The sequence below is a fragment of the Cervus canadensis genome, chromosome 8 (genome assembly GCF_019320065.1).
Source record: "Cervus canadensis isolate Bull #8, Minnesota chromosome 8, ASM1932006v1, whole genome shotgun sequence".
Classification (NCBI taxonomy): Eukaryota; Metazoa; Chordata; class Mammalia; order Artiodactyla; family Cervidae; genus Cervus; species Cervus canadensis.
This window is the reverse complement of record NC_057393.1, coordinates 53,616,083-53,730,543: the sequence shown is the minus strand read 5'-3', so window position 1 is coordinate 53,730,543 and position 114,461 is coordinate 53,616,083. Positions and strand designations below refer to the sequence as shown.

The window sequence follows — 114,461 nt, the reverse complement described above, 5'->3', positions numbered from 1 at the left end:
TTTAGAATGGGGATTGTGTTTACAGTCACAGGTAACAGAAAACCCAATTCAAACTGACCGAAACAATGAAGGGAGGTTTTGGCTCCTGAACCTGGAAAGTCCAGAGGAGGGGTGAGTTTCAGGGTTTGATCTGAGTGACTCAGTGATGCCAGCACTGAGGATCTGGTTTCCTTTCCTGTCTGCTCCACCTGTCACCCCATTCCCATCACTCCAGGCAGAGGGAGGCAAGACCCTACCCATCCTCAGCACCTGGAGCCTCTGAAGAGGACGACATGGTGGAAAAGCCATGAGGGGATCCCCCCCACCAGCCCCCTGTAGGGGAGATGGACAAGGGAAAGGCTGCCAATCACCCCTATTACACTCCTGTGGATGAACATTATGGTTACAGGGTGTTTGGTTCTTAGAAGTGCTATTAAGAACCCCACTGTATCTTCTTATTAGAATTACTTCCAGGAAGGTTTTTGTAAGGAAAACATGTTTTAAAGAAGTTCTCCAGGTAGGTGGGCTGGCGGCGTAATGAGCGGCTACTCAGGGCTGGGGTGTGCCTGTGCTGCCAGGCTGTTGAGTGGTAGGGTGGCCTGAGCACCTGGGATGTATGGACTAGTTCTAGGGTGAGGGGCGGTGGGCAGGGGGATGGGTGATATGTCCCCTAGCAGCCTGTGGCCTGCGACAGCACAGCTTCCACAGGAAGGCTGAGCAAGGTGGCCCTGCAGTCCACCTTTGCCTTCGGAGATAGCTCGTCCTGTGAGAAAGGAGTGGTTTGAATGGCATCCTTGTGTACGGATGAGGACATGTGCGCTGGAGATCCAGGGCCGCCCTGAGGTTGCCAGGGAGGGAGCTGCAGAGCCCAGCAGACAAGCCTACGGTGGGGCTTTGGGGTCCAGATGGCTCACTGCCTGACTGCCGGGTTGACCCACCTCCTGGAGAAGGGCAGATCACCCTGATGGGCTCAGCCTACTGGTTCAGCCACTTCCCCAGACAGGCAGCTATGTGCCAGAGGCCAAACTAGACAGTGAACCCAGGGTAGGTGGGGAAGCAGGCTCTGTGAGGGTGTATTCCCATGGAGACTGAGTAGGGTTGCATTGATCTGTCTCCTTTGTAGCACCAGCATCACTGCTCTAGATTAAGGCCTGTGCTTCAGTCAGGTTGGGCTTGAAAACAAACACCACAAACACATACAAACCCCAAACACCTCAGTGCCTCAATTTCTTCGTTTCTCAGGTGGAAATAATTTGAGATCTTGACTTCATAAGGTTTCTGGGAGTATCTGATGAGTTTGCGTAGAGAAGAGACAGTGAGGTAAACTTGAGAGGTGTTATCAGCTCCCAGCCACCTACTACTCACTATCCTTGTAGGCTTTGGCAAGTTATTTAACTGCTTTGAGTGGTGTTTTTTTTTTTTTTTTGAGTGGGTTTTTTTTTTTTTTTGTGAAAAACACCAACATGAGGTTGTTTCAAGGTTTAAATGAGATGAGGTGGCTCATCTAAGCATTTTGACGTAGGTTTAGATGGATTACTTAGTAGGTACCCCTCAAAACCACTGCTAATGCAATTATTGAAGAAATTCTATCCTACCAGTCCCCACTGGGCTCAGCTGCCTGGGTTATGGGAAACACAGCTCAAGCTCCCAGCCAGGCTGAAGTGAAAAGCCCCACTTCCTTGTCCTTTCAGGAACAAGACTTAGGTCTGTAGGGGCTCAGCCAATGTTTGGAGTTCAAGGTCTGTTAGCTTTCTGTGTCATGGTGGTGGGGAGGCAGAAGACGGGGTTTCTTCTTGCCGAGAGTGTGGCCCTGCCACAAACCAACACAGCCTGAGACGTAGCTCCTGAAGCTCCCAGAGGAAGCAGTGTTCCTCTCCAGCCAAGGGGGCCAGCAGAGGGCCACACCCTGCCTTCAAGAGCTCCTGAAGGGATGATCTGGGGGAGAACAGGGAAGGAGCCTGGGTTAAAGGAGCTTGGACGAGAAAGAACCTGAATAGATGCTCTGAAACTAGCAGGATGACATGTGTGGATGGAATGGGAAGGCTCCTGTGGTTGGAGACCTCATTTGGTTCCATTCCAGGCAGGGAGAACAGAGACCAGAGAAGTGCTGGGACCCCCCACCCCCACCCCCAGGCCTCAGAGAGAGGGGCTGAGTCCAACGGAGGGGCCTGGAGCAGGCCTGAAGCCAAGGCCAGGAGGTGGTCTGTGCACCTCCCACCTTGACAAGCGAGTGTGTCCAACCCTGACACAGGATGGCCGCACCAGGACTGGAGGCACCCGTATGTGTGTGTGTGTGTGTGTGTAAGACATGCATGCAGTCCTGGAGGCATGTGTGTGTGTGTAAGACATGTTCATGCAGTTCTGGAGGCATGTGTGTGTGTATATATGTGGGTGTATATATGTGTGTCTCCATGTGCATGCACTACATGTGCATGCAGTCCTGCTGTGCTAGCCCGGGTCCCCTGGAGGAAATCTTTGTTTCCAAGACCTTGTGGATTTTATTTAGAGCCCTAAGGTCAGGAGGGCATCTGGTTAACAGTGTCTTAAGACAGTTCTAAGGCACATGAGCCCAGCGGTCTCACCTCCAGGCTCCACCTCGTGGCGGCACCTTCTTCTGGGCCACATCATCCCCTCTCTCCTAGCCCTCACCGCCCAGCCATTTCAGCCTTACTGTGCCTCTGCAGGGAGCCTGGGGTTGCAAGCTGTTTTTTGTAGGTGATTCTGGGGATCCAAGCAGTCTGAGGCTGGGAGGAGGGCTGTGTTTTCTTTTCAGTTTTAGGTCTGTTCTTGTTTTGTTCTACTTTTAAAAGTCAGCACAGCTGTGATCATACATGTGGAGGACTGACCTCGGGGAGGGACCAAGCACCCTGTTGCTGGAGGTGGGCAAATCCAGGCTGGACACTTCCTGTTGGGGGTGATATGGATGGGGCTGTGGTGGCGGGTGGGGGGGGGTTGCAGTGCATGGCAACTCTTCTCATCCCTGAGAGGCCCTCTTTCCTGTGTATTTTGTCAGAGATTATTTTTTAAAAATGCAGCATCACTCATCTAAATGTTAAACGTGCACATGTGAAAGATTTAACTCATTAATTAAATGATGGATCTGGTAAGATTAACAAGCAGTTCAAAGGAGAAACTGCTTTACAGAGTAAAGGAATGTTGAGACTGGCTTTTTTTCAGAGGGAAAGGGTCAATGGTCATTCCCCTTTACTGAAGGATCATTCAAATATACTATATGCATGTCCATAGACAAGAAGTGTTTTGCATTAACTACAACTTAGAGTGGTAAAACGGCTCAAAGGCAATGAAATTGAGAATCAGGATCAGATAACTGAAGGCTGTACTCTAAACCATGCAGAGTTTTCCACCCATGATCTCTTGCTTATTCCAAATTTCCTCGCACTTCTTGTCTCTCTGGCAGAGTTCACTTAAAAAAAAATAGGACCCAGGCAGGGAGTCCAAAGGAGCCAACTTCTCACTGTGAAGTGGAGCCTGGGGGTGAGGGTGTCTCCTGGGTGTCCTTAGTCAGGGACAGCCACTGTCAGAGGGGTCCCAAGGGCACTGGCTGCCTTCTCAGTGGGGACTGGATGGCTCAGGCCGTTTGCTGCCCAGAGAGCCCACTGTCAACAAAGCCACTTTAGACCCACGGGGCCACCCGCTCCTGTGAACACGTCAAATTTGTCTTCGTTTCTCCAATCCTAAATCTCAATCATATCCCAAGCTACTCCTTCCAGTCTTGCCCATTTAAGCTGCGGCTACTGCTAAGTCACTTCAGTCGTGTCCGACTCTGTGCGATCCCATAGACGGCAGCCCACCAGGATCCCCCGTCTCTGGGATTCTCCAGGCAAGAATACTGGATTGGGTTGCCATTTCCTTCTCCAATACATGAAAGTAAAGTCGCTCAGTCGTGTCTGACTCTTAGCCGCCCCATGGACTGCAGCCTACCAGGCTCCTCCATCCATGGGATTTTCCAGGCAAGAGTACTGGAGTGGGGTGCCATTGCAAGGAGACCACTATTGCCCGTTGGCTAAATCCAGGCCACAGCCTGGATTTGAGGGCTCCTGGAGGGATGATCCGGGAGTGTGGGGTCACCAGGGCCCTGAGGATGAAATTGGCTCCTCTACAGTCAACAGAACATCCAGTCACCTCTTCTAAAAGTTAAACATCTCACATGCATCTGAGTCTCTTTCCAAGCATAACTGCATTTTGAAGTGACCTTATCTGCCCTCTCTGCGGATCTTAAAACCATTCTTGGAAGCTGCGGGGGTTGGGGGGTCTTTGCAGGATTTTCATATAAAAGAGACTCTTTAAAGATGTTCTAAGAAATTGGGGTGTGGGGGCCCAGTCCCTGGCTGGTGAACTCCCCTCCTTCCTCCCAGCAACACAATTCTTACACCTGGCAAAGGTGTGCATTTAAAGTTTTCTACTGTGTTTTTGTTTTCTCTTTCTATATCCCACCCCCCACCTTCCTCCACCCCAAGACTGTACAGGGACAAATGTCAGTCACTGGCCTTGGAGGCAGCAATACCGGTGAACGTCCACATGGTTCTCAGGAGTGAGGCTGGAATGGGCTCATCTAGGACCAATATTCGTTCTTTCTGTTCCAAGTATCTGCTGCTCAAGGGCAATAGTCATATAGCCTCATTAAAATACCTACTTTGGGCAACACTGCTGGGCAGCTGGGGTATGTTTGGCGTTACAGGAAACTGACCACACAGGTGCCACGCATGTTGAGTAGCAGAGCTGGGTTTATAGCCCAGGATGTCTACTCCAAGGACTGTTCTCACTCCGTCTGAAGACACCAACTCCCAGGACACAATCAGTGAGCATAGAAGGGGTAGATGTGGGGGGCCACACACTGATGTGGCCTAGTGTGAAGGCAGCACAGTGCCAGTGAGACAGACAGGAACTGGGGACCATTTCCTCTGTAAAGTGGGGATACTGAGCGTAACACTGCAGCTTCGGCAACAGTGCAATGGTTCTCAATGTGTGTCCCCTAGACCAGCAGCTGTGGTATCACTTGGGAACTCATTAAACATGCAAATTCTGTGGTCCCACTCTGGGCCTGTGGTATCAGAAACTCAGGAATGGAGCTCACCAGTCACTGTTTTAACCAGCCCTTTGGTGATTCTGGGGCTTCCCCAATGACTCACATGGTAAAGAATCTGCCTGCAATGCAGGAGACCCAGGTGTGATCCCTGAGTCAGGAAGAGCCCCTGGAGAAGGGAATGCCTACCCACTCTAGTATTCTTGCCTGGAGAAATCCAAGGACGGGGGTGTTGCAAAGAGTCAGACATGACTGAGCAACTAACACTTTCACTTTCACTTGGTGATTCTAACACAGGCTCAAGTTAGAAGACCACTGCCTTAGAGTCAGGATAGACTAACCATTATGGCAAATAGCCCCTAAACTTCGATGGCTTTTAAAAATAAATGTTTTTGCTCATGCCACAGTCTCTGGGGGAGAGCTGAGGGTTTAAGGTGGCAAATACTCTGCTCCACACAGTCTTTCAGGGACCCAGACTCCTTCCATCTTGTGACCCCACTCTCTGATAGGGCTTTGAAGGCTCTAGTCTAGTCAGCTGGTGGTTGGAGCGGGGAAGAGGGTGAGGACCCAGCGAGGGAGAATCTTAGGAAAGAGGCCTGGATGCTTGTATATCACTTGTGCCCATGTTCCATCATCTGAAGCCATGTCAAGCTGCCAGGTCAAGGTCTCTCTGTATGCCCAGGAAGAAGAGGCGAGGCTAGATATTGAAGGATACCAGCCATCTCTACCCTAAGTCCCACAGATTGGGAAGTGAAGATTGGGGCTGGAATCCCCCTTTGTAGGTAACCGAGGACCCAGCCTGTCGGGGGCTGTTTGCCAAGCTCACAGCCTCTGCTCAGCCTTCTCACTGCTCCCAAAAGCAGCCTGGAGGTGGCGAATGCCTCTTCAAGCTGAATGGTATGTGGGATCCCACAGGGACAGAGATGTGGTCTGTGGGCAGATGGTGGGTTGGGGGTGGGGAGCAGGAGGCACATGTCCATACCCACCAGGAGTGAACACTGGGGAAGTGACAGACCACTGCATGGCTCCAGAAGGACTGTTCAGCTCAGAACAGGAACCCAGAGGGTGGCGGTGGAGGATGGAAGGGCAGGAACCTGTTAGGGCTCACTAAGACTTAGGTTTAGGTCTTGGATCATTAGCAGCTGTCGACTTTGACAACAAAATTGGCCTTGGAATAATAAAACTGCCTGCCTCATAATCTTATTCTGAGAATTAAAGAAGTTAGGAGAAGAAAGGCCTTAGCACAGTGCCTGTGGCCTCATAGTGGGCATGCAGGAAGTATTAGCAGTGATCTCTGCTCGCTCTTCCAGGTCCGGATGGGAGCCCAGCTGCTTATGGGGTGAGGGCACTGCTGCTCCTCTCCACTGGGTGGGACGGCCTAGGGGCCTGGTGGCGCCAGGCCTGTGATTTGGAGGTGACTCTGTCTGCAGCTGAGAGAGGCAGCAGGCAGGGCTGGCTGACGTGTGGTCTTTAGTAGATGCCAGGGGACCTGGGGAGGGCTGTGCGGGCGGCTGCCCATAGCACAAGCCTGTTTGCCATCTGCGGTCTCAGAGTCGCCTCCTGCTCTTTGAGTTAATAAGAATCAGTCCTGAGCTGACATTGAGTCAATCTGTTATACTTGTGCTGAGTGGCCTGGTTCCAGGGGAATTCGGATGGAGTTGAGCGTTTTCTAATTAGCAGGACCAGGGCTCCTGGAGAGGTTTAGGGAGCGGGAGTGCAGACGAGTGTAGGTTGTCTGTCTGCATCAGACAGCCGATGGAGAGAGGGCAGCCAACTCAATACTCCTTCCACCTGAGGACCCAGAGCTCCCTGCCGTATGAGCTGTGTGCAGCCCCAAAGGACTCGGCAGCCGATGAGCAGAGGACCGTCTCTGGAAACCACCTTTTCTTTGCTGTGTCACTGGCTTCCTGGGGGAGGTGATGGAAGGGGGGCTGGGCAGCAAGGAGGTGGGATGGCTGCCATCAAAGAGCAGAGCCTAGGAGGGACCTCCAGTGGGAAACGGGCCATCAGAAAAGGCCCTTAGAGAGGGTCTGGTTCAAGTTCTTAGTGTCATGTCCAGTCTACCCCTGTGGCATCCTTGGCAAGACAAAGGCAGGGCTAGCCAAATAACACACTGGTCGCAATGACCTTAACAGAGAGGAGGCGAAGCAGAAGGGGACTCTGATAACAGGGAGGACGGTGGGACGGTCTCAGAGAGGCATGGGACCGTGGGACACGACCAGCCTTCACAATGCCCCGTGTTTTCTCTCCATCAGTCTCTCCATCTCATGGAACGCTGGCCCATCCCCAGACTCCCTGAGTGCTGGCAGCCACAAGTTCAAACTGCAGTAGAAAATCAGCTGATTTCTCCTTGTTTTGTGTATCACTCCCAGGCTCAGGAAACATGCCTGTGCAGGACTCAGAACTTTTCCTGTAAATCTCTGTCCTGGGGACAGAGAATTAGCTCCCAACACCCACCACCCCTGCCTCGTATGTTGATTCACTAAGTTAGTGAGGAACTCAGTCCCATATTAAGGAGCAGGAAACAACTCCCATTGCCACTTACTGTGAGCCTGGCCACATGGCTCTGACATAACTTACCGCCCCCAGTGAATGCTGATCAAAGCCTTGTGCAGAGACCTGATTACTTAAGAAGCTCTGCCCCACTGGAAGGTCAGGTCTGGCTGGCTGCAACCCTGGGCTCTGAAGCTATAATCACAAATGTGTGTGTCTGTGCTTTTTATTTAACATCAGCATTGGTGTCCTCACCCTGCACTCCACCCTGTACTCAGACCCCAGCAATTCCACGGTGGGGAAAGCCCCGAGCCCTCCTCATGAACTCTGCGAATACCAGGCACTCGTGCCCACATGCCTCCCACTACTATGTCCCTTAATGGTTCCTTTTTGTCCCTCCTCTGTCCTGGCAGAATTAAAGTTCACTTTTTTTTCTCTTGTAAATAAATCTCACAGCAAGCGCTTTGCGAGTTAAATCATTCTGATGAAGATCTGGGGCAGAGTGGTCCACCGTCTCGGTGTGTGGCCGTCCCTTTGCTTCTTTTCCCCTGCCTTCTCTGGGCTCAGAGATCTTGGTTTTCAGTCCTGTGTTACATGGAGCAACTCAGCTCACCACAGCTTGGCCTCCCAAATGTGCATATCCAAACCTAGCACGGTTTCCAGAAGTTCATGGGCCATTCCTTTTTTTTTTTTTTTTTTTAGGATTTATTATTTCTTTCTGGGTGTGCTGGATTTTCTTCGCTGTGCACGCGCTTCCTCTCGTTGCGGAGAGTGGCAGCTGCTCTCTAGCTGTGGTACTCGGGTTTCTCACTTGTGGTGGTGTCTCTTGTTGCAGAGCGCAAGCTCTAGGCACACCCGCTTCAATAGCTGTGGCACACGTGCTTAGCTGCCCTGCGGCATGTGGGATCCTAGTCTCTGGACCAGGGATCAAACCCATGTCCCCTGCATGGGCAGATGAATTTTTAACAACTGGAGCACTAGGGAAGACCCTGGGCCTTTCCTTTTACTAGGACCTATTTACTCTCTTTAGAAGGCGCTGGGGGTTAAAGTACTCTTTTTCCTGATACATTAAACTGGGAGCATCCTACAGATGCTTTTCCCCACTAGTAATATATCACGATTACCCTTTTATGCCAACAGATATGCTCAACATCAGTTCTAATGGCTGTATAGTATTTCATTCTATAGACTCACCATGATTTATTAATCTAAGCCCCTTTTATTGAATCCATCTGTTATTTGGAAATTTCCCATGATTATGACTAATGATGCAGTAGTTATTCTTTTGTATGTCACAGAACCCCTAAGGTCATGACCACTGAGGGCTATCCTGGTATAATCACAGGTAACAGGCAAGGATCTAGCTAATTATCCCAGCTCTGTTTATTGAATAAACATCCATCCTCTCCCTCACCCCGTTATTAAGTGTCATTTGGATCACATTCTAAATAATTACATATGTATCTGGATCTGAGTATGGGCTTTCTCAGGCTTCCCTGGTGGCTCAGTGGTAAAGAATCCGCCTGCAATGCAGGCGACAGTGGTTTGATCCCTGGGTTGCGAGGATTCCCTAGAGAAGGAAATAGCAACCCAGTCTGGTACTCCTGCCTGGAAAATCCCATGGACAGAAGAACCTGGCAGGGTGTAGTTCATGGGGTTGCAAAAGAGTCATACACAACTTAGTGATTAAACAACAACTGGGCTTTCTTATTTCAATCTATCTGTTTTGTGTGTGTGTGTGTGTGTATGTGTGAGAACTGAAATGTTTGTTTTAGAAGTCTGCATACTGGCAATATAGAGTTCAACATTCCACTGTATTTTCTAGACTGTTCTCATCTGTTCATTTTTTTTGGCTAACTTGGGAAACACTTTATCAAAGTGCCTTGCCCACATACCAGTTAAATTTCAGGTTTGGCTTGAAATTGTAGAAATAGATTAATTATTTGAGATTGTATTAGTTATGCCTTGCTGCATGACACATTACCCCGAAGTTTAGCAGCTTGAAATAGCACTTATACATCTCACACTCTGTCTGAGGGTCAGGAAACTAGGAACAGCTTGGCTGGGGAATGCTAGCTCAGGATCTCGTCAGGTTGCAGTGAAACTGTTGGCTGGGGCTGCAGTCTTATCTGACCAGATCCTCCGCCACTCACGTAACTGTTAGCTGGAGACTTCAGTTCCTTGACATGGAGGTTTTGTAACATGGTCTCCCCAGAGTGAATGCTGAGAGAGAGAAGAAAAGAGAGAGGAAGGGAGAGAACCCGAGGGTGAAGCAGAAAAATCTTTTATAACCTAATCTCAGAAGTGACAGATGATCACTTCTGGTGCATGCTATTATTGATTACACAGACCAAGCCTGGTATGTGTGAGAGAGGCCACCCAAAGTCATAGATACCAGGTGTCTGGGATCATCAAGAACCATCTTGAAGGCTAACTGATACAGAGGTGAACTGAACATGTTACGATATTGCAGCTTTTCAATTGTGAATGCAGTGTGTTCCTATACCAACTTAAATCCTCGGTGTGCCCTCAGCAAGGATTTTTACTTTTTTTTCACATAGGTCCACACAATGTTTGTTAAATTTATTCGCAGTGTTTCATATCTGGTTCCTATTGTGAACTGGATGTCTTTCATATTGTATTTTCTAAATGGCTGTTGCACTCATACAGGGACCCTATTGATTTTTATGGCCATGATTTTTCAGGGGAGCTTAACGGGTAACAAAGCAGAAATTCCTCTAGACTGTCACTGAGCCTTTGGATCACAAAACAGAGACCAGATAAGATCCTAAATGTGCACTTGGGACCAGTTTCCCCAAGTGACTGTGTGCCCGGGAGGTGGGAGGAGAAGGTAAGGAAGGCCTTCCTGCAGTCCGTCTTTATGTGGTGCTCAGGGCTGCCTGAAGTCAAGATGATGGGGTTCCCTGACCATGACTTGACCCTGCCTTTTAGGGAGCCCTGTGGTCAGGGCCTGCGGGGATAGCCAGGGCAAGTGGCCAGTCCACCTAATGCCCCAGAGACTTAGCCCATCTGCCCACAACTTCCAGGTATGAATCTCCAACAGCATCTCCCCAGAGCCCTGTTCTGCAGCATTTACACAGCCTCTGGTCAATTCCCACATGAATGTTCCATCATCCATTCTCATTTCTAGTAGCTACAGTCTTTATTCAACACCTGCTGCACACCCAGCAGAGCTCTCAGCACTGGGGATCAGCAAAGCACCTGTCCTTGCAATGCTTGTTACAAGTCGGGGGAGAGAGACCACACCAAACCAATTGTAAAAGAGTCTCTTACAGAGTAAGTGATACGGGAATAAATAGAGCAGAATAAGGGAGGCTTCCCCGGTGGCTAAGCAGTAAAGTTTCCACCTGCAATGCAGGAGATGCAGTAGACACTGGTTCAATCTCTGGGTTGGGAAGATCTCCTGGAGGAGGAAGTGGCAAGCCACTCCAGTATTATTAACTGGGAAATCTTATGGACAGAGGAGCCTGGTAGGCTACAGTCCATGGGGTCACAAAGAGTCGGACATGACTGAGCATACACGCAACCAAGGAGGGATCGGGAATATACAGGAGCTAAAAGTTTGAGCAAAGACTTACTTGAGCGGGGTAAAGGAGCTAGCTGGGCCCTGGGCAGAGGGAACAGCCAGTATAAGGGAGGGAGTGTGTATCTGTGGAAAGGTAGAAGGGGAGTGGTGGTTAACAGGGACTTTGTGGGGGGCGGGTAGCTGGGAGGAGGCAGATTCTGTAAGCCTTGGACTTTGAGTGACACAGGAGCCACTGCAGGGTTTCAAGTAGAGGAGTGACGTGATCTACACTTCAAAATGATTTTAGATGTAAGCAGATACCTGATAGGAAACTCTGGGATAAGGAAATGCCCTCTCTTGTGCCCTTGGTCCCCACTGGACATGCTGCTACAGTCCTCACCACCTCCCTCATAGACTTTGGCCAGAGTCCGCTGACTTCTCCCAACCTCCTGCTCTTCTGTCTCAGAGAAATGTCTCCAAGCCCTTATGCAGCTTAGGAACCTCTGGTGACAGGAAGGATTATCCCTGCCAAGGTTCTAGCCTTCCTGCTAGGAAGGTCTGGCTTTGTCTGCATGTCCCTCTTTGGGGGTGGGTGCCAGTGTGGACAAGACTGTGCATGTCCTGTCCCGTGTCCAGAGGCCAGTTTTCTTGGGTCACATTTCAGCCCTTCTGAAATATATTTATTTCACTCATAAGAATTATCTATCTTACTCACTGTATAAAGCAATACAGAACGGTCTAAAGTGGGCTTCCTCCCCCTTCCAACAAGAAAGCAAGAAACCATGTGTGTCTTCTTTCATATTCTTCGTTTATACGAAAACAAACATATAATTTTTTTAATGGATTGCCCCATGCACAATCCTCTGAGTGTCACCTTTCCATTTTTCCGCCCTGGACATATTCCTTGGCCAAAGCAGACATATAGACTCCATTCTTTGTGACAAGCGTCAGTGTTCCTCATTAGGCCACTCCCCACCCCACTGAGGGACATTCGGGTGGTTTCCAGTTACTTGCGTAAGAACATTGCCTGCGTGCACCCTGCCCCCAGAGAGAACTGCGTTAGCATGCAAAGTTAAACATCAGCCGATGAAAAATGAAAACAAAATCAGTTGGAAGGCGGTAAAGGGCCATGTGTAAATACCTCTGGGACTCCTCACCTTGTTCGTTTCCAGTCGCGGGGCGCTGCCTCGGCCGCAACTGCCACAAGCTCCTTTGGTCTGCGCTGCCTCCGCCTTTGGCGTCCGGGCCCTGACCGCCGTCGTGTACTGTCGCACCGCGCCAGCGGCGGGAAGCGGTCCGCCTGCGCGCAGATCCCGGGGCGTCCCGGCGCGCTTGGCCGGCGCTAGCTGCTTGTTCTGTAGGGCTCTCCCACGGGCAGGCGCGCCCACTCCGATTGGCCGTCAGGGGGCGCTCCAGGCCGAGTCTAGCGGCCTCCTTCGCCCGGGGACCGCGACTGGCGGGCGGAAGCCAGGCCAGAGATGGAGCGCGGAGCCGGGCCAGGCAACTCCCACCCGCGTCGGCCCTAGCACGTCTTTCCGGAAACCCGATACAGCCCGCGCCCAGGCTGCGCTCCACGGTCGGTCTCCTGCCCTACTGACCTGGGATTGCCAGGGAACTCTCTGCCCGCTGGGGCACAAAACGGGGCGCTAGCGTCGTCCTTCCCATTTGGCTACCACCCACCCTCTCTCAAACATATCACCACCACGAGGATGACACTATCACCGCCCTGGCCAGAGGACCAGACCTCATGCTGACGGCAACCGGCCCGTTCCAGCAGCCCTGTATTGTGCCCTCTCTCTGCCCTCCCTGAGTGGGGAAGAGAGAGAAGAGGGTGGGTGGCATCCAGGACCACAGCGCTGCATGGCAGGAGCCTCTGTGTGGGGCCTCCATGGTCTGGGTCAACCTGGGACAGGCCAGCCAGACCTGGGGGAGGGGCAGCCTGGCCCTCCATACTTCTTGTGACCCCCTGGGCATAAAGAGCACCCACTCACACCTGGGTTCCATCACTCTGGGGTGCTTGATCCACCTTTAGTCCTCTTGGGGAGGGAAGAGGATGTGAAGGTTACCATCCCTCCCAGGCCATAGTGCCAAACTCTGTTTGTTTTCTCCTGCTCAGGCTACAGACCATCAAAATATTCATAATATCTAGTGGATGTCAAATTTGAAAATTAGATGAAGTTCCCGGCTGGCAGCCTGTGGAGTGGGTAGCCAGACGCAAGTCTCTTACCTTCTCTGAACCGGTTTCCTTGTCTGAATACAGGGACAGCTGGGAGTAGCTCTGAGTGCCTGTTAGGGTGAACTTTGGATCTCAGCATGAGCAACACTACCCATCTTCATGGCCAAAGACAGGTGAGTGCCCTCCAAGCAGAAAGCAACATCCCCCTCCGTCCAGGACGCTTCACATTCAGGGCATGAAGAGGACAGAGAAAACACACTTGTATTGTTTGTGATCATGTCCAGATACTTGCAACAACAACAACAACAACAAAAAAGGATCAGCAGTGACCACAGTTGATCCCAGACTGAGCCAGCCCATTACAGGGGAAAAGGAGAGGATATCTGCTTCCTTCATGTCCTTGAATCCTGTGATCAAGCCCCTCAGGTGTCCCTACTGATTCCATGTTGCTTTCTTCCTTAACTGCAAGCCAGAAAGAAGGGCAGATCTCTTTTCCTCCAAGGCAGAGTGTTAGAAGCATTATCTCAGTAGGCCAACGTCCTGGAAAAGAGGTAGGCTGGCAGTGATGGAACAACTAAAGCGAAAGACTGAGCAGCCTAGAAGCTCCTGCCTGGCTCCTCTGGCCTGTTTGATACTGACTCAAAAGACATGGAATTCATTGGCAAACCTGCCTCCTCCGCCTCCTCTTACCTTTGGAGGAAAGATCGGTTCCTGGTTGGCTGGGGCAGTGTCATTGATACAGCTGGTGTCATCGTTACCTTCCACTAACAGATCACTCGACACCTGCGGGGCCAGGCAGGGCCGGGCCTGGGCATTGCCACAGAGCTAGAGGCTTCGACTCTTCCATCGTCTGAGAGCCCAGGGGAGGCCACGGCCCAGCCTCCTGGGGACCCAGCAGAAGGACTAGACTGTTCCAGGTGCTGGATCTCCATTGCAGGTCTTGGCTGCCTCTTTCCTTCCAGCTGCCTGATCCCTCTTGTTGTCCTGAGCAGAGGAGATGAGTTCGTCATTGGCTGGGAGCTGTGGCAGAGTGACAATGCTGTCCGGAGAAGGGGCTCTGGGAGTGGCTGTGGCGTGAGGAGCCCGGGGTGAGGACTCGCCTGGGGTGTCCTGCTGGTGTGCGCATCCCGGGTGGCGCCATGCTTCAGCAGATTCTGCATGACATGTACATCGACCCTGAGCTCCTCGCTGAGCTCAGCGATGTGCAGAAGCACATCCTCTTCTACAAAATGCGCGAGGAGCAGCTGAGACGCTGGAGGGAGCGTGAGGCTTGGGAGGCCCTGGCCCAGGTCGAGGGCCTCAGGCCCCCCAAGGTCAAGCGAGGTAGGTGGCTGGGAGTAACCAAAGGCCTGGGCCCTGGCCTCCTGGGAGATGGAAAAGTTGGTAATATGAGGCTGTGTTCTTTAAAATATGTACTGATGGGATGAGGGTCAGGGTCTTGAAACCCTTGTTCTGTGAGCATCCTATCCCATTAGCCTGGGTGCCTCTCTTTTATGCAGGGCTCCAAGGCTGCATAGGGGACTGCCTGGGGACCCTGATGGCATGGGCAGAGGGCAGGGTGCAACAAAGACACACCACCCCTCCCTCCCTTGCGAGTGCAGCTCAGTGGTCCCAGCTCGGTGCCCTGTGCCCCTCCTCTCCCTGTCCTTGTGTGAGAGGATGCTTCCGGTTGTGCTGGAGCCCCTGGACCTGCATTAAGAGTGACCAGCCTCAAAGGCAATAGCAACTGCAGCTGAGAAGCAAGCATTCAGTCCACATTTCAGGTAGTTACCATGCAGTGATGTGCCAGTCAAGGCTGTGGACTGGGGCACCTGTGAGCGAGGGCACATCTGAAGCAGGCGGGCTGCTGAGTTGTGCAAGATGCGAGACCCTGCTGGGGAGGGCACTGTATGTGGATGCTGCACTTAACCATTCACAAAATCTGTTCGTCTTCCTTCTCATTGGCTGTCCACAACAGCCCTCCTCTTAGCCTCTGTACTGTTGACCAGAGTGAGGTGTAGCCTTGATCAGTTTGTAAGTTTTCAGTCTGGGACAAGATTCTGCTTCTCGATAGACATACAGGCCCCTTGGTGACCTGGCTCCCTCTCTTCACTCTGGCTCACCATTAGCCCCTGCTATGTGCTTCAGGCCACACCTGCACCCATCTGGCCATCTTGCTGTAGCCTCTCTCTTTACACGCATGATTCTTCTCATGGGGGAATGTTCTCCTGCCTTTATCCTCCTTTAGTTCTGGCCCCTGCCTCTTGCAGTCTCTCGGGGATGCTCCTGGCACAGAGAGGTACTTGCTCCTTGGTGACTGCTTGGACCCATCCCTGCCCTGGCACTTGCCACACTGTCAGTGTCTTTGATCCTCTGCTTGCCTGGCTCTCCCAGGGGACTCAAAGCTCCGGGAGTGAGATCATTCTTCATTCCATCTTCCACCCTTGGGTCTAACACAGAGCTCCACAGAGTGTGAAATCCCCATTTTGAGCAAGACAGAGTAGGACCCCAGGGAGGCAGAGCTATGACTTGGCTGCCTGTGGCTGGTGCCAAGGCTGGGACTGCACTGGCAGCTTCATCACTGCTGGTGAAAAAGACAGGCCACCTTCCTGCCACCCCCCCGCCCCCGCCCAGAGCCCTGGGGTCGCATGTCATTGATGCTGTGACTCTTCTGGGAGGAAGACAGATGCCTAAAGCTTTAACTACAAAAATATTTTTACTATGATTTGTCACACGTTGACATCTACATTTTCGTGCATAAATTATACATTAAGCTCATTTGGGTTTCTGGTGCAGAAGACTCTTTTCCAGATAATTAATTTTCTGATTTATAAAGAATGGAGACAAGGAGGAGTGTGTGTATTCCAGGTCAGGATCCTGCTCAGATCTCAGCTCTTTTCTTCAGTCCCAGAGCTTTCTGGGACGACCTCAGGGAAGCCCTGGGGGCAGGCGCAGCCCCAGAGGCTGAAGAGTTTCTTAGTATGGGTCTGGGTGCACATTGCCTGCTTCTCATCCTGGAATCTTGATAAAGGGTTGCAACAACCACCCCACCTTGTCTGAGACCTTTAATATTTACCATGTGCTTGCCCTCACTGAATGCCCCCATAACCCTGTGACCCAGTCTCAGATGAGGAAACCACAGCCCAATCCTCCAAAGTCACCTAACTGCTAAGAATACAGTCGGGATGAATATCCTGTGACTTTGACCTTGGTCCAGTGACTGACGTTTTTCTATTCATTCACTTCTGAACTCAGTGCTTCAATTCAATGGATGATCTGTGTGTGTATTCATTGGTTCATTCATTCATACCTTTAGCCAGCATCACTAAGCTCTGATCTTGGTGAACTGGACAGAGCTTCAGCTCTTGCATCCATGGGTAAACAGATCGGATCCAAGAGAGCGTGCCAACGGGAGTGTCAGGAGTGAGACTTGGGAAAGAAGCAGCCATGGGGTGGCTCAGGGCAGGGTGTGCAGGCACAGGCTCTATCAGCTGGATCTTTTCTCTTCCTTCCTTTCACAGACACTTCCTTCCCAGCTTGTGCCTCCCTCCCTCCAATCTGTCCTGAAGGAAGCACCTGCTGCGTCCTGTTGTGTGTGCCAGCCTCTTGGGATCCCTGAGCACAACTTAGTTCCTGTCAGCCTGGAATGACCTTGCACCTCCTCCTGCCCATTGATCTCCCAAGTCCCATTTGTCCCTGGAGAACTCCATCCCACCCTCTTTCTTCTGAGGACACTTCTCAGCTCCTAGCAGGCCTGATCTCGCTGTCCCTAGGACTCAGGCAGGGCAAGGTGCATCCTGACGCTGAGAATGTCTCTGCTTTCCGGTTTTGCCTGCAGAGGGTAGGGATAAACACTGGTGATATGGATTATTCCGGTTACAGAAACTCGGTGGTTGTTCTGGTCCTGGGAGGGTCCACAGAAGTGAGCTGGGCTGAAAGAGGATGGTCATGGCTGGGTGCATCTCACTCCCCTGATCATGCAGGTGTGTCTTTTTGGTTTTATTTTGTACTTTGCTGAAACACTTCTGGTGTTCTGCCCTGTCGTAGAAGAGACCCTCAGCCTCCGTTGTTTTCACATTTCCCATCATATTTGCTAGTTTGTCAAGTTTCTGGCAAAATTTGATGTCTGATGGAAATTTGTGTTGTTTGTTGAGACTCCAGGAAGGTGTGTTATCACATTACATTCTGCTAGATTTAAGCCACCGCCATTAAGCATGATGATGACTCTGCAGCTCCTCACATGCGATGTGAGTTCTTACAGCCTTCACAACCTCCTGGCCCTTTCTGGGGTTTCTTGGGGCTAGAGCTGTGTGTCACCTGGGACACAGGACTCAGGACACATGTTCCTACTGCTGCAGTGACCCAGACAGGCTCTCCACTTGGTCTTGCTGGTTCTGGCCACGATTGGCAGTCTCTCTCAGTGTTAAATTGGTTTCTCCATGACCATCTTCTTATCTGTCTGGACATCCTCTTTGTGGGGTCCAGATCTCTTCCCCCACTCTCCTTCCTGCTCTCTCCTTTAACGTGGCTGACATTGGCCACACTGCAAGCCAAACCTGCAGCTTCACGGAGGTGCCTTATGCTCACCCACCCAGCCAGCCTTGTGCCTGCCCCTCGGTCCAGCCTATGGAAGACTGTAAGTCCGGCTGTCCAGCCCCCACGGCTTCCGTTCCCCAAGGGTCTAGAGGCAGCTCCCACCTGCTAGGCCCACCTCTTTCTGTCCTCCCATCCTTTGCCACTCCCGCAAGCAGCCCTGACCTGGGGCTGGAAGGAGACACCCGATCCAGCATCCCGTCTCAGCTCTCAGCCATTCCCGCTGTGCGTCTGCCCTGGACTTGGTGGCCAGGTAGGCCTGGTCCATGCTCTAATGAAAGCTGTAGGATACGGTCTTTCTCCCTGGGCATCCACCTTGTCTCTGTTTCCTGGGAACCTTCCAGTAGCCATGGCAACCTCTCCTGCTGGGCCTGGACCCTCCTAGCCTCAGTCTGTTCCCTCTCCGGGCGTGGGAACCTGTACTAGCCTGCAGACATTCCCAATGCATCCATCTTCTCAGCTGTCCCCCTGCCTCAGGCTCATGCCCTAGGACCTTTCTCTGAAGAACAGCCAAAGTGCCCTTTTAACACATTAGACTCAGGGATCTCACTGCCCCAGTGGCTTCCATTGCACTCAAAGGAACACAAATGCTTTTTGAGGGCCTCTGCCCATCCTCCAGCCCAGTTTCCACCCCTTTTGTGTCTCTCTGCATGGAATACTCTGTTCCCAAATCCTCATGAGCCTGGGTTCTCCCCTTCGTTCATTTCTCAGTTAAATGTTGAGCTCTTCACTGATTCCCTGCTCTCAAGGACCCCACCCTTGTCTTTCTTATAACATCCAGCCTGAATTCCCTCAAAGCACTTACCTCATCTGAAAGTATCATTTTTTGTGTGTGTGGTAAAATATACACAACATAAAAGTTACTATTTTAACCATTTTAAAGTGTGCAATTCCGTGACATTCAGTACATTTAGAATGTTGTGCAACCACCATTCATGTCATATACATCACCCCAGAAGGAAAGCCCATATCCATTACTTGGTCATGTCCCATCCTTGCCCCCCACAGCCCCTGGCAAGCACTGATCTGCTTTCTGTCTCTGGATTTGCCTTTGTTGTTATCGTCTTCTTTTCTCTCATGTCTGTGTGCTTGTTTACGGTCTGTCTCTTCCATCAGCCTGCACATGCCGTGTCAGCATGGCTGTGGCTGTGTCGTGTCCGTTCTAGCAAGTGGAACAAACCTGAGGATTATGGTTGGGGCTGGCTGTGGGCAGGGAGCTGCTGAGACCCCGGTGTGCATGCTGTGTCAAAGGGCTTGGTTGAGGAGACAGGTATTAAAGGATTTCTCTTTTGAGTAGAAGGCTGTGAGCTGTGGGATTCCCAGGTGACTCAGTGATAAAGAATCTGCCTGCCATGCAGGAGACATGGGCTTGATCCCAGGGTTGGGAAGATCCCCAGGGATCGGAAGATCCCCAGGGATCAAACCCACACGCCTTGCATTGGAAGGCGGAGTCTTAACCACTGGATGCTGGGTAAGTCCTTCCTTCTCATTTCTTTTTTTAGGATTTTGGCTTAGATTTTAGGTTGACTGACTCTGCTTTTTTCCTTTGCATCTGCCTAGTGTTCATTTCCTTGTATATTTTCTTCCCCCCTCCTTTTGATACTATCATTTTTTTAAAGGGAGTCGATTGAAGTGTATATTAAATAGTGTATATTCGTTTAAAGCTTTAAAAATATGTACTTGAATCCATTTTACCTTTATCAGGAATGAAATATTATAGACTGAAGATGAGAAACAAGGATATTTTAATATCCCTCTCCATGGTTTTGTTGGTATAATCAAGAATTTTAGATTGATTTTGTTTAGTTATCTTTCAAGACTTATTTTTTATGCCAATAGTGGTTTTATAATCAAGTGGTAATAACAATAATTACTTGGACACTAACTCCACTTTGTACTGCTAGTTCCCCACAATTTTTCCTCTGAGGGGAAAGTGATAAATATTTTATCCCCTCCCTGCCGCCTTGTACAAATGATTTGGCCACCCCAGCAGCACACCCCTCACTGTTTGGATTCTCAGCACGTCACACAGAAGTTATTAAACATGAAGGGAATCCGTGTTTGAAGCTGTCTCCTGCCCCATCCCTGTTCTTGCTGTCATGTTGTGGTGGGCATGCTGATTTTCTTCAACTCCCTTTTAAAATTTCTCTATTAGTGCCAACAGTTTTCCTGTAGCTCCACTTAGAGGACAGTGAGTATGTAGGAATATTGGGGAATCAAGGGCATGGAAGCCCTGGATTTGGGGGCTGTAATTCTTTGGGGTGTCACTCTGCTTCCCTTCATCTGGGATGAGGCAGGGGCTTTCTGGGTGGCTGTGAGGCTGAAGTGTGCAAAGATCTCACACTGCCCGGCCCACACCGTGTGCTCCTGGCCTTCCCTGAGCCCAGTGCCAGGGTTCTGACCGAGGCAGCTCTGCCAGAGCCCTTAGCTCCCTGTCTCCAGCATTTGTAGAAGCTACAAAACCACAGGCTCACCAGGTGGGCAGTGGGAGGAGCCAGGCAGAAGCTGCTGTGAGAGGATGTGGGGGCACCCGCCTTAATCGCTTCTGGTGCCCAGCAGGTGTGGGTGTCCCTAGGGGTGAGGGTGCAGTCTTGTTGAATATGGACAGAGATCAGCTTTAGATGGAGCCCTTAACTGTCAGCTCTGAGCATCCTGGATCTGGCAGACAACTGAAGGTATGCCCTTGTCCCACTGAAGGTTTTGGAGAAGGGGGCCTGAGGGGTTCCTGGAATGGAGGCTCAGGTTCTGGAGGCTAAGGAGGAAGGGCCAGGGTTGCAGGAAGAATGAGGCCTCAGAGCAGCTGCTTTCTCTGGAATGAAGGAGAACTCACCCAGATGGAATGTCTCACCTGTCCTGGGCCCCTGAAGTACCTGTTTATCTTACTGCCTTAGGGACCTGAGATTGGGTCCTTTGTGTTTCATGAAATCTAAGATGGGTTACAAAGAGTTACAGCCCCCAAATCCAGGGCTTCCAAGCCCCTTATTCCCCAGTGTTCCTGCAAACTCATTGCCCTCTAAGTGGATCTACTGAAAAACTGTTGAATCTAACAGAGAAATCTAAAAAGGGAGTTGAAGAAAATCAGCATGCCCACCTTAGATTCATGAAATCTAAGATGCTGGAGCTTGAAAGACACACTATTTTTATATACTACTAAGAAACCTGTCGGAGAAGGCAATGGCACCCCACTCTAGTGCCTGGAAAATCCCATGGACGGAGGAGCCTGGTAGGCTGCAGTCCATGGGGTCGCTAAGAGTCGGACACGACTGAGTGACTTCCCTTTCACTTTTCACTTTTATGCATTGGAGAAGGAAATGGCAACCCACTCCAGTATTCTTGCCTGGAGAATCCCAGGGATGGGGTCGCACAGAGTCGGACACGACTGCAGTGACTTAGCAGTAGCAGTAACAAGAAAGCTGTAAATGAAACCATGATACACCATTGTTTATAAGACACATCCTGATTTCAGAGACTTTAAGATGTATGTTGTCAAATTAGCAAAATAGGTTATCATCTCCGTTTGAGCTGAGGTGGAGTTAGAATCTGGGTCCAGGCTCGTTGGGGCTCCAGTTCCCCACACTTCACGGCACAGCATCTTCCTCCTTCTCACAGCTACTCTTATGGTGAAATGACATATTCCAGGTGACTAAAGACCAATGTAGGAAAAGCAAAAACAAAATTCTAGAAGTAATCAAGGAAAATATGAGAGCATATTTGGGAGAATGAAGGCTTTCTTAAAATAAGACACAGCAAGAAAAATAAGGGAAATAAAGATAAATATGACTAAATTTTAAAAATCTTTATAAAAGATACCAAACTGAGTTTAAAAAGAAAACAAAACAGGAGAGATAAATGAGAGGAAAATATTTGTAACAGGCAAAGGATTTGTATCCAGAGATGAAAGAAACTTCCCCAATCAGCAAAAGAAAAATAGTAGAAAAATGGAGGAAAGATATGAACAAGTCACTCACCAGAGTGAAATTTCAAATCCACAGTGACCATGCGGAAAGGTTTTCAGTCTCACTAATAAGGTATGTCATTGCCAATTAAAACAATAATACTGGCAAAAGTTAAAGAAGTTTGATAGTAGTAATGTTGATGGGGCTTCTCCTACAAGGCTAAGGAGAGACATATAAAGAAGGAGAGAGTTTCTGCAAGTTCCCGAAGAGCTTGGTCCATGGGGATGGGATTCTCCTGCCCGCCTACCCCTCACTATTTTCCTGGATGCTGCCAAGAGCCCATGGGCTGTATATTTTTTTCTCTAGTTAAAAAATTTTTTTGGAGTGTGGATGATTTACAGTGCTCTGTTAATTTCAGGGGTACAGCAAAGTGAACCAGTTACGCATACACATATATCCACTTTTTTTTAAGATTCTTTTCCCATACAGGGCATTACAGAGTGTTGCGTAGAGTTCCCTGTGCTATACAATAGATCCTTAATAGTTATCCATTTTATATATAGTAATGTGTATATGTCAATTCCAGTCTCCCAGTTTATCCCACCCCCTCTTTCCTCCCTGGTAACTGTAAGTTGGTTTCCTGGAGTGCATGGACTGATTAAGCAGATGGAGTTTTGCTCAACTCTAGCTGGAGGGAAACTCCTCCTGCCTGTTGCAGGACCTCAGCTGGGCATGCCAGGCTGAGCTGCTGGGGTTGTATTTTCTCCCCTTGCTCGTTGAGGGGTGTTTATGCCTGTCACCTCCCTTCTTCCCTGTCCACCTCACTGCTTCCTCTTCCACGTGGAGGTCAACAGGGGCAGTTTCTGAGAAAGGCCACCACCTGGTTATCTCGTGACTCCCTGTAACCTGACGCCAGGTCTCAGCTCTCCTTAGTGGAGTCATGCTGAAGTAGCAGGTTGCAGGCAGCTGCCGGCCCCTCTGTTATCTCTCGGAGTGGCTACTAGCATCACTGCTTTCCAGGTTTTCTCACATTAAAAATTAGCAAAGCTTCCTAGGATTCTCTCATTTGAAACCAGATTTTGCATTTAGCTTTGGGGTTTAAATTCTTCAGGTGCATTTCCATACCGGTTTGCTGCCTGTCCTTTCAAAATGACATGATTTGGGGCCTCAGGGAGCATTTATTTTTATCTTATCATCTCATGGATATGCTTATTATCTGGCTACCATGGTTGGGTTCCCTATACTTTCCATCAATGATTTCAAACGTTTAAAACTTCTTGTTTCTTTTATAATGGCCGAGAATGTAGTCTATCCAGGTGAGTGTTCTGTGTGCACTTGAAAGAAAGTGTTCCATTATAGTGTGGACTGTTCTATAGATGTTGGTTAGGTTAAGTTTGTCCATATCTTGTTTGGACTTCTATACCTTAGCTAATTTTTTAAATTACTGTATCAAATAATCGCCAGGAGAGTTTTTCTTGTTGTTGTCCAGAACAGCTTTATTGAGACATAATTCATAAACCATACAAGTCACCTGTTTAAAGTGTATACAAGTCACCCATTTAATGTGTACAACTAAATGGTTTTTAGTATATTCACAGAGATGTGCAACCATCACCACAATCAATTTTAGAATATTTTCATCCCTCAAGAAAACTCGTAGACTTTTACTAGTACCCTTCAGGCCCCTGTCTCCCTGCTCCAGCCTTTAGTAACCACTAATATTCTTTTTTTTAAAATTTTTATTTATTTATTTATTTATTTTTTACCACTAATATTCTTTAGGGGCTTCCCAGGTGGTGCTAGTGGTAAAGAACTTGGCTGCCAATGCAGGAGACATAAAAGACACAGGTCCAGTCCCTGGGTCAGGAAGATCCCCTGGAGGAGGGCATGGCAACCCACTCCAATATTCTTGCCTGGAGAATCTCATGGACAGAGGAGCCTGGTGGGCTACAGTCTATAGGGTTGTAAAGAGTCGGACACGACTGAAGCGACTTAGCATGAAGTCTTCTTTAGGTCTCTGGATTTCTCTATTCTGGACTTTCATATGGATGGAATAATATAATATGTGGACTTTTGTGACTGGCTTCTTGCACTTAGCATAATGTTTTCAAGGTCCATCCACAATGTAGCATATATCCATATGTCATTCTTTTTATGGCTGGATAAGATTCCATTATATGCATGTATCACATTTTGTTTATCCATTCATCTCTTAAAGAATATTTGGGTTCTCACTTTTGACTATTATGAATAATGCTTCTGTAAACATTCATGTGCAAGTTTTTGTGTGGATGTATGTTTTCATTTCTCTTGGGTGTGTATCTACGAGCGGGATTTCCAGATCTTTTGATAACTTATGTTTAATAACTTGGGGAATTGGTAGATTGTTTTCCAAAACAGTTACACCATTTTAATTTTCCACAAGCAGTGGATAAGAGTTCCAATTTCTCCACACCCTCACCAGTACTCTTTATTATTTATGTTTTTGGTTAAATCCATCCTGGGAGGTGTGAAGTGTTATGTCATTGTGGTTTTGATTTGCCTGATGAGTAAAGATGTTGAGCATCTTTTCTTGTGCCTGCTGGACATCTGTATATCTTCTTTGGAGAAATGTCTAGATCCTTTGCCCATTTTTTGACTGAATTGTCTTTTTATTATTGAGTTATAAGAATTTTTATGTACTCTAGACGCAAGTCCTTTATCAGATATATGATCTGCAAATATTTACTCCCACTCTTTGAGCTGCCCTTCACTTTCTTGATGGCATCCTTTGAAACACAAAAGTTTTAAGTATCAAATTTTGATGAAGTCCAAATCGCATATATATATTTTGTTGTTTATGCTTTTGGTGTCATATCTAAGAAACCATTGTCTAATTTAAGATTATGAAGATTTATGCCTATATCTATATTTTCAAATCTATTAATACAGAATAGTACATGATACTCTCTTTTATTGATTGATTTAGTTTTGGCTGTGCTGGGTCTTTGTTGCCGCCCGCCAACTTTCTCCAGTTGCAGAGAGTGGGGGCTCCTCTTTGTTGTGGTTGGCGGGCTCTCGATGTGGTGGTTTCTCTTGTTGCAGAGCACAGGCTCCAGGGAGCGCAGGCTTCAGTCGCTGTGGTACTGGGACTTAATTGCTCCGTGGCATGCGGAATCTTCTGGGTCAGGGATCAAACCCGTGTCCCCTGCGTTGGCAGGCAAATTCTCATTCACTGTACCACCAGGGAAGTCCTTGATACTCTCTTTTAATCAGTTCTTGTTTAACACTCTCTTTTTTATTCCTAATGCCATATATATATATAAACATATATAATATATACATATATATGTTTATATATATATATGTTTTAATTTAAGCATGCTGGGTGGTTTCCTATCATATTACATTTTTTCAAAGAACAAATGTTTGGCTGTGTTTATAATATATATGCTGTATATTCTCTAATATTAGTTTTTTCTTTGGTAATTCTTTTCTATTTTTATTTATTTTTTTATTAATATCTTAGATTGAGAACTTAGTTTATTCATGTTTCATCTTTTTTTTTTTAAAAGAAAGCTTTAAAAATTTCTCACTGTAAAATATTTAAACATATAGACAAAAATAGTAAGTAGTGTTCAGTTCAGTTCAGTTCAGTCGCTCAGTCGTGTCCGACTCTTTGCCACCCCATGAATCGCAGCACGCCACGCCTCCCTGTCCATCACCAACTCCTGGAGTTTACTCAAACTCATGCCCATCGAGTCGGTGATGCCATCAGCCATCTCATCCTCTGTCGTCTCCTTCTCCTCCTGTCCCCAATCCCTCCCAGCATCAGGGTCTTTTCCAGCGAGTCAACTCTTCGCATCAGGTGACCAAAGTATTGGAGTTTCAGCTTCAGCATCAGTCCTTCCAATGAACACCGAGGACTGACCTCCTTTAGGATGGACTGGTTGGATCTGCTTGCAGTCCAAGGGACTCTCAAAAAAAAAAAAAATGTAGTGTAATATGTACTTATGGACCCATATTACTAAGGGTTAACATGGTGCCTTCTTTGTTTAAAAAAAATTCTTTATTTGGCTATGCCAGGTCTTAGCTGCGGCATGTGACATGAATCTAGTTCCCTGAACAGTGGTCAGACCTGACCTTCTACACTGGGAGTGCAGAGTCTTTGCTACAGGACCACTAGGGAAGTCCTACCTTCTTCATTTTTATTAAGGTATACTTCACACTTCAATATCTTTCTAAAATTTCACTCATCACTCTTCCCAAATGGAAGCCTGTTATAAATACAAAATGTATCATCCTTGTATCTTTTCTGTACTTTAATATATATTTTGTAAGCAGTATGTTGCTTAATCATTATATGAATGACATTATACTATATGCAGTCTGAATTTAATTTATTGGTTCTGCATTTTTTAAAGAGATAAGTCTGTGCTGTTCAAACCTGTTTATTTTTCTTGCTATGGAGTACTGCATTATAAAAACATACCAAAATGTATTTATCTGTTTTCCTTTATTGGTCATTTATGTTGTTTCTGATTTTTAATATTTTGGACAGTGTTTCCACGAACCTTTTTATTCAGGTTTTCCTGGGCACATGTGTACTTGGAAGTGCTTGGTAATAATGTGTAGCATATTCAACATTACTAAATATCATCAAAGTGATTGTATCAGTACCTTCTACCATCAGCAATTTATAAGAATTATCATTGTTCCATATCCTTTCCAACAAGCAGACTTTTTCATCAGGCATTTTTATTCTTTCCAGTCTTGTAGGAGTGAAATGATTATATTTTTTCATCATCATACACTCACAGTAAAATTGATGATGGTTTCACTCCTTGATGAAACAGTAAACCTTATTATTTTATTGTGTGACAAACAGAAAGGCTGCATAAGCCATTTCTGCTGCATACTGAAGTATGATGGCTGTCCTGAGGAAAAGCAGTATGTGGTTTTTTGAGTTATGTGCTGAACTAGCCTCTTTTTTCATGGAATGCCATTTTTATTTGAAAGAAGACTGACAAACTATGTCTTTTTTCAAACTTGGGTATTTGAAAATTAATAAAGTGACTCTCACTTCAAAGAAAACAACTGATAAAATTTAAGGCAGTGATAAACTTCGAGCTTTCAAGCAAAAATTAGAATTTTTTGAAAACTTATATCAGCCACAATGAGCTTATTAGATTTCCAATACGTAGAGGCTTTTCTTTGAGGTTTGAAGTGATATTAACAGACATGATTTTATGTATTGGAAAATAAAATGTGTCCACATTTGGAAGATCTGCTCGACTCAATGGACCAGTATTTTCCAAAGGAACAATGAGAAAAGTTGCTAAATCATGCATGAGTGAAAGATCTTTTCAAAGTGCAACATAAACCAATGGATTTTAGTTTTATTTTGCTTAAAAATTTTTAATTTTTAATTTTGAAGTAACCTTAGACTTATAGAAGAGTTTCAGTTGTTTCCTTCAGAGAGTGTCCTTCAGAGAGTTTCCCTTATGCTCTGCATCTAGCTTCCACTAATGGTTACATCTTATGTCACCATGATACATTGACCAAAACTAGGAGATGAACATGCCCTATGAATTTTAATAGGACAAAGTACAATAAATTCACTGATATTGTTTCAGATTTCACATCACAACAAACATTTAAGAAACTACCACTTTAGTTTTGGTGTGGTATAATAGAAGATTATCTATAATATCTGAAAAGGCATGGATTTTTCTGTTTTCTTCTCTTTCCTATTATATGTCTGTGTGAAGTTAATTTTTTTTTTATATGCTTCAACTAAAATTATGTACTGCAACAGAGTCCAGCTGCTTTCTATTAAGTTGGACATTCAAAGGATTTGCAAAAATGGAAAATGAAGCCACTCTCCCAATTAAATATATTTTATTTTAAAATATATATCTATTTTTCATAAAAGTGTTGTATATGTTATTATGTAATGGATTTGCTATTATTTTATCTTTTTTTGATCATGCCCTGCAGCATGTGGGATCTTACTTCCTGACCAGGGATTGAATCCCTGCTTCCTGCAGTGGAAGCACAGAGTTTTAACCACTGGACACTGAGGAAGTCCTGATATGTTATTATTTTAAATAAATATATATATTATAATTTTCTGTTTTAATTTTGAATATGGCAAATTTTGATAGGTATAATCCACATAAACAAAAATTCTTTGAGATGCTCAATATTTTTAAAGAATATAAAGGGGTCTTAGCAAATTATTTGACAATAGTTGCTTGACAGGATACATAGTATGTAATGAGTTGACTTTTCTACAATGCATCTTGACTAGTACTATCTATATACCATTCTTAGAGAACTGAGAAAAAAAAAATCACCATTCAAATTATGTTTTATAGGGCTTATTTCTCTCACAGGACTTTAGTAAAGAAAGATTGTTCTAGACATTAATAAGTTAATACATGTAAAATATGTTGAACCGTGAATAGCATATAAGCCTTCAGTAGATGTTAACTGTTACTATTGCTTTTATTAATTGGTGCAATTATTTGACACTTGTGCATACCCCAAGTATCTTCTCTCAGTTGGTGGCTGATTTTTAATTGTCTTTGTGGTATTTTTTTGTGTGAGAAAATTTTAAGCTTTAATCTGTATTCAAATACATCAACATTGTCTCTTATATTCTTTTTATATCTCATAGAAGAAATTCTTTCCTTCCCCAAAGTAATAATGATATGCTTTTATATTTTCCTCTAAAGGTTTCTAAGTGTTCCCTTTCACAGACTCATGAAATCACCTTTGTCAAGGTCGTTGGTGACCTCCATGTTGTTGAATCCAGTGGTCAATTCTGTCTTCATCCTGTTGACCCATCAGTAGCCTTTGCCACAGTTGACCTCTCTTTAATCCCCGAAATTCTTTCTCCCCTTGGTTTCTCTGATACTGAGCTCTTTTTGTTGTTCTCCTGCCTCACAGCCTTCTTTGTCCTCATCTCCTTGGGGTTCCTTCTCCTATCTACATGTTGGAATGTGCTAGACTTCTGTCCTTCCACCTCTTCTAGCTCCTTCCTATACTCACTCTTTATCTGCTCTCATCAGTCTTACGGCTTTAAATATCTATACAGTGATGCCTGTAAAAAATTATATTTTAGTTCTGGTCTCTCCTCTGAACTCTCTTTTATTCAATTGCCTATAAGATGTCTAATAGACATCTCAAACTTAACTTGACCCAAACAGAAGTGTTGATTTATCCAAGCTATTTCTTTCATGTTATTCCTTTCAGTAACACCACCTTTCATTCCATTGCTTAAGTGGAAACATTGGAGGTTTCTTGTTCTCTTTCTTTCACAACTCATGTCCCAAATTTAAGCAAATATTGCTCTTTCCTCCAGAATATATCCTAAATCTTAACCACTTTATACTTCTTCCACCAGGATCATGTTAGTCCAAGAAATGATTATCTAGCCCCTGGACTATTACAGATGCTCACTGTCCTTCCAGGTTTCCTTGTCTCCCGTTTTCCACATAACGGGGAGAGTGAGCCTTTTGAACTATCAATGAGATTATATCACTTTCCCCACTCTCCACTTGTCGTTACTTCCCATCCCACTTAGAACAAAATGCAGAGTCCTTACCAGAGTCAACAGTGTCCAATGCAAGGGTCGCTGAATGAACTGAAGCTGATGCTTCTCCAACTGCATTTGCGATTTCCCTTCTTGCTCCCTCTGCTGAAGCCATAGTAACTTCCTATCTGCCCCTTGAGTTTGCCGAGCACATCACCAGCACCTGACTTGAATCCTCCTCCGGCCCCTGTCTCACCTGGAGAAGTTTGATTCCCCTCTGCCCCGTAGGAGTCACATTCCTGGTGACCATTTCCTTCAGGATCCACATGGGAGCTGAGGCTTCCACCCTGCAGACTGCTTCACTTCTGTTTCCTATTGACGTATGTTGGAGGTACTGAGTATATTGAGTATTGAGATACTATGGAGGTATCTCTTGTATTCCTATACATTTGTTCTTGTTATTTTGCTTCTATATTGTGTGTTTGGACAAGAGAGATTTTTTTCTTAAACTTTTTACAAAAATTTTAACTTTTATTATTTTGGCTGTACTACGTGGTTTGTAGGATCTTGGTTCCCGGACGAGGGATTAAATCTGGGCCCTCAGCAGTGAAAGGGCAGAGTCCTAACTATTGGACAGTGAGGGAATGTGTGGAGAAGAAAGCTTTATCTTCACTTGGACATCAAAAAGAAAAGGCTTTAAACCTATAATTTTTCTTTTGAGCTTACTGTTACTTGTACTCATGTTTTTTTTGCTACAACTTTTCCCCTTGATGATGTGTAATTTTAGTTTTGATTTGCCCTAAGATCCATGAGTTCTCTAGGAGTATTTTCTTGATGGCTATTTCCCCTCATTGATTTCTAAATTTTGTGTCATTATTAGAGAATATGACCTATAACATTTTTCTCACAAATTGCAAGATCAGAAGAATAAAAGTATATTCTTAAACTTTAAGAAGTAAAGCTCTGTAGTTGTTAAGTAAAATTTATTGACTATATTATTCAAAAACTTTATATTATTAATTTTTAAAATCTATTTGGCTTGCCAGCTTCTGAAATAAATATTGTAGAACTCTCCACTATGGGTATATATATATTTTCAAATTCTCTTTGAGTTGTTAGGAGTTTTGTTTTATGCAGTTGTCTGCTATGTTGTTTGTTGTATAAAGTTTTATGACTGTTACAGTTTCTTTGTGGGTTGCATCTTTTATTATCACATAATATTCTTTGCCTTGTCTGACATGTTTGTCCTTGAATTTGTTTTGTCTGACAATGGCACTTCTGCTTTCTTTTTGCTTGCCTTTGCACAGCCTATTGCTGACTATTTTTAACCTTTTTCTTTTTTACGTGTGTGTTATATTTAAATAGTACAGAACTGGATTTTACTTTTTTTTTGCTTGGGAGATGCAAGGATTTATTATTCCTTGCAGCCAGTAAGGAGAATACTTGGCCTTTCCCAAAGCAGTGTCTGGATTTTACTTTTTATTTACATCTGACAGTCTCAGATTTTTAATAGAGAAATTAATTCTGTTCCCCTTTTTGTGTTAATGAGTATACTTAGGGTTTAGGGCTTCTGTGTTATTTTTCATTGTTCTCTGTATCAGTTTGGAATGTGGTTGGCCGTAAGTAACAGAATGCACCATTAATAGTTGCCTGATTAAATAAATCTTTCCTATTTGTATTACCACATTTCGTTTAATAATTAAAGAACTTTATTGCTTGGAGTTCCTCATTTTTCCTAAATGATAAGAAGTCTGGAGGTGTACTGCAGTGGATAGATTAGTTTAGCTTCTCAGTCAGATCGTCAAGGCCTCATCTCCTCTCACGTTTCTGCTTACTCATCTCTAGAGTGTGGCTGTCTTCCTCATGGCTGAAAAAGTCCTCCAGCAGCTCCTGACATCACTTCTTCATTCCAACCAAGAAGAATGAGGGGAGGTAAATGAGGAAAGAGTGAAACTATTTCTCCTAAGAAGTGTTCACCTTTTGTTTAGAACACGAAAGCCTTTCACTGGGACTTCTGCCCGCATCTTCTCTGTCAAAAGTGGGGATGACTGGTCACTCCTAGGTCGACTACTTGCCATTGAAAATAATATTATGTGATGGGTTTAGACCAATTTCATTTGTCCTTTGAGGCTGGAGTAGAAACTTGCCTTTCCTGAAACGAAGGGATCTCTTGTTACTTCCCAAACAAATTAGGATTTTTAGCAAGGGAGGCGGCAATGGCACCCCACTCCAGTACTCTTGCTTGGAAAACCCCATGGACGGAGGAGCCTGGTAGGCTGCAGTCTTTGGGGTCTCGAAGAGTCAGACATGACTGAGCGACTTCACTTTCACTTTTCACTTTTATGCATTGGAGAAGGAAATGGCAACCCACTCCAGTGTTCTAGCCTGGAGAATCTCAGGGATGGGATCGCACAGAGTCGAACACGACTGAAGTGACTTAGCAGTAGCAGTAGCAGCAAGGGAGGAAGGTGGCTGGAATGGATGGTGAGGAGGTTACTGATAGTGCCTGCTATGATAGCTACTCATTTTCTGTTGTTTTCTCTTTTCCTTTTAATTATTTTTACAGGATTGACAAACCTATTATCATGTACCTTTGCCCACTTTTAATTTGGAAGTTCTGCAATTCTAGTAGTAGTTGCTTCCTTGCTTCTATGAGTCATAATTAAACTTACATTCCTCTAGCACTGTATTGCTTTTAACATACTAAAAAGATAATAATGCCTTTATATATCAGCCAGGGGAGTTAATGCTGCCGTCTGCAATAGATAAATTCCGAAATTTCAGTGAGTTACCATAACGGAGGTCTAGTTCTGACTACGTCACAGCTTGATGTGGATTGGGTAGCTGTGGCATGGCTCGCCTTCGAACACTGACTCGTGGATCAGGCCTCTTTTTTCTCCACCATCTTGGAGTCGTCAACTTCATGCTGGGTGGATGGGAAAGAGAATGTGGAAAAAGGCACACTGACCAGCTTTAGCCTGAAAGTGGCACAAGTCACTCCCCTGACGTTTCATAGACTAGAATTCAGTCATGTGGCCCCAGGGAATTGAAGGGAACCTGAGAAAAGTGGTCATCTGCTGGGCTTAGGGAGAGGAGGTGGGTGGCTGGACATAGTGTGGTCACTGTCACAAACTGTCATTCTAGTCATCCATGCATTTGTTTTTCTTTGCATAGATACACTCCCTGCCTCCTTAATGGGGGTGCCTGCAAGTCTCACCTGGTCACTGCATCAGCCCAGAGTCCACAGTCCACATATGTACGGCATTAGGCTCGCTAAGGTCCTGATGTGGCTCAAAAGACATGTCATCTTCACACCCTCGAGACATGATACACAGTGGGGGGAACAGGGTCAGAATGTCCACTGTGGAAAAGGCGGGAGTATGAGCCCCACTTAGTCACTAGTCTGTAGCATCATGAAGTCCTCCAGGTCAGACTCTGAGGACCTCCTGCCCTGGCAGTGAAAGGATGACCTTGAATGGACGCTGACTGTACCCTGGAGGCTCCTCCTTATTCATTATTCCCCTTGGCTGCATCCGAAGTGAGTATAGAGAATCTCATCCTCCTTGGACCGTGTAGATATAGCCTTTGAAACCTGCCTCTTGGTCCTCGAGGTTGGGTGCCCAAAAGTTGTTTAAGTCCTTGAGTCCAGACTCAGAGACTTAGTAGGCTTCTGATCTCTTTGCTTCCATGTGCCAGGAGCAACAGCTAAGATTCTTCTCTGGATGTATTTCAAAAATTGCCTGTTTTCCTTTGCCTCTTTACCCCATGCCTCTACTTTTCAACTGAAGGTCATCTACATTTAGGCTCTTTGAAAAATACGTGTGAAAGACTGCACCCTTCGTGTCTTGTTTTAGCCTGGCTTCTCTCCGGAACAGAGACAAGGGTGGGAGACAATTACACAAGGGTTTTATTCAGGAAACACCTGTGAGAGAAAAAGGGCCGGGAGCTGGAGGAGGCTGGGAGAGCCATTGCGCTGTAGTCAGTGCAGGCATGACCTTGAGTGAAGGAGAGGGAAGGGAAGGTTGGGTGGAGGTGTTCCAGGCTGTCCAGGGAAGGTTTGTTACAGTCTCTGAGGAGTTGCCCTTCATAGGAGTCTCATGTCTCCCAGGAACCAGCCTGCCGTGCTCACTCGAAGGCTGAGAGCATGACCTTGGGCTCAACTCTTTCTGTTTTTTAAACACTTAAATTAAAAAAATAATAATAATTAAAAATTTTTTTGTCTGCACCACCCAGCATGTGGGATCTTAGTTCCCCAACCCAGGACTGAACCTGTGCACCCTGCAGTGGAGCCCAACTACTGGTTGCCAGGGAAGTCCGCTGAATTCTTTTTTTTAACTCATTTCTTTCCCTTAACATCTTGCCAAACACAGCGCCTAGCAACTAATGCATACTCCCAGTGCTGTGTTTTCCAACCTCCTCTCTTAGAGGGACAAGTTCAGAAGGTACGACGGTCTCCATTTTAAGTTATAGTGTCTGACAGCTTTACCAGATACTTTGCTCCTGCATCACATGAATCTGCAGCCAGCCAGCCTGCTAAACACCACTGCTAAAGCAGTGACAGTCAGTTGATATTCTTGTTGTAGCCAGTACTCCACTTTGGGGTCGATCTCCATTTTAGTCATGGTTATCAATGGAATCTATTAGAACAGGCAGACTGAAAAATCTCAGTGACTTAATCCAACACAAATTTATTTCTTGCTCAGGTTATGGGCTGATGTGGGTCATGGAGACTCAGGGGCCAGCTGCTTCATCTTGCAACACCACCATCTCCAATTCTCTGCTTCTAGTCAACAGACAGGGGAGATGATAGATAGAGATGAGAGATGAGAGAGAGAGAACACTTAGAAGATCCTTGGCTCCGAAGTGCCTTGGCTTGTATGAAAGTATTAGTTGCTCAGTATTGTCCAGCTCTTCGCAACTCCATGAACTGTAGCCCACCAGGTTCCTTTGTCCATGGAATTCTCCAGGCAAGAATACTAGAGTGGGAAGCCATTCCCTTCTCCAGGGGATCTTTCCTGCTCAGGGATCAAATTCAGGTCTCCTGCATTGCAAGCAGCTTCTTTACCATCTGAGCCACCAGGGAAGCCTTGGCTTGGAAGTGACACAAGTCTTCCTTCAGTGAGTCACCTGATATCTGCTCTGCTGAAGATCTCAGGGTCTCTGGGCTTTGGACACCAGTTCCAGCCCTGAACACTTGTTCCAGCAGGCTGACCTGGCTGCCATATTGCTCCCTAGAGGGAATGGGAGGGGAAGATGGCTGTGGAACTGCACTCGGGTCAATCTCTGTCTGGCATCCTCTTTGCAGATGACAATGTTCTGTAGGGTGGTGTGATGGCTGTGCACCCCTGGTCAGCCTAGGTCATTCCTCACTCATTACAGCTCTGACCTTTTTTGGTTTTTCCTTCCTTCTCTTTCTTCCTCCTGTTGTGAGGCAGCGAGTGACAAGCACATCCAGTGGCTGCTGGGGGCAGATGGCGAGGTCTGGGTCTGGATCATGGGAGAAGGTCCCGGCGACAAGCCCTATGAAGAGATCTCTGAGGAGCTGATTGCAGAGAGAGCGCGGCTGCAGGCGCAGCGGGAAGCTGAGGAACTCTGGTGAGAGGGGCCAGTGGGTGTTGAGGTTGGGGGTGGGTGTTGGTGCCTGAACACGGAGGCTTGGGGTGGGTTCAAATTCAGGATAATAGATTATGGGTGGGAATGAGGAGGTGGCGCTAGGCAGCTGGCAGGCTGTTTGGAGCTGTGCTACATTAGGTGACCAAAGAACTAGTGTTACATCAGGTAGGCCTTGTGGTTCAAGTCCCGGTTCCACTCATTAGTGGGGAGGTGATTTAAGGCCTCAGTTTTCTACATCTATGGTTTGGGTACCACAACACCTTTTTTATATAGTCGGCTTTATTGAGATAATACCTTTGATATTCTTTCGCCTCTTCCCTCACTGAGTTGTCCTTAGGACAGCAGAGCAATTTGAATATCCCTCTTAAAGTCTTCTTGTTCCTCTTTGTGTTACCTCTGTTTTTCACACAAGATGGACACTGAAGCCTCTACTGATACTGGCAGGGTCAGACTTCTTTCATAAACAACATATGACGTATTTTTTGCTAAACTTGGAAGTTTGTATGAGGTCGGTGCCCACATTTTTCCCACAATTTTTAATCACAGTGTTTTTGTTGTTGCTGTTTTTGACTGCACTGGGTCTTCCGTCCTGTATGCAAGCTTTCTCTACTTGCAGCGAGAGGACTTCTCATTGTGGCGCCTTCTCTTGTTGCGGAACGCAGGCTCTAGAGCCCAGGCTGAGTGACGTGTGGGCTTAGTTGTCCCTCGTATGTGGGATCTGTCTGGACCAGGGATTGAACCCCGGTACCCTGCATTGACAGGGAGATTCCCAACCACTGGACCACCGGGAAGCCCAATGACAATGTTCTAATAATAAAATTGTGACATATAGTCATGTTGAGGTTTGACAGAAAACAGCAAAACTCTGTAAAGCAATTATTCTTCAATAAAAAATAATTTAAAAATTGTGACATATAACCAGTATTGAAAACTATAAAGAATTAATTAAAGAACAACTCCATACCCATAACCTCAGATAAGCATGATGAGCATTAGGGCAAAACCTGCTCTGTAGAGTGCTTTATTCACACCTTGGTAAATTGATTACTGTAGATCCCACAGCATTATTCAAGGTAACTGTGTAGTCTCCCATTACATGAGGAACCCAACTTATTGGTCCTGTTGAGGGACACTTGTGCTGTTTGCCATTTTTTTTAATGTTATAAAAATCCTCTAATGTGTATCTCCCTACACCTTTGTAAACTCAAGCAAGAAATGGGATTCTTGAGTTTTTTTTTTTTTTCCTGGCTTCCAGAGCAGTTCTGCTGATTTACACTCCTGTACAGGAGAGAAACTGTTTTTTTCCCCACCTTTGCCAACATTTGTGAACCTCAGATACTTGCCATTCTGATAGACCAAGAATGATTGGGTATGGTTTTTATTTGAAATTCTGTTGGCTTGTGGTCCCTTATTTTCCCATACCTCCTGATACCTGCGGGTGTTCTCTTGAAAGGAGACAGAAGGAGGCAGAGATCACCAAAAAGTTCCGGGATGCTCTGGCCAATGAGAAAGCCCGGATCCTGGCAGAGAAGTGGAAGGTGGAGATGGAGGACCGCAAAGCTGCCAAAGTCCTGGAGGAGCGCATCCATGAGGAATTCAAGGTGGGCCAGTGCCTGGATGTCAGTGTAACCCCCAGGCTGACCTCTGGTTGGACTTGGTCAATGCGTGCTTTATGAGAATAGAAATCAGACATGTCTGAGTAGGAAGGAACTTGACATACCATCTTGGCTAATTCACTTTTCCTTGTACAGATGAGGAAATTGAGGGTCAGATAGGGAAGAGACTGTGTGTAGTGGTGATTGGTTTGGGGACAGAGCCAGGATCAGAACCCAGCCCTCTGCGTCCCAAGCCAAGAGTCCTGAAATGGGGCCTGAGGAGAGCTGAATCTGTGGTCAGACCAGCCTGGGATCCAGTTCCAACTCTACTGCTCACTGCTGTGTGACCTTGGGAAGCTTGCTGAACTTCTCTGAGCTTCTTGTTTGTAATATTCATAATAACAACACTCTCCTTGAGATTTTTGGAGGATTCAAGGAAATGAAAAATGTAAATTTTTCTGCTCAGGATAGGACATTGTTTGTATGTTTGCTCATTCTGAGACTCAGAGTTTGGAGCTGATAAAGGAGCTTTATCCTATAGCAAGAAGCTTAAATTTCCTGAAAAAAAAAAAGCTTAGGTTAAAAAGAAAAAAAAAGCTTAGGTTAATATTTTTTCTTCTGATTCCTATTTTGAGGTTTTTTTTTGTTATGTAGGAATCATATATTTTTGAGGGGGTAGAAAACTCAGAAAATACTATAAACAAAAAGAAGAAAAAACAAGAATCATGCTGAATCTCAGCAGTTGTACATTTTTGTGAATTGTATATTAATGGCATTTGCCCATTTTTGAATTTTTAAAAACTTTCCCCCTATAATGATTAGATAATGGGGACATTGGCCTTTTAATATAATTTCTGTTGTAAATATTTTTTCTCAGTGTTGTTGCTGTTTTCTTAATTTTGGTTATAGTGGTTCATGATGTACAGAAGGTTAAAATTTTTATTAGCCAACTATATGGATCTTGTTCTCTATTATTTGTTTTATGCATAGAAAGACCATCACAAGCTTATAAAAATACTAATCTACATTGCTTTGTATGTCTTTTCAGATTTCATTTCTTTGTACTCAATTTTCCTTCACTTTGCTGTGTGGTATGATATATGGCTCTCACTTTATTTTATTCCAAATGGCTAGCCCATTATGCTAACATCATTTACTATGTAAATCATCCTCTCTCCTCTCATTGGATTTCCTGCCTTGATTCTTACTTCTTACTTACTTTTGGATCCTTTTGTGGATTTTTCTTCTTTGACTGATTATTCCTGAGCCAGATGTAATTGTTTAATTATATGTAACTTTAACATAAATTTTACCATCTATTAAAGTTAGAGTGTATCATTATTCTTCATTTCTAAAATGTCCTTGGCTAATCTCATCCATTTTTTTCCCATTAGAGCTACTTTTGAATTATTTTCTCAGTATCCTTTTCTCCCCTATATCCAAAAAAACCATGTGGTGGTTTTCATTGAATTGCATCAGTACTATTGTTGCATTTGTGGAAGATGAACATTTTTTATAATATTGAATCATTAAATCTTACTCAGGAATGTGGTAAGTTCTTCCTTTTATCCAAAGTTTCTTTTTTTATCTTTGATACAGTTTTTTTTTTTTCAATACCTCTAAATGCACTTGCCACCCAATCCCAAACATTCTCAATGACATATGTTCTTGTGGGCTTCTGTTTTTTGGACTTGGGTTAAATTTATTGTTTTCTTTAGGTACTCTATGTTTCTTTTCTTTTAAATTTTATGTTTAATATTTTTATTGCTATCGTGATTGTGCTCATTACTTTTAAACCTACTGCAACTGCTAGCCACAGATTTACATTGTTACTGGTCTCCTTATTTGACTTTCCCATGAGTTGCACTTTTTTGTAGGAGATTCTTTTGCATTTTTAAGTGAAGGAATATTTACTCTCAAGACACTTCTTTTAAAAAAAATTCAAACTTGGAGAAAAGTGGGAAGAAAAATGATGTGAATACTCACATATTAATATTATCCACCTGCTGCTGCTGCTAAGTCACTTCAGTCATGTCTGACTCTGTGCAACTCCATAGACGTCTGCCCACCAGGCTCCCCCATCCTTGGGATTCTCCAGGCAAGAACACTGGAGTGGGTTGCCATGTCCTTCTTCAGTGCGTGAAAGTGAAAATTGAAAGTGAAGTCGCTCAGTCGTGTCCGACGCTTAGCGACCCCAAGGACCGCAGCCTACCAGGCTCCTCCATCCATGGGATTTTCCAGGCAAGAGTACTGGAATGGGGTGCCATTGCCTTCTCCGATTATCCACCTACATTTACCAATTATTAATATTTTGCCTCGATTTCATGCTCTTTGCTTTTCTTTCTCCATCCACACATGCATACCCACAGGTGCACACACAGTCACATATACATACTTGCACTTTTTTGTTGCTGTCAAACAGTTTGAGAGAAAATTGCGGACACAGTGCTCTCTAACCCAGGAGTTGGCAAACTATTTTCTGTAAAGGAGCAGATAGTCAATATTTTAGACTCTGTGGGTCATGCAGTCTCTGTCACAACTACTCAACTAAGACATCATGGCACAAAAGCAGCCACAGACAACGTGGAAACAAAAGAGTGAGACTGTGGTCCAACAAGGTTTTAAAACAATGCCTGTCATTGGCCTGGGAGCTTCCTCATCAAACCTTAAGTCTTCAGTGTGCATCTCCCACAAAGAAGGACATTTCCTGTCATAGCCACAATAATCATTGTTACATTGATTGAAATTAACGATGTAATTCCATAGTAGTGGCTCAAATTCCATCCACACTGGAGAGATACTTAGTTTGTATTGCTGGATTTTGCATAGGAGCCTGGTGGGCCACGGTCCATAGGGTCGCAAAAGAATCCAACATGACTTAGCAACTAAACAGCAACAATTTAAGTCTACTGGGGAAGAAAACCAGTACTTTTCACATGCCTCCAGCAGTGAGCATCACCTGTTCCAATCCCTGGCCTCCCTCCTCCCCAGAGGTGGGCCGAGTCCCAGATGCTGGGAGGGTAGCTTGGCGGAGCTGGAGTCTTGGGGCTTGGTTCCCAGCAGAGATTCTCTGATGTTCTCCTTGAGGATCTCAGTGATTGAGGGATAGAAATTGTATGCTGGCTCTGTGTTGGGGTTTATGGAGGAATCAGTAAAGCCATGTGGCCAGGCCCCATGTTCACTGAGGAACCCAAATGCAGGCTTTTGTGTTATTTCCAAAGGTTATCGTTATTGTGTGGGTTTTTTTTTTTTTTGTATGTGTTTTTTCTGTGTGAACACATATAAATGTGTTAGTAACTATGTCTGCTTTGAGGAGCCTCAGAAGTGCAAGTAGCATCTTTGAGGCCTTGGAAGGCTCATTAAGGAACATCAGATCAGACACTGGGGCTGGACGTTCCTTGTAAATGAGCTGAGATATTTTCTGTCAGTGCGTCCGTGCTTCGTTGCTAAATCATATCCAACTCTTTGCTACATGCCTGTAGCCCGCCAGGCTCCTCTGTCCATGGAATTCTCCAGGCAAGAATACTGGAGTGGGTTGCCATTTCCTTCTCCAGGGGATCTTCCCCAGCCAGGCATAGAACCCATGTCTACTGCATCTCCTGCCTTGGCAGGCAGATTTGTTACCACTGAGCCACCTGGGAGGCCCCATTTTCTGGCAGAGCTGTCTGTGAATGAACCTCCCTTGTATTCTGACAGGCTCTCCATCACAGGAAGTGGTTATGTGTAGGCTGAAAAAAAGTATCTGAGAAGGTTTCAGTGGTGAATTAAATATGCCTGGTAGCAAATTCTTGGCCTCTCCTCCCTTTGAAAGGAGGGGTCTGGTTCCCCACCGCTGAGCCTCTGTGACCTTGTGGCTAGCCTTGGTCTGTAGGGTGCAGTAGAAATGACTGTGTGTAAATTCCGAGGATGGATAAGAGCAGATTGTGCCCTCTGGCAAGGCTCTCTTTTGGAAGCTGCCTTACAAGAAGCCCTCCTGCCCTAGGCTCCCAGGCTAGCTGCAAAGACACCCAGGCTAGCTAAAGAGAGGCTATATGAAGGAGCACCTAGGCACCACACACATGAGTGAAGCCTTTGTGGTTCTTCCAGTCAATGACCTCAGCCAAGTAATCAACCATGACTGACATAATGTGGAGCTGAAAGGCCACCCAGCCAAGCCCGGCCTGAACTAGTATCTACAGAATCTCAAGCACATAAAACGTTTGTGTTTTAAGCCACTAAATTCTGCTGATAGCTTGTTGTTATAATACTTAGCAATAGAAAACTGCAACAGCTTTGCCAAAGGGATTTACGCATCTGATTAGAGATTGGTTTAGATAATTTTTATTGTGTCTTCCTACATGAAGATGCTAACATAACACGAATCTTGCATGCAGCAATGCACCGATAACATTCATCTAATTTAATGCTTTTTTCCCCTGAGACCAGAAGTGGAGGTTGTTTGGAGGAGGGTAGTGGTGGTAGTAATAAACTCCCTGTTCTCAAAAAGCTTACAAGGTGCCAGGGAAGAGATAATTCTGTGAGCAGCCACTCAGCCCCAACCATGACCGGCGGCACCTTAGAGGGCAGAGGTCCTTCCAGGAACCCTGCACAAATAAAGACAGGAAATGGAAAGGAGATAAGTGGGATGAGAAATGATCTGCTGGAGGAGAGAAAAAAGCACATGATGGGTGGAGACAGACAAAAACCTGGAAAGACCTGTGTGAGGCCCTTGAATGCTATGCTAAGGAGGTGGACTATTTTCTGTGGGCAAAGCAGACCTGCACGTATCCAGAGGGCCATGTTTGGATCATGTTTTACGAGGAAAACTGGTGGTGTGATTCAGGTGATGAACATTTAGGGTGAGGGGGAGCCAATTAGGAGATCTTTGCAATGGTCAAAGTGGGAAATGATGAGGGTCTGGACAGAGTCTTGGACTGTGAAGAGATAAAGGGGACGGACAAAGAAACGTTGGTGGTGAAATCAACAATCAGTCAGATGTTGGTAGGTGGCGCTAGTGGTAAAGAACCTGCCTGCCAATGCAGGAGACCTAAGAGGCATTACCGACTCAATGGACATGTGTTTGAGTAGACTCCCAGAGTTGGTGATGGACAGGGAGGCCTGGCGTGCTGCAGTCCATGGGGTTGCAGAGTCAGACACGACTGAGTGACTGGGAGAGACTTAGGTTTGATCCTGGGGTCGGGAAGATCCTCTGGAGGAGGGCATGGCAACTTACTCCAGTTTTCTTGCCTGGGAAATCCCATGGACAGAGGAGCCTGGCGGGAGGACAGAGGAGCCTACAGTCCATGGAATCACAAAGAGTTGGACATGACTGAAATGACTTAACACATGAAGGAAAGCAGAGAGCAAGGCATCTGAGCCCCAGGTGGAGGGATGGCTATATGGTACCACCCTCTTGCATGGGGAGCTGGGAAGGACGCTCAGGCTTGGAGGAGAGAGAATGTTCTTGGAACGGTCGTGCTGAGGTTGGTGTTTGTTGGTTTTGTTTTTCCATCTAGGACAGAGAAGAGTGGGGAATGGAGGAGAGGAGAGAACCTATATGAGAAACTTGGTGGTGGAGGGAGTTTGCCTGGGGAGCCTGAGTTGAGGATGCCAGCAAATTCTGTGAATTTTCCTGGTCATAGGAAATGCAGAAAATAGGGGGGATAAATCCCAGAACCTTGTGTAGGGTTAAAGAGGGAGTTTCAAAATAGGAGCTACAGATAGCTAGAAACCTGTTTTGTTTTGTTTTGTTTTTTAAACAACATTCTGTTATGGCTGACACTGCTTTGTCACTCAGTCGTGTCTGACTCTTTGCGACCCTATGGACTGTAGCCCACCAGGCTCCTGTGTCCATGGGGATTCTCCGGGCAAGAATACTGGAGTGGGTTGCCATGCCCTCCTCCAGGGGATCTTCCCAGCCCAAGGATTGAACTCAGGTTTCCTGCATTGCAGGCAGATTCTTTACCATCTGAGCCACCAGGGAAGCCCAAGAATACTGGAGTGGGTAGCCTATCCCTTCTCCATGGGAACTTCCTGACCCAGGAATCAAACCGGGGTCTCCTGCATTGCAGACTGATTCTTTACCAGTTGAGTGGCTGGCACTATTTAAATGCAATTTACATGCATACAGAAGTTTTTTTTTTAGTAAAAAGGTCGTGGAGCCTGATAAAATTTGCATTTTTCCCCCTTTTTTTTAAACTCCTCAGACTGTGTTTGGATGCTTCTCTCTCTGCTTCCAACCTCAGAACGTGGGCAGCAGGGCTCCTGCTCTGTCCCTCACCCGCGGGGCCTGTGACCTCCCTTCCCAACCTGTAAGTCTCCTACCTCGTCCTGCCTCCTCCTGGTTTCCCTGATGGGGAACAGACTCGGTACAGCTAAGCTGTCCTTTCATTTTCCCCTGTTTTCTATTCAAAGCCATTCTCTTTTTGTTCTTTCTCCTTTAAGGCTGGAGTTCCTTTTGGCCACCTCACGACATGCTCTGCAACCAGAGACGCTATTCCTGCTTTATTTTCTCTCAAACATTTATAGACTTTCTCTGAATTTCTCTTGGACAAGGCTGGCATCAACAAGACACAGCATGGGGCGGTTTACCCTTTCCTCATCACGGATCATCACAAACCCTCTCTTCATCAATTTGTTGCAGGAAGGGGGACCCTTTCCAGGGCCCGAAACTGGGCTCTTGTCTAACACTCAGAAATGAATTGTCTGAAGAGACACACGTGCTGACAAAGCAAGAGATTTTATTGGGAAGGGCGCCCGGGCGGAGAGCAGTAGGGTAGGGGAACCCAGGAGAACTGCTCTGCCGAGTGGCTCACAGTCTGGGGATTTATGGTGATGGGATTAGTTTCCGTGTGGTCTTTGGCCAATCATTCTAATTCAGTCTTTCCTGGTGGCGCATGCATCGCTCAGCCAGGATGGATGCTAGCGAGAGGGATTCTGGGAGGTGGACGGACACGTGGTGTCTCCTTTTGACCTTTCCCGAACTCTTCCGGTTGGTGGTGGCTTATTAGTTCCGTATTCCTTATCAGGATCTCCTGTCATAAAACAACTCATGCAAATGGTTACTATGGTGCCTGGCCAGGGTGGGCGGTTTCAATCAGTGTGCTTCCTTCCCCTAACAAATTCATTAATTCACTCGCTCTTCTGGTCAGTGTTTATGGAGCAGCTACTATCTACCTGGCCCTGTGCGGGGTACTGGTGATAGAAGAATGAACAACACAGGTCTGGCCCTGTCCTTTGGGAGCACATTGTCCTACAAGACATGATGGTATCATTGGGGCCAGGCCAAAACCAAAAAGGACTATGCCTTCCAGAAAAAGCATGTGTCTTCATGACATTTTCCATTGGGGTGAGACGGACTGGGCATCTGTGGGCTCCTGTGGTGTGCTGTTACTGATGGGTTATCAGGAGAAGGGGGATTGAATCAGCTGGACAGCTCAGAGGGCTTTGGGCTTGCCAGAAAAAGGCAATCGACTCCTGAGGTGGAAGGCGAGTGTTTGCCTATCTGCCTTTTGGCTGTATTGGCCTTCCGCTGCTAAATCAAAGAAAGATGGCCTTTTCTTCAGTGATCACAGATGGGCCAGAGGATTCTGAAAGTAGCAACAGTGAGAGTTTTCAGGGAATTTCAGCTGTAAAGGTTGAGTATTTTTGCAAAACCAGGGTGAGGATGATGCAATACTCTTTATTTGTGGTGGAAAATGTCTTCTTTTGTCAGCTCATCTCTGTGAAGAGCTTACCTTTGCCACAGTAAGTGACCGGTCATGTTCCTTTGAGGTGGAGGTTGATGCAGGTTTCTGGCTCTCTTTGAAAAGTATTTCTTTGTTTCTTTCTTTACTTATTTGATCTTTAGTTATGGCATGGGAACTGTTAGTTGTGGCATGTGAGACCTAATTCTCTGACCAAGGATGAAACCCAGTCCCCCTGCTTGGGAGCACAGTCTTAGCCACTGGACCACCAGGGAATTCCGAGGTTTCTGGTGTTGTCCCATTCTCAGGAGAAAAGAATTGAGTGAACTGTGGAAATGCCACCCATCTGTCTATCTGTCTATTTATTTACTTACTGGTAGTAAATTTTCTTCCATCTTTATTGAGGTGTGATTGACAAATCAAAATTGTATGAGTTTAAGGTGTACAATGTGACATTTTGATATGCATATACATTATGAAATGGTGACACAATCAAGCTGATTAACATATCCATCACCTCACCTACTTTTTTTTTCTGTGATGAGAGCACTAGTTTGCTCAAACCCGTGTCCATTAAATACAGTATTCATTTATAGTCCTCCTGCTGTACATTAAAGCTCCAGAATTTTTTCATTCTATATAACTAACTGAAGCTTTGTGCCTTTTTGCCACACAGCTAAAGTATCTATAGATAGATTTTTAAAAATAGTATATGTGTATATACAGAAAAATATTATTCAGTCTTAAAACTGAAGGAAATCCTGACATTTGTGACAATACAGATGAGCTTGGAGAATATTATGTTAAGTGAAATAAGCTAGACACAGAAGGCCAAATGCTGCATGATCTTACTTAAATGTAAGTAAGTTATTCCACTTAAATGTGGAGTCTAACAAAGCTGGACTTGTAGAAGCAGAGAGTAGAATAAAAGTTGTGGAGTTGGGGTAGGAGTGGGTGGGGAGGGAAGTGGGCGCTGCCATTTACCATGCTGCTTCCTATTGGCCGCAGCTGGTTGAAGTAGGAACACTGTATTTAATTTTAGATGGTTGGTCAAATGCCATTTATCTATATTTTGGGTCAAATGCCATTTATCTATGGTATACCAGTCATAACCCTTTTCTGGGGGTACTAAGTCTCCTTGTTATGGGCCAAATTGTGTCCAGTTAAAATACATATGTTGAAGTCCCAACCCTAGGGTCTCAGGATGTAACTGTATTTGAACCTAAAGGTCTTTATAGAGGAAATTAAGTTAAAATGAGGTTTTTAGGGCAGGCCCTGAATCAATGGCTTCCAAGGTGGCTCAGATGGTAAAGAATCTGCCTGCCACGCAGGAGACCTGGGTTCGATCCCTGGGTTGGGAAGATCTGAAGAAGGGAATGACAACCCTCTCTAGTATTCTTGCTTTGAGAATTCCATGGACTGAGGAGCCTGGCGGGCTATAGTCCAAGCTAAATCCATATGATTGTTACCCTTAAAAGAAGAGGAAATTTGGACAGAGACATGCATGAACACAGAGGAAAGACCATGTGTGAGGACACAGGGAGAAGATGGCTGTTTATAAGCCAAGGAGAGAGGGCTCAGAAAGAAATCAACCCTGCTGACACTTTGGTCTTGGACTTCTGGCCTCCAGAACTGCAAGACAATAAATATCTGTTGTTTAAGCCTACCTGCCCCCGTCTATGGTGCTTTGTTATGGCAGCTGGGAAAGCTAGTATCCTCACAAGGAAGTAGGACTGGGGGGTTGAAAGCACTCTGACTCTGACATGCGTCAACTGTCTGTAATTTCCCTGAGATCACTGCTGTTTGGAAGACTTCTGTGGGTGAATGATAGATCTATAGTTCCTGATGGAAGCTGTCTTGGTTAGTGCCCTGTGTATTGAGCAATGTGGTTACCACAATCCGATTAAGGATTCCTGGGGGAGGAATGGGAAACCCACTTTGTAAACTGTGAAGTGCCGTGCTAGTGTGACGCTTCATTTTTATGCTGCTGAGATACTAGTGACTGATGAAAGTGAAATACAACTTTGGGGTAAAATTCAATTTTTTCTGCTTTGGAGGCAGACAGACTTTGGTTCCAGTTTTGCATCCGTCATTAACTCTCTGCTCTAGTATTTTGCATCTTAAAACCAACCAACTCATCTTCCCTTTTCTAGCTTAACCCCACAGCCCTCTCTGGCTGCTGCTTCCTATCTCTGCTCATTTTTAAAAGGAAATGTCTTGAAAGGGGTTGTCTGTGGTTATTTCCTCTCCCTCCCAATGCTGCCTGGATGGCTGCCCATCCGCTCCACCAGGGCTGCTGTTGACAAGATCTCACATCACGTGGTCCTGAGACCACGTTCTGCGGTCCCTTGGTGCTTCTCTGTCATCCTTGTGTCTCAGTAGCCTGCAGCTCTGCTTACCACCCCTTTTTTCTCTCAGCTTCCCCCACAGACATAGCCCACTCTGGGTTTTTATCTTACCCCTTGGTCTGCCCTCTCAGTCTCATTTTCTGGCTCCAACTCTTTCTCTCAACTTATAAGTGGCTCAGTGCCCCAAGGCATTCTGGCTGTTTTCTCTGATCTGCTTTCTTTCTCTCATTGATAACATCAAGTCCGTGGCTGAGAAACATCACCCCCATGCAGAGGGCCTCTCAGTCAACCTCTGCAGCCTGAGCTTAAGTCCCTGGGACCCTTAAGTCCCAGGCTTATGCATCCCACTACCCATAGCAGGTCTCTTGGATGTCAGATGGCATCTCAAACTCATTAAAGATAGAATTTTGGCTTGTTTTCCTTCCAGCTGTAGTGGATAATTCCCTACTCAAACATGCCAAACCCATTTCCAATGCTGGGGCCATTGCACCTGTGGTTCTCTCTCTAGAAATTTCTTCTCCCTGAGATTCACTCATCAGCCTTATTATTTAGGTCTCAGATCAGCCCCTTCTGAGAGGATTTCTGGTCATGCTGTCTAAAGTAGCTGCCTAGACTTGATCACTTAGCCTGTTTTAATTCTCTGTATACTTTATTATATAATATGATATATTGTATAGTGTATTCTATAAATATTATATGTAATATGATATATAACATAGTATAATGTATATAATATAATACTTCTGATATTCTGATATATTTTTTATTTTACCTGATGAGTGTTTTTCTGTCATTGGAAGGCAAGCTCTGAGAGAGTGGGGCTAAGTGCCTTTTTCATGGCTATATCCCCAGTGCCTGGAGCAGGCAGAGTCTCCTAGGTGCTCAGTAAGGATTTGGCGAATGACTGGAGAAGCCACTTAACATCTTTATCCCTTAATTCCTAACTCCTAGAGAGTGGGTCATTAGGAATTTGCCTTTTTTTAGAATTTAAAAAAGTGATAGTTGAATTGGAGAAAAATTCTCAATCTGTGTCATTTCAGAAGTGACAAAATCCTTGTTTTTTCTTTTTTAAACGAGGGGCTCAAAACTCACAGTTCCCGTCTTCTTTGTTTTTTCTGCCTGATCCATTAAACTATCAGCGGACTGAAAAAATTATAAGCCACAAGAACAGAAAATGAGAGGAGGGAAGAGCAGATGAAAATAATGCCCAAAGAAATTTGGTTTCTGGAAGACAGAGGGAGAGTGATGGGAGGTTAGCGGGGCACCTGCAGGAAGGGAGCTGGTGGTCCTGAATCAGCTCAGCCCAGAGACCCCACAGGCTCGAGAATCGGGGGCAGCGGGTACAGTGAAGGATGGTGCCGAGGGTGAGGGACTGGTGGCACAGTTCTGCGTGGAGTGGCTGGACCCTCAGTTCCCTGTTTTCACCTGTTTCTTCAGGCTACTTCATCCCTCCCTCTGACCAGGAGTTGAAAGGACAACACTGGGGCTCAGCGTATCAGGACAAGTGGAGAGAACAGGTGGGGGCAGGTAGGAATCAGGGGGAAAAGCAAAGGTTTGAACTCTGACCCATGGAACCTACTGTCAGGGTTGCCTGTAGAGTATACAGAACTGGTAATTTTTTTTTTTTTTTTGGTGGTGTTTTTGTCTATAGCAAGTTAATAATTTGAACTACATAAACTCAGCCTATTAACTCTATTTCAGTGGCCCAATCTCAGGCAATCCTATGATAAAAATATTCTGTTGCCCAGGAACATTCATCTGCTTGCTGGGCTACCCTTCTGGAACCAGGGTCTAGCCACAGGACCTGGGAATGACTCCATAGTTATGAATCCTGGAGCTCCATAGGGCACTTGGTTAACGCTTTGCATGGAGGAGAGGGTCAGAGAGTACCCTGAAGGGCTAAATGGGACCTGATCTGGGTTTGGGGCATCTTACCTGAACCTACTGTTGCCCCTGCCTGTCCTGGGGTACTATTTCTGGACAGTCCTGAGAAACTTGCAGGGACAATTTGCAAAAAGGTACCTCAAAGCATTGGTTTCTCATGAATCATGGGGCTCAGGCTAGGGGTCCTGCTTGTAGTCTGCCTCCTGTGCAAACTCCTGGGATGTTGGTGGTCAGACACCACCCAGGTGGACACAGATGTCAAATAATTTCAGAGAAAGAACCTCCAGGTATTTCTACCTGAGGGTCCTCAGTGAAGTGGCTGATCCCTCATCCAGTTTTCCTAGAGTGAAACCCAAGGAAACCCCGACTACACACTCCGAGTCTCTGTTTCAGATATACTTTTTTTGTTTTTAATTTGGCTGCCTTGGGTCTTTAGTTATGACACATGGTGGTGTGCAGGCTCAGTAGTTGTGGTGTGTGGGCTTAGTTGCTGCAAGGCATGTGGGATCTTAGTTCCCCAACCAGGAATCAAACATGTGTCCCCTGGATTGCAAGGAGGATTCTTAACCACTGGACCACCAGGGAAGTCCCTCAGAAATACACTTACTTTCCTCTTTGAATTGTGAGCAGTCAGGGAACATCAGACATCAGAAGAAAACCTCTGACACAAATGATAGGTACCAAATAAAACAAACTTTAAAGAAAAGGACAAAACAAAACAAACAAAAACAGAAGAAATAGAGCTACATCAGAACATGAGGGAGAAAAATCTCTAAAATCCTCAGAGATGAGCTTTGGCATTTATGAAACAAGTACAGAATGCCACAAAGCAAAAAGGAACCAGCAAAGAATAAAAGAGGGCTTGGGGATTGTAAATGTACTAGCTGAAATAAAAAGTTCAGTGGAAGGTTTGGGGGATAAAGTCAGTGAAATCAACCAGGAAGTAGAACAAAAAGGCAAGAGGCAGGAAATAAGAGAGAAAGGATAAGGCACTTAGAGGGTCAAATCAAGAAGTCCAGCAGTTGACACACAGGAGTTCTAGAAAGAATAAAGCCAAATGAGAGGAGAGAAATTATCAGAAAAATCCTAAGCAGAGATGTAGTAGACTAGAAGGACCTGAAACTCCAATCAAAAGCACCGTGAGTGCCTAGTAATCAATGAAAGAAACTCCACACCAAGGCACATCTATTAAAAAGGTTCAGAATTCAGAGATAAAGAGAAAAGTAGTGCCTAATGCAGAATGAGAATCCGAGTGGCAGTACTGGATGCTAGAAGATAAGGAAGTGAAGTCCTCCAAGTTCTGCAGGAAAATGATTTTAATCAAATTCTATGCTTAGCTAGACTAGCAGTTACATGCGAGGGTAACATTTAGATATTTTCAGACATGACTCTATATGGATATATAAATAATATACATATGATACAAAATATGTATATAGATCTAGCTATATATATGTTGCTATTGTTTAGTTGCTAAATTGTGTCTGACTCTGTGACCCTCTGGACTGTAGCCCACCGGGCTACTCTGTCCATAGGATTTTCCCAAGCAAGAATAACTGGAGGGGGTTGCCATTTCCTACTCCAGGGGATCTTCCCAACTCAGGGATCCAATGTGCATCTCCTGTGTTGGCAGGCAGATTCTTTACCACTGAGCCACCAGGGGAACCCCTGATGGCTTTACAGTGAACTATATTTATTTAAAAAATTTTATTTATTTATGGTTGCACTGGGTCTTCATTACTGTGCCTGGGTTTTCTCTGGTTGCAGTGAGTAGGGGCTACGCTTTGTCCTGGTGTGCAGGCTTCTCATTGCGGTGGCTTCTCTTGTTGCAGAGCCCAGGTGTTAAAGCTTGGGCTCAGTAGTTGTGGCATGTGAGCACAGTTGTTCTGGGGCATGTGGGATCCTCCTGGACCAGGGATCGAACCTGTGTCCCCATATTGGCAGGCAGATTCTTAACCACTGGACCACCAGGGAAGTCCTGTGAACTATATTTAGTTATGTACCAATCTTTGATATAATTATGAATTGTGACGTAAATCTATTGTGAGGGTGATGAGAAGAAAAATATGGGTTTACCACCAGTGTGGGAAATGTAAGTGTTAAATATTCATGTACCATAAAAAAGAGGTAGTAGTTAATATCTAGAATCAATGAATCAATAATTAGCAGCATTATTCAGACATGGATATAACCACATAAAAGAAACCTAAAATACTTGAGAATGGTGACCTCTAGGCACTAGATGAGAGTGGGGTAGATTGGGTAAAGTGGTTTAGAGAATTAATTTTTTTTAATAACAAGCCTGCTGGCATATAATGCATGATTGACGTGTGTTCATGTTGCTTTGATTAAACAAAGGTAAAGGATTATACACACAGCCTTTTTGGAGCTTGAAAGCAGGACAATATTTGGAGATTTGGGGCCCCTGAAACTGTTTTCTTTTTGAAATATCTTCTCTGGAAATAAGGTTAAGATATAATCATATCCTCTACTCTTCCCCAGTAGGATAGTGGACACCTTCAGACCTGGAGGACTCATCTATTGGTGTCATATCTTTTTGGTCTTTTATGCAATTCATGAGGTTCTCACAGCAAGTATACTGGGGCTGGTTTGCCATGCCCGCTTCTAGTGGATTAAGTTTTGCCAGAACTCTCTGCTGTGACCTGTCTGTCTTAGGTGGCCCTGCATGGCATGGCTTCACTGAGTTACGCAAGCCCCTTTGCCACGACAAGGTGGTTGATGCGAACAGACGACTCATTGGAAAATTCCCCGATGCTGGGAAAGATTGAGGGCAGAAGGAGAAGAGGGTGTCAAGGGATGAGATGGCTGGCTGGCATGACTGATGCAATGAACATGAACTTAGGCAAACTCTGGGAGATGGTGAGGGACAGGGAGGCCAGGTGTGCTGCTGTCCATGGGTTTGCAAAGGACTGGACACAACTGGGAGACTGAACAACAATAATCATATCCTGCTTAACTTGCCTCCAAGAAGACCAGGCTCCCCTCCTCATGCCCACTTCCCTCTTCCCCCAGAATGGAAGTGTGACCAAGGGTGACCCAGAGTTCTCTTATTATGGCAGAAAGCTTCACATATTTGGTTCACATACTTCAAGTCATTTGCTCTTTACCATGGCCTGATTAGATATAACTGTTACCACTTCACGTGTGTGGAGACTGAGTCTGGAGTGGCCTCCTCTGGCCACCTTTACACGTGACAACTCAGCCCTGCCCTGCCTGTGACCTGTTACTATCACCTAATGTCATTCTGTCCCCATGATGTTTTTTAGAGGAAAGAGGAAGAGGAGAGGAAGCGAGGAGAAGAGCAGATTCGCCTCCAGGAAGAGCAGAGGGCGAAGGAACTCTACTGGACCCTGAAGCAGGCCCAGCTGCAAAGCCACCCCAGCGAGAAGGAGGAACGTGAGTGGGAAGAACAGTGTGAGTAGCACTTATTTTTTTTAAAAAATTAATTCAGTTCAGTCCAGTTCAGTCACTCAGTCAGGTCCAACTCTGTGACTCCATGGACTGCAGCATGCCAGACCTCCCTGTCCATCACCAACTCCCGGAGTTTACCCAAACTCATGTCCAATGAGTCGGTGATGCCATCCAACCATCTCATCCTCTGTCATCCCCTTCTCCTCCTGCCTTCAATCTTTCCCAGCATCAGGGTCTTTTCAAATGAGTCAGCTCTTTGCATCATGTGGCCAAAGTATTGGAGTTGCAGCTTCAGCATCAGTCCTTCCAATGAACACTCAGGACTGATCTCCTTTAGGATGGACTGGTTGGATCTCCTTGCAGTCCAATGGACTCTCAAGAGTCTTCTCCAACACCACAGTTCAAAAGCATCAATTCTTTGGTGCTCAGCTTTCTTTATAGTACAACTCTCATATCCATACATGACTACTGGAAAAACCATAGCCTTGACTAGATGGACTTTTGTTGGCAAAGTAATGTCTCTGCTTTTTAATATGCTCTCTAGTTTGGTCATAACTTTTCCTCCAAGGAGTAAGCATCTTTTAATTTCATGGCTGCAGTCACCTTCTGCAGTGTTTAATTAGGTCTTCTGGATCTTCCTTTCAGCATGCAGACTCTTAGTTACAGCATATGGGATCTAGTTCCCTGACTCAAGCTTCCTGCATTGGGAGCTCAAAGTCTTAGGCCCTGGAACACCGGGAAGGTCCTAAGCTTTCTTATTGGGGACTGGGAGGCGGCCTGCTTTCTCAGCCACTTTCCTCCCACCTGTCTATTTGCTCAGTCATCATTCCAGTTCATCTGCTTAGCCCAGAAGCCTTTAACCTGTGTCAGCCATTATGGCTCTGCTAAGGACCCAGAGGGTAAGAGCTCCATCCTCAAGGAACTTACTTGCCTGTTGGGGAGATTTCTTATACTAAAGGGTAAAACTCTACATTTACTGAGTTACCAATAATTTTCTGGCAGTGTGCTAAGCCCTGGAAATCCAGAGATGAGAGATCATGGTCTGTGTCTTGGGGGAACTCGCAGGCTGGGCAATACCTAGACACACAGGCTAAGGGCTTTGAGGGAAAAGGCACACGTTCTGTTGGGTCACATGGTGGCTATTCTGGTGTCATTCCAGAAGAGAAGTTATAAAGTGAGGCTTGCTGGGAGCATGGGGATATTGGATGAAGAGGCTGGAGAAGAGGATGAAGAGTCAGGATGGAGGACCCAGAATATGATAAAGGGATGTGGTGTGCTTAGGAAGTTAGAGATGTATGTGAAAAAGTGAAAATCACTTGGTCATATCTGACTCTTTGCAACCCTATGGACTGTAGCCTGCCAGGCTCTTCTGTCCGTGGAATTCTCCAGGCAAGAATACTGGAGTGGGTTGCTATTCCCTTCTCCAGGGGATCTTCCCGACCCAGGGATCAAGCCAAGGTCTCCCGCACTGCTGGCAGATTCTTTGCTGTCTGAGCCATTAGAGATGTTTAGGTGGCTGTTAATCTTGGAGAGTGTCGGGGATGGTAAGTTAGGTGGGAAAGAAGAAGTGAAACTAAGCTTGAAGGTGGTGTTTTAATACGTACTTGAGACTTGCTTTAACCAGGTATGGATAGACATGCAGATGTGGAAATGACTGTTGCAAGAAGTTTTTGCTCACAGATTCCTAGAAATGGAGAGCATGGCATGCCATGCAGGGCCACACAGGAAGCACCAGAATGAGTCAAAAGGCAGAGGAAACAAGTAGAGAAAGTGGGCAAGAGCCTTTACTATGGTGTCATTGGGAAAGGTAAGGCATGCGTGTGTGCGAGCTCAGTTGCTCCAGTCATGTCCGACTCTTTGTGACCCTATGGACTATAGCCTACCGGGCTCCTCTGTCCATGGGATTCTCCAGGCAAGAATACTTGGGTGGTTGCTGTGCCCTCCTCCAAGAGGTCTTCCTGGCCTAGGGATTGAACCAGTGTCTCTTGTCTCCTGTATTGGCAGGTGGGTTCTTTACCACTAGCGCCACCTGGGGAGCCTCAAAGGTAAGGCAGGACAGGGTAAACACTTCAGACAGGCTAGTTTGAATAATTTCAGCAGGCTCTGGGGTATAGGAGCTGTCTCTAGTTCTCTATACCCGGCACTGGGGTGATTAGGGCAGATGGACAGACTGAGGAGTATAAGAACGAGATATACGAGGTTGTTGGGGTATGGGCTTTGCATTGGTTCGTTTGCATTTGAAAGGTGCACTTGTAGCTGGGTCCTTTGCTAGCTTTAGGAAATGGCTAGATCTTGGAGGGGCAGTAGCTGAAGGACCAGCAACGTCCCAGATGTCAAAACTTCAAAACATACAGAAAATAAAAAGGCATGACTTGTATGAGTGGACAGAGGAAACTTCTAAAGTCGAGTGACGTAATTTGGGCTGGTTATGGGAGTGAGAGAGAGGAGGAAACTGTGGCATGATTGACTTTGGAGATGACTAGGGCCACAGCAGAGAGAGCAGAGATATGAGGTGCCTTCTGCTGGCCAGCATTCTGGTCTTCAGCATTTCATAACCATGTGCCCCATTCATTAGACAGACTTAAAAAAAATTGAGATACAATTCACATACCATAAAATTCATCCTTTTAAAGTGTGCAGTTCAGTGGTTTCTAGTATACTCACAAAGTCGTGCAACCATTACCACTCTCCAATTCTAGAACATTTTCATCCCCAGAGAAAGAAACTCTGTGCCCACTGGCAGTTACTCACCCACTCCCGCTATACCCCTGGAAACCACTGGTCTAATTTCTGTCTCTATAGATTTGCCTGTTACGGGCATTTCATATAAATAGAATCATACATTATGTGGTCTTTTGTGTCTGACTTTCATTTAGTGTATCTTCAAGGTCCATCCGTGTTGTAGCATGGATCAGTCATTCATTCTTTTTTATGACAATAAAATTCTAATGTGTGCATATACCACACTTTTGTTTAACTGTTTATCAGTTGATGGACTTTTGGGTTGTTTCTATTTTTTGGCTATTACAGATAATGTTGCCCTAAGCATCTGTGTATGTTTTTGTGAATATATATTTTCAATTCTTTTAGATATGTATCCAGGAGTGGAATTTCTGAGTCTTATGATAACTCTATGTTTAACACTTTGAGAAACTGCCGTACAGTCTTCCAAAGTGACCATACCATTTTACATTTCTACAAGCAATGTGTAAGGACGCCAATGTCTTCACATCCTTGTTAGCACTCGCTTTTGGTGTTTTGCTTAATATCCATTCTAATGAAATGCTATCTTATTGTGATTTTGATTTGCATCTACCTAACACTTGCCATGAAAATACTGAGGATTGTAAGAAGCTACTACGAACAATTGTAGTCCAACAAGTTAGATAACCTAGAAGAAATGAATCAATTTCTAGAAGTGTACAACCTACAAAGACTGAATCATGAAGAAATAGAAAATCTGAATAGACCAATTACTAATAAGAATGTTGAATCAATAATAAAAAAATCTGCCAACACAGAAGAGTCCAGGACCAGATGGCTTCACTGATGGATTCTACTGAACATCTAAAAAAGAATTAACACAAAACCTTCTCAAAATATTCCAAAAAATTGAAGAGGAGGGAATACTTCCAAACTCATTTTAAGAGGCCAGCATCATCCTCATACCAAAGCCAGACAGAGACAGTATAAGCAAAGAAAGTTACAAGCCACTATCCTTGATACACATAAATGCACAAGAATCCTATAATATTTTGCTACAAAATATTTGAACATTTGGAAAGGCCCCGTGGAGGAAATGGCATTTGGTTTGGGAACGTTGAGTAGAAAAGGTGAAGGTGGAGAAGGGCATCACAGCAGAGGGAACAGCACTGAGTAAAAGTGAGGTCCTTATGTGCATGGAACATGGCACATGTTTCTGAAAAAAATTACTCGTTTATGGCTGCGCTGGGTCTCGTTGCTGTGTGTGGCGAGAGGGGCCTACTCCTCAGTTGTGGTGCTCAGGCTTATTGCGATGGCTTTTCTTGTTGTGGAGCGTGGGCTTTAGACACATGGGCTTCAGTAGGTGCAGCTCATGGGCTCAGTAGTTGTGGCTTGTGGGCTCTAGAGTGAAGGCTGGGTCACTGTGGCGCCTGGGCTTAGTTGCTCCGTGGCATGTGGAATCTTCCCGGACCAGAGATCAAACGTGTGTCCCCTGCATTGGCAGATGGACTCAACCACTGGACCACCAGGGAAGCCAGCACATGTTTTGATGTGGCTGCAGCCTGGGCTTCATGTTGGGTAATGATGGAAATAAGGCTGAAAAGGTAAAACAGGCAAGACCTAAGAAGAATTCGTTCATATAAATTTGGAATGGATAGAGAGATAGGTGGAAAAAGAAGGCAGGACAAAAGTTTATAGTGAAAAAAAAAGTGAACAATCAGCGAGTGAAGTCACATGAGCCTCCTGTGTTCTGGGGAGGGAGCACTGGGCTGGGAGCCCTGTCCTAGGTCTGCTGCTTCCTAGTGTTTGACCTCAAGCAAGTTCTCATTCTGCTCTGTTGCTCAGTCTCTTCATTTGTAAAATGCGGGTGAACATGGAGAGTTGAGGCTTGTTGGGAGGGTGAAATGAGAGAGGAACCCAGGTGCTCTCTAAGCTGTGAAGGGCTGTCACTCACGGAGCGTTCCTTTTTTTGTACCTACGCCCCGAGATGGAAAGTTATGGGCTGGGCTAGTGTTTAGCTGGGGATGGAGGATGGAAATCATCTAGTGCAAGTGCTGCCTGTTTGCTAATTAATGGGCTGTGTGGCACCCGAAAATGGAAAAACCTACCCTAAACAGAGAAAAGATGTGATAATTCAGGCCCATGATTTTGGTTCCCTCATTTTATGCTTTCTTGAAGAATGATGAGCTTAACTCTGAAGCTGTCATTCAAATCCAGCAAAGCCATTCTGCACTCAATTAACTTAATATGAAAGCTATAGTGGGCCATTAATCTACTGGGAGCAGCAGTTTTTGATAAAACACCTAAATTAAATTCTCCAAGTTAGGAGAAAAAGAGGGAATTGTTCCCCTTAGTATCACTTGAATACAGAGTTAGTTATTCAGTTCAAACAGCAGAGCAGGCTCTGACTTCTGAGCAGCTCTGAATATATCAGGCAGAAATTCGCTTAATAATTTCTCAGCAGGAATTTGTAGGACTGTGAGTTAGGTAACATCTTGTCGCCCAGAGATTTTGAGATGAGCCAGTCTGACTTGGCTAATGGTTTCGCTTATAAAAACTGGGACAGTGTAGCAGTTAACCCCTCCTCTTCCTCTGAGCTTTATGATCCCAGTTATGGCCCCCAACCCACAATCTGCATCCTCGTGGCAACCCTTTGTAGGGTTGTGGTCAGAGCTGAGTGAGAAAATGTGTGCTCAAGTCTACTAGGGAGTCCAGTTGTGTTGGTTCTGTTCTCTTCCTTCATAGAAGGGCATGTGCTCTGGAGTCTGGGTTTAAACACAGTGATTCTAGGGGACTCCCCAGTGATTTAATGGCTAAGACTTTAAGCTTCCAGTGCAGGGGGCCCGGGTTCAATCAGGGAACTAGATCCCACAGGCTGCAACTTAGAATCTGCCTTGCCACAACTAAAGATCCTGCATATTGCAACGAAGATCAATGACCCCATGTGCAGCAACTAAGCTCCGGTACAGTCAGAGAAAGAGTCAGTGATTCTAAACTGCTGTGTACTTGACCCAGGTAGAACTCAGGGGCTTGTAGAGAGGGGATATGGTCTGGAGATGGGATGGGGCAGAGAATTTTGGGTTTGAAGGACAGTTGAAGAATAACACAGAAGTTTTTTTTCTCTCCACTGATGGGATGGGAAACTGTGGAGTTGCTCCTTGGGCAACTGCTCCCCAAACTCCAGATGCCATATATTTTTGGTTTTACAGCTCAGAATAATGCCAGCCTGAGCCCCCCATATGCCCGATTCACGTCCTGCGTAGGGTTCTCTCTCTTCTTGATTGCTCAAGAATTCCTGGGGAGCATTCTGGTCTTAAGGAACCCCTGATCTTGCCCCTGGTGGCCAGATGGGGTCACTGTTAGCAGCCATCAGGATTGTAAGCCCAACAAGGATGGTTGACAGCTGACCCTCAGAAGCCTCTGAGTCCAGATAGAGAGAGCCCCAGACAGAGAGGTCTTGTTTAGCTGTGGGTGGACCTCACCGGATTTCCCTGAGGCTCATCAGGGTTCATTGTCCTTGATGACAAACCCATTCTTCCCCAGGTGATGGCTGTTCCCCAGGCTACCAGAGGCCTAAAAGTATATCCTCCAACATCTGGACCACGTGTTTCTCTTTCTTAGGGGTCAGGAAACGTCCCCTTCTCACAAAGCTTCATTTTCCCCATTTCCCTGACAAGGGCTCCGGACTCTAGGCAGCCCCCAGTCTTATACCTTATACCTTGCGCCTCTACCCCTCTGTGCCTTAACGAGACTGGACCCTTTCTAAAAGTTGTATTCCAGTCCCCCTATCTTACAGCAAACACGATGATAATTAATGAACTCTTTCCATGTGCCAGGAACTGTCCAAGCCCCATCTATGTACGCTCTCATTGATGTCTCAAAGCAACCCTGTGAGGCCCTCATTTTACAGCTGAGGAAATAGAGACAAGGTAATTCAAGTTGCCTAAGGTTCCCATGAAGCAGAAGATGGAGCGGAATTTAAACACATCTACACACATACACAACCTGAATCTTTATTGGTGCCTTTTCCTGTATATAGGATTATTCACTAATTTTCAGAGACATTATGCTATTCACCCAAGGGCTTACTACAAATTGATGATGCTTTGAAGCATTTGGTTTCTCTGCAGGCTCTAACTGGCTCATCTGAATTCTATTCAGCACTGAGTCTTTTCTGTCTGGGCAGAAGTAGGGAGAACTGTAGGCAAGTGCTCTAGAAATAGGTTTCATGATGAGTGGCAACTGGTGATCTTCTAAGACCTCATGCTCCCTGGACCTTCCCCGCTGAGTCTCATATCACCTCTACCTCCACTTGTTCAAAACCCAATCCTCCTCTTCCCCCACCTGCTTCATCACCTGGCTGTCAAAGGCGGAAACTTGGCGGTCACTCTGGTCTCTCTTTTCTGCTCACTACTAATCCCCAAACCTACCACGTTATAAAGACTCAACCTCCTCAATATTTTTGGAATTTACACCCCTTCTCATCGTCCTGACCATGTCTTAACTTTGACCCCCATTTCTTTTTGTCTAGCTTTCTGTTTTGCAAACGTACATTCTTGTTCCTGTCAAGTTCATTCCCAACAATGTAGCTAAGCTTTGAAAAGCTCCAACAGCATCCTGCTTTCCTGCTTAAAGCCTTTCAGTGGCTTTCATCACTCTTTGGTAAAGTACTGAAATTGATTAGTCAGTGTTTTGGGGTTTCCTAAATGGCCTTTTCTGTTTCTGCATCTTTACCTCTTGCTTCCTTCCAGCCATTCTGTGAGAAATGTTCCAACTTCCTCTTGCCTCTGGGCCTCTGCCCCTGAGCTTCCTCTGCTAGAATAGCCCCTCCTTGGCCTCTTTTGTTTGAATCCCTTGTGTCTACCAGGCATCAACTTAGGTGTCTTCCAGAGGATTTCTCTGCCTGGATAAGGTACCCTCTCTCTGGGGCTCCCCAGCACCCTGTCCATACGGCACAGCTCCATGCACCATTTGCTGTTGTGTTCCCCCTTCAAGGCAGTGAGCTCTCCAAGGATGGGGGCTGTGTCTTGCTCGTTGCTGTATTTACATCCCCTAGCAGCAGCCAGGCTGCCAGCTGATAGGGTGACCTTGTGAAAAATTAGGAAAGGGTGCCTGCTTTTCAAGGTGCTGCACTGCCATCTACCAGGAAACTGTCACAACATCTGTACGTACTGATGACCATCATGGGTGACTGTGCCCCCTGGAGTTGTGCAATGCACAGCTCCTGCCTGTGCAACGTGGAGCTGGCACAAGGGAGACACTACACACGTGTGCTAAATAAATGTGTTTTTGGTGCCTGAATGTGTTACTTAAAGTGTTAAAAATCCTGCCTCTTGCAATGACTCGCCTGGCCATGTTTCTGGAGCTGTGTAGCTGCTCACAGATATGCTGCCAAGAGGAAACCCAGCTCCTGCCATTTCTCTTCAGCATGGGAGAACTGAACAGGAGTCTTGAGCAGAGGCTCGGACGTGATTCCAGAGCAGCCTGCCAGTTCGGTCCCTGGATTGGGAAGATCCCCTGGAGAAGGTCACGGCAACCCACTCCAGTATTCCTGTCTGGAGAAGCCCACAGACAGAGGAGCCTGGCGGGCTACAGTCCATGGGGTCGCGAAGAGTTGGACATGACTAAATGATTTAGTACACACACACACACACACACACACACACACACACACACACACACACACACACACACACACACACACACACACACACACACACACACACACACACACACACACACACACACAGGATCAAAGAGGGGGCCGTCTCTATTTTCCACGGAGGGAAAACTAAGACCTAGGGAGGTGAAGACTTGTCACGGGCTAGAGAGAGTCAGGAGCAAAGCCAAGCAGAATGCTCAGCTGTCCCCTTCCGGCCCGGGGCAGCTGAAACTCCCAGGTCCAGCATGGGTGAGACTGGACTCCTAAGACTCGGAGTCTTGGTGTCTTTTGAGCAGGAGGGTTGCAGGCTGGCAGTCCTGCAAAGTGTTGTCTTGTTCTGGGAGGTGGCCCCAGGCCCGGCAGGTGTGGGTACATCCTTGTGATAGGAGGGCAAAGCTGGAAGGGGCTGGATTTCCCCCTGACCTGCACGTGAGAGAACTGAGGGATGGCTGGGGGCACACACAGCTGGGGACACTTCTAGCTAATAGCAACACCTGATGTGGTCTGGCCTCTTCATTCTAAGCCCAGTGCTCCCCAAGCCAGAATGTTACAGAATGGCTTTTTTTTTTTTTTATAATTTTAAAGTGTGATAGGGGCCTTCCCTAGTGGCCCGGTGGTTAAGGCTCCGAGCTCCCAATGGAGGGGGCACGGGTTCGATCCCTCTTGGGGAACTAAGATCCTGCATCCCACAGGCCGCATGGCGTGCCAAAAAAAAGGTAAAAAACCCCCAACAAGTGCATTGTGGTTTTGAACTGTGGTGATGAAAAAGGCTCTTGAGAGTTCCTTGGAATGCAAGGAGATCCAACCAGTCAATCCTCAAGGAAATCAGTCCTGAATCTTCATTGGGAGGACTGATGCTAAAGCTGAAACTCCAATACTTTGGCCACCTGATGCGAAGAACCAGTTCATTGGAAAAGACCCTGATGCTGGGAAAGATTGAAGGCGGGAGGAGAAGGGGATGGCAGAGGATGAGATGGTTGGATGGCATCACCCACGCAATGGACATGAGTTTGACAAAAGGCTCTGGGAGTTGGTGATGGACAGGGAGGCCTGGCGTGCTGAAGTCCATGGGGTTGCAAAGAGTCAGACATGACTGAGCAACTGAACGGAACTGATACAGCTTCACATTGACCATTTTAACTCCTTTTAAGTGTGTAGTTCAGTGACACTGAGTACATTCATGGTGCTTTGCTACCATCACCATCTCCAGAAATTTGTTTCCTTCCCACATTGAAACTCTGGCCCATGAAACAATAACTCCTCAGTTCTCTCTGCCTCTAGCTCATGGTAGCCACCACTTTCTACTCTGAATTTAGCCACTCTACGTGCAATACGTGGAGTATAAGTGAAATCATACAATGCTTTTGCTTTTGTGTCTGACTTATTCACTTAGCATAATGTCTTTAAGTTTCAACCATGTTGTAGTGTGTGTCAGAATTTCCTCCCTTTTTAAGACTGAATAATATTCCTTTTATGTATATATTGTTTTGTTTATCTGCTTATCCACTGATGGACATTTGTGTTATTTTCCATGTTTGGCTATTGTGAATCATGCTGTTATAAACATGGGTATACAAATATTTGTTTGAATTCCTGCTATCAATTCTTTTGGGTATGTATCTAGAATTGGCATTGCTGGACCATGTGTAATTGTGCATTTAATATTTTTATGGAATTGCCATACTATTTTCCACAGCAGCTGCACCATTTCACAGTTCCACGAACAGTGCATAAGGGTTCCAATTTCTCCATATCCTTGCCAATACTTGTTATTATCATATTTCTTTTAATTTAAAAAACAGTAGCCATACAGATAGCTGTGAAGAGGTATCTCTTTGTGGTTGGTCCATTTTTCCGTCTATAAATTCAGGCTTTTCTTCTGGTCTTGAGAGTTTTCATGTTGTTCAGCTGTCTTTACATTATTTCTGAGAGACAAGCTTCATTCTCCCCTCTAACAGATGGAGAAAGGAGACCTTGGAGCCCAGCTTAGAAGTGGGAATGGCCAGGACCCCGCTTTGTCCCGCGTGCAGTGCAGGCCCTTGCTGTGCCTGCTGGACAGGCCCGTGGGAAGTCATCCTGGACTGGAACTTGGGCCGTGGGAGAAAGCAAAGTTGACTTGGTTGGGGCCCCACCTCTGCAGTGGCATCCTCTGGGGTATAAGACAGTCTGATACTTGCCGCCTCAGGGCCAAAGATGCTTGTGGTTGTTTTCACTGGGATAGAAGAAAAAATGCTTTGAGTTCCAGCTGAGGGTTTCCACGGCAGATTCACATGATACAGTTTGAATCTATCCCAGATTCAGAGAAGGAACAGAAGCAACCTTTGAAGATTTCAAAGCTTACTTTAGGGAAAGCTGGGAGTTCCCTGATGGTCCAGTGGTTAGGCTTTCCTATCCTGGCTGGGGAACTTAGGTTCCACAAGCTGCTTGTAAACAGACCCGGAATCCATGCCACTGGGCATCAAGGGTGCCCCCTCCTGGACTGACTGAGAACTGCTCATGTCTGCGTTTTGATAGGGCTCATGCCCCCCACGAGAAGACTCTTGGGAGTCCCTTGGGCTGCAAGGAGATCCAACCAGTCCATCCTAAAGGAGATCAGTCCTGGGTGTTCATTGGAAGGACTGATGCTGAAGCTGAAACTCCAGTACTTTGGCCACCTCATGCGAAGAGTTGACTCATTGGAAAAGACCCTGATGCTGGGAGGGATTGGGGGCAGGAGGAGAAGGGGACGACAGAGGATGAGATGGCTGGATGGCATCTCTGACTCGATGTACATGAGTTTGAGTAAACTCCGGGAGTTGGTGATGGACAGGGAGGCCTGGAGTGCTGCGATTCATGGGGTCGCAAAGAGTCGGACACAACTGAGCGACTGAACTGAACTGAACCGAACTGAACTGAATGCCCCCCACTCCAGTAATCTTGCCTGGAGAATTCCATGGACCAAGAAGACTGGTGGGCTATAGTCCATGGGATGGCAAAAGTCGCAGACATGACTGAGCAACGAAAACTTTCACCTTTTTCACTTCCAATGAAAATAAAAGCTTTAGCTAACACCATGGTGCTCAAAATGTACCTGACACAATTGTTAAGTGATTTATATTATTAATTTCATAATAACTTCATAGCAACTTTACGAGGTAGGGACCATTATTATGTCCATTTTACTTTTGAGAAAATGGGGGCCCAGGGTGATTAACTAACTTGTCCACTGTTACACAGCTGGTAAATGAAGTTGAGATCTGAACCCAGGCAGCTTGGCTCCAGAATCAGGCTTTGAGAAATTTGAAGAAAAGATCAAGGTCAGAGGCCTGATTTAGTAAGACATTGCTTTTCCAAAGCAGTTCATCGTTTATAGTGTTTTATATGTTTCATTCAATCTTTATAATAACTCAGTGAGGCAGACACTCACATCATTCTTATTTTGACAGAGGTAAACACTGAGGCCTGGAGGCATTCAGGGACTTTCAAAAGAAAGTTGGCATAGAGTGTTGATGAAGGTTGGAGAAAGGGGATCCCGGGCACTGTTGGTGAGAGTATAAATCGATGCAGTCACTATGGCAAACGTTATGGAGGTTCCTCAAAAAAATTAAAAATGAAGCTACCGTATGACCTAGCAATCTTCCTTCTGGGTATATATATCCAAAGGAATAAAATCAGGCTATTAAAGCGATATCTGTGGCCTCATGTTTACTGTAACAGTAAACATTATTCACAATAGCCAAGTTGCAGAAACAACATGAGCGTCTGCCAACGGATGAATAAAGACCCCCCCCCCCACATATATATATACATATACATACATGGGCCTTTAGGGATTATGCTAAGTGAAAAAAGACAAAGGAAAATACTACAAGATATCACTTATATATGAAATCTAAAAAAGTCAAACCCATAGAAACAAAGAGTAAAATGGTGGTTTCCAGGGCCTGGGGGCAGGGGTGGTGGGGTGCGGAGGAGTTAGAAGTTGATCAAAGGGTACAAAATTAGAAGATGAATAAATTCTGGGGATCTAATGCACAGCTTAGTGACTGTAGTCAACAATAATATGTTATATACTTCTAAATTGCCAAGAATGAAAGTGAAAAAGTGAGTCACTCAGTGGTGTCTGACTCTTTGGAACCCTATGGACTATAGCTCACCAGGCTCTTCTGTCCATGGAATTCTCCAGGCAAGAATACTGGAGTGGGTAGCCATTCCATTCTCCAGGGGATCTTCCCAACCCAGGGATCCAACCCAGGTCTCCCACATTGCAGGCAGGTTCCTTACCATCTGAGCCACCAGGGAAGCTCAAGTTGCCAAGAGACTGGATCCTAAATTTCTCTCCACAAAAAAGAAATGGTAGCTATGTGACTGATGAATGAGTTAGTTAATGCTATGGTGATCATCATTTGCAATAAATTAAGTATCTCAACATCAGCACACAGAACACTTTTAAGCTTATGTACATCAATTATGTATCAAAGAAAAAGAAACACAAGAAGAGAAAAAGACCCAAGAAGCCCTCCTGGAGCTGCCACTGACCCTGTCTGACTCCATATCAGTCTCTTTTCCATAATCGAGGCTGGGTGGCAGGGCTGGCTTCCTGCTTGCAGCCTTGGCCATGTCCTCACCTCTGAGTACCCTCCGTATTGCTGCCTGGCATTTCTGAGCTGATCTGTCTGCATGTGCATCAGAGTTGTTTTGAGTTGGTGGACACAGCCGCACAGAGGAGAGTTTGCAGAATGGTGGGGAGCTTGGTGGCACTTGAAGAAAAGGCGGGGAGAGGCTCAGAGGCCCATTGGGCTGGGAAAGAAAGTGGGTGGAAGGGATGCTCCTTAAGGGCCAAGGGATTTGCCTTTTGTCTTGCAAGTACCAGGAGCCACTGAAGGTTTCTGAGGAAGACAATGGCAAAACCAGGGCTGGACTTTGGGAGGCTGAATTTAGTCCCTGTGTGACCCACGGCCTGTGCCCTCTCCTCATTGAGTTCCCAAAGCCTGTCTTCCCACTTTGCATGTGACATCCTTCTATCACTGACTGTGGCTGTCCCCCAAGGGCTGTCAACTCTCACTGGCCCCTGAAGAGATTTCGTTGTTTAATCTTCAAGTCATGTCTGACTCTTTTGCGACCCGTGGACTGTAGCCCATCAGGCTCCTCTGTCCATTGGATTTCCCAGACAAGAATACTGGAGTGCATTGCCATTTCCTTCTCCAGGGGATCTTCCCGACCCAGGGATCAAACCCGCGCCTCCTGCGTCGGCAGGTGGATTCTTTACTACCGAGCCACCAGGGAAGCCCTCCTTCTGGGCAGAAGCTCCTGTGTTCTGTCTGTAGCCTAGTGACTGGAAAGCCCATGCTGGAGACTTTGTGGTGGCAGGTATTCTGGTGTTCTTAGTCCCAGGAACTGAAATTAGGTTTTTTCTCCCCTCCTCCCGCCCCTGCCCTCTGCCCCTTCTGGATTCCTCCCTCTCCTTTCCCTGGAGAAACTCCTGTTGACCTTTCCAGACCCAGCGGGGTGCTCAGTCTCCTGTGGTGGCTTCTGACTCCCTCACAAAATGTGAGTGCTGCAGCCCCTAAACTCCGGCAAGACTTGTGGAGTCCCTGTTCTCCTTACGCTGCAGATATATTTATTTGCCTTATTCTCCCAGCTACTCTCTGAGTGTCCTGAGGGAACCGTCTCGTCTTTGCTATCTCTATATTCAGCTCAGAGCCTGGCAGGGTTAAATACTTAACGGGGTGCAGTCCTTCAAGCATATGTATCACCTGCTGACTGATGCATATGTATGCTAGGCATTGGAATGCAGCAATGAATAGACCAAAGAAAATTCCCCTCCCGCCACCCTGGCACTCTCAGTCTATGTGACCTCGGCTTCTATAAATACTTTCTGAGGGACAGACTTCCCGCTGCCTTCCTCAGATTTGGGAGATATTGTGTTTCGAGAATGGACTTTGACCGCTTGAAGAAGAGAAGAAGCTCTTTCTTTAAGGGCGAGGACCATTTGCCTTGTATCCTGCAAGCACCAACAGAACACAGTTCTCTGGCATTGGTAGGTTGTAGTTGCGTGCTATACAGGTGTTGGATGGACTTTGGAGTAGACTTAGGCTTTGGGTAAGATTTTTCTTAAGGCTTGGGCCAAGGCAGCCCCTGGACCTGTGCAATGAGAACACTGCCAGCTCCAGGAGTTCTCTACAAAAGGACTGGATTTTAGAGGCAGATGGGGCCTGACTCAATGCAGACTACAAAATAATCAGTTTTAATTCTAGACCGTGCTTCAGAGGTCTTCCTCGCTCTGTACACTTTCCCAGATCCAGGACTTCCTTTTGAGTTTTAGAAGCAGCAACTTGCAGATGTCCAACCTGCCTCGAGAAACACGAAAAGACGTGCTGGTGAGAGGGGCATCACGGCAGACATGGCAGCTCTGTGGTGACAGAGTTACTGAAGCACCTTCTTCCCTCCCTCCAACACACGCACCCACCAGCTGTCAAGGTCTCAGGAGACCAAAGAGAAAGGGCACCGGAGCCGGGACTCCAGAGTTTCCCATAACTCATCCTCTGGTAGCAGGGCGTGTGGGTCCCCGCCAGGCTTGCCCACTGACCCAGCTGGGCAAGGTGATGTCCTTCTTTGGAACTCAGTTTCCACATGAGTAACATGAGGAGGGGTGAGTAACGGGATGGCCTTAAGGGCTCGTGTGGCTTTTTGTAGGAAACAGCAGGGGCTCAGGTGTCAGATACACCTGATTTTATTTTTATTTTTTATTGATTTATTTTTTTAAATTTTGGCTCCACTGAATCTTCATTGTGGCACGCAGGCCTTTTCTCTAGTTGGGGTCTGGGCTTCGCTGCCCCATGGCAGGTGGGATCTTAGTTCTCTGGCCGGGGATCAGACTCCCATCCCCTGCACTGGAAGGCAGATTCTTAACCACTGGACCACCAGGGAAGTCCCTGGAAATAGATGATTTTAAAAGGAAGAAAGCTTGGGAAGTGGGTACAGTGGTGAACATGCCCTCTCTTCCTTTCCAGTGCGCCGATCCAAGGCGGCTGACGAGGAGAGGAGCCGCCGAGCCCAGCGCGCCCGGGCCGAGTACCAGCGTCACTCGCTCCGCGCCATCCAGAAGGGCACCGTTGCCGGACTCAGCTCCAGGTTCCGAGAGCTCGGCCAGAGCCACGAGCAGGAGGCGAGACTCGACCACCGCCTCCCAGGCCCGGGGCCGCTCTCACCCCTGGCCGTGCGTGGCAAGTGGGTCGTGGTGGTGTTTGAGACCTTTGGTTGTTACCAACAATGCCCTTAATAAGTAACCTTGTAGACATTAATTTTATACTTGGGCAACTATTATCTACAACAGAGAGTCCCAAAAGTGGGACCACTGGATTAAGGGCTACATGTATTTATAGTATTAATAGTTAAGTTCAATTCGTCCTCCACAGAGATGGTATTTGTGAACACTCGCATTCTTTAGCCTTGCCAGCAGTATGTTGTCAGATTTTTGTTTTTTGTGAGAAATAATATCTCAGTGAAAGTTTAAATCTGCATTTCTATTTATGCATGAGGTGAAGTATTTTGTATGTTTAAGGGTTTTTGACATTTCCATACCTGTCTCTTCCTTTCCTGCCTCTTCATTGTGTTATTGGTCTTTTTGTCATCTATTTTTTTGTTTATTGTTATTCAGTCACTGAGTCGTGTCCAACTCTTTGCAACCCCACGGACTATGGCACACCAGGCTCCTCTGTCCTCCACTGTCTCCTGGAGTTTGCTCAAATTCATGTCCACTGAGTCAGTGATGCTGTCTTACCATCTCATCCTCTGCCTTCTCCTTTTGCCTTCTCCTTTCTCCCTTCTCCTTTTGCCTTCAATCTTTCCCAGCATTAGGATCGTTTCCAATGAATCAGCTCTTCACATCAGGTGGCCAAAATATTGGAGCTTCAGCAACAGCCCTTCCAATGAATATTCAGGGTTGATCTATTTTTAGGAACTCCTAAAATATAGGGGGAAAGATTCTTTTCTTTGTGATAAAACATTTTCTCCCCCTCAATCTGTCATTTGTCTTTTGACTTTTATGATATAACGTTTTCTGTCGTGCAGGAATTCTTGATTTTTATGAAGTCAGAGTTTCTTTTATGTTTACTGGATTTAGAGACATAGTTAGAAGTCTTCTTCCTCTTGTGCTTTTTTTTTTTTTTAAGGAGACGAATAATTTGTCCTTCAGGCCCAGAAGACAGAGCTGCATGGACTGTTACAGTCTGGCTCCAGGCTCTCTGGGTGTAGCTGTCAGTAGGGGAGAAGGGACAGCCAAAGCGAGCCACCTTGGATGGGGTAGGGGGACCAGGGACCAGGCAGATGGAATGGCAGACCCAGGCACTGGAAACCATGCATCAGCCGGCTTCCTGTGGCTGCCCTATGGCACAGGTCCCTGTGGCCTCACTGCCCTCAGCACTGTGGTGCCAGCACGTGCTTGCCTGGCTGTCCTGGGGGCAGACACATGGTTGATGGGAGAGAGCTGCAGGTGCAGGAGCAAGGCTTCTGGCCAGGTGGCCTCTTGGAGCACCTCGCCCTAGCATTTACATTCTGGGGAATCAGATTCCCTACTTGGAAACAGAGGGACAAAAGAGTGAATGAATTTTCCTTGCTGTCATTTATAACCTCCTCTTGCCTTCTAAGGAGAATGAGTCTTAGAAACCAGGGGATTTCCCCCCACTCCCCCAAGCATAGTTATTTACTGGGGAATGCACGTGTGAAGGAAGAGGCTGGGGGCAGGACTGTTGTTTCGTAAAGAGAAGGGGACTCTGAGGTTCCTGAGAAGAGGGAAGTCCTGAAGGGTGGATACAGGGGAGCAAAGCTGGTTAGAGGGGCTCTGCCTGTGGAGGTGGCTATGGGGAGGAAGGTATTTGGAGAACAGACCCCACTGATCATGCCTTTGAGCCGTTCAATGGAACCTCACCCTCTGTCTCTCTTGTATGTTAGTTGCTCAGTCATGTCCAGCTCTTTGTGACTCCATGGACTGTATGTAGCCCACCAGGCTCCTCTGTCCATGGGGATTCTCCGGGCAAGAATAGTAGAGTGGGTTGTCATGCCCTCCTCCAGGGGATCTTCTCAACCCAGGGATTGAACCCAGGTCTCCTGCATTATAGGAGGATTATTTACTGTCTGAGACACTAGGGAGGCCCTGTCTTTCTTATTGAATCTTTTTAAAAATCTGCAGTGTTCAGTACTGCACATGAGTACATGGATTCATTTTAGGGCAAGAAAAACACGAGCTCATTCTGGGGTTTACTAGGAAGTCTTGGGCTCATCATCCGTTTTTGTTGGTGCAGAGGAAATGCAATGACTGCATGAGGGGACAGCTGATGTTTATTTTATAAGAGATGATGACAGAGGTGGTGAATTCTAAATGCCAGTGCTATTAGGTGGACCAGACAGCGATGACAGTGAGAATTTGCCAGGCTTCTATCACTCAGGTGGAAAGGTGAAAAAGTTGCAGTTGTTTAAGGTGAGCCCAAAGTCTGCTCCGCTTTCAAACCATAAATTAATGCAATGGAGTTTTGCTACATGAGCTTCCCCAGTGGTTCAGTGTTAAAGAATCTCCCTGCCAGTGCAGGAGACGTGAGTTTGATCCCTGGGTTGGTAAGATCCCCTGAAGAAGGAAATGGCAACCCACTCCAGTATTCTCACCTGGGAAATCCCAAAGACAGAGGAGCCTGGCGGGCTGCAGTTCATGGGGTCACAAAACAGTTGGGCATGACTTAGCGACTAAACAACAACAACAACAAATCTTGCTTCATATCCATAAACAGTGGTGCATACTGTTATGGAGCATATGCTGTCAAACCCTTACTGGGCTTCGTGTTAGTATGACTCCAGTAAAACAGAATTTCTGTATACATCCAGGAGCCACCATACAGACACAAAAACAAGTAAAATCTGGGCTTTTTGGGGAAAATATCAGACAGCATGGAAGTAGTGGCCCTGTTCATCTCACTCTAGGGATCTTCAGACCCTCACAGATTGCTGGTCAAAAGTCAGCCAGTATACTGCCTTGTTCCTGCCCCGCTCTCTTTCTTCTATCCTTTTCCTTTTTATTTTCTGGAGGTGAAATTCAGCCATTTTCAGAGCAGATTGAGGCTGTTCCCTGTCCTGATACTGCCTCATAAATCATGAAAGCTAGTTGGCCAAGCTAGGTGTCCCCTTAGATGGCAGGGTCAGGGGAGATGGGCGGGGAGATGGAGAGAGGCAAAACCGGCATCCTCTTCGGTGGGGGTTTGGGGAGGGTGGAGGACACGTATGTATAATGATTTTGCTGGTGTTACATTAGGATCCTTCTTCATAGATTCTGCTGTTTATGCCCTGGCCTTTTCTCTCCCTCAGACATCTCCTCCCATCCTATTTCCCGCTTGCACTTGTGTGACTTTTTCTTTTTTTTTACATTAAAAGAAATGTTGGCCTTACCAGGCAACAGTCAGGATCCCAGTTCCCAAACAAGGGACTGAACCTGAGGGACCCCACCCCACTCCTGGATTGGAAGCATGGAGTCTTAACCACTGAACCACCGGGCTTCCAGGAAGGTCCCCCTTCTTTTAAAAAAATGTTTTTATTGGATTATAGTAGCTTTACAATGTTATGCTAGTAGGCTTTTTTCCCCCAAAGCAAGTGGTAACAGTTTTCTTCTGGGGAAAAATACGAACAGCTGGTACATTATAATCTGCAGAGTGCCCTCAAGTACCTGGATTTATTTAATCCTTTCCACAAGTGTGCGTGTGGGCATCGGGCTTGTTCACAGTGGTCTTCCTGGTTCCCTCCCCCTCCTTCCTGCCCCGCCCCCTGCCCCCTCCCTCATGACTCTCCCACACTTCGGTGGTCTCTGTCTCAGCAGGGCCTGGGAGCGGCCCCTGCGCCCCGTCTCCAGAGAAGTCATAGTCCGCTGGTTCAAGGAGGAGCAGCTGCCTCGCCGAGCGGGCTTCGAGAGGAACACCAAAGCCATCGCCCCCTGGTTCCACGGTAGGCTGACTTTCCAGATCCCTGGGGCAGGTTTCCACATCTCAGCCTCCCTCTGGGGTTGGGGCAGTCTGAGGGACCGCTGCAATCAGGGGAGTGAGGACGTTAGACTCTGCTAATTCTGCTCTGGCCCCACAAAGACAGGCGGTCTCCCAGGGCGAAGGCTCAGTGCTCCTGGTCGCCCGCGGAGAGGGGAGTGGAGAGAGGTCTGGTGTCTGGCCTTTCTGTGCTCCCTGAATGTGCTGAGCTCGAGGCACAGGCTTTGATGTCCCCATGGCATGTGCGGAAACACTGAGTGACCTTCACAGAGACTGTTAGAGACCACGGCTTAACATCTCTGTGCGGGAGTCCAGGGGACGCAGGCCCCCAAGGCTCCGGACATGCACTGCTCTCTCTGCGAAGGGATGAACAGGACTCTTGCCCACTGCCCTCACCTCACAACCTGCCTGGCCGTCAAGGGCCCCTCAGAGGCATTTCTCTCTGGGCACTGTGACCCCGTTCCTTCTCCTGGGCCTCCATATACCCAACAGAAGGATGGAGGGGCTCTTTATGACTCAGAAAGAAGACAGTCAATGTTTATGTGTGACCTCATATGTGTACCTGGAGCTGGTCCCAGGGATTCCCTGCATGTAACTTCTGTCTCAGTTATGTGTCCCTGTAACCCCTGGGAGAGCTTCCATTGGGATCACTGCTTTCCTTTTTATTCATACATTATTGTAATCATGGAAGCACAAAACCAGCATCTTAGGCACCTGCATAGTGTGTGACTCAAAAAATTTTGTTGAGGTGGGGGTTTGTCAGGGCCATTGGCTGCTCTGCCAATGGAAGGCATGGCAGAGGACCTCAAATTTATCTTTAGCTTTATTTTTTATCCCAGTTTTAAAAATGTAGTTTTTTTATTGTCACAGAGCAAACAGAAATGCGATTTAAGTCTTGCAATTCACATAACTGATTCTGTGTTCTTCTGACAGTTCTACCATAAAGCGTGCAGAAACGTTGCTAATACATGGACCAGAGCTATTTGGTGACAAAGTTTTCATTGATCTGTGACAAGAGGAAAGAAAAAGGCTCATATATGGAGGGTGGCCAGCTATCTTCGCTTGGAAAGGACTGTGTCACATTCAAAGATCACATCCTCGCCTCAGTTTTAGTGTTAACATGTCCTGTCTCTTATGAATTGACGGTGATAGTAAGCAGTGGTTATTTTTTTATATATGGCCTTTGCTCAGAAAAGCAAAAAGGGAGGAATCCTGTGGTTGGTTTCCACACTTTTTCTTTGATTTGTTGTTGTTTTTTAGTAGCTAAGTCGTGTCCTACTATTTGCAACGCTATGGACTGTAGCCCGCCAGGCTCCTCTGTCCATGGGATTCTCCAGGCAAGAATACTGCAGTGGGTTGCCATTTCCTTCTCCAGAGGCTTTTTATTGATACTTATACCTGAAATCCCAAAGTCTGGAAGGCCTGGTGTGGTCCAGCTGCTTTCCATTGTAGCAATTCCCTATAGCATTCTTAGTGGGGCTCCCCCTTGCTAATCTGTACTAGAGAAGCAGTCTCCTGCCCCACAGTCAGCTGTTAGGGAGTCGCTGCTGCAGGTTGGTTGGGGCTCTGCTCTTGGCTGATCTTGGCTGGGCATCATCACTGGGGCGGAGGGACTCTGCTCCATGTAGCTCTCGTGCTCCTCTTGGGACCGGCAGGCCAGCCTGGGCACGCTCTTCTCAGGAGCCGGAAAGCAAGTGGCAGGATGCCAGGCTCTTGAAGTCTAGCCTCCAAACCAGCATGCTATCACTTTCACCTCGTGCCATTGGCCACAATGTGTCACGGAGTTGAGAAGATGGGAAAAATGTTCTGCTCCTTTCCTGTGAGGAACTGCAAAGCTATGTGTCAAAGAGTATGAAGACAGGGAGGGGAGGAGAATTTGAGCCAATAATGCAACTGATCACAATCCTAATGTAAATCTTTTCTTTCCTGGGGTAAGCATTCATCATTAATTTAGTTGAATTTTAGGTGCAAAATTCAGGTGTGAAAAGGACTCTTGTGACTTTGTATTTTCTTCCCTTCTGTCAAACACATTTGGGTGTGTTGTTGAACTGTAATCCAAAGAGCAATGTGGACCAGGAGTCTGAAGATCCAGGGCCCTCTCTAGAACCTAGCAGCTCTGTGAGCCTGGGTGTGTCAATTCCTCATCTGTGACCATAACATCGACTCCATGGGATATGTATGAAGATCAAGCCAACAAATGTGCGCTGTCCATGAGCACATGAGCATGGGTGCTGATGCCTCCTGGAGTCTGAGACTCCTCCTCTCCAGAGAAACTGGGAAAGTGGACTCGGAGCACAGAGAGGAAGGGGAGGAGGAGGTGGCTTCCCACTGGGACCATGGGCTTCTTGATAAAAGTCTCCTCTGTTAAAAAGAGAGAAAATCTAAAGTCGTTCCTCCTTTCTCCTGTGTTCATTGTTATGTTCCAGGGGTTCTAAGAGAGATTTCTGGTTATATAAAAATACTCATGAGAAAAGCTATTGCATATAAGCTTGGCTTTGGGGGAAAAAGTACCTATTTTTGGACTTCAACATGTATCTGAAACTATTAAGAATATCCTCTGTCTAAACACTGCCTCAGTCAGAACCCATTTATCCTCCTGAGCTTTACTTCTAAAAATCAGTCACACCTGGTTCATGGCTTATTGTCTTGGCAGCAACCCACTGGCTGTCTCCAGAGGACTTGCCCTGAGGGCTTGGCAGGGACTGCTGGTGCGCAGTGAATAGTGGAGTTGAGGCTCTGGTGCTGGGTATGGGCCTCCTGATGGCCTGTCCTGCACTCAGGTGGGGTGTTCACCTCTTAACTGTTTCTGACAATCACCAGGGCAGGGCATTCCCCATCCATTTAGTCGGTGCAGCTTGTAGGGACACAGCAGTTGAGGTTGGCTCCCGTGCAAAGCAGAGCTCCCAAGTGGAATGGGTATTGCTTCCTAACCTTCCCACGCTGTGTCTTCAGGACACACGTGGAGGAGAGGATGGTTGAAGGTCCCAGAGCTGCAGGGTTCTAGGGTGGGTCCATCCCTTCAGGCTCTTTGTCCACCTTATTCTTAACCTTATTCTTAACAGCACATCTGATTGTGTTTGAAGCAGGTGAAGGCCATAGAAGTTATAGGAGTCATTTTTAGTAATTATTTGGGAGGGAATGTTTGTCTTGCAAATGTGTGTGTGTGGGGGGGAATCAAAGCCACTAGTCCTCAATCTCTGGAGTCCCATCTGGAAAAAGGGAGATCATTAAGTGGATTCAGGGCTGGGAGTTCTAAAGAGACACATTTCACTTCACTAGAAGAAAGATGGTTGCAGCTACTGTTGGGCAGAGGGACGGCTAGGGGAGTCTTCAGATGGGTGACCAGAGGGCCTTTAAGAATGTCTGTTCTCAGCGTCTGGTTTGCAGTGTGATTCTGCTGGCACTGCCCCAGGGCCACTGGTCTTATTCCCCCCTCAAGCTTCCAAAGTTTTCTCAGGTTGTTGGAAGCATGGGAAAGGTTGGCCAAGGTGTGGGGTTAGCCACAGAGCGGGCACCTGGATGGGAGTCTGTGGGCTAAGGAGTGAGGGTGTTTTCTTCCTAATGACTGTTGGGCTTCTTCGTCTTATTTGTGTCTCTATTACTGGTACTGTCTTCAGTCCAAGAACTGAGGCTCAGGCAGTGGACACCCCCTCCTGGATCGCTCTTCCAGGAGTCCTGTGGTAGGTTGGGGAGCAGTCACACCAGGCTGTCCTGCAGAGAGGCAGACCCCCAAGGAGGTGGGAAGAATTGTGCCTGCGGAGGCAGAGGGTGAGAGGCAATGTGGTCTGCCCCAACTGCATGCTCTGGGAGGTCACATCCTCTCTGAGCTGCATGGAACAGAAAAGACCTGGACTGACTGATCAGTACCCATTGGTGATCCTCCTGGCAGGCTGCTTCTGTGAGGTCTTGTGTGTTTGCCTGGCTGTGTAGATGTGCAGAGTGGTTGGATGTGCACTGTCTCAGAGAGACTCTTAACTTCTTGAGTTAGTCATGGTTAGCCCTCTACAGATAGCATCGCTGATGGCCAGAAAAGCTTGAGAAATCACCCTTTTTTACCCAGTAGTAAATATGGGAGCTGGGGATGGCTCTGGCCCCCAATTTTTGTTCGTCCATTCTGGTAGCTCCTTGAATATACAGCTGGCCAGGGAGGGAGACTGGGGCAAAAAGTGCCACCTCTGGATTCACAATCCCTTTACTGTGTATTCACTTGAACTTCTTTCATGCATAGCTCAAGTCCTTTTATTTTATTTATTTTTTGGCTGCACTGGGTCTTTGTTGAGGCACTTGGGGTTATTTGCTCTGAGGCAGATGGGATTTTATTAATAGTTCCCCGACCAGGGATTGAACCTGCGTCCTCTGCATTAGAAGGCAGATTCTTAACCTCTGCACTGCCAGGGAAGTCCCCTTGAGTTCTTTATTTTAAATCTCACCCCTTCTCATTCCTCAGACTTTCTGGAGCAGAGCTGCCTCTAGTTCCTAACCTAGCTTGATGGAAAATCAGAGAATGCCTTGTTCAGTCTTCGGGATCAATCTCGGAAACTAGAGTGTCTGGGGCTGAGAAGGAGAGAGTGAGCCAGCTGAGGCTTTTGTCCTCAGCTCCCAAGAACAATAGAAGGATAAGAAACTATGGTGAGACTTTGAAACCTGTTGAGAGGTGGCAGCCAGAATCAGGGTTGGGGTGGGTGGGTAGTGGGGACCTGAGCACCAAATCCATGTGAAGCAAGAACTAGCTGAAGAAGCCAGCAGTCATGAAAATAATGGTGGTGTTATGAGGATTAAGTGTATAATATTTATAAAGTGTTTAGAACTTGCAATAAATGCTTCTACTTGTTATATGGAATAAATAAACACGGTAGCCTTTGGAGATGCATATCAGGATTTGAAGCATGTGAATGGTGGCTTCATACCCTAGGGTACACCACTCCTGTCACTTGGAAGTAAAGAAAAAGATAACATCAAACAACTCTTCACAAAAGGAAGATGGTATGTATTTAACCTTCCCTACCGGAGAAGGCAATGGCACCCCACTCCAGTACTCTTGCCTGGAAAATCCCATGGACGGAGGAACCTGGTAGGCTGCAGTCCATGTGGTCGCTAAGAGTCGGACTCGACTGAGCAACTTCCCTTTCACTCTTCACTTTCATGCATTGGAGAAGGAAATGGCAACCCACTCCTGTGTTCTTGCCTGGAGAATCCCAGGGACAGGGGAGCCTGGTGGGCTGCCGTCTATGGGGTCACACAGAGTTGGACACGACTGATGTGACTTAGCAGCAGCAGCCTTCCCTACAAAAAAATAAAAGTCTGAATTTTCTTTCATTATGAATATGATACCCATCTTGAAAATTAAAAAAAAAAAAAAAAAAAACTGTGAGGGATAACACATGGGTCATTTGGAAGGGATGGTTAGCATGTTACCATCCATCATGTCAAGTCAGATGGCTGATTTTCCTCTCCAGAGCAGAATTTGGAATGGAAAATTTCCACCAACTCTTATCCTAAATGCAAACATTTCTAAAGAAGAAAAAAAGTAGGTCGGTTGACCTACTTTCTTCATAAGTTCTTGCTTAAGCTGTTCCAACTAAGAAATAAAGGAACATTTTTGCTTTTTCTTTTTTTTTAAATTGTGCACTGGCTATAGGGTCTCAAAAAAAGATCACAAAGAGGAGTGGAATTATTTTTTGCTTTAGGAAAGCATCGATTGTAATGGGGTTCTCAAGATTTTAACTCTTTCCTTTCTGCTAGTTCCATGTTTCTGATTTAAGGCCCTTTGTGTCTTGTCTATCTAATACTTTTTCATTTTTGATGTTTTGCTGAGGTTGTTTTGTGATGCACAAAACATGCACAACAGGTGTGGGTAACTAAAGTGTGTGGAAAGGGACAGACGTTGGAGGATCTAGATGGCTTGGATTCGATAGAACTGATTTTTTAATTTTCTATCTGGATTAAATAAAAGCACAGAGTAACAATATACTGTGATTTCTGTTGTTCTTGATTTAATTTACTTCTGATGGTCTCATCATATTTCTGGTGGTTGCAAGAGATTATTCCTAATTTGCTGACTCTGGGAAGTTTCTATCATCGGTTAGACTCAGGAAACTGCCTTTAGGTTTTCCTTGCTCTAGGACCTGTAGTCTAGTTTCCCGTGGATCCCCAGCCCCAAGCTTGTCCCAGCCCTGGGATGAAGGGCTCCATCTCATGCCAGAACCTTTTCATGGTCTCACATTTTTATGATGACAGGCATGAGACGGAAGCCTTGGGGTGGGAGGCATAGCTGCTGTCTTCCAATCACTAATGTCTTCCAGGTCAGGGGCCTCAAGAAATGGAACAGTTTTGAAAATCACAGGGTGCTAACTTTGATTCAGTCTGACCATCTGTTTTAGCAGTTAGTTGTCCTGAGATGGAATAAAATACCTCTAGGAGCCATGAGCACACCTACTGCTGAGATGTGTAAACAGAGGCCAGACTGCCCTTCAGTCAAGATAGTGAAGGCTTGGCTTGTCCGGTCTGATGGGGGTTAGGTCAGATCACATGACTTTTCTCCCCTACCTTCCCACCATGAGCTCTTCTTTGCTTATCTAGAAACAAATATGGTGGCTTTGACATTTGCTAGAGAATGAAGTCTGGTTGCTACAGTAGTTGAGAAGCTTTCTGGAAATGACTTTTATAATACTTATGCTTAAGTAGTAAAAGTCTGTCATACTCAAATTGCCTTGTTTAGTAATTAAGTTCTTTATAGATTCACATGTCAGAGCCACTTGCCTGCAAGTGTGCATGCTGAGTTGCTCTGAAGCTTTGTGACCCTATGGACCATAGCCTGCCAGGCTGCTCTGTCCATGGGATTCTCCAGGCAAGAATACTGAAATGGGTTGCCATTCCCTTCTCCAGGGGATCTTCCCAACCCAGGGATCAAACCTAAGTCTCCTGTGTCTCCTGCATTGGAAGACGAATTCTTTACTACTGAGCCATCAGGGAAGCCCCATTTGCCTACAGCTTTCATTTAAAATACAGATGATGCTTTTACGTGTTGAGATCACACTCCTCCTCATCAGCCCCCAGGAGTGCACAAGGCAGGAGGGTGTCCCCTGCTCTAGGTTGCAGCCTCCTAGAAACACTTCCTGCAGGGGATCAGTGTGGCTAGTGTGGCTTGCAATTAATGTGTGTTTCCTCCTGCAATCATCACGAATAGACTGTCTGCCCCCCATGCAGAGCTCACAGTGCTACCAACATTTGTACAGCCACATTTCAAGCTTATTTAAATGTACAATGAAAATGCAGTGTACTTTTCTATAATTTCTCTGATCTCATGAAGTTATCACCACCCCCTTTTACCCCTCTAGGTAGTAGAGAAAAAATAAACTCTCATCCATTCCGTTTAGTGTCATTCTTTTAATTATGGTTGTCTTTAGTTAACTTGGTCCTTTTGGGGAGAATAGGCTTTAGGATTGCAGTTGTCTTACCCCACTCCCCGCTTCTCTCCAAAAGGGCATCTGAGTGTCAGAGTCTTCTCTGCACTTGTGGGGAGATGGTCAGGGGCAGGACTGCCATGCAGTTGTCTAGACTTTGCATGAGGATGTGCAACTGAGGGTATGAGAGAGGCCAAGATCTGGGTCCCTGATCTGCTTCCAGGTCCTGTCCCCTGCTTGGGGCCATGTCTATCTGGAGGTGCTTAGAGGTACCACTTGGATTGGTGGCATCCCTGGGCAGGTGTTGCCTGATCTGGTACCATTCCTCGTGTGTACACTGGTCTGTATTCATGGGGTTTGGTTGGTTTGCCTCATGTGTGGGGTCACACCAGCTTTTATGTTTTAACTGGTAATTTAGTGAAAATTTCTTTTGTGCTTTGTGTCTGGTAAACATCAAACATCCCATATTTCATTTATCCCTTATCCTGTGCTTAGTCGCTCAGTCATGTCTGACTGTTTGTGACCTCATGGACTGTAGCCTGCCAGGCTCCTCTGTCCATGGGGGTTCTGCAGGCAAGACCGCTGGAGTGGGTTGCCATGCACTCCTCCAGGGAATCTTCCCAACCCAGGGATTGAACCCAGGTCTCCTGCATTGCAGAAGGATTTTTTACCAGCTGAGCTACCAGGGAAGCCTGCACAATTCTGTGGAAGAGGTAATAATAGTACTTGTCAGAGTTCGAGGTTGTTGAATTGTCTGGCCAGGGGCACTAGGGAGGAGGCTCCTGTGTAAGGTATTTAAATCATTTGTTGATCATTAACATTAAGCTTCTGTTTTATGTGAGACACTGTGCTAAGTACGGGGCATATGGTGGTTAGCAAAACTGACAATTTCCTTTCCCTTGTGGCACTTACATTCACTTGCAATTGACAGAAAGCTATCAAACCGATATACTCAAAAGAGATTAGTCCAGCTTCAGGCTTTGCTTGATTCAGGGAGCTTGTTTTCAGCAACTGGCCTCTCTCCATCTCTCAGCTCTGTTGCTCTCCATGTTGTTTTTATTCTCAAACAATGCATCAGCCTGACGTAGCATGCCTGCACTTGTTTTCCTAGTTTCAAATCTAGCTGATGAGGGGACATACTTTTCTCTCAAGTAATTTGTAGTATTAGTCCCAATATTCTGCCTTGTTGACTGATGTGGTCACATGCCCACTCCTGAGCCAGCCATCATGGCCAGATGGATGAACTCTCTGATTGGCTAGGATTGAGTCACATGACCACTCCTAGAGCAGGGACGAGTCCATCCCATTGCAACTGGATAGACTGAGTGGGAAGGTGTGGCTCCCCAAAAGAAGCTTACCATTCCCTTGCCAGAAGAAGCACAGATGGTCCTGAGTGGGCAAGACCAATGGAGGGCCACCATATTGAGGAAAGTAACTGTCCTAGTGAAACTCACAATCCAGTCAATGAGACTGGCATTAATCAAATAATGAATTTTTACTTACAGTTGAGGTTAGTGCTACACAAGATCCTCATGTAGCCAGTTTCAGAAGTCATTTTGCTGGATGGTTGCAACCCTGTCATGAATAGCGGCATCCGTGATTTGAACCTGGCATGTCAGCTTGGAACAGGCAGGCAGTCATGGCATGGAATGGTGCCCCTTGTGCATAATATATCTGAAACCAAGAAGCTTGTCCAGTGAAACCCTTGTCTCAGCACTTAGCTGTGGCTAAATTTCATTTGGAGTTATAAAAAATGAAGGCATTGGAACTCATTCATCACAATCTCCGTGGCTTCAGGATGCTCTGAGAAACTGTTGAGAAGGAAGAGCTTAATAATTCCAGTCCCCTTAATGTTATCGTCTGGAAAGTGTGGCAATAAGAAAGGAAAGTCACAGAAATGAATGAGAAATAGCTGAGTGGTAATGGAGGTGTTGTTGGCTGGCCGGTGAGGCGTAGCTTTGGTGAAAGCTTTAAGAAATATGCATGTCAGATAAATTGAGACCCATAAAAAGTAAAATGTCATGTCTGGCCTGCCTGCCTTTCTTCCTTTTTGGGGAGAAGCCCTAACAGAGAAATAAAAGGAGCTCATTTGGTTACTCAGATTCGCTTCAGGCTAATGATTTCAGGGACCAGTATGGAAGTGGTGGAGGGGATGGGAACTGAATCCTGGGTCTGCTTTAGGATTTGCTAACGTGTGGATTTATGGGTCCGTGAGAGCAGAGTGTCTTTTACAAGTGTGCTTAAAGTGCCTCTCCTTTCCCGGGGCTGTCGTCGGTTAGTACAGATGGAGCAAATATTTTGATAGTGAACGCTGAGTTTTGGTGGTATTTGAGAGGAATGCAGGGAGATGATTAGGGGAGGCATCAGGAAGAATGCTTGGGGATTTGTGCCCAAGGTGCAATAACAGACCTGAGTGGGGAGCAGCAGCTGCCCCACCTCCCAGGAGTGCTGGCTGCAAACTCCCACCCATGCTATTGATGTGCAGGTGCCACGAGCCTGAAAGTCATCCTGGACTCCTTTGCTGTGTTCTCAGTAGAGAACAGTAGCCTTACATGTTCCCACTGCCTTCCCCACCTTCTCAGCCTCACCTGATGCAACCATGGGAAGCGGGGCTGTTGCTCTGAAGAGCCTGTCCCCTGACCTCAGCCCTGTCTTTTCTGGGCAGAGGCCCCACAGAGGGTGTTGCAGTGAGTCAGATTGCTTCTGACCCCCCAGAGAAGCCTTGGGCACCTGTGGGACATGTGGGTCAGGTCAGGTCTGACATCTTGTTTCCCTTAGTCCCCATCAAGGGCCTCCATCTGTATGCTGGGCTTCTGCCTCAGTTTCCAGATTACATCTTTGCTTCCTTGTGCTGTTGACCCTGGTGAAAAGCAAGGCATGGAGTCATTGGAGGCCCCTGCATAGCCTTCTTCTCACCCATGTATTCCTCTTCCTTTCATCAGATATGATCCCTATTCTGAGTATTTTGTCCATCATTTCTTTGCTTCATATATTGTTTATATATTGATCTCCAAACATCACTGTTTAGCTTTGTGAGTTTTTCAGTTTAATATAAATGAAACTACACTGTATTTATTTTTCAGTTATTAGCTTGCTTTACACTTCATTGAAAAATAATTTTTTTTTTCTCATTGCATCTTCCCACTTCTGTTGTTTGGAGATTATACCACTCTCAATGTCTGTCTTTTAGTGGTTAATTCAGATGATTTCACATGCATGCTTTGTTAATATGTATCTTTAACCTCTTCCTAAACAAATTCTAATCATCCTACTCTCAAATGATAAGATATTATCCAGTAATTTAGTTCTATCTTTTTTAAACCCTCAAATTACCCATGATTATCATTACTTTGTAAGTCAATATATTTTTAAAATTGACTTAAAGTAGCCATGCTCATCATTTCTTCTAGCATCTCAGATTCTCTGTCTAGGATTATATTTCTTCTAAATGAGGTATATTCTCTACAATTTTCTTAGTAGTCAAACTCTCAAATTTTTTCTGAAGATATCTTTAAGTTTCCTTTCACCTTGAAAGAGTTTCATTAAACACCATTATTTTTTTCTCAGCACCCTGAAAATATTACTTACCTATTATCCTCTGGCTTCTGTTATTGCAACTAAAAAGTCAGCCACCAATTTGTTTATTCTTTGCAGGTAATCTGCCTTTTCTCTCTGGCTGACAAACTCAGACACTGAGTAGTTTTGTGCCATTTCACTATTATTTGCTGATTAATTCTCAGCATTCATTCTTTTTTATAATTTTGACTTCTTTTTAAAAATTTTTATTTATTTATTTCTGGATGTGTTGGGGCTTTATTTCTTCCCGTGGGCTTTCTCTAGTTGTAGCAAGTGGGGGCTATTTTCCAGGTGTGGTGCACGGGCTTGTCTAGGGCTCTTGGCTTCAGTCATTGTGGCGCTCGGGCTTTACAGCAATCAACATTCACTCTTGAGATAGTCCCACCTCTTCAATCTTCTCTCTGTTTAGGGGTGTTCAGATTATTCATGTGTTAGACCTTTCATTCCATTCTCCATGTCTCTTAACCTCCTGAGAGGTAGAGTAAATTTATGTCACATTATATAGATGTCCCATGGATGTGCCATTCTTGGTCTTCACTGTGACGTTTCACTCACTTACCTCTTCTTCTCCTCTTTCACCTCATCATCACTCCTTTCTGCTCACATAGCATCTACCCAGTCTTCAAGGCGCACTTCCCATCCCTCTTCATTGCCTCTATAAATCTTGCCCTGACTTCCAGAGGTCTCGTGAATCTCCTCCTTCTTGTGTCTTTCACAGTACTTACTGTCTCTGCATGAGTGCAAAGAGCACTGGACTTGGAGTCTGAGGCCCTAAGTTCAGATTCTGACCCCACCACTTAATGGCTCTGTGACCCTGGGTAAGTCACTTGTCTTGCTGAACTTCAGTGTCCTCAGCTGTGAACTGACGATGGTAGGGTTGTTAGGAGGCTAAATGCCATGAGGGCCACCGAGTCCCCAAGGTACTGCCCAGTGCTGGCGTCAATATCAGGCTTCTCATGTGACCCTCGGCCCTCTGCCTCACAATGGAAACTGTTCCTGGCTGATTAGTGGCTTGGGAGCTGGATACCAAGGTTGCAACTGTGGAAATGTAGCTGTGAAGCGACCCTTACGTGAGAAAGCCATCACTGAGTTGAAATCTCTGGCTTGTATGTCTCTAATCTGTACCCTTCAATTGATTTTCCACTCTTGAACATTCTCGTGTCCTTCCTGTTTAGGGATCAGTGGCTCCCCACTGCCCTCAGAATGAAGTCCATAATCCTTTTAATGGTGTCGAGAGTGCTTTGGGGCCTGACCCCTGCCAACCTCTACACGTCTTTCCACTGCCCGGCTCCTACTTCAGCTCTTCCTCCAGCCACAAAGAATCATGTGTTCTTTCCTTTTGCAAACTGCCCCTTTTTCCTTGCCCCTCTGTCTTAACCTTTCTGTTCTCAGTCTAACTGGCATTTCCATCCCTGGGCTCCAGAGCTGGCTGGGTTACCTCTCTGTGCCCATATTCTATGGTCTTTATCAATACCAGTTACAGTGAGCTCCTCTCACATGACACCACCACCCCCCCATAAAAAATTCTGCTGATCTTGATTTCAGTACAGAATCAAAGATCTAGAAGGCAGGAATTGTTTCTCACTCAATGGTGACTCTCAGATGCCCAGCGTGGGGCCTGGCTCCTAGAGAGTGGTTGATAAATGTTTATTGGAGGAAAGAAAAAGGAAGAAAGGAAAAGAAAGCATTTTTGGAAACTACAGGAAAAACTACATTTCCTGCCTGTTGTCTGAGGGTGAGAACTGGCTCAGGTAAAATCTGTAGCTGTATTCTCCAATAATAATCAACAACCCTGGAGCATCATCTGGTAAGGCTATATCCCTCAGCAGAAGATCTTGGTTATTAGCAGAGTTGGAAAGTTTCTGTGGTCCTGATGGTGAGCTCACTCCCTAGCCAGAAGTGGGGAGGTGTGTCCCTCCATTTCCTCAGCCAGGAGGTTGTAAAGTGTGTCAAAGGGGATGGGATGGGATGGGATATGATTAAGGGTGGGATTAGCTTAAGGGTGATCTGGGGAGAGAGAGATGGAGAGCACAGTAATGGAGCAGAATAGTACCTGCTTCTTCCCCCAAGCAACCGTCACATCCCCCAGCCACCAATTAATTCTCTTGAGGGTTGGTTTTCTGTAAAACTGTCTTTACCATCCTGAACTATGAGGTCATATTACCTTTGGTCTTGGGACAGATTACAATTTTGAGTCCTAGGAAGGCATCAGAGAAGTATCAAAAGAGTTCACTGATGCTTATTATTTGAGCTACCTGGTGAGTCCCCCATGTAGAATAGCCCAGGCTGGGGCCCAGGGACCCAAGTGGTCCCCTTCAGAGAAAGCTACCCTCAGCAGTCTCTCTGAGAGGATTGGGTGTGTGGGCTGTGAGTAGCACAGCCCGGCAGTACCATGATCATTGCTGCTATCAGCTTGAGGTAACATCCAATGGTAGCACATATGTCGTGTACTCAGTATATCCGGTACAGATGAGTTACACGGTATTGGGTAGTCATTACTTCTCAGGCGCATTCACATGTGTAATAAGCACATTCACATGTGTGATAAGCACATTAATACACTACTAATGAAGTCTCAAACAATCTTAAGACGTAGGTGCTATAATCAGTACCACTTAACAGATGAGGACACTGAACTGGGTTTCAGAGGGGCTTAAGTCACCTGCCCAAGGCCACCTATTGATCAAGTCCCTGAGCTGTGATTTTAGTTCATGTGCGTATTCACTGCTATAAAGTAAACAATCCCCCCATCCCCAACATCTCTGGCACTTGGAGTATAAAGATAAGGTTGCTTTGTCTGTTCGGGTCATCCAAAAGCAGAAGTCCACGAACTTTATTGGAGGAAATGCCTTTGAAGGATGAAGGGAAGAGGGAATGGGACAGGTGGGAAGAGTCTTAAGAACAAGGTGCAGGTCTGACACCTGTAAACGGCCAGAGGGAAGGAAGGACGGATGACTGAGAGGAAGAGCCTGACACGGGAGTGCAGCTCAGAGAACACTGTGGTCAGGCTGAGGGGAAGCCCCCGAGAAAAGACTGCTCAGTAGAGGAGTCCCATGTAGGAGACTGTCATCCCCCATGTAGGGTCGTCAGGAGGAGAAGGGGACAGCAGAGGACGAGATGGTTGGATGGTATCACTGACTCAATGGACGTGAGTTTGAGCAAACTCTGGGAGAAGGGGAAGAACAGGGAAGCCTGGTGTGCTGCAATCCATGGAGTTGCAAAAGTCGGACATGACTTACCGACTGAACAATATCAACATAGGGTAGGCGTGGTGGCTCTGGCACCCCTGGACTCAGTTATAATACCCTTTGCCCTGAATCAGGCAGGTAGTACCTCCTGGGCATGGTGGATCCTGCAGGGACAACAGCTGGAGATGCTGCTCCTTGCTGCAGCGTCTCTCTGGAAGGGAGGCTGAGCAGAACTCATGGCTACCAGCCTCCATCCTTGAGCTGTTCCCAGCTGGTTTACTAATATACTGTAGAGTCTGGGAAGAAGGTCATGAAAGCCCAAAGGTGAGCTGTCCCAGCACCTTCTGGGATAAAACAATTTCCTGATGGGTCAGGCAGAATGCGCAATGAATAAAAAGAAGCCAATGGGGCTAGTTTGGGCTTCCCTTGTGGCTCAGCTGGTAAAAATCTGCCTGCAATGCAGGAGACCTGGGTTCAATCCCTGGATTGGGAGGACCCCCTGGAGAAGGGAAAGGCTACCCACTCCAGTATTCTGACCTGGAGAATACCATGGACTGTATAGTCCATGGGGTCGCAAAGAGTCAAACACGACTGAGCAACTTTCACTTTCACTTTCAATGGGGGCTGGTTTAGGGGAGAACAAATTGAAGGGCAGAAATGTAAACTTAGTCCTTTCGGCTCAGAGAGGCACCTTTTTCCAGTTCAACCACCTTGAAGGATGTTTTCTAACCCACACAAAGGTAGAGTATAGGTGACTGGCAGCCTGTGATTCCTGGGAGAGAAGAGAAATCCTTCAGTGAGAATTCCAGGTCAGCCGGCGGAAAGCGGGCATTCGGAGCCTGATGTCCACTGTTCTTGAGCCAGGCTTTGCCAGATGGAGGTCAGTGGAAAGATCTTCCAGGGTTTTAGATGGTGGAGAGACGTGGCATTGTCATTGTGGTGTTACTGGTCACTTTTGCTTATTAAAAAATCAAGTGACATCAAGTGTGTTTAATCTCCACCCATTTTAACTCTCCTCTCCACTGCCAGTCGACACTGGGCTTCAGCTTGAGGTACTTTGACTTGGGACAGAGGTGATGTCTTCTGGCCCTTCTTCACAGGCCCTGGCTCCATCTCTGTCTTCCTTCCCTGTCCCTCCGTCCCAGCCACCTTTGGGATCTGGGTCTTCTGGTACTGGGGCAGGGAGGTGGCTGAGTCTTTTGACAAATCCTTGGGATGCCCTTTTGGCTGGTCTTCTTTTGGTGGCTTCTCCAGCTGAACCCACCAAGGCCATTGGGGGCATCTACCCTCCTGCATGGATGCATGTGCCATCCTGCGGGTGCCCTGTGGGGGGGGGGGTGCTTCCCACTCCCTCACTCTTCTTGGTTTTCTGCTTATCCCGCCTGGTTGGGGTGGGGGTTGTTAGCTTGATTGCCTCCTGGTAAATCCTTGGGCCCAGGAGGAAAGAGTTGGCCCAATTTGTGTTGTTGGCTATCTTAACAGGGAACCTGTGATGGTGTGGTGGCTCCTGTGTCCTCTGCTTTGGGCTGGTGGCTCCTGTGTCCTCTGCTTTGGGCACAGGGAAGTCCTGCCACTCCTCCTGTGAAGTCGGAAAGATCGGGGAAGGGAGTGTCCCTGCACTGAATCGTGGCAGAGGGCCTGGGGGTGCCGTGGCGGGCGGGTGGGGGTGGTGGGTGACAGTGGGCAGTGCCTTCAGGGTCAGTGTGATGAGCAGCCCAGCCACCTTCTGCCCTCTGCCATGTGACTGGCAGAACCCTGCTGAATGTATGTAGATGGTAAATAAGTGGGTGTGTAAGAGAACATTTTGTTGCAAATTTACCTTTCCCCCAAATAACAGGTGAGAGCCGGAGCCCGCATTCCCACAGCTCTTCTGCTTATGAAATGATTTTTCCATTCTTGGTCTCACTTGAAAGTCATAACATGCCCTTGAAATAGACACGTTAAGATGGTCAGTTAAATATTAAAAGACATTGGAGAGGCTGAGGACTTGGCTGAAGGTCCTGTAGGCAGGTGCGGGCAGGGGTGGACAGGTAGACTAAGTCTCCTTCTGCTTTTCCCACCACCCTGCCCTCCAAAGCCTGACCCACCAGACACATGGCCCCTCTGGTACTCCCCAGAGGAGAGCAGCTCCTGAAAAACCTTTCAGGGGATTGACACTGATGCACAAGCACCTCTAAGGTGAGACCTGACTGTCATACTCTGGTGAAATCACATTGTATAGGACTGCAGAACCTGAGAATGTTTTGTTCTTTGAGCTGAAGTGGTGCTTAATTCTGTGCCCCTATTAAGACACTGGTTGCCTTGTGTCCATAGATAGACAGAGGAAATCTTTTTACTTCCTAAGAGGAACCACTGTTTTCAGATGCTCACTCAAAGGTACCAGAGAGATAACCAGGGTAATGATCATAAGTCATTCTGGTCTGTTCATTAAAGCAGGACTCTCAAGGATCTCCACAGGGCAATGTTTGTTGACTTGTATTTGTAATCAATAGACACTATAATTCCGGCTCATTATTAATTCTTTGCTTGCCCGATTGTACCCAATTAATCCAAATTAGTGTGGCTTAATTTGGAGGAAAGCATGCTAAATTGGGGTCTTAGTAGAAAGTCTGCCCCCAAGCTCACCACCGCTAGTTGCTCCAGGCCAAGAGGTCCCTCATTGGAATAAGGGAAGTGCTGGACAGCTCCTGAGGCTCCCCTTTTCTCTGGACCTTTGACAGAGGCTGAGGGGCAGGGATGAGCTGGGAAGTGTGGCTGGATGAGAAAGGGGTTGCAGAATCTGCTGACATTTTTTTCTTTTCTTTTTTAAAACCAGGAATTATCAGCCGAGAAGATGCCGAAGATCTCCTTGAGAATATGACCGAGGGTGCATTTCTGGTCCGGGTCAGTGAGAAAATCTGGGGTTATACCCTCTCCTACCGCCTGCAGAAGGGGTTCAAGCATTTTCTTGTGGATGCCTCTGGGGATTTTTACAGCTTCCTGGGAGTGGACCCCAATCGCCATGCGACACTCACGGATCTCATTGATTTCCACAAGGTATTCCTCTTAGGGGTGCTGATGTGGAGGAGGGCAGGAAATGCCAGGCTGTGGGCATTCTAAGAGATGAGGGTGGAGAGTGAGAAGGCAGCCCCAGAAAGTCTTTAGGGTCACAGGGATCTAGACCATCCTGATGGGAGAGACCAGAGATTGTCTAGACCAGGCTCTGGAATTGCTGTTCTTCTCTGGGCAACTCTCTACTCATGTGGGCATTTCCAACCCTGGTGCACAGGTGTGTTCTCACCTTGAGTACCTGAGTGAGAAGAGGGCTGGCTGGTTGACTTGCCTTCTGTCCAAGCCCATGTCTCACCCCCAGCTCATTCGAGGATGTCCCTCTTGAGGATGTTCTAGACAACCCTCCGGCAGCTTCATAGGGTTAGCTGAAGTTGAGCAGGCAACCCTGCAGTTAGAGAAGCTTTTCTAGTGCCTCTTGTTCCAAATACAGCTGTCCCACTTAGTTTGTGTGTGACCTCAGGCAGTTTCCTTATGCATGCTGAGCTTAAGTCCCCTAACTAGGCAAACAAATGTCTTATAAATAATACTTAGCTTGGCTCCAGTGAGTCTTACATGGGGACTGTATGTAACAGCGCCCTATAACTGTGAAGCAGCATGCACATTCTCATTTCCTACAACTCTATTTGTTCCCCTGCCAGGGACCTCACATCAGAAGAGATGTTGCCTTTCAAACAGTGTGCATAAAAAGAAACAACTTTTGTGTTAATGTGGCTTCAGTACTACCTGTGAAAAAGCCAGCAGTGGAGCTTGGTGACCCAGAAAGGTGGGGCCCAGGATTCTAGGAGACAGAGCTGTGACAACAGAGGGGTCCCCATCTCCCCGAGCTTCATGGGTGTAGAAATGTTCACAGAATTACTTGGCCATCTCACTGGGTTTTTGCTCTAAAAGGGACTCTGGAATTCGCATTACTTTTTCTTCATGGATGTCCCCAGGTTTCTAGGGCAGCTCTTAACTTCAAGTAAAGCACATAGAAAACTATCCAATTACAAATAGTTAGATGCTGGGAGGAGAGAACTGCCTGGAAAACTCAGTTAACCAGAATCAAGGCAGATTTCTACTTACATTTCAACCATAGGAAAGAGGAAGGAGGGGTGTGTGGATGTTGGCACCTTCTCTGTTTTGAGCACTGTGCCTTTTGCGCTTATCCATGATCCATGTTGTATTTAACTTTCACCATGATTCTGGCTTCCCAGATAATGTAGTTGTAAAGAATCTACCTGCCAATGCAGGAGATGCAAGAGACGTGGGTTGAGTCTCTGGGTCGGGAAGATCCCCTGGAGAATGAAATGGCAGCCCACTTCAGTATTCTTGCCTGGAGAATTCCATGGACCGAGGAGCCTGGTGGGTTATAGTCCATGGGGTCACAAAGAGTCAGACATGACTGAGCAACTAACACTTTCACGATATATCCTTGAATGCAAGTTTTGAAAGCATAGTCCTGGAAATCAAGCTCCAAGTTTTAAACCCCAGCTACATTATTGTGTGTCACTTTGGGCAACTGTTCAAATTTGGGACCTTAGTTTCTCCCTCAGTGTTGTTTAGTTGCTAAGTCATATCTGACTCTTAGTGACCCCATGGACTGTAGCCCTCCAGGCTTCTCTGTCCACGGGGATTCTCCAGGCAAGAATACTGGAGTGGGTTGCCATGCCCTCCTCCAGGGGATCTTCCCAACCCAGGAATTGAGCACTTGTCTCCTGCACTGGCAGGTGGATTCTTTACCACTGAATCACCAGGGAAGTCCTTCCTCCTCAGTAAGATAGGGTTAATAATCATACTCACCTCTTCATGATCACTCAGTTGTGCCTGACTCTTAGCGACCCCATGGACTGCAGCCTACCAGGCTCCTCCGTCCATGGAATTTTCCAGGCAAGCGTACTGGAGTGGGTTGCCATAGCCTTCTCCAGTATTCTTGCCTGGAGAATCCCAGGGACAGAGGAGCCTAGTGGGCTGCCGTCTGTGGGGTCGCACAGAGTTGGACACAACTGAAGCGACTTAGCAGCAGCAGCAGCTTCAGGGTCAGGAAGGTTTCAATGAGATATCACTGTGTAAAGCACTAAAACATTACCTTACATTTGTATATCATCAGGACAAGCTGGTTGTTACTGACATGTGTCTGTGGAATCTTTTCATGTCCAGGCATGCACCACATCCTTGGTGTGGATGTATCTTACAATTCCGTTCTCCACCCTCCTTTTACTGGTCACTTTTGTAGCTTCCAGGTTTTCATGTTCACAAACAGTGTTGTATGTGTCACTTTGGGCACACATGCAAATCTTTTTCTGGGATGGATCCCTCAAACTGGAATTGCTGGCTAGAAGACTATGCACATTTTACTTTGTAAAGATCTGCCAGACTGCCCTTCTAAAATGTAACGCCAATTCATGCTTCTTCCAAAACTATATGAGGCTGTTCCCCCACACTGCTGCCAATACTGGGGATTATCAGTCATTTTAATTTTTTCCCACCAGATGGGCAGACAATGTATCTCACTGTTGTTGAGCCTGTATTTCTCTCATTACCACTGATGCTGAGGATTTTTTCACATGTTTAATGGCCACTTGGATTTCTTCTGTGAATTATCTGTTTATATCCTTTGTCCATTTTCCTACTCAGGTGTCTTTTTCTTACTGATGTGTTGATGTATCAGTTCTCCTGGCGACTCAATTGCTGTTTAGTTAACGTCCATTCCACTCTCCAGGTCTTCTATTGAAAGAAAGTTTTGAACTTAAATGGGCGTCCCTTTCATTTCCAGGTTCTTTAATGGGTTCTTTTATTTTGTAATAGTCTATTCTTGTTTCATGGGTGATTTATCTTCTTATTTCACTGAGGAATTTAATACATATCTCTGAAAGACTCAGTTTGCTTTATAAACCTGATATTTTCTTGGGAGTCATTTCGATTGTTTGAGTTTGGCATCTTTCTTTTATGGTTATGATTTTCCTTAAATGTTTGTAAGTTTTGGGCTTTGGGGAGAATCTTTGAACTTTGAAATTCCTATTTGTTCATCTGTGGATACAGTTCCTGTTTCTCAAATCCAGCCTCTTCATGTGGCGAAGGTTGGAGTTGACAGTGAGTAGCTCATCTTTGGGAGTGGAACTGTCTGAACTGTTTGGATTGCTTCGGCTTCCTCTCCTCCCGTCCTCACCTGCCTGAGGCACAGAGTTCTGTCCTCTGGGGTTCCCCCAACCTGCGCTCTGACAACTTGTTCTCCCCCCTGCCCTACATTCACTCCTCTGACAATCTCATCACATATTGATTTTGGTCTTGCTTTGTTGGTGGCCTTCCTTCTTATTTTCCCATGCTTTTATAGATTTCTTTCTTTTTAAGAACACTTTTTCTGTCATTTCTATAAATTTGAATGAGGAGGAGGGAGATACATATTCTTAGTCTTTCTATCTTGAACCGGTCTCTCTCTGGTGGACATTTATTCCCTTTTTCTGATTATAAGTGAATTTTCCTTTTTTTTTTTTTTCCTTTTTAGGAGGAAATTATCACTGTTTCAGGGGGAGAGTTGCTGCAGGAACCCTGTGGACAGAGGGACAGCCCACCAGACTACCATCTGTTGTTTGAATGATTTTTTTCCCCCTTCTCAATTGAACTTCATTGGGCACCCTATTTTTGAACTCAAGAACTTCCCAGCTCAAATCCTTATGGCCTTCTGGAAGATCCACTAACATCCAGAGGAACAAGTGGATTAGTATATTTCAACAAATATGAAATATATAGTGTATGTGTTGGTGGTTCCTGACCCTGTGCCCAGGACAGAAATTGCTAATTGCTGATGCAGCTCTTTCCTGAAAAATTTAGATATGACCTCAGAAAATAAAGCCATTTTGTCAGGGCTGCCCTAAACTGAGCTCCTAGAGTACACGGTCATTTTTTTTTTTTTTTTTTTCATTAGTTGGAGGCTAATTACTTCACAACATTTCAGTGGGTTTTGTCATACACTGATATGAATCAGCCATAGTGTTACACGTATTCCCCATCCTGATCCCCCCTCCCACCTCCCTCTCCACCCGATTCCTCTGGGTCTTCCCAGTGCACCAGGCCCGAGCACTTGTCTCATGCATCCCACCTGGGCTGGGTCATGTTTTAATTATCCAAATAATTCCAGTGCCGAACTCTGAATTTAACCTATGGTAGATGTTCAATCAATGTTTGTTGAATGAATGCACTTCTGTTGAAAGTTTTCCAACACTTGTCAGCAATGATTTCTAGTAAGTTATATTTGTCGCTGTTTATAAAGTCATGGAGATTAGGGAAGAAATATTGTAAAGGGTTTATATGGAAGGCATAGGTACTGTATCTTAAATGATATTTGTTCTCATTGATATTATCATTGGAATTACCTAAGGCTTCTGAGTCCCAGCTTCCAGAACAGACGGCATTGCCCTGTCTTTGTATTACCCTCTTCTTCTGCCGTCTCTCGTTTTTCTTGGAATCATATCTTGGCCTCAGCTCTGCAATATTGAGGCAGTGGTTTCATGTATTTCTACAGATGTGCCTAAGCCCCAGGGAGAATTAAAAATCCAAGGATGGTTTGTAGACCTCTGATATGGCCTTTGCTTTCTAGGATGTGGTCCTGTTTATGCAGGTTACTCAAATAATTAGCTCTATCCTCACAGTCCTTTTGATTTTGATTCTACTGTCCATTTATACTGGGCTTCCCAGGTGGCATTAGGCATAAGAACCTGCCTGCCAGTGCAGGAGATGTAAGAGACACGGGTTCGATCCCTGGGTCAGGAAGATCCCCTGGAGAAGGAAATGGCAACCACTCCAGTATTCTTGCTTGGAGAATCCCATGACAGAGGAGCCTTGTGGGCTACAGTCCATAGGGTCACAAAGAGTCAGACATGACTGAAGTGACTGAGCATGCATGCTTGCATGCCTATTTATACTGAGTATGTTCTGTTTATACTATGTTTATATTGAGTGCATTCTTCTAATTAACAAGAAGACTCTCTCAGTAACTCCTCAATAACTTTCAGCATTGGTGTCTTTGCATGCTCATGTTTCACATTTATGGATTATACGTATTTATATATGACATGTTATCATGGGAATTTTATAGGCTGCAGAATCAAGCAGACTTGGGTTCAAATCACACCCTGAAACTGACTAGTATTATAATGCTGGCAGTACTGTATTTGGTGGGAGTAAAAGGATGAATGGACTCTGGCCATCAGTGAACTGGTTACCTTACTTGATAGTTGTATCAGATATCTCTCATGCTGTATTCCACCACTGACCTCACCTGTTCCTCAGATCACCTTGGCTACTTGCCACTTGTTTTACTCCAGTCGCCACCACTAAAACCAGTTCTGGATGAGCTCTACTCTTCCCCGCCATGTTGATCAGCTTTACATGAGCATTGGCCAATGGTGCCTTGCCATGTGTGGTGCTATGAGCTGTTCTTCTGTTACTGCAGAGGCATTGAGACACCATGCCACCCAGGAGAGCTGGGAAGTTAATTCCCCATGCAGAGAATCTTGGATCAATGGAAGACAGAGGCTGGTGATCAGTTCTTCTCCCTTCCTCCTCCCTTCTGGATGGACTGTACCATGAGGCAGTTCTTCTTATGCAAGACATGTTAAGACAGTCCAATAAGACCGAGCAACTGGTCATGATGAAACAAGCAGTAGCTGGATCAGTACCATCCCTTCCATCTCTGCCTCACTTCTGCCTTTTTTTTTTGTTTTTCTTCTCTCCTGGTCCCGTAGGACTTTGTTCCCATGTGAAACAGCAGCATATAAGCATGTGCCACAGGCTTAGCATTTTGGGGAAGCCAGGGTAAGGATCCATCATACAAACGTGTTTTATAATATAAAGTTTGCATCCTGACTCCATGGCCTCCCTCCTATTTCCCTGCATCACAGGGCCCCTGAATGGATGCAAGAAAGTGATTGAGAGAATTGGCTTTCTGAACTGCAAATTGCTTTAAAACCTGATTATTATTATTATTACTATTATTATTACCTCCTTTCTATTAGACTCTGAGGAATCGAATTAGAGTTTTGGCTGCTACTTAACTAACCATATGACTCTGTTCATGTCATTTAACCTCACTGAAGTTCAGTGTAACTGAGAAGAGAACTTCCTATATGGCCATCACTAGGCCTCTTGGCAGATCAGTCAAATGATAAATATGAGAGCTCTGTGAAACGGAAGGTATTGCTGGTGACCACTGCTTTAACAGTGACAATAGTTTCAAGTGTCAAGGGGATATGATGTGATGATTTTCGAGGTGTTAGAAGGAACTAACAAGAAGAAACTTCTTTTCAAAAGCAGCTTTGAAAGCAGACGAGGATGGGTTGAGAACTTGATTCCCTAAGCCGTTGTTCCTGTCACCCCTAATTAACTTGTGAGAGACAACAGCTGAGTTTTCCATGCCCAGCACATTTATTTCCTTTTATTTGGGGCCTGCACTTTCTGCATGTCTCATAGATTTTAGTTTTTACCTGGTCTTAAAATAAATTCCTTGTAAGTTGTCCTGCAAATGAAATTACTGTCTGGAAAACTGCAATCTCATCTTGAGAGTTTTATTATGCTAATAAATGTCAGGATTCTCAAATAAAGGAATTGCCTATTTTTTTTCCCTGAGGCCTCCAAATATAATGAAAAACAGTCAGCCAGCTACAGGACTCAGCAGAGAGAAAATTTACAATCCACAACTAGAAGGAGAAGTTGTAAAAAAAAACACTGTGCAACTTAATGGAGGATAAATTTCAAGGAATGAAAGGGGAACTTGGGGTAAAGATTTGGGGGAAGGTCCCTGTGTGTGGAGTTGGAGCTTCACACTGTCAGGGGAGGTGATATATAAGGAATAAGGGCTGCAAAGGGCTATTGAGAGGGAATCCTTAGAAGGGACATGTGTTGGGACTTCCCTGGTGGTCCAGTGGTTAAGACTTCATCTTCCAATGCAGGAGGTGTGGGTTCGATCCCTGGCTGGAGATTGCAGATGCCTTACAGCCTAAAAGCTAAAACATAAAACAGAAACAATATTGTAACAAATTCACTAAGATTTAAAAAATGGTCTATATGAGAAAAAAATCTTAAAAAAAAAAAAAGAAAGGACACATGAATAGGAAGATCTGAGTCCCTAGGGAGCATGACCCCTTCTGTACCCTTAAATCCTTCATTATCCTCACGATAAATTTGGAGACAGAAAGACCTTTGTTTTGTGACTCTAAACAAGTGTCTCCAACTCTCGGGGCCACGGTTTCTCCATAGTGCCTGTGTCAGAGCAGTCGCTGGGACAATAACACAAGATTTTGTAACAGTAACGACAAATACTGAGTTCTGTGTGTGAGTGTAATTCTCACAACCATGCTGAGGGAGACGGTGCTATCATCCTCATCTTGTGTGTAGGGAAACTGAGGCAAAGAGAAGCTTAGAACTTTCCCAGGGGCACTTCTCAGAGAAGTTGTATTATAGCACTGGGATTCACCAATCTGGCTTTGGAGACTGTGTAGACCTCACACCACTGCTTTTCAATCTTGAATGTGTAAATGAATACAGGTGATGTTCTTAAAATGTCCTCCAGTGGCTGCGGGGTGGGGCCTGAAGGTGTGCATTTCTAACAAGTTTTCAGGTGCTGTCAATGTTGTTGGATCTTCGGCTACAACTGGAGACACAAGCCTTGCAAATTAGAGCTGCAGGCCAAATTCGGCCTCTCTGCTGTTTCTACAGCCTGAGCCAAGAGTGGTTTTTATATTTTCAGTTGGCTGGAAAAAATTAAAAAGAAGAATAATATTTTATGACCTGTGAAAATTACATTAAATCCAAATTTCAGTGTCCATCAATAAAGTTTTATTGGACTACAGCTTTGCTAGTTTGTTTACCTAGTCTTTGGCTGCCAATGGTCTGCAAAGCCTAAAATATTTTCTATCTAGCCCTTTATGGAAAAATTTGCTGACCCCAGCATTAAGTTATGGTGTGTATGTGAGAAATTACTGTTGCTTTCTTTTTCTGCTCTATCTAAATTCTACTCCTTAGGAAAGATGCTAACACCATTGTTTATATGTCTGAGAAACCTAAGTAAATGTGTTACATGTTTCCATTTTAAATTTGAAACTCATCTCTAGTAATCAAAGAAGAGGCCTGTTTCTTTGTCAAAGGATTTTAACCAAATATAAGCAAGCACTATCACAGTTATATAGATACTTTACAAGGGCACAGGGTCATTTGCTTTCTCGAATGAATCATACTTCCCTACAGTTCTATTTGTTTTGTCCTTCAGTCTGTGAGGTCCTGGAGGCCAAGTGATGCCATATACCTGTATGTTTTATGATGCCTGGAATAGTCGCTGTTGTCAAATTACATTTGTTATGGATTGGGGACAAATGGGCTGTGTGGATCTGAAAAGACTGCTTTCACCTTTAGGGAAGTCCTATGGTTGAAAAGCCCAGGCTGAGCATCACAGCTGCCTTGGGTTGGAATCCTGAATCCACTACTTTCAGCTGTTCAGAGGAATAAACAAGCAAGACTGATAAGCTCAAAATCAGCTCTGCTAACAGCTAGTCTGAAGTGGGGGAACTGAGAATTCAAACAAAAATCACATCTTGGCAAAACTGTTCTGTGACTTGCAAAACACATAAACAGAACCAGTTAAACAGCAACTCCCTGTTCTCCCCTCCTTCCAGCCCCAGGCAACCACCTTTCTACTTTCTGTCTGAATTAATATGATGACTCTAGGTACCTCATGTGGGTGGAATCACTGTATTGGCCTTTTTGTCATCGGCTTGTTTCACTTGGCATAATTTCTTCAAGATTCATCCATATTGTGGCATGTATCAGATTTTTTTTTTCTGTTTAAGACAGAGTAATATCCCATCATATGTGTATACATTTTGCTTATCCATTCTTCAGTTGATAGACATCGGTGTTGCTTCAACCTTTTGGCTGTTGTGAGTAATGCTGCTATGAATTTGGGTGTGTATTTACATGACTTTTGTGTTCTAAAGATCTCTTGGGTGTTTCAGCAACTCCCTAGTTTATAGATTCTGACCAATCCCTGCCAAGGTTATGTTGTGATCAACTTCAGCTCCAACAAGTTATCTTATCTAACTCCCACAATTCTAGTATGTGCTCCTCCTTGCTGCAACCAGCTGATCAATCTAACTTTGGTTACACATGTATTCTAGGAGGGCTTTCGCTGTTGGGCTTTATAAAGATGATGTCTGTAAAGTATGGGATCCATGATAAACAGTTAATAACAGCTGAATGTCCCTTCTCCATTGACCATGCTAAGATCAGCTGTGAGAGTCGCCGTTGTGGGCAATAGTCCATGTCCATTTCTAACATCATCTCACAGGATGAGCTCATGGACTTGCTGGGCTATGAGCTTATACTCTAGGAAACTGTATAATGTGGACAATGGTGAGGCTGCAGAGCCAGAGACAGACTCAAAAATGGTTATGCCAGGGACTTCCCTGGTGGTCCAGTGGCTAAGACTCTGCGTTCCCAGTGTGGGGGACCTGGGTTCGATCCCTGGTCAGGGAATTGGATCCCATATGTGGCAATGAGGATCAAGGATCCCACGTGCTGCAGCTAAGACCTGGCATAGCCAAACTGACATATATACACTACCACGTGTAAAACAGATAGCTGGTCAGAAGTTGCTATGTAACACAGGGAGCCTAGCCCGGCACTCTGTGATGACCTAGAGGGGTGGGATGGGAGGAGGGGACAGAGGCTTAAGAGGGAGGTGATATATATAATTGTGGCTGATTTGCATTGTTGTATGGTGGAAACCAGTACAACATTGTAAAGCAATTTTCCTTCAATTAAAAAATAAATTAAAAAAATTTTTACAAAATATCTTAAAAAACAACCCCCCCTTCAAAAAATGGTTATTCCAGATACTCTTCTGAAGGAAAATTTGTTACCCTAGAGGAATCCCATGTTAGAGGCCCAGCAATCAAAGTGCCCCCCTCTGGGGGAGCTGAAGGAGAGAAGGCCTCAAAAGTATCCACGTTCTGCAGAAGGGGGAGGTTGCAAGCTTATCTATGGTAGACCCTTAACCTATTCACCAAAGGGCTTCTCCCCTCCATGGACACCTCATCTTGCATCCCCCACCTAGGCAGGAGGAGAAAGCAGAGTAGAGGGAAGAGTAATTCATTGAGGGTCACTGATATGCATCCAAATCTAAATGGTTGAAGAATAAAAGAGGCTTCTAGAAACAGGAAAAACTGGCATAAGTAATGGTATAGCAGTATAAAAGGACATGAGTGTATGTATGCATATGTTCCAGGAAAATGGCTTTAAATGCCCCTGTGATCTACAAGGTCCTTCAGAACCAAACTTGGCCTACATGTATGTGTATGGGGCAGGGCGGTGGGGGCGGGGGGGGGGGGCGGTGTTGCTCTTTAGCATTATATAATCTACCCCTCCCTTATCATACAAACTGAACATCTGTACAACTAAACTCATCATAAGGGACTCATTCTGCTTAGATTCTCAGTCATCAGCCAAGTGTCTTGGACACTTCTGCAAGCCTATGGGCAAGAGCAATTTGTGCTCCTAACTTGGGTATCGGCCAAAAATTCAGCCTAGCCCTTCCATAACTCAGTTTCTTCCTCATCTATCTTTTCTTGACTCTAATTGATGTTTCATATTGCTATTTATGCCGGTATGACTCTGGTTAATTTCTTTTTTATTCTCACATCTTTATGGGGTTTTGGTGAGTTTTTCCCATTTGGCTTGTTCTGATTGGCTGTGATTATTGCTTGTCATTTTGCCTTTCTTTAGTGATTCTTTCCCTTGCGCAGCTGCTGGGCAATTTAATAAGGTGGGGGCCCACCCCCTTACATGTTGCATGTGTATTGTTTTCAGCCTTATATTTCTACTAGTGGTTGTTGAACAGAACTACAGAAAGTTCTCTAAGCTAATGAGCCCTCTCTCCTCATTTCCAGTTTCTAAGACTTCTTGAAAAGTAAGGAACATTTGTGGCTTACAAGCATATAAAAACAAACAGAACAACCAAAATAGTATGCTGAAATAAAAAAAATTAGTATTTGAACAAATAACTAAATCCATACGAACATCCGTGATCTAGCAACCCAGGGCCCTACTCTAAAACCTTGTTTTAGGAATAAATCAGACACTTTCCCCATTCTGCCTAACAAAATATCGTTTTCCATTAACTGCTTAGCAATTTGTTCAGGAGGCATGGAATCCCTGAACACAAGGGCTATGGGAAAACTAATTAATAACACTCTGCATTAGAAACATTCTTAATCTTAAAAAGCAGAGGCTAACTCACAGCTGAAACAGAAACACAAAAATCATTTTAGGAACAACTTAACTTTTATTACTTAGTACATACCAAGGGAGGAATACTTTGTGTTAAAAGCACTTACCTGACACGTCTATAAAACAATGGAGCCTAGGCTGGTAGGTGTACCATACAGAGCCCTTAAAGAGAAACCGTCAATATTCACAACAGAGATTTATGTTCTCAATTAAGCAATTCAATTATTGGTTTAAGGGAGGAACCATTTCTCCCAACAATTTCAAAAGTCTCTGAACACTAATTTTTAACCAATTGTACTCAAAAGTACAATGGTGACTCAAAAAGGAGAAAAAGTTAGGAGACACATTTCATAGGCTTTTATAAGCTTTTTGTCTTGTCTCGGTTTTTTTTTTCAAATGGAATCATTTTCTTCCCCATTGCATATGTGATCTGTTTTTTTTTTTTTTTTTTTCGTGACACCTGAGACCGGCCAGGAAAAGATCTAGGGGCTGTTGGTGTCTAATGTCAGTTGGGGCCCCAACAGGAAGGATGAGGGGGCCTCAACAAGGGTCACCGGATGAGGTTTTATTCACAAAGGTGGGGGTGTAGGGGGCCCACAGTGGAAAGGGCAGTGACCTCTGTGTGGCTTTAGTGGCATCCCATCTGTTACCCCCAGGCCCTCATGATGTGGGGCGGGGAGAGCCATACAGCATGTGGCGGGAGGGACATGTGCAGCCAGCCATTCTGAGCAGGTCAAGACTGTGTCCAGGGACAGAGCCCGCTGAGGTGACCTTGCAGGGATGCAGCCGGGGCAAGAAATAAGTACCCTGCCTTCACCCTCCTCCCTGTTTCTAACCTCTGCTGGGTGCCCCAGTGGCTGAACCGGCCTGTGGCCAGAGGGTCTGAAACTCTTGGTGAAATCTACTCAGGACAGCCACCAAAGGTGGAGGAGTCAAGAGTGTATCTGGGTAGGGGGGCAACGTTAGTCTGAAGGTGTCCCAGCTTTTCCTGCCAACCTTGAGTCCTTGTACATATTCAGAGGTAGTGTCTGCCTGCTGTCCTGTTCTATCCATCACAGTCACCTTTCTAGTTGTGAAGTCTGTTAACAGATCTCTTTATTTTGCTTTTGAAGGCAGAGGCCATATCTTATCACCCAACCTCTGGCTTTTAAACTTGACTGTAGTGTTTCAGCAGCTCCACCCCAAGGTGACCCTCGCCTTTCTCCCCACACCTGAGGAGACAGACCGCCTGGCTGTGGTCACCGGACCCCGGGATGGCAGACCACCATATCCTCTGGATCTGACATCCCTTTGTTTATGCTGCTTTTCATGGATTTTCCAGTATCATCGTTTTCAGCACTGAGCCCATCCTTCATACATTTCTGGCAGTGATCATTTGAGCAATCTCTAGTTAAAGGTTTATTTCACTTCTAACTTTCTCCACTTTTCCCATGGTATAGATTTTCTCCTTTTTTTAATCTCCAAAGACAAAGCAATAATAGGAGACAAGGGAAATTCATCAGAGAAGCACATACTTGGAGTCAGTACTGTCTGAGCATCTCTAGGGTTTTTTCCCCTGAACCTAGGGCTCAGTGTCCCTGCCCGGGAAGCCAGGGCTCTGCTGCTGGGACACTGTGGAGACTTTGGGTCCCTCCTACCAGGCAACTCTGTCCATTTTCTTTGTGTAGTTGTTTTATGGTTTTGGCAGAACAAGGGGATGGCCATTTAAAATGGTTGTCATTTCCTCACTGGTTGATCTGAGCATGGAATGAACTTTCTAGTGTAAATTCTGCAGATTAGAAGGAAGAAGTGAAGCTCAACTACAGTTTGGACTGGAGGCAGAGTCTAATTGGACTGTATTTGAAACTTTGCACAACAAAAGGGAAACAAACCAGCAAAGAGGGGAAGGGACCTCAGTTCTCTGTTTCTGTCTGCCCAGCCAGGAAATTGTCCATTCACAGGGTTTCATGATGGGCATGAACAGGATGATCTAAAGCAGTTTCCAGGGATCCTGAAAAACAAAACAAAAAAACCAAATAGACAGTAATGTTCGTACTCTAGAGATGCTAACACCTGGTCTGGGCTGGACCTCAGCATCAGTCTATTTTAAGGAAATGGAGACTCTGTGTTTCTGAGGTTAAGTATCCCCTCTGTGGGGCACAGGACAGTGTGGACATTCTGTCTTTGTGACAATGACGACATGTACTGTCTTCATGATTTAGGTAATTGTATGAGAAATGCCACTTTAATTTTCTGCAGTTAAACCTAATTTATATCAAGTCCCCATTTTCTGAACAAAATTTTGTTATTTCAGGTTAAAGTCAGTGAATTCCCAGTCTCTCTTCTTCCCAGGATGGATTTACCAATATCATGGAGAGCAAGCGACTTTATCCAAAGTCTACCAACTTAAATGTTTATCACATCCGAAAACACCCTTGCAAAAATACTTGGCCGCATATCTGGGCTCTGTGGCACAGCCAAGTTGGCTCATAAAATTGACCTTCACAGTGGCCCTTAACTCTGAGGCCGATGGTGGTGTTCCTCACTGGCCTGCTGATGACATGACCTGGGCCACGGCGACCCTTAATCAGTGGTCCCTTCTCTTGGGGGCCTGCCACACTCACAGGGCTACCATTTGTGCCTCAGACTGGAAGAACACAGATCTATTTGGCATCCCAAATCAAGCCTGTGCTAAAACACTCTGCCTTCCTCTTGATCCTAAAGTGGGAGGGGAGATTGCTCCCTTCCCTCTGCCTGCACCCCATCAGCTCTGTTCTTTCTCTAAGGTTGGCCAATCCAAAGGCACAGGATTAAAAATAACCTTCTCTCCAGAGTCAGCCGGGGTGAATTCTTCTGGGAGCTCTACTGTGAAAGCACATTCGTCAGGGGCTTACAAGCCTGTCCAGTCCTGCCTTCCACCTGCTAGTAGGCGACAAGAAGTGAGCTGCTGTGGCAAATTGCCCGTGTCCTCTGGGTATTGTATGTGACTTCAGAAGCCATCTGCATTAGCTCCAGCTTCTAGGCTCTTCCTGAGGGGATGGGTAGCTGTGGGCCAGCTGTGCCTGAGAACTCCAAATGCTCTTTCACCGTCCAGAGACAAGGGTTCACTTCACACTAGACTCTTTCTAAAGACAAGTCCCCTCTGACCTTGGGAACTCCATGAATTCTTTCCTTTGTCAGAGACAGTGTGGCCAGGACTTGCAAGATAATGAAGGGAATATAAATCCCAGGTTGGAATTCTCTGACCCTTGCCTGCTTGCCTCCCGCCAAGGTCTGCATTCATCTTTTTGCTTTGTTTTGCACCCCGGAAGCAATACAATAGTAGAGTGGCACCTGCCATTCTGCTTGGAGCATGGTGCTAGCAACTGGAGCCACAGTGCAAGGATGTGCGTTGGACTTATACCTTCCTTCTCCAACCCTGGCTGCCATTAACCAATGCCCATTGGGTACTAAGTGTGGGAACCCAGCCCCTCACCTTGAGTTGAGTCAATTCTGAGGCATGGTTTACCCTCCTGAGGTCCCCTGTGGAGGTCAGCTTGAAGCCACCCTCTGTTTCACTTTTGCCCAAGGTCGCCTCCTTGTTGGCGTTCTCTTCTTCCTGTCCTGTTTTCCCACTCCCTCATGTATCTTCCCTGCAGAATTTCCTTCATAAATCATTTGTATGAGATTTCTCCTCCCAAGGTCTGTTTTTGGGGAGCCTGTCCTAAGGCAGTCAGAGAAACCTAGTTAGAAAAATATAAAACCACATGATCAGATTTAAGGGGTGCTGGGAACACAGCTCCGGGACACAGAGAAAAGTATAATAGGGAAGTTTGGGCACATCATGATGCTAGGTTTGTGGACATGCATCTGTTATCTATCTGGCTGCCTGGTTTCAGGGCCCTTTATCTGAATGGGTCTGGCTAGAACGCAGGATTCTACCACAGAAGTTGAGAAGCCCAATTTTCCCATTTTCTGCCTTCCTGGTAAGAAGGGCGAAGTCCCCCAGACTTACCCACCTGCACGGGTCTGCCCAGTCTCTGCAGCTGCCCAGTCTCACTTCCTGGACTGGTGATGGGGGGAGTGTGGGGGTGGGGCCAGCCTTGGGGGTGGGCATTGGTGGAACACACACTTACGGGTTCCTGTGCCTGGTAGTGCAGCAGAAGGGTGGTCCCTGGGCTGTTTTGCACTGAAGTCTTGGTGGTGGTTCTGACTGTGATTTCCTGCATCGCCCTCCACCTGCCAGGCCACTCTCTCCAGCCTTCTAGGTGATTCTCTCAGTTCCTCAATATCCTCTGATATGCGATTCTACTGCTTATGTCACCGAGGGACAGACTGTGTTGAAACCAAGAGCCCTGACTGGTCCTTGAGTCAGAAGTTTGGGGAGGACTGAGGGAGAGGACAAGACAGGGGCCTGTGAAGAGGGCGCAGAGGTGTAAAAGGGCACCGGGATCTGGCAGTTTGGAGTTACTGGGGATGGAGTCAGCGATGGGCTGGAGAGGGTGACGGTGGAAGGCTCTTACAGGCTCTGCTATGGAGATGGGATTACAGTGTTTCCATCACTCCCTGCTTCAAAATGTAACCCAAGTTGGGGGAGGGGGAGACGGACTTTTGCCACTCTATAACCTAAACTCTGATGTAAAATAAACCGCAGTATATTTCATTCACAAACAAATATTTCTGCAACATCTGCTGCCTCTAAACTCCTGGGTTCTTGGGTTCAGAACTATTATGGAGAAAGGATCCCTCCCCATTTATCTTAAATTCTAACCCTTCTCACATAAGGGGAGCCAAGGTGATGGGTATGATGCTTTTAAAAGCAGTTCACATTCTGTGTCTAATTTGGCTGCATTATTTTCATCTTCTCATTTTACAGATGACGAAATTGAGGTTCAGATAATTTAGAGGGTTCTTTGAGGTGGCTCAGTGACAGAGCACTGATGCTAGTATGTGAACCCAGGCCTTCCAGCTCACAGAACTGAGTCTCTTTCTACATGCTCCTCTGAAGATTTTCTGTGCAGGTCACGTTCCAGTGTCTGCCTGGAGCACATGTGAAATACGGCTCACCTCCAGCGTGGCGATGAGGCATCAATCTTACTTCTTCTGTGTCTTTCTAGTTTGGGTGTGAGAGAAGATATACATTCATCAGGGCCGCCTGAGACCACTGTTAAGGACCCAACTCTAACTGATCCACAGCCTCGGGGTTTATAATTATAGGTGGATCTAGCCTTGGCCGTGAGGGGCTAATAAAATGAAACTGTGATGTCCATAAGTTTGAGATGCTATGATTTACATGTTTGTGGAAATCACAGCATTTTACCAGTATCTACGAGCAGTAAGCTGCTGAGGACACAGAACCTATTGGGAGAAAATTCATGTAACAGTAATAGACACTATGTACTGAACATCTATTACATGCTGGATACCATCCTAGGTAGATGTATATGGTATCTACATCACGCACGAAAAATACAGTCAGGTGTGTGCATGCTCATTTTATAGACCTAGAATTCAAGGTTCAAGATGATTTAACCATCTTTGTCTGAGGTCATATGACTGGTGAGTAAAAAACGGGGTTCAGACCATTCTATCTGATTTCAAAGTACATGCACGTTCATCTACAGTCTTGTTACTCAAATCGTGGTCCTTGGACTAGCAGCATTGGCACGACCTGGGGTCTTGTTAGTAACGCAGCACCCCAAGCTCCAACCTAGACCCAGCTAATCAGAATTTGTGTTTGAACAAGATTCCCAGGAAACGTCCATTCATGTTAAATTTCAAGGCCCCTCTCTAGGCTCCACAATGAGGCTTCATAGTTTCAGGATCTTGAGGATGGTGTTCTGATTGCCATAGTATCAACTGAGCATGTACAGGACAAAGTCTCACGGAACACTTTCCTTCCCCTCCGTGTGTAGGAAGTTCTACTTTAGTTCTACTAAAGTTCTACTTTAGCCCCACATCTTTTGTACAGGTTCTAAACTGCTGGAAAGGAGCCAGAATCTCTTAAAGGGAGAGTAACCTGGGCCGATGCTTTTGAACTATGGTGTTGGAGAAGACTCTTGAGAGTCCCTTGGACTGCAAGGAGATCCAACCAGTCCATCCTAAAGGAGGTCAGTCCTGGGTGTTCATTGGAAGGACTGATGCTGAAGCTGAAACTCCAGTACTTTGGCCACCTCATGCGAAGAGTTGACTCATTGGAAAAGACCCTGATGCTGGGAGGGATTGGGTGCAGGAGGAGAAGGGGACGACAGAGAATGAGATGGCTGGATGGTGTCACCGACTCGATGGACATGAGTTTGAGTAAACTGCGATTCATGGGGTCGCAAAGAGTCGGACATGACTGAGAGACTGAACTGAACTGAACTGAACTGAACCGAACCTGGGCTGTGATATTTGGTTTGGCCAGCAGGGGGCACCTGCAGCATCTGCTGAGGCAGCCTCTCCTGTAGCAGGAAAGACAGGTGGGAGTCTCAGACCATGCCAATAGGAAGGGTGTAATGTAGGAAGTCATACTACTTGTATGATCCACAGCCTCGGGGTTTACAATTATAGGTGGATCTAACCTTGGCCGCGAGGGGCTAGTAAAATGAAACTGTGATGTCCATAAGTTTGAGATGCTATGATTTATATGTTTGTGTAAATCACAGCATTTTACCAGTATCTATGAGCAGTAAGCTGCTGAGAACACAGAACCTATGGGGAGAAAACTCATGTAACAGTAATAGACACTATGTACTGAATGTCTATTACATACTGGATACCATCCTAGGTAGATGTATATGGTATCTTCATCACCCACGAAAAATGCAATCAGGTGAAAAAGCCCTACCCTCTGCTTGCTTAGCTTGGGAAACTTAGAGCTGTGGCCCAGAAGTGTAGGGGGTTTTTGTTAATGTGTGTGTTTCAGGGTAAATGATGGCTTTAAGTTAAGTGTTAGTTGTTTAGTCATGTCTGACCCTGCGACCCCATAGACTGTAGCCTGCCAGGCTCCTCTGTTCAAGGAATTCTCCAGGCAAGAATACTGGAGTGGGTTGTTATTCCCTTCTCTAGGGGATCTTCCTGACCCAGGGAATGAACCCAGGTCTCCTGCATTGCAGGCAGATTCTTTACTGTCTGAGCCACCCGGAAAAGCCCATGAGCCTCTCCACAGCCTGTAAACCTGTGGGCGCAGGAGCTTGTGGACAGGGGACGGGGGTCCTGGGTTCTAATTCTGCCTTTGCAGGACTCCCAGTGTCATTTTGGACCTGGAGTCCTTTTCTCAGCTATTTGAGGAATAAGGTGCATAAGATCACCTTGGGTCTATTCACCTCTATAATATTTTGTGAGGTCATAATTAAAATGTCCCAAGAGAATAATGTCTATTTAAAATAATTATTTTGTTAAGTCAAACTTGCAAAGCTAATTACCACTCCTTAATTAATCTATTTTATAACTTTCACTTTTTTTCTAAGTCTTTTTTTTGTTTTTTGTGTTTTTGGTACAAAAATGAATATGTAAAATGTGACAAGAAATAACAACAAAACACAAATTTAAATAAGTTGCCAAATACCACAAACACCCTCAAGTTCAAAAAGATGGTATAATGTTTTCACTAAATAGCTCTTCTTAACACACCTCTATGGTACTTTCAACTTCCTACATATCTTGGTTTCATATTCTTTGATTATATCTCTGTAAAACTGTCATTTCATAATATTTTATGAATGAATTAAAAAGATAAGCTATTGCCTCCTCCAACAGAGTTGATCAAAATTTATGTTTTAATCTTGATATTTGGGATGTATAAACATCAGATGGGCTTCCCTGGTGGCACAGTGGTAAAGAATCCACCAGCCAATGCAGGAGACACAGATTTGATTCATGGGTTGGGAAGATCCCCTGGAGTAGAAAAATGGCAACTCACTCCAGTATTCTTGCCTATAAAAACATCCTGTGGACAAAGGAGTCTGGCAGCGTACAGTCCATGGGGTCACAAAAATTTGGACACAGCTTAGCAACCAAACAACAACAAGCATCAGACACAGGCATACTGTAGTATTGCTATAGGACTGTGTTGTACAAACAGAAAAATGGAAGCAATTGTGTTTTAGCCAATTCCCATTACACCAGAGAAAATATACAATACATTATTCAGTGTCTTCTTGAGAGGAGAGAACTTCCATTTGAACTAATGTCACTGAGAATGCTGGCCTCCACCATCAGTTGTATATATCTGATGATTTGAAGACTTTTTCACTGATTGACTTCTGGCTCAGGACATTTTAAACCTCGTTTCTCCTCTAACGAGTCAGCACACACAGTATGGAAGCTGTTCCTACACTCCTGCTTTCTCCAAAGCTCTGAAGGAAATCTCAGCTGAGATTTCATCACTGGTGTTGAAGGTGTTTCCCCTGCAGGAGGCAATGTGGGTCCCTGTCTATGACTAAACAAGACGTTGATCTCTTCTGCCCCCAACAGGTGTCCGCAGAGGATGGGACCACTTGAAATACTTCTTTCACAGCTGCGATTCTTCTTCAACTCTTCTGAGCTGGTTCAAACCTAAGTGCCATTTCCCTCCTAGCTCATGTGTCCTTTCTTTCCAGTAACTGTTTTTCTTAACAAGTTTCCAAAATTTGGAACTATGAGTAGGCTTGGGATGGAAAGAGCTTCATTCTACTTTTCCCTCTCAGGGACTAACATAAATGGAAGCTAATGGTTTGGTTATTCTTTTTTTCTAGAGAATATTTCTTAGGTAGGCTTCCCTGCCTCTTCCCTGTCCTGATGATTCTCTGCCTGGTTTTGTTTGTTTATGCTTTTAAATTACACTTCAAATGAGGATGTAGAGAGTTAACTTCAGAATGAGGGAAATGCTATGAGACAAATGACCTGACTTCTTTGCAAAAGAAATGACATAAGAAAAATAATGGGGGTGGGGAAGTAACTTCTGGATGAAAAGAAACTTAAGAGACACATCAACTGAATGCAATATACGGACACTGTTTGGATCTCCATTTGAACCAATAGCCTATAAAAAGGACATTTGTGAAATATGGTGGTCTGGAAAACAGCCTATACTAAGGAATTTTTGTTAATTGGCTGGGTGTGACTGATAGTTTGGATTACGGTTTAGCAAATGATGAACACTCATTCTCCTATGACTACCTGAATCCCTTGCAGTGGCAGGGCCTCTACAGATAAGGACAAGGCAGGTGCAAAGTTCTAGAGAGGCAATGGTAGTGGCCTGAGTTCATGGGGTTGTGATAGGTTGGTGGGATCAGACCCGATTTTCTCTGCCTGATTTCTCCCATCATCTCCTCCCATTGTTACACCTTCTCCTGCCCTTGGACTGTCCTTTCTCTTTGGCCTTTCCTTAGGAAGCCCTCCTTTTGACCTTACTGTTTTCTATTCTCCACCCTACTTTTGACCTGCCTCCTCCAGGCAGCTGTCTCTATTGCAGCACCTGTTGTTGCCCCTTCCCTGGAAGTACACTGTGCACCCTGAATTTATATGCATTAGCATACAGGTCAGTCTTTGATCACCTGCTCATCTCCCCAGTTGGACATGGGGCTCTTTGAGGAAGGGCAAGAGCTGGGTATTATGTATGTTGCACCTGTCTTATTCTACATGCTTAGAGAGGGTTTGCTGGTTGAAAAGTATATCAAGTAAAGATATTTTACCCTGGAACATATATTTGCATAGAGATGGGGTGGCCGCAGCAGTGCCTATACCAACTGGAGGTGAATTTGGAGGCAGTGAGAGCACCAGATGGGAACCTGCAGACCCCCTGGAGGATGAGTGATGTAGCTTTATTTCATCAAGTTGCATCCCTGATCATGGCATCTCAGAGATGCTCCCTGGGCAGACATTTGTCAGCTCCACTGCAGGGGTTCTCCACCCGGGGCACCCTGTAGAATCACATGGAGTACTGAGAAGTCAGTTCTCATGTACAGCCCTCCCTGCCCCTTGCAGACTCATTAAAACAAAATCTATGGAGGTAAGCTGTGGACCTAGGCATCTTATTTTTAAAAATTCATCTAGATGATTCCAACTGCAGCCAAGGTTGAGAAGCACTGGGCTGTGGAAATCTTTGCCCCACTACAGAGATGGGATTTAATGGAGTCATTTACAGAGCTGCCAGCTGTTCCTTGTAGACTGTGCCAACAGAGAGCACAAGCTTATAGTTTTTTATTTCTATGAAATACGGTGAACAATCCTAACAGTAAGCAAGGGGAGGTTCTTAAAGCCACATGCTGCAGGAGAAATTTAGAGGGGTGGGAAAATTCCCTTTTCGCATAAGGGAAAGGGGCTGGGCAAACATTTCAGACACTTTTACCTTCTTTGTTTGGGAAGGAAGTTGGAGCGTGTGGTGGGGAGAGGGTACAGCAGGCAACAGGGTAGGGGGGAGGGGGCCTAAGGAAGAGCATCACCCTTGAAATTTGCAGTTAAAGGAAGAATTAAGTCTTAGGAGGACTTGGCTACTTGGAGCCCAGTGTTCCCAACCTACCACTTCTCTCTGCTTTGGAGTTAAAGAGCTCAGAGGATGTGACCCAGTGGGGTGTGGCTCGGAGCCGAGGTAGGTGTGGTTGACTGATGGGTGCTGGTAAAAAGAGAGTGCCGGTCAGCTTGTGACCCTCTTTTACCACAACCAAGGGTCTGTCTCCTTCTTAGCACTTGCTACCCTAGCTGACCACTGAGTGGGTTAAAGGGATGAATTACTTACATGATCCTTGAGGTACAAGAAAGAACACATGTCCTAAACTTCCTAAATAATATAAAATCCAGCCCTGAGGTTCTGCCCACAAGGTCTTGCCCTTCCTGGGTTCTCCTCAGACAAGTGCCCTGGGGCTTCCATGAACCATGATGGCTGCCTGTTCCTCTTGCTCTGCTCCTTCTGCTAATGACATCACTGCTTCCCTGGGAAGGACCCTGTGATGATGATCTGGCTCCGATTAGGAACAGAAACCCAAACCCTCCCTTTCTGCAGCCCATCTTAAAGGGCTGGAATAATTCTTCTTTCAACCCTCAGTGTTTAAAGCTGCCAGCTCTTCTGCTAAGACTAGCTGTTCTCATTGGATGCCTCTGGGGAACTTTAAAAACTGATGCTTGGCTCTCACTGCCAGCTTCTCTGATTTAATTGGTCTGGATGCAGTCTGGGCATAGTGATTTTTAAAAGTTCCAGGTGACTAACTTGCAGCCAAGGTTGAGAACTTCTGCCAGCCCAATTTCTCTTCACTGTGAATACAGAGAAGATTCACTAACACAACTGCTTGCAGAGGGTGAGTGGTTAACATCAGGATTATTTGGGGTCTCTCACCTGCCCACATCCAGTGTCTTTAAAAGCCTTGTGTAGGCTGAAAACAGTGGCTGAAGGGTGACCCTCAGTGGGCAGTGAGGGACCATTCACCCAAAACTTTTAAAATAAAAACTTATTCATGTACGTATCCAATAGGTAAAAGAAACCCAAGACTTTAGGAATGAATGCCCTAAATATCTCTTTAGGGGAATAAGACACAGTTATAGTATATTTAAGCTAAACGAAGTTATAGCATATTTCCAGCAAATATATAGTGTATTTCTAAGTGGGGGCTTCCCAGGAGGCTCAGTGGTAAAGAATCCACCTGCAAAGCAGGAGATGTGAGTTCAGGCCATGGGTCAAGATGATCCTCTGGAGAAGGAAATGGCAGCCCATTCCAGTATTGTTGTCTGGGAAATATCATGGACAGAGGAGCCTGGTAGGTTACATAGTCCATGGGGCCACAGAGTTGGACACGACTTAGTGACTGAATAACAACAACAACATTTCTAAATGAGGTTATAGTGTATTTCTAACAAATCATCCTGCTACACTGGTTTACTTGTCCACCCACCTTCAATACCAGTTCCACAAGACCAGAGACCACCACTATGAATTTCCCGCTATAGTGAGGCTGGCACTCAGCCAATGGTTGTTGCAAGAGCAGATGAATGCCTGGATGGGTGGATGGATGGGTGGATACATGATGAGTATATGGATGGATGAACCAGAATTGCTGCCTCCTGAGAGCCTCTGGAAAACCAGCCTCTCTCTCAGGGTTTATGGTTCTTTTCACAAGCCAGAATTGGCAAGGGACATCTGAAAGCAGAGTAACCTATAAATTCAATTTTTTAAAAGGCCAGAACTTCAGAGCCTCAGAAAGCTTTATTTTAGTTATTCACATGGTTGCAATTTAAGATATTAGAAGAGTAGTCATCTCATCAGCTTCTCTATCTTATGATATGCAGGCCTCACGACTGAGGAGTGGAACCAAATGCATTCCAATGAAAGCCATCAGCCTCAAAGAGTGACCTTTCTGATACAATTATTCATAAGAAAAAAAAAATGCCACAATGAAAAGAATAAGAGTCCTTTCATTTTTTTACCTGCTACTTTTATTCCTAGAAGAAATACCTTTCAGCTGCCTTCTCTTTCACTATTGTGTTGGTCTTTTCTCTGCAACCAGTACAGAAGGGGATCTCCCAGGACAAAGACACCTCGAGCTGGTCGGGGGAGATGGGAGGATGTGAGGTAGCTATTCTCAACTCCTGTCCTGACCTGGTTTCGCCCTGGGTATGCCTGATCTGTTGGCAGAACTGCAGGCTTCTCACCTCTCTTCCTAGTCAGTGAGAAGAAAGTGGTCTGTGTCCAGCATCACAGACCCTCTCCATCCAGGGATGGTGCATCCCAGGATGGGCCGTTGGTAGAACTGTGTCTCAGATGGCTGATGGGTTCTTCTGTTTGCTCTATGAGAGCTTTCAGAACTTGATATTGGTCAAACCTTTAAGACAGAGGGGTGAAGAGGTCATGGGAACTCCTGGGTCAACAGTCTATTGACCCTTGACCCTTTCCCAGGAAAGGAACCGAGGCCCCCTGAACCCTGTTTTCAGACATCATCATGAATGGTAAAGCCCATGCCTGCTGGGGCATCAGTGCTCTGCCCCTGTCTGCAGTAGTGAGTGTACCAGATAATGGCTGAGGGATGCCCAACATGGAAACATTCCTAAGGAATGGGGCATCAGCTCTCCTATGTCAACACATGCAGGGCTGGATGTGAGGACCTAAAGGACCTGGTGAACCCATAGGACGTATCCTCTTTTGAGGATGTGAACTTTCTGTTAGAGTCCTGCTCTGTGCTGGGCTCTATGATTTACACATTTTATTTTCTTTAATCCTCACAACAGCCCCTCAAATGAGCGTGGTCACCTACCTCTTCTTAGAGAATGGGACACAGAGGCTCAGAATCATACAGCTAGTAAGTGAATAAGCCATGCTTAAAATCATGGCGTGTTTAATGAAAAGCCTAGGTGACTGACACCCAAGGGCCCTGTAGAAATTCCAGAGCCTCCGCAGGGCACGAGTAGGAGAGGTGGGAGGAGGACCACGTGGGCAGGACAGCGACCTTGTCAGGCCGTGTCAGGAAGAACAAAGCTCCTGAGAGTCTGAGACTCAAGATTAATAAGGACAGGTTGGGCTCAAGGGCCTATTAATTTTGTCTGGAGTTAGTTGAACAAGGACAGTATCTGAAATGTTAAGTTTGGGGCAAGGCTAATAGCTGAAGCCAAAAGAACACTGTTTTGCTTCCCATTCCCTGTGGGGGGCACCCATTTATGTACTGACTCAATTTGGATGGAAGAACCAAGACAATGGGATCATTGAAGACTCCCAGAGACAAACTGTATCATTTGTATAAAATGGAGAGTTTTACCAGGAATAAATTCTGAGATTACCACTAGGACAGTAATAGCAGATAGAAAGGTACAAGTCAGAAGGATCAGAGCTTTAGGACCTACATCAAAAAGGCTTGAGGGTTTTGGTCTCAGTGCTCATGACAGTATGGAGTCTACCAGAAGAAACCCACAAAATGACGGGTGTTTTTGCGCTATGGAAATCTTATCTGGGGGTTGCATGGTTCAGATGATGTTTGGTGAATTGGCAAATGGATAGAGAAGGATTCATTCATTTATTCTTTCAAAAATACTAGGGTGTCAGTGCCAGGCTCAGGCACTCATTGGTTTCCTAATGAAAAGTGAAAGTATTAGTTGCTCAGTCGTGTCTGACTCTTTGTGACTCCATGGACTATAGCCCATGAGGCTCCTCTGTCCATGGAATTCTCCAGGCAAGAATACTGGAATGGGTTGCCATTCCCTTCTCTCCAGGGCATCTTCCCGACCCAGGGATTGAACCCGGGTTTCCCACGTTGCAGGCAGATTCTTTACCACCCAAGCCAACAAGAAAGCCCTTTCTTAATGTACAAACTGATAATAAGCAAATATAGAAATAACAATACGGATTCAGATCTTAACATAAGTGCATGACAAAAATCAAACAGGGGGAATGTCAGAAAGTAACTGGTGAGTGGAGGTTACTTTTGATTGGGTGCCCAGGAAAGCCCTGTTTGAGGAAGTGACATCTGAGCTGATGCATAATTAAGAAGGAGCCAGTCATGTGGAGGTCCAGACAAAGGAACCAGCAGTGATGGACAGCCTGATGCAGAAATCAACCTAGTGAAGAGCAGAAATACGGGACTGAGCTTTAGTCCTCTATTGATGGGAAGTATGGCAGGGATGGCTAACTACTCAACAGGCTTTTTTCTTCTGCTGAGCACCCAAGTCTTGTATATTTTCTATATTCACACACCTTAATATTGGGTGTGTGACTGTCTGATTATGTTTCAGCCAATGGAATGCAAGCACAAGTAATAGATGTCCCTCTAGTCTTGGCTTCTGAAGACCCCCCATGCCTACTCCATGTATGTTTTCCTTCTGCTGGTATGATGGTGATGAGCAAAATGTTATTAAAAGCATTGTTTTGAAGGTTTTAAAAATTTTATTGTTAGTTTACTTTTTGGAAGATCAGATCAAGGTTTCTGTTTGGGATACACTAGGTTTGAGAGGCCATTGGGCATCCACAAGAATTTGCCTACCAAGAGGTTAG

At 45.7% G+C, this 114,461-nt stretch overlaps 1 protein-coding gene across 1 annotated transcript; it reads left to right on the top strand.

Annotated features, from left to right (window-relative positions):
• Positions 1 to 14,269: 14,269 nt before the first annotated feature.
• Positions 14,270 to 91,971, top strand: SH2D4B (SH2 domain containing 4B). Its single transcript, XM_043476165.1, has 8 exons — positions 14,270 to 14,541; positions 34,641 to 34,800; positions 36,272 to 36,419; positions 51,597 to 51,744; positions 67,099 to 67,315; positions 70,944 to 71,068; positions 88,086 to 88,306; positions 91,803 to 91,971. The coding sequence occupies exons 1-8, from the start codon at positions 14,358 to 14,360 to the stop codon at positions 91,893 to 91,895; spliced, it is 1,296 nt and encodes a 431-aa protein (XP_043332100.1). The 5' UTR covers positions 14,270 to 14,357; the 3' UTR covers positions 91,896 to 91,971.
• The last annotated feature ends 22,490 nt before the right edge of the window (positions 91,972 to 114,461 follow it).

Bases quoted from the DNA above. Each gene is read 5' to 3' on its own strand.
- SH2D4B (XM_043476165.1), top strand. From the start codon at position 14,358: ATGCTTCAGCAGATTCTGCATGACATGTACATCGACCCTGAGCTCCTC. The intron at 14,542-34,640 runs GTAGGTGGCTGG...GTTGTGAGGCAG, and splicing joins GCCCCCCAAGGTCAAGCGAG to CGAGTGACAAGCACATCCAG. The intron at 88,307-91,802 runs GTATTCCTCTTA...TTTCCTTTTTAG, and splicing joins ATCTCATTGATTTCCACAAG to GAGGAAATTATCACTGTTTC.